Raw genomic sequence first — 117,264 nt, forward strand, 5'->3', positions numbered from 1 at the left:
ACATTTTAAAGATTATTTCAGTTTTCTATTAGTAGAATTTGTGTTAGTATTTAATATTACTTAAAGCTATTTATGTGTATTTAGCAGGGGTGTTTGTGCTCCGGGGAAACCCCGGAATTCCGGGGATTTTGAACTTTGATACCCGGAAATTCCGGGGATCGTCGTTCAAAAGGAAGTAAGAATAATAATGAATTATCTATTTTGATCTGGGTAATTTTGTTTGCTTTGAAAGCAGAAAACGCAAGGTCAGTGTGTGTGGTGAAAACTTTTCCTTTCTTTCTCCAAAGGCAGTGATAATGCGTGAAAAGGGGGAAAAAACTTCTTTTTTGTTCTTTCCTTATTGCGAGTTATGACTCATTCCCCCGGTTCTCGGACATTCTCTTCTGGATTCTTTTCGGCAAGTAGGCGCGGCAGAAAAAAAAGGGAAAGACTTCGTTCGACCAGATGTGCGATCACGTGACCTGGGTTCAAAGGTCTTAATTTTGCAAAATTAATGGTTATTAATTTTGCAAAAAAAGTAATTCATTGAACTTTTATAATTAGGTCATTCAATACTTCATAATCGTAATTTTTCATTTCTCCCCCCCCCCTTCTCAAAACTCCAAAATGTCGGTAGTAAGTCCGTAAAAGTTTCAGGGGATTTTTTGGGGTCCCACAAACACCCCTGATTTAGAAAATAATTTACTGTCTTAAATAAACAACAGTTTTCCAAATTCATAATGCTAGGATTTATTTGTGACAATTTTTTTTAATATTCATATAATATGATCCAATAAATAATAATAATATTTACTTTTTTAATACATTTTGGCTGTGTACAAGAGATTATTTAGATGAAATATTTTTTAAAAGGAGACCAATACACAAAATATGGGAGATTTTTCTTTTTTAGAACATTTATTAATTGTGTATTTATAATATATTGTTATATTTTCATGGTAATAGAAATACTTTTTTCACTTTGTTTTTATTCTTAGCCTTCAATTGGTAATATTCATCAGTCTTGTTTGGAATTGATTTAATTTTCTAACTTATTATATAAAGACAATAAAATACTATCACAAAGATTTCTACCATGTTTTTCTGAATAAATAATTGTAAGAATTTATATATAATTAATATTTTTTCATGTAGTTTACACTATTAAAATTCTTCTCTTAAGCAAAAAAAGCTATTAAAATTCTAAAAGGAAAGTAAAATAAAGAAATTGTGTACAACTCTGCAGAGTTAATTTTTATAGGAAAAACTGTCTGATATCATTCCAATTAACAAAATATGCATGTTTTGTTTTAGGTATCCAAAATATTCTTATAATCAAAACAAGAAAATGAAATTAATTTTAAATGATAATATGTTTAATACTACCTTTAATAAAAATTGATATTTGTTTGTGACAATGAGCAACATAACTATTTAAAAGTGTCAAAATATTCATTCCCCCCCCCCCACTCTTTGTCTCTTCTGCTAAATCAGATATTCCTATACCTTTCTTTAACAGTAAATTGCAAAATCTTTTGCAATTTGTAAATTTTCTTTGATTCCATTTTTAATCAATGGAAATTCTTTAAAATTGTGTCTAACCAGTACTGATGTTAACAAACATTCATCATAAATAAAATGTTATTTCTTATTTTAGGAATGAAATTCTGGCGGATAAATTAATGATAATGCAAAATTGTGAAATTATTTTGTGTATTCATGAAAATTGTTTCTCCTTATTATGCACATTCAGTGATAGCATCAGAATTTATGTGCTTTGAATTGTTTATGATGTCAAGTAATATGTATTTAAGATACGAGTTTCATTCTTTCTAGCAATGAACTGCTTTCTATCCTCTGGCATATAGTTTAGCAATGGATTATAAAACCCTCCGCGTATTTTCGCATGCATTAGGGTGGATTTAATTCGTCAAAATAGGGGTGAAAGGAGGATGTGTTTACATTTACTAGTATCTAATAGGGGAAGTCAAAGGGAATACCGGAAATGCACTCATCTTTCCGCATCTCACCCCTTAATGAGATGGAGTCGTTGAAATGTGGTCGTCTCAGAATCTGTTGACGAACTATATGTTGTTCTTTTAAATTAGAGCTGGAGTAATTGCTAAAAAATTATTAATTTTTATTTAGTTGAAATTATGAAGAGGATTTGGAAATAATTCATTTTCTGAGTCCTAATGTTCATTGCATTCTTTTTTTTCTGTCAAGAATCACATTTTGAAATCTGCACTTCTTTCGATTTAAAAGATTTTATTAAATTAAAAATGTACTTGTATATTTTTTTAGAATGTATTTTATCTTTTATTTATGACTGAAATTGTAGCAAAATTCTTCTAATAGGAATAAATTTTAGAATTTCTACTCTATTGTATTACAATCGAAACAAAAAATCATTGAGTTTTACATACCAAATTTTAATTTTAGATTGTTTATTGTTTTATGGCACCTGTAACAACCATCCTTAAATAGTTTACTTTCATGATCACAGAAAACATAGATTCAAGATATTTTATTGTGCTTATATGACACCATTTATTGTTATTCTTTAGAAAATGTTTGTACAACATTTTCTAAATCAGCAATGCTACAAACTGATGCATTTACTGATATGGTACTAAATTGTGGATAAATTTCTGTGGCATTGCTTAAGATTAGTGTCTAGTTTCTCGCCACGCACAATTAAATCGTGCCAATTTTCCAAAAGTCCACATTTTGGATGACTACCAAATATGGTAACAAGTTGCTTTTAGGGTTGTAATAAAAAACAGCAAGTGATGAAAAGTCATCTAAAAAATTCAATTTTGGTAAATAGACTTTAAGTGATGGCATTCCATTTATAATCTTCAATTTACATGCATGCATTAATAGGAAAAGGGTCAAATCTGAATTGTAAGCATTATAATACATATATCTAACAATTTACAAAATAAAAAAAAAATCAATACTTATTTTTTTTTAAAACATGTTACTTTTTACTTAACTTTAACCAGAATGATCAAAATCTTAGAAATATAATTGCACATACTTAAAACATCTAATATATATTTATAAAACTCGTACTTTCATGGCTACATCCTTAATTTGCCAGTCTACAATGTGTTAATTTATTAGTGAATTAATGTGTTGTAAGGATGTAGCAAGAATGAATCGTATCTGTTCTTAATAAAATTTTGAAATTTGAAACTTAGTACTTTATTTTATCTTGGTGATTTTAATAGAAATTTGTTTAACTTTTAAAAATTTGATTAGTGTCTCAAAATGTACTATATTTATAATAAAATAGTTGTGCTTTATTATAAATAATTTTAAAAGATAATAAGCTGTTTCTATTTGAAGTCATAAATTTTATAACTTTTAAGAAACTGAATTAATTGAATATGAAACTTTTAAAGCAACGGCAGTATCTTAGTTACAAAAAATTAATATGATGATAATTGTTGTTATTTTTCAAATAGTTTTACTTTTGATCATGTATAAAAAAAATTGACAATTTGTTGCTTATTTGATATTTGGCCAAGATTATGTAAATGAGCATATAACTTTTTATAATGTATTATTTCTGATTTCACACTACATTTATGTGAACTCTAGGTTGACTAATGATTATTTGGCTACATTTTTAAACTAAGTTTATTCTTGAAAAAAAAAATTGCTGCTATATTTACAGAAGAATGTCAAAATCTTTTTTTTAACCCTTTTTTCTTCCTATTTACAGGGTCCGACTTAGCCTAATTGAAGCCCGGGGCAAAAATTTGGGGGGGGGGGCTCTGTTTTTTTTGTCTTTAAAAAGCAATGTTAAAAAAATTTCATTAAAGAAGGAAACATAAAAGAAACTTTCTATTCGATTTGGGGGCCAGGCTCAACTGCCCCTGCCTTAGTCAGGCTCTGCCTATTTATCTTAATACACATACAGAAAAAAACATATGCTGCCCAACTAACTTTAAGTCTTGTCAACATAATCTTTAAACACAATTATTTTATTAATAAATAATGCCTATTATTTTCATCCAAATTTGAAGAAACAGTTTTACCTTGTAGATATTTCATTTATATTTTTGTCTCAAATGTGGTATAAAAATTATCTACTTAATTTTTCAGTTTACCTACTTTTATAAAGTATCTCAAACAAGAACCAAAAATTGTAAGCGATTTTAAAAACCTATTAAAAATTTAATTTTTACAACATAGCCCTGCGATTTTATCTAAAGGGAAGGGGAAGTGTAGTAAGATGCTTCATATTATATGGATTAATAATTTTTTTACTAAGAACTTTGTTATGTTCCAATAATTTTATCCAGTTTGATATTTTAAAATATTCATTAATCATTATGTCCTAATAATTTATTTATCTTTAACAAAGTTATCTGAAATGTGTTTAGCATTGTAAGATTCAATATCAGAATATTAGCGGCAGCTCAAAATAAATTATGAAGAAAATCTGTTATTCAATTTAACTTCCCACGCCCTACAAAACAAAAATATTGTGAATTTCTTATATACAAACAAATTATTATTAACATAAAAAAAATTTCTCAACCCCTGAAAAAAATTGGATTTATATGAAGATCTTATTTCACATTTCTTGATATCGGGGCGAGGGTATTATATGTTCCGGTTCCATTTACGTCCAAAATTTCATCTTCTGATAAAATAATTGCTTTAAGCTCGAGTGCGACATTACTGGTTGAAAATGGATATTTTCATAGATAATATGATCCTAATACTAACTAAACCTTGCAATTTATAAATTTTTTACATAACCTAAATGAAATGACTAAAATCTGCCTTCAGTAACTTACTGAATAATTATATCAGATCTGAAGTATTTTTAATGAAGTGAAGTAAACAAGACACGTCAAGTTTATTGCAATTTTGTTTTGAGTGAAAAGTTAGCGTAGCATAGTAGCGTAAGTTAACAACAATACGCTTCGACTTCAAGTCTGCATTGCTAATATAAACATTGAATTTCCTCGAGTTAAGTGTCATGAATTTCTCTTGAAATATAATTAATCTCTGGAGTTGAGGTAAGACTGTTTATTATGAAGTTTATCTTCGAAAAAGTTTAACTAATACCTTTGGAAAGCTCCGACTTTTTCACCGGCTTCTCATTTTTTATATCTTTAAAATCGACTTGGAACTTTTTTTTATATACGATTCATCAAATTCATGACTCTTTCAAAATTCATATAAAACTTGAATGCAACATTAATCCTAAAATTTTGATTTGAATATCGATTATATTTTGCAAGATTTTGTTTTCCCTCTTTTTGAATTGAATTTTGAATTTTTAGCTGCCGCATTTAAACAACAAATATAAAAGATTTTTTATAAGCTAGTAATTTTAAAGCTTCAATTCTTAAGTTAACATCAAGAATTTAGAGTATTGAATTTTCGGTACCTAAAATAACATTAGGGAAAATTTTGTAACACTAAATAAAAGTTCAAAAAATACCAGAAAGCTTTCTGGATTACATATTTGCTTATGTATGATGTTGTTGAAACAAATCATTAATTCATTCATCTTAGAATCTTCTCATGTTTAAAATTTAGAAATCCTTATGCAAATAACGATATTGGTTAATAAAATTATGAATAAAATAGTGAAAATTACATTGTTAGAATTACTCAAATTTTTACTGTGCTATTATTATGTTAATGTTTTTTTCTTCCCATATATAAATTGCTGTCAGCATTAAGTTGCTTCATTTTTTATTTTTTTTCATACCGGAATAAAATATAAGCTCAAGAAAATTGAATTTCATCTGAACTCTTTTTTTGTGTCAATTGCTGGCCATCGAATTATTATTTAACTGTTTCATATTTAATTAAGTTATTTTTTTACTTTTATGGTAAAATTTTAACATCTTAATATGACTTGTATAGTAAAATATTTATTTTACTGAAATTTTCAGGTTTATTCACATCTCACGATGTTGAATAAAGCATTAGGATTTGCTAATGAATTGCTTTTATCATTTACTGTCTTGGTAAGTATCTTCATTTCTTATTGTATTGTTATGTATGTTTCGAGAACCCTGTTGATGCTGAAAATAATGTTGTTTTCTTTATATAATAGCTTAACTCTATTAATGAATTGTGCCTTTTTAGTTTAAATTAAAAAGATGATTTTTAAAATTAAGCATGTAAAAGTGACACAATATATCATATGCTGATTTTATTTCTAGATTACCACTGCTGCTTGTAGTTTGAGTAATGATGCTTGCTTTGAGCTTGGACTTCGTAGGACTGATCTTCAATGCACATGGTGTGAGAAATTAGTTCAGTTCAATTTAGATGATATTTTAAAAGACAGCTGTCTTGAATGTTGTGCGTTAAAGGCTGAGAAGGAAGCTGTCAAAGTAAGTTTTCATTTTTCTTAAATTTATTGAAAAAAATTACATAATTATGACTTTATCTAGAAATTTCTTGTAATTGGCATATTTAAATTATTTTACTTAATGGCCTGAAATATTTTATTTGGGTTTTATCTTTATACTTTCTAGTAAAAAAAAAAAAAAATGTGTTTTTAAAGTAAAAACTGCAAAGAGAGAAGTAGTGTAATCAGCTTCAACATTATAATGAGTCACTGTACTTTTCATAATATGTAGAAGTAATGCAAATTCACAAACAACTTTTTTTGGAATCTGTCCAATGTGTATCTGAATGTAATAACTTTTAAATATGATTAATGAAATATAGTGTGCAGTTTGTATGTTCAAATTATTGATCTGTATTTAATTTTATACAAAATCTGTCAACATTAAGTCTTTTTTGTATAAAAATATGGTAATTTTAGAATACAAAAATTTGCCTGCTTATTGCTGTTCTACTTAATTAAAAATATTTGAATATATATTTGTGTGTACATCATTGTGACTGTAATTACAAATGAATTTTTCTAAAATATAATCTGAGAAATAATTGCTCAAAATAAACTACTTATGAAAGCGACATTAGTAGCTATCATTCACGAAAGAGATTATTTTGAACACGTTTATGAGATTTTTTTATTGATCCATTCAAAACTATCTGGTTGTTATCACATGAAGATAATTTTTTTTAAACCATAGGTTGTAAATGGCATTCTTTTCTGAAAGTATATTAAAAAATTCAGTGTAAAACTGATTTTTACTATTTTTGATAAAACTGATTATGTCACTTAAAAATAAAACTGTAGTTTATTTGATAAGTTCTGTGAATGAATGATCACTTGATGTGTTGCATATGTACATTATAAATTTGAAAAATCTTATATAATTACCTGTTATTCATTTTTTATTGTAAATTTTTATGGTGTGTTTGTATTAATCAGAGCTTTTATTACTATTGCAAGCTATTTTAAATAAGCAAAAAATTATTGTAGAATTTATATATAATTGGATTTTTCTTATTTATTATTTTTCACTGTATAGTGTGTTTTTTTTTTTTAAAGGTGTTTTTAAGAGAATGAGAAGTTGCAATTTTTTAACAGTAAAAAGTTATTTGTCAAAACAGAAAACTTGGTGGTGTTTTAACTCAAATTATTAGATTAAAAATGAATTTAAAATATTTGCTTGCAAATTGTTTAGTTCTATCATTTCAGTTTTTTTTATTCTTTTGATAGTTTAAAAGCAATTTTTGAAATTATTTTCAAGTTTCAATTTCCTGTGTTTAATATAATGATAATTTCAGCTGTTGTATTTTGAATTATTTCTATTCGGGCTAAATTAGTTAAGAATGGTATCTTATACTCTGTTTAATACATCATTCATTTTTAAGCACTCATTTCATTTTTTGAGTATATAATACCTGTGTGTATTGTATTAAGACTTTTTACACTTTTTCTGTTTGCAACATTTTTTTTTTTTCTTCACTTTAAATTTATGCTTAAAATTAAGTTAAAGTTGTTTTATTGCATCACATATTTTGTTATTTACATTAAAAACATGTTATTCTAACTAGTTTAATATTTCATTTTAGAAATATCCGCAAGCTCGACTTGAAGTTTGTGGATGAAAAATTGGGCACTACCCACAAATTCAAGGTAAGATACTGTTTTTAAATTTAAAGATTTTTTTTATATATCATTTTGTTTTATTTCTTGTAATTATTACAATATTTATTTTAAAATAAAAATATTTCTTTATATTTATTATGAAGTTTTTAAAATGCATATCAAAGCTTTTAAAAACATTTTTTTAATCACTCAAAATAATAATAAAAATTATGGTTTCTCTGAATAGCAAGCATTTTTAAATTGGGTGTGGGAGGGTAATTGGGATTGGTAACTATACCAATCCCAATTACCCTCCAAGCTAGATGAAACCTAACCATGGTGGAAGCTTAGTTAACTAGAAAGGAACCTTCTCTGAACCATTCTAGAGAAAGACAATAAACTTTTTTCTGTGAAGTTTTCTAAACTTTGCTTATTTTAGTTGAAATTGTGGTAAAAAAAAAAAAAAAAAGGTACAATTACAACTTTTTTAAATGTTGTTATTCATTTTTCATATCTGTTATTTGAAAGGTAAGTTGCTAAGTTATATATTTCTTATTCTGTAGAATATAATGATTTTGCAAGTTAAATTTAATTTTCATTCTTTGATTTGCTTCTTAGAAGCAGGATGATGCTCTTAATTAACTAAACTCAGTGGCACGACAACCCATGTGGCCCAAGGCCTACAATGCCCATACTGCTTTTTTGACCGAGGGCCCTGGGGAGCAAAGCATATGTCCCGCTTAGGTGGTCTACCTTTCGCTGAACTCCCAGTGTTAGTTCCAAAGCATGCTTGGTTCTCAGTTTATCAAACAAGGATGAAAAGCCGAATTGACTTTGCCCAGTCCGAGGATCAAGCCTCAAACCTGAGTGTTGGGAGTGCAACGTTCTACCACTATGCCACCAGGCTTCCAGAGCTCTTAACACTTTCATCGCTGTCAGCGATAAAAACTCCATGAAAAGACAAATATCAATATTCAAAAAGTAAATAATAAAAATAAAGGTATTCTTCAGATATATATTAGAAAGTTCAGCTTATCGAAACTAGTATAAGAGATAAATTTTAGCCCACAGAAACCTGTAATTGGAAGTATCTGAAAGATGAGATATCTCGTCTGTAGTGTTGAAAGTGTTAATTACCTCCGACAGTTTTCATCATGGGGTAGTTAGGAGCAAGCTGTCAATATAAAAACTATATTTTCATGGATTTTGCATAATATATTACATGATAGGAAATGATATCAAGTCTAAGAACAATGATAATGTCTCTTGTCTTGTCAATAATGAAATTTATTTTATCCTAATTTTTATTTAAAAGTTTCAATGTAAATCATATATGTTGTTTTTGAGAATTATAATATTAAATGAGACGTTGTAGGAAAAATTTATTTTTGTGAAAATGTATGAGTTTTTTTTTAGATAGTAGGGGAATTATTTGAAAAGCAAAGATGTAAATAAATATTAGGCCTACCTCCAAAGAAGTCAAATCCACCATTTTTGTACATTTTGTCCATTTATAATGCTCCCATTATTAGGGGAGGGGATTTCATTTTTTAATATCCAATTAGCATTTTCTACATTTAGGAGAAAAGGACAGCATTTTATGTTACAAGATTTTGTATTAACATACTCATTAAGCATGTTGTACTCAAATCAAATTTAGCATTAGAATGATAAATAATAGGGGATAACAAATCAAGTTGTGTTACCGACAATATCAACAAAGAGCATTTATTCCCTTTTGATATTTTTACTTTCCAAACATGCCTGACATTTCCTTTTTTCTTTAAGATTATTTTGTAGAAAGATAGTGGCCTCCTTTTTTGGACAATTTGTTATTTCATCATAGCTAATATTTTAGGAATTATATAGTAACGTTTAACATAGAGTATTATTTGTTTTTAACCTGATTACTCTGTACAAATTTTCAGCATTTGTGAGGAGTGAAGCCCCAAATGAATTCCCTGGTGTCTCTGTCAAATATGTACGAGGGGCTGATCCAGTCATAAAGCTGCTGGATGGAGATGGCAACACACAGGAAGAGCTCAGCATTCAAAAGTGGGACACTGACACCATTATAGAATTTCTCAGAGAGCATATGGAATAAAAGCTGTTTTGATCCATAAAAAATGAACATTATTTATTAAACTTTGTATTCAACTGTTTTTAATCAACAAACATCCTTGGAATTATGCATAGAGGCAAGCTTTCCTGAAAAGAATTTGGAGCTGCATACTTGTAAGTCAGATAATTAATGATGATTGTTCAATAAACTGTGTAAGCAGTTTGAGCAGTTGGATGTCAATATCTGATGAAAATAGGATGTAAATTTCCAATGCTTTTTTTTTAGTTGAGCGCTCTGTGTGTTTTTCCAAATATGTTTGTTTGCTTAAAAAGTGGAATTTCAATATTTGATTGTTATAATAAATATTTTTTACACAACCTGTTCATGTTTATTATATAGAAGTGATATAACATGAAAAATCCGTATACACTAGTGAAACAGTATTATCAAATCAACTGTGCAAACTTTGTAACTTCAAAATTAATGAGTAACAAATTATAAAAATCTGAAATGTTTTTAAAAAATTATATGAAATAGAATTTTTTCTGCCTATTTGTTTCAAATATGGGAACTTGTTAAAATATTCATCACTTTCTAGCTAAAAGTCGACCAGTTCTCTGCCCCTGATAAAATTGATAATATTAGGGAAAATATGCAAGTAAATATGTGAAATGAAGGTAAATGGGTTTTAAATCTATTTTCAAGCCTTGAAAAAAATTTAATTAACTGTTCTAGTAGTGTCTTAACCTTTTTATTCTTTCCTTACTATTGAAGCAGATAGCACCCTCTGTTTTGAAGATGTCATATTGATTCAGCTCTTAATTCAATCTATAATGCATTTGAAAAGTTCATGAATTCCATGAAATTTTTGTATTTTATCTGTAAACGTCTTGATTTTAATATTCAGTAATTTGATACATGATTGACATTTTTGCACAAGGATTTATTAATTAAGTTACTCCCATACCAAACTTCTTTTTTGCTAAAACATTTCTTCTATGTATGTAGAATTTAGTGCAATCTTTTATATGCAGGATACCCTGAAAGGTCTTTTGCAAACCTTAAGGATAGACCAAACATATTGAACCAATTTTTAAATAGAATGTGGAATTGGTTATTACTGAAGAGGGTTCTTATCAGAATTTGCATAAATAATGGCATGCAAAGCTTGTAATATTTCAAACAGCATGTCTTTTGAATACTTATTTTATGTATTCTAAAGGGTGTTGTCGATTTATGGTCTGGCTCTTCTCACATTTTGTCTTGTTGCATGCACTTATAATGATATTATTCATTCAACTGATTTTAATCTTGTAAATTTGTTTTCCATTAATTTTTTTTTTAATTTAATCAGTATATCCTTTCTTTTACTTAATTCATTGACAAACAGTCCCTTCTAGCAGACTTTTTACATTATTCCCATGGTCCTTGGAAACTCCTTGAATTTCATTCAATGAACTTAGGAAATCTGAAAATTATTTAATTTTTCACTATGTCCTTGAAAAATAAATAAAATATGTATCCATTATTATGAGCAGGGAGAAGAGAAAAACCAATCTGTTTAATTTTGCATTGAAAATGAAATTTGTGAAATGAGTACTCAGTTTATGTAAAATTAGCATTTAATGCTAGCCATCCCTTGGTGCTAACAGTAAGGGTACTTGCATTGTGATCTCGAAACCCACTTTGAATTGTAAGTATTGGCTTATTAACTTCAAGATGAGCATAGCGTGCATCCTTCATTTAAGCATTTAGGTTTAATAAGCAAAAAGGTAATGATGCATTTGAATGTGAATGTAAAAATATTTTATTTAAGTGTATCATTTGTGTTTTCATATCTAAAACATATAATTTTATAGTTGAATTTTCTTAAAAAGTCCTCAGAATATTTTTCCTTGTTAAGAAAGAACCTTGTTTTGGCTTTTTTTTAACCATATTCTGTTGTAAAAATGGCTGTTACTGCAAACTTGACCTGCATTTAAATTTTCTTTAGGACATGTTGCCTGAGGTGCAAAATACATTTGTGAAGCAATAATTTCTGATAAACAAAATTAATTAAATATGGAATTTGAAAAAGTAGATGAAATGTTTCAAATCGGTAGAATAATTTTTTGTCATTATAGTCAAATATGTTATTGCTTGTCATTATTAGAGAATCTGATAGGAACATGCTTTTTACTTTGTTGAATGTAATCATCGAAAAATTCGAACCCGAGATTGTCATAAACCTTCATGTTTCGGATCTCTCTTAGTCTGAAAATTACATTTTGGGAATTATATTTTTCCGTCGGTGAATATGATAACTCCAAAATATTTTGAGCTAGACGAATGAATTTGGTATGTGTACTGTATACTTCATTTGTAAAATTTTAAATGAAATCCATTCACTGGAAGTTTGACTGTCTACATATAAGTTAACACAATAACTATAAAACGTATAGACTTAGATGGATAAAATTTGGTGCATATATTTAGCATTTAAAATGTATATACATGTCAATTTTTGAACCAAATCCACCTACGAATTTGACACCTGTCAGTCTGCAAATTTGCATATCTTTAAACTCAAAAATTTAAATAAATCAAATTTGATATGTGATCTTGTTAAGTTATAGTTCTACATCATATTTTCGTTAGTAAAAAGATATTGAAATGTATATTCAATACCTTTTTATTGTACTATGTTTTGTATTTTTTTTTTTTTTTTTTTTTGTACTATGTTGTGAAGCACTAATAGTATTCAGAACTCTTGAAAATAAAAATCTGGACATTCGTGGCGTTCATGGCTTTTCCCATGCTCCACAGTTTTAAAGAGGGAAAGGGAAGTAACACTTTTACCAGAGCGTATGTAAGAAAGTTTAGGCGAGACCACTCTCTCTGGTTTCATTTTTTATGACCTTTATACAGCTCTTTTAGTATTGAAAAGTATAACTTAAAAAACCTTAGTCAGGTGTAAAACAGTATTTCAAGTTCATAGATATCTAATAAAATATTAAAATTCTTCTGAAATTGATAGCCGTGGTTACCTGGTGGTAAGTTCTCGGAATCGGAGGGCTTCAGGTTTGAGATCCAATTTCACCGAGAACTGTCATGTAAGCGGGCCTGGTGTGCGCTAAATAAGTCGGGACCAAACGTCCTCCCGCTGGTGTGGTGTGGAAGTTTGAAGTGAGAGGGTCTGCTTATGTGTCGTCTTCGTCTTTTGACCGCTGTACAAAATTACGAAATTCATCCCAAAATAGTCCCAGTGTTTCAAAACGAGACGTTAATATAGCTAAAACTAAAAAACTGGGTATTCTGTTATTAAGAAAATTGTTTTTACTGAAGTATAATTTTTTCATGACGTAATTAGATTTTAAGATTTATTTATGTAAAGGTAGAAATTAAAAGTCGCATGAATTATTTGATATTCTTAATACCTCGCCGTATCTTAAATCGTTAGAATATTTTAAGGACTCTTATGATAAAAGGATATTTTCTTTTGATGAATAGTGCCCATAGCTATAAATTTTTATGGAAAAAGAGCATGAGGAATATCATCTATCCAAATTTATTACATTTCTGTTTTCTCTTACGCAGCAAAATATATTGTATAAGAATAAAAAAATTCGCCCCCTAGCTTTTGATGAGTTTTCAGATTTCCTCGAGGGGAATTTTTAAAAAAATGGTCTGTTCGTAAATAACAGAAGAAACTAGACAAATGACATTTTGCATAGATTTTATTGCGAAAATTGGAAAGCTCAAATTTTAGACAAAATCTCGCACTAGGTGATTGCACATTGATTTGCCTGCGTAAACATGTGAATACAATAATTCAAAAATATAACAAAATAGATGAATTCCGTAAAATTGAATACTTATGTCAAAACTGAAAAAAAAAAAAAAAAAAAAAAGCTGATATGGTTAAATTCATAAATAGTGTGCATGTGAAGTCTAACTAGCTATAAAATATAAACTATGCTATTTAATTTGTAGTCTGGGATCAAAACTTTAAATTTATGCCAAATTTTGAACCCAATCACAAACAAGTTCAAGGCGCAAACTTCGTTTTCTCCAGTGTGCTCCTAACTCAAACAGAAACTTTTTCGTATTATGTATCTAGTGACCGCCATTGTGGGCTGTGATAGAATCACGGCTTCTGGGCCGGAGCTCCCAGATTCGAGACTCGGTTTCTTCCAGTCCCTTTGTGTATGCACGCCTGGCGCACGTCGTGCTCCAAACGCCCTTCATTGGCGCGGTGCTGTAGCCTAGAAAAGGCGGCCTCCTCATGATCTGAATGAATTTAAAATTATGAAATCCATACCAAAATAACCCTAGTGTTGCTTTCAAACTGGTCTTTAATATAATAAAACTAAATATAACTCTCCCGTTTGCTTATAAAAAAGTAAAACAAGCCTCCACTGGTTTGAGCTATCGTCTTTTATGTACAAAGGGCGGACATGCAAACAGAATTTCACAAAATAGTGCTTTTGGTGTTGGAGGTGCTCAGGGAATTGTGATATTCATCAAAATCTTGAGGCCGAATAGCTGATCACAATTTTTACGCACATTTTACAAATATAAAAAGTAATTAACGGGAATGGTCTCTCCAAAACTTTCTAACATATTCTCTAATAAAGGTGTTATCCCCCATAAAATCTTGGATTTTGGATAAGGCATACCTTGCATGATATTAACGAATAATAGTTAAGAAATTTCGATTTTTGCATAAATTAAAAATTTCTACTGAATCTATCTTGTGATCCTTGACGATGAATCCCTAGCATAAACTCGTAGTTAATGAAATCTGAAAACCGAATTTGTATTTTAGACACATTATTTCCCATCTACTGATATTAAAATTTGTTCCAGACCTTCAATTAGCCGGGATAGATTGGTTGATAGGACGTTGGATTCACGTCCCTTGGGTTACGAGTTCGAACCCGAAGACTCTCCGCGTGTATGGTGGCCGATGCGAGTGTAAATCTGTCGTGGTCCCAAAGTTCTCCATGTCGAGAGTAATACCAGCGGTGGGTACTGGATCAGAGGTGATTGTTTTCTGATTCAGGTCTAAATTACGATCTGTGAATGAAATGCATGAATGAAGTCCGTCCTGTAAAAATGGTTGTGACGTGTATGTTGCTAAGTCGTTCTCTTTGCCCTAAGTAGCGCTACTGAAAAAACAAGAGACAACCTTGGCTTTAAACCACAAATGATTTCTTAAAGTCAGTGGGCTTGTCTAGGGCAAGAGCCATTAGAAACAACAACAATAGTAATTCACAAAATTGGTATGAAATTTTACATATTTAAGTCATTCCTTTTTAAATCATTGTTTTTACATGCTTTTGAACTTACAGACCAACATAAAGCCAAAGCCTGGAGGGATTTGATTCTGAATTCAATGTCTATGCTTTAGATGTTAAATCATATGTACCAAATTTTGTCCAACTAGCTCATTTCATTTTGTAAATATCGTGTTATTTTTCGACAGGCGGAGAGATAGACTTTCTTTGAATGGACATCTACAGAAATAGTATATTCATTCTATATTTGTTAGAAATACAGATTTGGTGTGAAGACCATACACCAAATTTTATACTTCTAGCTCAAAGCATTTTGAATTATCTTTGAAACAGGGCGATAACGTTCCAAAAATGTATTTTTTGAATTGAAGGAAATCTGAAACCTAGATTAGTAAAAATTTCGCACACGAATAAAACGATACTTCATCTATACTTCGTATACGAGATAGAATGTAAAAATTAAGCAATTCTTTTTTATTGAACAATAGTAGTGATACTTTATTACCATTACAGTAGATTCTCGTCTCCGCACCTTTTTTAAAACAATAATTTTCTCTAACAAGATGAGAACTAATTTACTTTTTGCAAAAACGTTGAATATTTCAAAAAAAAAAAAAAAAAAATTGTCTGTTTGTTTTTTTCATCTTTAGTCAACCTTTGCGCTTTAGTAAATTCATTTTTCAATAAAATAAGTAAATAATTCTTGAGCAAATTGAGCCTACTTTTTGTGTTTACCATAAAAGTATATGCTTGTATTCATAATCAACATACAAACAATAACTTGCTTTTTTAAAACTACAATATACTTGTTTTATTTCCCTACGATTAACAGATAATATAATTTTTTTCTTTGAATATTAATACTGTCTTAAAAAGATATAATCCTTCTGTAATAAATTTTAAAACGTTTCATAGAAATACTGTTAAAGTAATAGACTGTAGTAAAAGCTCATAAAATATGAACGAACATCGATCTTGCTGTTGATGTTTTGTCACTCTATTATTGGTTTCCAGTCTTCAAGAATAAACTTTTGAAGTTAAACGACTCTTGATTGTAATTTGAATAAGTTTGAATTCATGATCCTTATAAATCAAACTGTCCAAAATCACGGAGTCCGTAGGTAGTTGCTTCATTGCCTATTTGATATTTCCGTCTGCTTTTTCTGAATATCGAAAGAATGTAGTTAGATTGTTGATGCATTTAGATTAAATATATTAGTGATTTTGTTTACTGGAAAAAGTTAAGGGTGTTGCAAACTGTATGCATACTTCAGTCAATATCCGATACACCATTAGAGCAGATTAATAAATTAGCTAACAATTTTTTTTTTTAAACTCCGGTAAGTCAATGTTTAGTTTCAAACAACAGAAAATAACTATTTAAAAAATATCGTATTCCATAATTAGATAAAAGAAATGTGTGGCCGATTTTCGAATTTTCTTGTTAAGATATTTTATGCAAACCTGAAAAAAAGTCTAAAGTCAGTTCAAACATTGTCAAGTGCTTTTTCGATTCTCATAAAATATGAACGAACATCATGTTTAAATTTTAAAAAAGATAATTTCAAATTACTATAAATAAATAAATTTAGGACTGCGAAATTTTATCAGAAATTAGAGATTAATAAATCTGCAACTCTGATTTATTTGGTTATTTCATTTGTTTTCATGTTTGCTTTTACTTTCTGTTGGTATTAATTGAATTTTATTAAAAATATTTCTGGTACAAAATTATTAAAAGTTTTCCCAGTTTGGAAAAAATAATTTTCATACAAAAAATAGTTTTAACCTTGACACATTTTTTTTCTTCTTTTTCTTTTTCCGGGTCCATTTTGTGAGCCAAAATTACACCAATGACATATGAGTGGGCGTGTTCGAGCATGCGGAGTAAAGGAGGAGTTTCCTTTTTCTAAACACAAACAGACGGTATTGTGAAAATTGTGTTTGTGTACCCATCGTCAATGAGACGACTGTCAAAATTTTTAAAGTATAATATTAAATGTCTTCAATAGTTCATTAAAAAAATTTCTGCTTTTATTTTGAACTCTCAATTTTTTTGTTTGTGATAAATTATAAGTGATTATCTTAGTACTTATTATTAATTGTTATGAAAACTCACATCAACATTGAATATTGGACCTTTAAGTTTATTTCGATTGAAACCCGATGATTTTTTTGAATTTATTTAAATCAAACAGAATTTTATTACATACGTGTAACAAATTCAAAGTAAGTAATGATTTACTTTAAAGTAATTTGTTTAGAGTTTGTAAAATAAAAGTAAACAGTGCAATTTAATTTGTAAACATAACTTTCTGTTTGTCACAAATGTTTGTACTTTTCTTATGCCGAAATATTTATTACTTTGACATCACCATCAGACATATTCCACAGTTATATTTAAGTTTGCCTTTGTTACAAATTGTCATTGAGTTTTAGCGCAGATATGACTTTTTGAATTTCGAAATCAATTTTTATCAGAACGTAGAGTTAATGTAAGAAGTTTATATCGAACAGAGTATTATCATATAACCATCAAAAAGTAAGATTCATTTGATCTATTATGAGGTTAATTTGGGCCTTTGAAATGGGAAATACATGATTTTTTATTAGAATTCTTAGAATGTTTTCATTTAATTATTTTTGAGATAAATATTTCTATTTTTTTAAGTTCATAATTATTGGTTCATGTCATTTTTCATTTTTAATAGTAATACATTAAATGTGGGATGTATATTTTTTCTTAAGTGTGGAACATTTATGAAATATGCTTGTTTCAATTTAGAATGGTGTATTAATATTAGTGGTAAAACAATGTTATTGACATAGATGAAAAATGAAAATGTTTTTGTTTTTAATGTTCTCAATTGTTAATCTTTTGGAGATGGAAAAGCTATAATTCTTATAAATAATATTATAGTAATATTAACTTATTAATAAAAGTTATGTACTGAATTTTTGCAATAATTATGTGTAAAAAGTAACAAAGAATATTTTTTAAAAGTCTGTTTCTAATGATTTTGTAAGAAAGATTTTGATAGTGTGCACACTGAATCAATTTACAAACATTAGTAATTAGTTTCAAGATTTTTTTAATTAATATTGCATAGTTGTTGATTTGTGTAATATTTGTCTTTAAAAATTGTATTACTCTAAAATTTCAAGTATGATTGATGAAATATTCTGTTCATATGCTTTTTTTTTTTTTGGGCAGGGGAGAAGGGGGAGGTAATCTTAAAAGAATAACTTTAAAAGAAATTAAATCTGTTTCATTTCATACTTTCTATTTCATTGTATTTGTATCTGTCTTCATTTATTGCTAACTAAATTCTTCCCTGCTGTATTGAGTATATGAATATACAAAATGATTGTGTAATAAAAATGGAAAGTATTATTCGTATTTTGTAAAGATTAGCAGATATTTCTTTGCTTAATGCATTTATTTGGGTGATTATTTAGTAAATTAAATTAAACTAATAAACTTTTTGGGAGGGATTTTCTTGTCTCTTTTATAAAAGAAATATTTTCTTAATGAACCAGTTTTTCAGTTAGAAAATTTTGTACTGTAGAACTTTATGTTTGGTTTTATTTATTTATTTTTTTTGTGTGTGTGAACACAATGACTTTCATTTGAAAACAATGGAAAAATTGGATTAAACTGATAATATTAGGTTAGAAATAAATAGAAAAGAAATGGAGTATAAAATTTTCATAAGATATAAAATAAGTTATCATATAAATTTATCTGTTATCGCATATTGTTATTTATTTGGTTTTTACTTATAATACAGTGGTATGAAAATGATATAATTCCCTAATTTTTATTATTTTTAAGAGTGTTGGAAATCATTTTAATTAATTGGAAATTATTGCAAATGAAAAATAAAACCTTTAACTGCTTGCCATATATATTAAAACTTCCAGTTATGCTGATATAAATATGTATGAATATACAAATGTTAATAATTCTATTTAATGTTTTATTTGTGTGATGACCAAATATATATATTATAAAGTACATAACATTAAGTAGTTTAATATTTAGAATATCTAAATATTGGTTCAAAGTCTTTTCATTTTGGAAATGAAGGTCTTTTTTTAATACATGAATTACTGGAAAATACCTTGGTTAGAATTATCAAAATGCATAAAAAAATTAAAAAGAACATTTGATAACCTATGAAAATGTGGTCATTACACCAGAGATCTTCGGAAATTGCGGAATAGTTAAAAGGATTTGCTAGAGTAAAATTTAAAAAATGCAAAGTATTATTATGAATTATCCAAAAGATCTTATTTTAGAGTAATTGTATTTTACCCAATGATAAATACTTTATGGATTCAACTTTGTTATCATTTTCAAGGTATGAATAATAATCTTGATACTTACCAGTAGTTTAGTTTTGTTGTTAATTGAAAATAATCAAGTCCAGCAAATCAATCTTGATAAAATCATTAATGAATTTGTTTCCTTTAAAGTTGTAAAACTAAGAATTTTGTAATCCAAGTGTAAAAATAAATTATTCTAAATAATTTAATTGCCAACAGTTAACTTTAATTTGTTTTAACATATGTTTCATATTATACTCTGTATGATGCTTCAGATTATTATATTCTTCTGATTTAATAAAAATATAAAATAATATGCAATACCATGCATTAATAAGACATTAATGAAAAAAAATTCATTCGTTTAAAATGTATACAATTATTTTAATTATATGAAAAATGTATAACCTTAACTTAAAATATTAGTCAAAATTGGGATAAATAATAAAAAAAGTCCCTTGTTTTTTTATTAGAGCAAATGAATGAGAGCAAATATTTTCTCTTTTCGTTGTATCATATTTCGTATAAAATCCTAAAAAAATTGATTTATCAGTGTATTTGTAAATTTGTGAAGTTTGTAAATCAATGTTATAATCAAATATGTAATTTTGATATATGGTTTTGAAATGAAAACTGCAAATCTGTTTTCAAATTTTAGATCCTATTTGCAACTGTTAAGAGGTTCAAATGCATAATCGATTCTTTTCACTATTAAATGAGCTAGTAAATAAAATCTATTGTTTGCAAACCAAAAGAAAAATCTACTGATTATGGTGTCATATAAAGAACCCCTAACTGCATGAAAATTTTAATCTTTGTAAATAGGAAAAAAATCTTATTTAGTGGTCTTGTTTTAATACGAAATTACTCATGTTGGTAATTTAAAACTATAGTTTGCAAATTGACTGTATAAAATACAACAAAGTTGATGAGGGATTTATTAAGAAACTATACATTTAGAAATATGACCAAAATAATGATTTTTTAGAACTAAGCAAATAAAAGTTATTTATATGAAAGAGAAATTTAATTAATTTATCTTCATTTGAATATATTTGTAAAAAGTTTATATCCATTTTTTTCTTGCAGTTAGTTAATATAAATGATCTCCGTATTAATTTTGTTACCATATATAGATTTTTAAGTGTTCTTCTCGCATTTAAAATTTCAAAAATAATAGTATTTTCCTTTCTTTTTTCCAGCTGTTACCTCCAAAATTAAAAAAGAATGAGCTATCCATGGACTTAGATCTTAATTATCCTTCAAAATGCTGTTGTCAGTTTTTCTGTCTTTAGTGTTTAATTTTGGTGGGCTGCACTTTTCTCTACTTCCCACCAAATGGAAACTAACCTCAACATGAACCTGAGAGCTCTGAAGTACCTGTATGCATTTTTTCTCATGTGTTTGTCTGTGGTTCTGTCCTCTGCATTAGACCATGGTCCCACTCCTCATACATTTAGCTGTGACCGAGAACGAAAAGTTCTCACTGGCAAATATGGCACCATATCAAGTGGTAACAAAGAGTACCCAATGGATTCCCATTGTGAATGGCTCATTAGAGGTGAATTATGTTCATTTTAGTTTAATTTTTCAAAAAGAAAATTTTTATTGACATTTTTTTGAATCCAATTTTTTATTTAGTGTAAAGGTTTGTGCATTTATGATTCTTGTATTTTTAACTCTTCAGGGGACTAAACTAATTTTTTCCTATCTCATGTTCAATTCTAAATTATGTTGCTTGCTCTTTTTTGTGCATCCTTCAGTTATAAAAATTTTATTACATGTGGTTTATCCAGCATAAATTCTCATTTCTCATGACAGAAAGTACTGCATCAAAGTAAATGGCTTTCAGTTAAAGATATTTTTTTTGCTGCATATTTGTTTGTTATAAGGAATTTACATTGCTACCATATTGAATATTCAGTTGACATTCCAATAGCACATGAGTTTATAATTGTTCGCATTATAAATTATTTATTATTTGGAAAGATCTCAAAGATCATTTTTTAAATTTGATATAATGAATGTGGCTGTACGAATTTAAGAATAGTGTTTATTTGAAATATTAAATGTAGAGATATTTATTTCATATAGTACATCTTACAGAAAAATTTTTAATTGCATTATATTCTTATAATATGATGTAATAATAAATATAATTCCATATATTAGCATATAATCATATTTTTAACAATTTAATTAATTCTTTTTTCTGCAAAGAGTTTAAAAGCTTGGCTTTGTTTGAAATGTAATTATTTTATGTTCCTTTTTTGATCATTTTTTATTCCATTTCTAGTATTTTAATTTTAAAAACTGAGAAAAATTAATTTAATTATTATATAGTTAAAAATTTTATTACTGTTCTGGTAAACATTCTTTAAAAATATTAAATTAAATTCTACATATTAAATAGATAACTGTTTTTTTTATATTTATTTATTTACTTTCTTTTTACAGCTTCAGATGAAAAATCTTTCATTACACTTACTTTTAAGAAAATGGACACTGAATGTTCTTATGATCATGTTTTTATTTATAATGGGGATTCATATGCAAGCCCTCTCCTTGGAAGTTTCAGTGGCAATACCACTCCACCATCTGTTACCAGCACTCAAGGAGCTGTAAGTTATTTCAAAGTTGAAATTAATATTTTTTTAAACACTTGCTGCCTTTGCTGATCAATATGTTTGCCTAGAATATGGTTTCTTAAACTGCAGGTTGTTCTCACTCATTGGGTTTTGATAGAAAATTTTAATTTCTCAATATTTTTTTAACTGACAAAAAAAAAAAAAAAAAAAAAATGGGAATCAAATTTTAGGCAAGTTATTCCATTTGTTATATGTATGAGGAAATATCATTGAGTAATGCTTATACTTACTTCATATTTTTTGAACACAATAATTAGAATGAATATATATATATATATATATATATATATATATATATATATATATATATATATATATATATATATATATATATATATATATATATATATATATATACACACCATATAATGAAATGAAAATTTTACCAATTTATTATTTTTTCTATAACTACCATTCATGTTGTGGCATTTATCTCAATGCTGGATCTCTTCACAAGTAAATCCTTGCAGCTTTCTCTCTTCATTCATACAAAACTGCAAAGATTCGTTTGTGAAGTTTTGGAGCAACCACGAAAAGTCTGCATCTGAAACCCTTCAATGTTCATCTATTTGGACCCAAGAAGAGGTCCTTGTTAATCAGAAGTTTGATTATGATCTCATACAGGTTGACAAACTGGTATTTTCAACCTAATTCAGTACTGAAACAAATGTCTCAATGTGAATGGCAATTATTTTGAAAAATAATAAATAAGTAATATATTTATTTTTTATCATATGGTCATTGCATAATATTTAATTTTATGCCATATATAATTTTTTATATGGTCATGCATAATATTTTTTATTATTGTACTTAAAACTTATTTTGTTACTTATTGACTTCCCTTCGCATTTAAGAAACTATCCTGCCCAGAAAGTATTGAAGAGGAGAGTTATTATTCTGAGAATTTCCATAGAGAGAGAATTTTGCTCCTTATATTTTTCATTTAGGTTGAAAACTGGAAATTTCTTTGTCAATTTATCCATTTTTAAATGCATTCAAAAGAATTACTCTATGCAATCAAGAAAAGTTGATTTACCTTGGTATTGTTTTTAGTCAGTCCGTGAAAAAAATATGAAGCAAGTTTGTTAAATAAACATACATGTCAATTTTATGTATGTAGATTAAAAAATGTTTTTAAAATTTATTTTCCAGTTTCTGGGAAATCATAATAAAAATTTTGTGAAAACCGAATTGTCAAAGTTTATTTTATCTGAAAAAATAAGCGCTTGAGTGGGAGAACTTTAAGAAATAACCCTCATGTAAAGTAGTGATTATGTTTCATTCCAATTTGATGTGTTTTATTGTCTTTGACAAAGTTTCTTTTGTAATATACTTATGAGTGATTTTCTGTATAATTATTGTGTGAATATTTTTATTCTTGGTTTCTACGACCATTCCTCCCCCTATTTAAATTCTTTTATTTACCATTTTCTATTTTTAAAAACCAACATTTTTGTTTTAAAGTATGTTGTCATAATTTTTTGTAAATTTTAAGTTTAATGAGAAGTTTTTTTATTATCTGCTCATAATTCAAAATTTTCTTAGCTATTTCCAATATTCTTTGTATAACTTTAAAGCAATATGTTGATACAAAGCAAACTAAAACATGCCTATTATATTTTTGCCGATTTTTTTATTCTAATCACGTAAATTAATAAAGTACTATATTGGCATAAAGTAATCGGCTTTAGGGAAATGTGAAGTAACCAATAGTTTTGATGTTATTTTAGATTTCATAACTCATTAACTTATTCCCAAGAAGAAAATCAAAATATCAGGTGCATTATTTTTTAATATAAATAATTTTTAAAGATAAAGGTGTATTTTAGATTGTCGAATAATTAATAGTGATAATTAGTTTCTTTTTATGAATCTAAAATAAATACTTCCAAGCTTTTTTTGGATAGAGTAGGGATATTTCAGTTTATTTCATATTCTCATTGAAATAATTAAATGTTTTATGTGATTTGAAAATTATGCTTCTATTAGTTTTTCTCACATTCTTGAATGTAATAACATTTGATTTAAAAAAAATATGTTAAATCTCTTATGTTGCCTTCTGTCTAATATTTTGTTCAATTTCATTTGCAGATGTTGATCCTTCTGTACAGTGACACCAATTATGTAAGAAGTGGATTTGAAGCTACTTACAGTGTCACTGATTGCCCTTTGAATTGTAGTTACAGAGGATTGTGCCAAAACCACCAATGTATTTGTGATACTCTATGGTCAGGGGATGCCTGTGAAATAAGCTTGTGTCCTTCTGACTGTGGTATAGATGAAAATAAAGGCAAATGCAACTTAAACAGCTCTGAGCCTGCTCGATGTGAATGCCGTTCTGGCTACTCGGGCATGGACTGTAGTCTTCCAGACTCTAACAAAAATGGAGGCAATTCTTGGTATTTGATATCTACTAGTGGCATCAGTGCTAGAGCTAGTCATACAGGGACATATGTGCAACACACAGATAGTTTTTATGTTTTTGGTGGATATACATTTAAAAAGGTGTTAGGTGACACCCTAGTCTTTTCTTTTAAAGAGAATCATTGGACAAGTATAATAACCAAATTATCACCCAGTCCACGCCATGGTCATGCAGCGATTTGTTATCATGATAATATCATTCTTTTCGGTGGAGAATTGGAAAATGGTACTCTTTCAAATGAATTGTGGTTCTTCAATGTATCCAGTCTGCAGTGGAATCTTATGGTACCCAAGAATCATTTCATGCCACCACCACTTACCAAACATTCAGTCACTCTGGTTGATTTTTATTGGCTTTACATTATTGGAGGCAGTCTTTCAGATGGTACATTTTCATCCAAGATGTATCGAATCAACATACGGGATATGAACGGCTGGGAAGTGGTAGATTCGTATGGTGGAAAGGAAAGCACTTTGCGATTAGTGGGTCACAGTGCTGTCTACCATCAACAGACAAAAACAATTTTTGTTTTTGGTGGCATCACTGCTGAATATTCTCATGTCAGCAAACTAACTAATCATCTTTATGCATTTCATGTGGAAAAGAAATATTGGATCAAAATTAAATATGAAAGAAATCGTTTTACACCATTAGAAAGAGCTTTCCACACTGCAGCCATTGTAGGTGATTATATGATAATTTATGGTGGGTATACCCATAAGCATGTGGAAGAGGAGATTTGTTATGACAATGAAACACACCTCTATCATTTGAGGTGTCACAAATGGATTGACATTTCCAATTTAAGGAAAGATTTTGTTGGTAAGTATTTATTGTCAAATATATATAAATATCAATTCTTTAATATAATACTTCTCTCCCCATGTTCTTGGATATATTTATTGTGATATACAAATAGTTTGTATCTCTAATTGTAGACAATTGTCATGCCGAATTTATTTATATCAAGTTTTTGAAATTTATTGTTCTTTTATCCTTGGATTTCAAGTTGTTCAAACTTTAACAACTTGACCCCCCCCCCCTGGTCTTTGAGAACTCAAAAAAAAATTTTCAAGATAATTTTCAATTTTTCTTTTTGATGACTACAATTGACTTCATCATTCTTCTCCATTTTTTATGACTTACATGATAAATAGAAAATAAACCATTGTTAAGTGTAATATGTATTTATAAATTTTAGTAAATGGTGATATTTGAGTGTTTCTACTAACTGGATATCATGATGCTCATAAATTATGCTTTTGATATTATCCTTTTTTTTTATAATATTTGAGTAATGAATATATCCATTTTCTTTGTCAAAATTTTCATTAAATTCATAAATTTGAAAAGAAGTTTATATTTAAAGTTTTAAATCAGTGTATCACGGATAGGTCTATTTAATTTCTTTTAAATAATACAATGCTATTATTTTATCTTACAAGGTTCCAACAATCCTATTAGTCATGGTGTTTTCTCTCATGCTATGGGTGTGCGGAGAGGACATACTCTTGTGATATTTGGAGGATATAGTGGCTTGATGCGGTCTCAATTGCTTGCTTATGTCCTTCCATCTGCTGTTCTCAGTGATCAACTCTTGCTTAGTACCTGCTCGAGGTGAGTACACTAACTTTTATATTAAATTTGATTTTTTTTTAAATTTAATATTTTATGGTCAAATATTTCAAGCATGCAAAACAACATTTATTTTTTGATGTAGAAAGAGACATGAAAAATTTATATAATTGTTCGGTCTAATTAGGAAAAGAATAAATTATAATGTTTATCAGAAAAATAAATTTATTTAAGATTTTTAACTGAAAAGAAATGTGATGACCTGCAAATTGGTTGCAAAGTATAGTAAAGATCTGATCTTACCTTTCAAATTGAGATATTTCTTGTTATTTACCAAAATCATTTTCAACATTCTGCTTTAGAGACTGTTTACTTTTGCCGTTTTTGGAACAAGATATGAAAGAAAGTGTCACTGGCTGTTAGAAAAATTTCAATATCGTGAAAAATAATGTTCTTGGAAACCTGAAAATTATAAATAGTATTTCTGTGTAATTTTTTTCAAATAAAGATTTGTATGCCAGTATCAGCAGAATTACTGCATGATTCTCTTGGTTCATAATGCTAAACTGTCTTACTAATCAGAAGAAAAAAAATTATTAGAGAAAAAGCCACTGATCTTGATTAAGAGATTTGAAATAAGAAATTTGCGACTTTGTAAATAAATTAAATTATAGATTCTTGGTTTAAGTTTCTTCTGAAATACGTACTTGAGTTGTTAAAATTCAAGGAGAATGTCCAAAAAGTATTATTAATAATCAGATGGAACTAAAAAATAATAAAAATCCAATAATAATGATTGGAAGTGACTACAAGAAAAGAATATTATTCTTTTTAAATAGACTTCAATGACTTTTGAATGATATGGCTTACATTTCAGTAGAATTTGAAGAGTTTTATTGATGCAAGAATCAATTTGATGAGTTTTTATCAAAATATTTACGGGACTGTATACTCTTATATCTAGACTATAGATGAAAGGAAGTTTCTCATAAATAAAAATATTGAGGTTTGGAAACCTTGAAGAAGAAATGTGTTTGTAATTTGAGCAACCTCTAGTAGCTTTTGTGAAATTAGCATCCAGTAGTAGTTGTGTGATAGCTTATGGTATGGATGTGTGCATTGTGAACTTGAAATTCACTTTGAAATTTAAGTTTTGCATTATAGATTAAATATAAGCATAACAGGTATTTTTAGTACTCTTCAATTTATCATCCAGAAGTAGTAAGGGGGAAAATAATTTTACTTTTGAACGATGAATATATTAATAGTGGAAATACTTGTTTTAAATTTATCATTCGTAGTTTTGTTTCTAAAATATGTAATTTTTTAGCTCTTGAATTTTCTAAAAAAAGTAACTGAAAATTTTTGAAAAGTCCTTGAATACATTATTTTTTTCTCCAGTAAGATTAAGAGTCCTATATAAGTTAACATTATGATAGAATATTTAGTTTCACTAAATGTAAATTATGATTTATTTAAATCTGTTTCATTGGGACAGAATATACTTTTTAGGACAATTTAAATTTGCTTTTTCTATATTTCATATTGTGAAGAAAATAATTTGAAAATAATTAAATCAATTCAAGCATATGTGATTTATTTGTAGTTTAGTTTAAATGAAAGCATAAATTCAGCATTTAATAATCAATATATACTGCTTAGAAAGTGTAAGTTCCATTCCAATTTTCTTTTGAATTTTAGCGTAGCAATGGCCTTCACTTTCTGTCACTGCATTTTTCTCTTTATTTTTCAGCCTCTACTTTTAACATCTGTGTTTCTGTTAATCACATTCATTCTCTTTTGTTAAATGTTAGGCACAGTTCTCAGGAAAGCTGCTTATCTAACCTGGCATGTGGATGGTGTTCAGATAGTAATACTTGTGTTGAAAGAAAAAGCAACAAGGTAAGAAGCTTCCTTAAACACAATTTTTCCTTCTGTTATTTATGTAATTCTATAAAAGATACAGTTGACAATTCAGTTTTTTTTTTAAAAATTAAAGCTTTCTATTACCTTAACAAATAAAATCCAATTTTTTTAAAATTAAAGCTTTCTATTACCTTAACAAATAAAATCCAATTTTTTTAAAATTAAAGCTTTCTATTATCTTAACAAATAAAATCATACATGCAAATGTTGAAGAATAATGTCTTATAGATGACCAGTTGGTTCATCAGGGATATTGGTTATGATTTTGTTTAAATTGTTTCAATGCAGTGCACTCTCGAGTATCCAGCCTAATGTGGTAAAAGGGCAAGACGGATAAAAAAAAGCCTCATAGGTCGGAGTTCTATGAACTCATTTCTTTGACCACCAATAAATACCAGAAGATACAAGTTTTTATATCAAAACTCACTGTTATATATATTATCTCACTTCTTATTGTGTACTAAGCCCTCCATTTATCTCAAACCATATAGAATGCGAGTGTGGCCACAGCACGGTGAATCATAGATGCAGTTGATGATAAAGTGTCGATTTAAAATAGAAGGTTCTGTATGATAGTTTATATACTAATTCAAGAGTAAGTTTCAAGAATTTATTAGAGAAAAAGTACATTAAAGGATATAAACTGTTCACATTTTAATATAAATTCTGTAATGCCTAACTGAAATGCAGGAAAATAAACAAAACATTGATTGTAGGCCTAATTCTTAAGAAAATTGACTCAAACTAATTATGTTAGAAAAACTCCAAATTCCAATGCTTTTTCCTGCAATATTGGCCCAATACAGATACAGATTTTCCTCTTAAATGTTCGTGCCACAAAAATAAAACTTCCTCAACTTCATTATGCTTACCTCTCAGCATGGTTTTTCTTACTTTTATTCCATTTCCTCTAGCTTGTGCAACACACCCCTTTTCAATTTCTGTTCGATTTTTTTTCTAGCCCCTTATTGTACTTTTCTCAAATCCTAACTCCGAAGCTATATTTTTTACTGGTACACCAGAGTCTAGACATTGTATAGCACATAATTTTTCTTTCATAGTCATTTTTATTCGCTTATCACCCATTTTGAAATCTTCACTGTGGTACACTTAAGAAATATTAAGTGTTGATTAAAATATATTAATACTGTATATACTGTGGAGCTATAATCAGGAACAGTGGCAGCTATTGAGGTCTGTTACACATTGACAAAACAATGAACAACAAGCAGAATGCTGCTTTTTTCTGTCAGAACTTGTATTTTGCACACAATACGTAGGAAGATCATAGAGACACCTACTTCCAAAGCCTTAACAATGCTGCCAATGCAACGCCTTGTCTTCTTCATTTAATTACAATAAAAGAAAATTAGGCTGGATAGTTCGGAAGCTGGATTGTCATGAATCGGATACTCGGGAATGTGTAGCGATTGGATATAGGCGAGGACCAAACTCGTAATGTTTGGGTTCGTAGCCGAATAACATGACCGCAAGACAAAAGTAATTACTCATGTCTTGTAGGTAATTACTTTCTGGCTTATAAAGCGTCACCACAAATGCACTGTATGAATTCATGTCCACAGTATCACACCAGCGATAGACAAAGCCAGAACGTTTATGTCCCAGAAAGTCATGATGTTGCACCAAGTGGTGACACGAGTGGGTGTGAATTTGAGAAACGAGAGAAGAATGTCACCCTCATCAAGCTTACTGATAAGAAATGAATTCTCCCCTTCCCATGCCATATTTCAGCCAGTGGTCATTCTCGTGTTTGAGGAGGCAGGAAGCATGTTTTGTTGTTTGCAAGAAAATTCATTTGAAGTTCACTAAAAATAAGGAATAGAAATGCCTTTAATCTGCTGTGTTCCAAACCGTAATGGAAAGTATAGTAATGGCCCAAGAGTCGGTGTTTTTTCCTTTCCTAAATTGGGAGAACTTAAAAAGAAATGGTTGCTCACATAGATAGGCACACAGACAAATTCATCTTTATTATTAGTAGAAATTATATGATTCAAACTAATTTTTTTCATAAATATTTTAAGGGTTTATTTGTATATCACTGACATACTTGTTAAAATAAAGAATAAAGGAATAAATTAAAATAGAATAAATAAGTTATTTTTGTTGTTGTTAATTTATGTGAAACAAGAGAAATAATAAGATTGCAATAAATTATACTATATATTAACATATTATAGTTTCAAAAATTGTACGTTCACAAAAATTATTACATAGGTAAATATATATATATATATATAATATAAAATGATATCTTTGATCTTTTTTAAATTCTAATTAATTTCCTAATTTTAATCGTAATTCAGCCTATATTAATTTCATTCTAAAATGTTCTCTTATTTCCTGATCCAATTACCACTTTTTATTTATTTAATTCTACATGCGCTCTATAATAATGTTCTGCATGAAGGGATAAAAATTCTTAATGTTTGCAACATTCTTTTAAAGATACCTAAATTTCCTTTTCCTAAGGCTATATGTGTCAAAGAAATTCCTATAGAATTCTCATAGTAAAAACCACTGAAGGGGAAAATTTCGGTTTCTTCTGCTCTTGTGTCTCGATGTAGACAGATGTATTTCTTACCACTTATTCTTTGTTTATAAATCATGTCCCCCATGGTGAAATAAAGTTTAAAAATTTTTAAAGTTTCTTTTTCTTGGCCATGCATTTGCTAAAATATGTTTATATATTGTGACATTCTAATTTCTTTATTCAAAACATAAAGATAATTTATAAAATTATATGTACAGTAAATATATTGAATTATGTAAACAAACATTTGTTTTGTATCATATATGTATTATTACTGTTGCATTTTCATAAATATACCAGAGTTAGGAGAACAAAATTCAACATTCTCTTGTTATATAAGTAAAAACTGAAGATAATTTTTATGTTATATTATATAAGATATGTTTTTTACAAACCAAGTGTGCATTTAAATGTAAACTGCATTATAAAAAGTTTGTTTATGAAATATATTTCAGTCATTATTCTTTAATAAATAATCCAAAGGTGACTGATACACTTATATTTAGGATAATATTAATGGAGATTGGAAAGAATAGTTAATAACTTTGAGGGTGGATAAAAACTTCCTGAGAAGTGAGACTTCAGATGGCATATGTTGCTGATTGTTTTAAGTAGAAAGAAAGTTATCAAATAGGCATATTGCCTAAAAGTCATTTTGATTTCAACAAACTTGCAGTAACAAATGTTATGATCTCAGAAGCAGGTTTTGTGAAAATCCAATTTCTGGAGAAACATTGATCTTGTTGTGACACACAGCCAAATAAAATAGAACTGGAAAATTTTACACCAGCTTTTCTCTTTTCCATAACAATGTTTGCTCATAGGCAGCTAATTCAAACAGAATGTTCTTAATTACTCCACATCTACTTTATGATTTTGTATTGTTTGATCAACTTAAAAATTAAAGTTTTGAAACATAACATTTCCAATTTAACCTAAATTTTAAAGAGTAAACTTAATTTTAAAAGATTTTGAACTACAACAAATCTTTGCTGTTCCAGATCATTTGACTAGAATAAAGTATTGAATGAATTCTATACATGAAATTGAAAGTTATTTAATTCATTAACTTACTCCTGATTTGTGTTCCTTAACATCTTACAAAAAAAAAAAAATGTGTTTAAAATATTGCTATTAGTATCTATATATTTTATTTTTTATTTTAACAGCAGGCATGTAAAAAGTTTTCAAGCGACACTTGTCCAGGCTTATGTTCTGCTCTGAGTGATTGCTTCTCATGCCTAATTTGGGGTCAGTCATTTGTCGAGAACCTCATTAGTGATAGACAGGATCCATTTCCTCCATTCTCTTGCACATGGTGTATTCAGGATGAAAAATGTCACTCTCTTGATGGTAAGTCTTCAATTATATACTTAACCTAGCAGTATTTTAGTTGTTACTTTTTAAAATTCTGTATTGAAGCTTATTTTTGAAAAAAACTAGATGAATGTATTGCACCATTTAAATCTGCAGATTTTTGGAAACCTTCATATTTAACTATTGAGGTTCGTAATTCACATTCAAATTTTGTTACGTTTTTGCATGTTAAAAAAAAATAATTCCGATGTCCTAATTTTAAAAAATTTTTCTTCATGTCTTAGTAATTGATGGATGATTTTTTTCTTTTTTTAATGTTCTGAATTGGGAACATAAACCACTTCTGTTAAGTTGATTAAACTTATTATTTCAGTTACAAAAATAGAATATGATAAAAAACATAATAGCCAAAGTAGTGAAAATTTCAGTTTAAAATTTAAGTGTGTATATGAATTAAACTGAAAATTTAGAAAAAAAAAATGTTCTTAGAAGCAGATTATTTATCTTTCTATGGTATATCAATATTTGAAGACCCATCTTTTGACCAACTAGTTTATATCAACATTTGAAAGTTCATCTTTTGAATGTCCAAATGTCCATGTGCAGTTCCATCTTTTGGCTGTCAATTTTATATTGACATTTGAATGCGTTATATATTGAAATATTTTGATTGTCCAATCTGATCTTCTTAATTTTTAATAATGTCTTGCTTCAATAGGTATGAATTTGAATATGTTGATTTATATTGAGATGTTTCTATCTATTGTACCATTGCTGATATTGTAATTTTTATTTACTTGGCATAATTATTCTTGAAATTCCCATTAATTTATCCCTCAATTCAAAAACGTATTGTTGTCAATGACCAAAGAAATATTTGTTATACTTTGTTCTCATATTAGATTCATGAAGTGAATATCTGTACTCTAAAAAATGTCTTTTTTTTTTTTTTTTTTTTGTATTTAACTTCATTCTGCCTTCCCTCCTTCTACTTTTATATATGAGTTGCAGTACCTTGACAGAATCATAACTTTGAAAGTGAAGGACATTTGAGTTCCCATTTTTTTTTTTTTTTTTTTTTTTTTAGATTTGTCATGTATGCCTGTTGAAAGTTAAATCTGAAATTTTGGGAATATAATTTAATTTTAGAGTCAGATGAAGTTTTAAGGGTTGGATATTGAAGCAAATCTTGTCCTCATCATTGAATCGCTGGTCAAAATAATGTTTTCTATCCAAAATTAGCTCTCATATAGTTTCTAAGTGAGATATTAACTAAACTAAAGCTAAATATGTTTTTGTATGAAGTAGCTTCTTTGCTAGCTCTCAAGTGCATAGATTAATAAAATGTTAAAATGCTTGAAAAATTGGGGGCTGCGACGGCCTGGTGGTAAGGTCTGGGCTTCGGAACCGGAGTGCTACTGCTTCGAGAATCGATTCTATTGAAGAACCGTCATGTAATTGGGTCTGATGCATGTTAAATCTGTCGGGGCCAAACGTCCTCCCTCTGGTGTGGTGTGGAAGTTTGGTGAAAGGGTACCAGCTCATTTGCCGTCCCCGGCATCTGACAGCGGTTCAAAATTACGAAGTTCGTTCCAAAATAGTCCTAGTGTTGCTTTAAAACGGGACGTTAATATAACTAAACTAAACTTGTGAAATTGATACTGCTTCTTTTTAATAATTTGAATACTGATTGATAGAATTGATTTTCTTTTCAGATCCCTCTTCCAATTGTTCTTCCAGTGTTAATGTAACCTCTAAGAATGGCATAGGATGGTGGGGACCTGGCGGAATGGATGCCCAGATGCTTGAAGACTGCTATCTGAAGGATTCACCGCCTGGCCTTATTTCTGTCAAATACCGTCACCCTGTCAACCTTTCACAACCAGATGATGTGAATATTTTTTTCATTGAAATTTATACTATGTTATATATGCTATAACGTTATTTGTATTGTTGGTATGTAGAAATAAGTTTTAGGTATGGATATAGTACATTCCCGAGTATCCAGTTCGCGACTATCCGACTTCCGTACTATCTGGCCTAGCTTTCTGTTAATTAAATGTGGAATACAAGGCATTGCATTGGCAACATTGCCATTATCAGCTACGATCCTTCTATGTGTTGTGTGCAAAATACAAGTTGGGATAGGAAAAGAGCAGTGTTCTGCTCTTTTCCTGTCTCAACATCTATTAAGGACTGACATGACATCTATTAAGGACTTTTTCAAAAACTAAAAACTAAGTATTGACTCTTATTTTAGGGTTAGCTTTTCATATCTGTATAATCATTTAGTAGTGAAAAATAAAATCAGTTTGAGTCAATTTTCTTAAGAACTAGGCTTACGATTTACGTTAATGATTTGTTTATGTTTCCTGCATTTAAGTTAGGTATTGCAGAATTTATTGTGAAATGTGAACAGTTTATATCCTTTAATTTACTTTTCCTCTAGTAAATCAATTTCAGTGCAATATAATAAACTACCAGTACAGAGCCTTCTATTTTAACTTAACACATCACCAGCAACTGCTTTTTTGACATGTATTGGCAACTACTTGCTGCTGCTGCCTTTCGCCGATCGTGGCCGCATTCACATTCTACGTGGCTTGAGATAAATGGAGAGTTGAGTACTCAATAAGAAGTGAGAAAATACGTATTATAACAGTGAGTTTTGGTATAAAAACTTGTAATGATGGACAAAGAAATGAGTTCACATAACTCCAGCCATCCGGCTTTTTTGTTATCTGGCATTCCCTTCCACCACATTAGACCTTATACTTGGGAGTGTACTGTGTTATAATATTTTCATTCGTTGATTCAATTCAAATTGTTTAACGTAAAAGCTTTTATTAGTAGCAGGTTTCCTTGTTCTAGTAATGTTGTTGTGATAGACAGTTGTTTTAATGAATATTTTGGGTCAGATTTTATTTATAATAGTGCATTAAATAATAGAATGTCTGTAAAGAAAGTGAAAATCTTTAATAACAAGCAGAGTTAAAAATATTCGTTTGTTCTTCACCATTGTTGGATATCTCAATCTCAATTTTTGCTTTAGTGTCAAGCAACTCAGACGGGAATTTTTTTTAAATGTTTAAATTGTCTGATTTATTGGTGGGTGAATAAACTTAAGCATGAATAAAAATTAGAATTATAAAATTCATATTTCAGTTACACTTTTTAACACTGCGCTTTAAAAAAAGCTTAATAAGCTAAGATATGCTATTTTTTATAATTTTATATTTATATTAATTCTTTGGATGTTATTGCTAATATTTTCATTCTGTGTTATTTAGTTTTGTACAAGACCCTAGAACTGCAACTTAGCATGCATCTGTTTGTTCTCTCTTTTTCTCCCTCTCTCTCATTATATATAAAAAGAAAAAGCATATACTTCTAAGTCATACAATTTTTATATTCAGTATAAAAAATATGGTTTAAATCTCATCCAATTAATTGTTACTCTAAAATATCTGGATAAAAAGCATTTGTATTGCTAGTGTTTGACAAATGCATGAGAAGATTTGAAATTCCACTGTAGAGTTTGACTACATATAAATAAATGATCATGGGAAAAACATGGATTTTCTAAGTTCATAGTGGTGTTTTTAAGGTATTAAATTTTATTAAAAATTTTGCAACATCAGGAAAAGACAACCTACAGTTATTTGAATCTCATAAAATTAATATCTCTTTTTTCTTAATGTACCTACTGATTAGGATTGCTGTTTAGCAAAAAAAAAAAAAAAAAAACTATCATCTTTTGATACCAAGAAGTTAGTGTGTGTAAAAAAATATATAAATGAAAGAAAATGAAATGATTGAAAGAATGAAAATATATAAATGAAAGAAAAGAAATGTTATGAAAGAAAAATTTGTCGATGGATTCGCTATCTTTTGGAGAAAAAATTTGAAAAGCTATATTGATTGTTGATTAAAACCAAGTTTCTTCTAGTTTCAAGATATTTGTATTAGTTTAAATTTCTTCTAAGAGTTGGATTTTTTGGAATTGAGTTCAATTTATTGGAAATTTTTTAATATTGTAGTCAATCCTTGTAGATACTAAGGAACATGTGTACCAAATTTTATTCAAATCCATCAACAGATATGGGATTGTATAAAGGTTTATCAAAAAACAAATGCATTTTCATTATATATTTGGTATTACATTTCTCTCATTAGTGAATTATAATTTGTTTGAATCCAATTTTAGTAATTCATTTTAATTTGAGTTTCTGTAAGCATTACGAAATTGTAAAACATGATTATAAGTATCTTTTTTAAGCTTTTAAAGGAATAAAAAGCAGCACTACAACCATTGGTCTTATTTCTATTCAGTCAGATTTATTAAATCTCTAGTAATTCTTATAAATCATAAATGTTTTGAGGAAATTCATGCCATCTTATTGAAGAGAATTACAAATCCTATCAAATGCAATAATACATTATATTTCTTCAATTCAATAACTGCATATCAAAATAAGAATGACAACTCTGGAAAGAAAGTAAACTTGGATTTTTTTATGCTGAAGGAAAAATTGTTAAACTAATTCATATCAGAGTTTATTGTGAGATATTCTTTAGTTTTTAAAAATAACTGAACCCTTATTTGGTAAAAATTCAAAATATTGCTGCAATCATCAGGTGGCTATATTAATAGCTATTGGCGTATTGCCCTGAGACATTTTGCTATCTTATACATCCATAGACTTTTTTGTTTCTTCAAATTCTTCTTTAATATTTGTTTCTTAGATTATAAAAGAGGATAATGGTATTTGTCTTCCTTAAAATTTATTAAATTTAGTTCTTGTATAGCACATATCAATTGATCATTCTATATCTTTTCAGGTGACGTATCTTCGTCAAGCTTCTGAAGACATTCTCTTCCGTTCTGAAATTCAAAGGTATGATGCTAACGGACTGGAAGAAAACATTGTGAAATTTCTGGGCTTCCTTCATCCTCTTGATGCCAAACCACTCTCTAAACGGATACCTCAACTCCGACTCTCCATTTGCTCTGCTGGTTCCAATGCAGTTTTGAGACTGAGCAATGATTCAACTGCAAACCATCTGGTATGCCCAAGATTATTCTCTACCTTTCAAGTTTTTAAAGGAAGGGGAAAAAATATATATTTAAGAATTATTTTGTATATACATTGTTGTATAATAAAATGGCTATTATAACCATAAGACTTCATTACTACTTTTAATCATTGTAGAATTTGCAATCAGACAAAAACATAATACTCTAAGTATTCTTGTGCTATAAATAAGTCCAAATTTATGATAACGGTGAATGTGAGATGTTGACATTTCATGCATGGTATTGGGATGGAATTTAATCAGATGTAGCCTGAGTTACTGATGACTTATGTCACTTTTTCAAATATTTGTGACATTATTCTATTATTTAGTCTAAGATTACATGCTCATATCACTAATGACTCTTGCCAGTTACAAGATATGCCATGCAGTCATCAGTTTGTGTGAGTTTTTTTTGATTTTTGCTACAATAAATTTGTTTACCCATTTCATGACACATATGTGTGCACACAAAGGAACAACTATAAAGATTATCTACCAGCAAAGTTGTAACCTTGTATGTAAGCATTGTATCTTTCCTAACTGCTTAGTAATAAATTCATAACATGAATCTCCTAATGTGCTGTGTAATATAGGTGAACATGTTGCATTTACATTTGTTAATAGTCTTGTAAGTGGAAACAATGAAATGCTTTCAAGTGAATGACATATCTATGTTTTCTTTGAAAATTATTCATGCATTCACAGTTAAAGTTGTTTGGAAGTTATTGGATTCATAAAATCATGTTTTTAATCATTTATATCAAAAAATACTTTTTATTTGATTTTGTAGTCTCCTTATTTCTGTTCTTTATTAATATCCTGTGCAACATTTCCATTTCTTAAAAATATACTTGAGCATTTTCAGAAAATTAGATATTGTATTTGCTAACATTATATTTTTAAATAATTTTTTAATCGATTATGGACTACCTGAAATGGAATGTAAATTTGAATTCTCAGTGTGAACTTAATTACGAAGCCAATACAATAAGTTAAAAAGATGCTTAGTTAATTTTATGCTTAGGAAAGCAAAAATTTTGAATTTTTGATATATATTCTATTGTTATTCTAAATCTTTCATTATAAACCATGTTTCAAATTTTTAAAGACCAGTAGGAAAGTTTATTATTTCTCATTCACTAACAAAAGAGAATCAATGTTCTTAAAATAAAAATGTTAATTTGGATTATTGATTTTATAGTTAGAAGTTTTTGCACATTTCTATCTTTTTTTATTATTACTGTGTCAATATTGAATTGTTTTTCTTTGTCAACTACAGGAGGTAGCTGCCAGTCACAGTCCCAGGCCTTCCTATTATTGCTCAGAAGTGCATCGGGCTAGAGGAGTTCCTCTTTTTCCAGACACATCTGAAGGCCACAAATACATGTTTGACTTCACTGTCAAAATACCTACTTATCTGAATGAGACTTCCATTGCACAGCTGAAATGGACTGCCTTCTCTGTCGAATTTGAAGTAAATGTTACTTTTATAGAATATTATCTATGAAAATTAATTTTAAAAAATCAATAAGTATGTGATATTAATCTGTAGGGTAGTAAATTTTTTTATATATAAATAAAAAACAATTGTTTATTGTAAAAAAAGCAAAGAAATAAATTAATCAGTTATTGTATCTATAATGTTGGATTACTTTTAGCTATCTTTTAAGTAATTTCATGGTATAAAGCTTATAAAAATTCTTCAAAAGTTATAATTAAAATCCAGTAAACCAGTTTTGGCATTTTTTAATTTCCAACCATCCATGTGATGTTTGTAATAACTTTTAAGTCTTTTAAAGCATTATTATTTTTTTCCATGTTCATCTCATCTTTCATAATTTTAAATTATGAAGTCTTTCTCAAGATAGCTTTTGTGTTAGTGTGAACAGGATACTAATATATATTTTCTAATTTATTATTTTTTTCTCAGGTTATTGATGATAAGCATTTGGAATTATATAAAAATGGTTCATGTTCCATTCACAACAATTGCCTATCATGCCTCACAGATGCTCTTTGTGGTTGGTGCGAGAGTAACAATAACTGTTACCTCAAAGTAGGAGTTCCTGTTTATTGCCAAAAAAATGGGAAGAGCAGTTTTCTTGTTACTCATCCTGATAACTGCACAGTGTGTTCTGATCATATTTATTGCGAACAATGTTCTCAGGTATGCTTGATTATCAATCTGCTTTCTTGGTTTGATGATAATAACTTACTTAGATATTTCTCATTTGTGAAAGAATTTATTGAGTTTTAGACTTTTCTTCCTATGTTTAAAAGAATAAAATTTAGTGTTTTCCAGATTTTAGAAACCATCCATTGTAAATTGCTCAGTATTTAATAAATATTTGGTTGAATTTAGCTCATTTCAAAATTTTATTCCAATGAATAATGTTATCAAATTATGAATTTTAATAATTTAAGTTTCATAATTCATGTCTTAATACTTAAATGCACAATTATTTGTTTTGAATTAAAAAAAATTGTATATTGTAGGAAAATAGTTATAGGTTACAAAATAAATAGATAAATAAAATTAATTTTTTTTTAAAATTCGGGTAATAATATAGTACATTTATTTTGAAAAAAAGTTGTATCTGACTTTTGGCAACATACAGTATCTCCCAAAAATCTAGCTTGTATCTAATATAATTTACAACATCAAACATTGATAGCTTAAGATGAGATAGACAACGTGATAAATGAGAAGTAAATGAAGATGAGACAGATGATAAATAATTTTTTTAACAATTAGGTAAATTGCTCCTTTATAGGGAACTCGAAAATGGAAACTATCTCTTCAAGTAACATACTGAACTTCATCACCCTCCACATACAAATGTAAAAAAAAAAAAAAAAAAAAAAAAAAAAATTAATTTACCCACCAAAAATGGTGTCAATTTTTTTCTTTCACACATGATTTTATTGCTTAAGGTTATCAACGAGTGTTTGGACACAGGTTTTTGAATTAAATTAAGTGGAACTGAAGGTAGACAACTGGCAGCAATATGAATTTAAGAGTTAAATGTATAGACGAATTCTGCGAGTAAAGCATATCAAATCATTTATTTTAGTATTCTATTGATAAATCCATTGTAAAATAACAGAAAATGTTTTCATCCTTCTTCAAATAAATAATGAATTTTTTCACTTGAATCAAGTTTTGTTCATTTCAAAGAATTTATTAGGAGTCGGAAGGATTATCTATTTATTAAAACTGTTGTTAGCAATCTTTTATAGATGTTATATTCAAATTTGTGGTTGAGTATCTTCTACTTCACCAGTTTTTGTTTTTGTGATTTCATTTCCTAGAAAAAGCTTTTTTTTTAAAGAAATGAAACTTATGATAATAATTCTTATTTGTTATTCATTAAAGTATAATACTGACATCTGTGGTAAAAACAGAGGCTTTTTTATAATTCACAAATTTTAGTTTACAATTATAGTAAAATTTGAAATTTCAAGAACATCATATTAAAGTTGAATAAATTTTGTAAACAAAGATATCTAACATATATCAATAGGAATTTAAATGAACTCAGTATTGTTACTCCATATATTATCTTTCACATATGAAAAGAAGTATAAATGATATCACAGGTTCCTTAAATTAAAGTAATTTAATCCTTAACTGGGAAAGCGTGGTATCTCAGGCTGCTAAAGATGGACTTTCAGTCACTCCTATTTTGTTTTTAGCTCAATCAAATGGATTGACCCTGTAGCTTCTTGTTTCATGACTTTCATTACTCGTGCTCTTTTTTCAGCCGGTTTCAGTGAATGCCTTATTAAATATTTCAACTATTTGTTTGCACAACATCTGTGAGACTACACCTGCCGTTTAGTGTTCCAGTATTATAGGTCCTCAAAATATCATCCAACCTACTGATCCTCATTATGAAGAAGAACCTTAGAGACTTTTAAGTGAAGCAGAAAGTGATTTTAATGATGAGGATAATTGAACTAAAGATTTTTTTGATGAAAATTTGCATTTGATTTAGAGATGTATTTCAAATATAATTAATTTTTCTCGTGATAATGTATTTTGAAAAAATTCTAAAATATATTAATATATCAAGGGGAATATGTACAGTATTTACAGGCTGATTTTTATACTAGTACTTAACCTGTATGCTAAAAATGCCTCGAAAACCATGCTACAAATGTTTATAAGTTTTTGCTAGAATTGATGTTGATAAAAAAAAAAAAAGAGCCCATTTTACCTATTGTCAATTTTTTTATTTTTCATATAATTGCTGAATTTTTCATTATATTGTTTTCTATATACCTTTGTATACTGAAGAAAATAAATATTATTTAAAAAGTAAAAAGTAACATGTTTTTACAAGAATATTATTTGTTGTAACATGTAATTTGAGAAGAAAATGTATGTTCAAGCATACTTATTTTTTTCAATGATAATATATTTTGAAAAACTTCTATAACATATTTATATATCAAGAAAAAATACTGGCTGATTTTCATACTAATATTTTCATCTGAAAATTTAATTCGAGTGTAAAGAAAATGTGGTCTCGTAGACCATATCTCCCCAGTTTAGTCCTAAATTTTCACCTTCCCAGTTAAGGGTTAAAATAAGCAAAAATTCATAAATTCAATTAAGTGAAGATTGCAGTTGTACAAACTACATCTATATAACAGCTTGAATTGCAGATATCACAGACTTTTCTGAGCCAACTATGTAAGTGAACAAAACAGATGTCTGTTGTCTGTCTTTTGTAGTTTTGCAAGATGTGCGATTGAATTCTTTGAAAAACACTCCCATATTCTGGAGAGGACTTTGAAATCTTGCATTTCCCAAACAAATATTCGGTTCAAATTTGATCACCAAGTCAAAATCGTTATAAGAATATCGTGTGTTTTAAAAAATAACATGTTTCAACATCTTTTTAAATGCAGAGTAAATTAAGCAAATAATTATTGTATTATTGCTCTAAGCTATTATTGTAAAATGGTTATTAATTTATACATTTTAGTTGTCAATAACATTGATATTTAATACTAAGCAAAGTTCCCATTTCAAAATATAGGTATCTACCTGTGAATGGCTTGTTGAGCCAGCCATCTGTGTACGCCGAGGCCGTTTCCGATCAGCTGTTCAAGATCCACAATTATGTCCTATTCCTTGCCCACAGTAAGTAATATAATATGTCATATTTTTTTTTTTATTAGAATTAACTACAGTAATAAAATTTGATACTTTTCTTTTATAAAATTATTATGAACTATAACAGTTTGTAAACTTTTGTACCAAATCTTTAAATAAAATATCTAAGGACCATGTCAACCACTTGAAAAAATTTGCAAAAAATTGAATATAGTATTAAATGACCCATTTTCACATGTCTTATGTTAATGCCTTCAATAATCATAATATTATTCAAATTTGAAAGCAATTGCAATGTTTCCTTAACTTTTTTAAAAAATAATATATGCTTGTATCAGTATTATTAAGTAATTAAATGTATAATTTCTCTGATGCAAGAGCATTCTCAAGTTTAACTGAAATGAAAAATAATTTTTCTTAAAGTTTTACTTTTAATGAAAAGTGAACTCCAAAGTGTTTTCTATAGGTTAAGAATGTTTCATGAAAGCTGAGCTAATGACAACTTGTAGATGTTTGTCTTAATAAAAGTTATTGTAATTATGTATGTTCTACATTTCCTTCACAATTGGATCAAACTCAGCTACATTTTTTAACTTTATGCATATACAACACGGGTAAGAATATTGCCAAATTTTCAAAGTACAAATATTAATTAGAAATTAACAATTAATTAATTTAGCAAGAAATTATTTTTTCTTTTTTATAGTTTGAACTACTCTATTACAATTTTAAAAAACTTTTCTTATATTTTTATATATCTTTTAATAATGCTTTTATTGGCTTTAACAGCAGTGATATAATTATATCTAAAACTGTGCTAAAATCAGTCACTCAAACAAAGATAACCTTTATATGTTTCAGCATTTGCAATTCTAATATAATGGATACTAATAACTAATGGAGAAACTTAGCTATCAGTGGTTTATAAAAATCATCTGACTCATTCTAATTTTAAATGATTAAAGGACTTTGTGTGGTATAATATTTTCCAGGAAAGTGATTTTACATTAAAAAATATTATACAGTACACTCCCAAGTATCCGGCCTAATGTGGCAAAAGAGCAGATCGGATAACAAGAAAGCCGGATAGGCCGTTGTTCCCATTTCTTTGCCCACCAATACCAGAAGACAAAGTTTTTATATCAAAACATATTATGTAACATGTATTTTCTCACTTCTCATTGAGTACTAAGCCCTCTATTTATGTCAAACCATGTAGAATGTGAATGTGGCCATGTCCTGTTTAATCATAGAAGCGGTTGCCGGTAACATGTCAAGCTAAAATAGAAAGCTCTGTACTGATAGTTTTTATATGTTTATATTCTGCACTGCATGTTTCAAGAATTTCTTAGATAAAAAGTAAGTTAAAGGATATAAACTGTTCACATTTTAACACAAATTCTGTAATGCCTAACTTAAATGCAGGAAACGTAAACAAAACGTTAAAAGTAAATTGTAGGCCTCTTCTTAAAAAAATTGGCTCAAACTTATTTTACTTTTCATTGATAAATGATTACACATATGTGAAAAAGTAACTTTAACACAAGAGTCAAAACTAATTGTTTTTATTTTTTGAAAAAGTCCTTAATAATTGACAACTTTTGCAACACCTTGCCTTCCTTATTTAATTATGGTAAAAGAAAACTAGGCTGGATAATATGGAAGTCAGATAGTCACAAACCAGATATTCAGGAGTGTATTGTACAGTAAAGGGTTTTTATCCTGAGAAAAGTTGGTTTATCAACTAATATGCTAATAAATCTCATGTACTTTATTAGCATATTAAGAATTATTAGACCCTGGATCAGAAGAAGCTCCACTATTTAAATTGGATTTCAAGGTATAAGGCATTTTTGTTTGGTAATTTATCAAAGTAATTAAGTACCTGCAAAATATACACGGTTGGGTTGCTTGGAAGGACACAAAATGTTAATTAAATAATGTTATACAACAAGATATTAATTGCTATTTAGAATTTTGCAGAATTTTTAAAATTTTCCAGATTGGCCTTCATTTACCTGCAAAGTAAAAGAGTTCAAAAGAATACAACTGAAATTTATTATTAATCATACTTGATTCTCTGTTAGTTTTGAATTTCACTGAGTAAAACACTTGTAAAATTATATTATTACAAATGCATATTCTATATTTTATCACTGAACTCAAGAAAAGCATGTTATTTTATTTATTTATGCTTTGTTTTAACTCTTGCTATTGATTTATAATTTGCACCATGTTACAGACGTTTAACTTGTCTTTCCTGTTTGGGAGATCCTGGAATGTGTGCCTGGTGTGAAGAGACCCAGACTTGCTTCCTTTTTTCTACTTACACTTCTTCTTATGCATTTGGAAGATGTAGAGATTGGGTGGATGAAAATCGCTCAGGAATTGGGTAAGGAATACTCTGTCAAATTGCATAAAACATTTGTATTTTATTATTTAAATAACATTGTTAGAATGAGATGTTTTTAAGTTACAAAATGCTATTATGCAACTACATATACTTATCATTTTTTAATGGATGTATTTAATTTACAAGTTGAAGTTATAGTTTATCTGCTAAAACCCCCTTTTTTGTAAAATCATACACTATATATTTCATTGTTATATTTTTTATAATTTAGAAATAAAGGTATGTTATTTGCATACATATAAAGGAGGATGTAGTTGTTTATGTATTATGGAAAAGATTGCATTTAAAGATTTGTGCAAGTTCTTAGTGTTAAATAAGGATATATTTGACTAAAGGTTTTTATTTTGAAATTTAACATGTTAAACACCATGCCGATATTGTCTTCCTTTCCATTTGGCCTGCAATCCCCATTGATGTTCATGATGTTTAGATTTATGTTACTCGCAAGAAATTTACCATGGTTTAATGAAACCCATTAAATTATTTTCAAGGAAAATTTAGATGTATTTATTAATTGAATGCAATTTTTTTGTTTGTTTTGTAATGTGTTTTATGCTGTCAGTAATTGGCAACTGTTGCTGTCTGTTCAGAAAATTTAATGCTAGTCACCAATAAAAGACACGATCTGAATAGAAAGTTCAGTGTCAGTTATCGATGACTGATCCGGCAGTTAATGATTTATGATTCAAAATAAAAATGAAAATATTTTTAATTACTTTAGAATTCCTCTAACCCTAATTCTAATATAAATGTTACTGTCATTCTTTTCATTTGTTTGTGTTTGCTGATATATTCTACATTGCTTTTAGCACGGAATTGTGTCGTAATTGTTCGCGTCACGCCCAATGTTCCTCTTGCATCCGAGACCTTGCTTGTGGTTGGTGCAGCTCTTCAAATCATCCTGCTAGTGGTGTTTGTACTGATGGGGATTTCTCAGGGCCATTTTCTGGTAAAAAAAGTCTTTCTGCTTTATGTATTGTCACTTAATCAGAGAATTGCTTTATAACAGTTGTTACTTTTAAAAATATTCATAATTGTTTCCAGTCAGTTTGAAACAAAAATACATATCTATTTTTACTTAATGATAAGTAATAATGCATTAATAATTATTAAATGATTTTCTTATTACTAATTTTTAATTGAAGTGATAAATTCGTTGTTATTGAGTATCCAGATATTCATTTGAAATGCTTGCTTTAACAATTGATATTAGTTGCTTTGATTTAATTTATAATTGCATACCTGATTTTTTTGTAAAAACAGAAAAAGCTTTCTTTTCATAAAAAAAAATAAAAGTTTTTGTAAGAAAAAGGTTTTTTTTTTTTTTTACGACTTATTCACCTTTATGAATATTATTCTTTTACTTGTAACTAAATTGTTTTTCTTATGTATATGTAAGACAAATTTTATTAAATATTTGAGCTTTTGTAGCTCAGGAGAAATGAAACCTTATTTTTAGTAATTTCTGAAGTTAAATTCTGTTTAACTTAAAAATAATCACAAAATAATCTTTTTCATGCTTATTTTTTCTCTTTCTGTCAATATTACCTTTCTAATCTGAATTACTGTCTATACAATCAGTAATTAGACCATTTTAATACAAAGATGCAATATGGCCATGCTATGAACAGTCTTACCAACTAGAATTTTAGAACCAGTGACAGTTTAATTTGAGACCATTAGAAAAATTTTGTATTGCAAAATTTAATTGCAATTCTTAAAATTAAAAAAATTATTAATTGGAAATTTTTATTTTTGGGTTGTGAATAATCCCGTTACAAAATAGAACTATTTTATATTGTATATTAATTATAATATCTTTGTACAAATATTTGAATAATATCAAAATATTGACTTGACTTCACAACACTTCTTACTTAGCTGATTACTTACAAAACTATTTTGTTTCTAGTTAAATTTATTTAAAATCAAAAGAAACTTTTGATTTGCTTGGATATTCAATTTTATTAAATAAATTTTGTTTTTAATTATTTTTTAATGAATTGCATGGCAAAAAAATTAGAAACTTTAAAGTGTTTCTTTATGAGATAACATACTCTCCAAAATATGCATTCAATCCAAAATTTTTTTTTTCTGAAAATTAAATTTTTTTTAAAAAAATTATTTTCTTAAAAAATTATGTTTTTTTAGAAATCCTTAATATATCTTTTTTTAGGATCTTGCAAGGATCATTTAGATATGACTTTAGAAACAAATGATACCAACTGGTCGTACAGCATTTGTCCTGATTTAGAAGAATGCCTTTGGAACATGCATGATTGTCATGAAAATGCCACTTGTCACAACACTCCCAATTCTTATACATGTGAATGTAATATTGGTTTTGAAGGTGATGGGAAAAATTGTGTCAGAGCGTGAGTAATTAAATTGATTATTTTGAAATCGCATTTTTAGCTTTTATGATTTTTGGTTTTATACCGCTTTTTCTAAATATGTTCCAACATAGATTTTTTTCTCAGTTATATCTTTCAAATAGTTATGTGCTTATGTTGAATTCTGTATTAGTCTGTGTAGGCAATATATATGTTCCTTTTTTTTTTTTTTTGTTATTAAAAGAATTTGTTACTTTCAAAATTTATAATCAATTAACTATTACTTTTAAGTTTATATGGATAGGGAATTGTCATGAGTCATGGAATGCTGCTAACCATAAATATATATAATATGGAAGGTTATTAATTTTTTGTAGATAGCAGCTATTTCAAATCACGTGAATAAGCATTCTTACCTCCAGAAATTTTTTGTATTAAAAAAATACATTTTCTTGGTTGTTTAAAGTTTTTTGTACAAATATTTTTAGTATAAACATCCTTTATTGTTCATCTTTCAATCATTAAAACACAAAAGAAAAATACTATTATATGATTTTTTTTTAAAGTTTTTTATTTTAAGATTCCAAGTTATTTAAAAAAATATGTTCATCGGAAAAGAAGTGCCTTACTTGTATCGGGCACTGCATTCTTTTCAACTTAAAGAATTTTCTAATATATTAGAAGATATTTTTTATCAACTAAAATTATATTGTTTGTGAACAAGCTTGCTAACAGATAATGATGTTTTATTTCATAAGAAAGTATGAAAACACAATTAAAGCTATACAAGTACCACACTTAGAGAAATTAACCACATTTAAATAAAAATCATTATTAAACAACCACAGGACTTTAAAGAGAACTTGTTAGAAATCATTATTCCAAAGAGAGAATTCTTTTAACTATTATTTCTCATTTGTGCACCTCTTCTTATTTACTTTCTTTGAAAGACATACGAGCTTCTAGAAAAGGCCAATATATTGGCTTCTAATAAAAGTGTCATCCCGATTCCTGCATTTTCATGAACCTTCATTTTTGTTACCAAGGTTGGGGTCATTGACCTAGAGCTATGTGTGAAACTCTCATCTTTACTATAAGATTAACTGAGGTGGGGAATATTACAAATTCGTTTCAATATACTGGATTACTTTTTTATTGCATGTAACTTAACTAACGACATAGTAAATTCATAAACTGTCATTGTAATTTAGATTAGGCAGTATAATAATGCTTATAGCTAATTTCAATGTATACAAAAAATGGAATTGAATTAATTAAACAATATAATAATTAAAAAATATAGAAAACCTAATTTAATAAGAATGAGAAAGAAAATTGCCAAAGATGAAAAAAAAAATAGACAATTATTTGAGATGATAAAAGAATAATTATTGTTATGATCAAGTTTCAAGATCTGCAATTTCTGTAAATTTCAAATTTTAATTATCATTAGTCATATTACATTAATAAAATGAACATAAATCAATTCCATTGGAAGAAGGTAAAAAGAAGTGTCTATCCAAGAATTGCAAATTGATAATTTTTAGTTTTGTGTCAAATTAGCATACAGTTTAGAGATATGTTGAGACTTAGATGTGCTATATTAGGTAAATAGTTATGTGTGAAAAATCTCTTAAAAGAATTCAAAAACCTGTTGCCTTATTTTACAGATGTGCCAAGAAATGTGTAAATGGGTTCTGTTCTAATGAGCCTGACTACCAATGCATCTGTGACCTCGGCTGGACTGGGGATGACTGCAGCATCAACTGTGGCTGCAACAATCATAGCACTTGCCTCAAAAGTGTTGGAACTTGTGATTTGTGCCAGGACTGGACTGAAGGAGAATTTTGCGAGCACTGCCTGTATGTGCATTTCTATCTTATGAGCACTTACGTGATAATAAATAAAATACAGTATACTCTCGAGTATCTGGTTTGCGATTATCTGGCTTCATACTATATGGTCTAGTTTTCTTTTACCTTAATTAAATGGAGAAGGCAAGGTTCCTATTAAGTTATCTATTAAATACTTTTTCAAAACCTAAAAGCTGTAAGTTTTGACTTATCTTAGAAATATCTTTTCATATCTGTGTAATCATTTATCAATGAAAAATAAAATCAGTTTGAGCTAATTTTCTTAAGAACTAAGCCTACGATTTACATTAATGGTTTATGTTTTCCTACTTTTAAGTTAGGTATTACAGAATTTATGTTAAATTGTGTATAGTTTATATCCTTTAACTTACTTTTTCTCTAATAAGTTCTTGAAATGTGCAGTACAGTTATATAAACATATATAAACTACGAGTACAGAGCCTTCTATTTTAATTCGACATATAGGTAATTGCTTCTATGATTAACCGGCTGCGGCTACATTCACATTGACATAAACGGAGGGCTTAATACTTAATAAGAAGTGAAAAAATATGTATTATAACAGTGAATTTTGGATAAAAGCTTTGTCTTCTGTTATTAGTGGGCAAAGAAATGAATTCATAGAACTCTGGTCTATCTGGCTTTTTTGTTATTCGGCCGGTCCTTCCGCCACATTAGGCCGGATACACAGAAGTGTACCGTAATTGCTTCCTTTGTAGAAAGCATATATTAATACAATATTACTACATTCTCATGCTGCTTTGATATTATTGGACATGAGAGTTTTTGTAATTTATTAATCAAGACTTTTAAACAAAAATTTCATTATAGAAAGAGTTCCCTTAAAATTTTGTGACAAAATAATTTTTTTGCGATTTTGTAATAAAAAGAGTATAGGGTGGCCATAAAGTAACTTTCTTTGTTGGGAGGCTTCAAGAGTTAAAACGCATGAATGAATTGAAACCAAATTTCATATACAGATTGTGAAAGGCATGGAAAGATAAATTTCATTGAAAAAATAATTAGTACTAAGAGTTGCCTATGGAGGAAATATTGGCTCTGCTGTCACGTAAGAACAAGGAAATGTGCATATTGAAATGGATTATGTAAAATTCCTAGTGCATGCATAACAGCAGTGTCATGCATTCCTTGTAAAAGGGAGAGATCAAATGACCTGTTAGCAGCTCATTCTTGACTATTGATGTGTTCTTGACTGTTGATGTGTGCTTAATATGGGCCCTACCTTACCTCAGCATGCTTTACTGTAAAACTATTCTATACTAGATAGTATGAGGCCATGGCTGCTCTTAAGCAAACCTGCATGTCTTAAAATAGAACATGGATTGTTATGAACATTGAAACTGACAGTTTACATGCAACAGCAGCGAACTCCGTACATCATATGCAATACATTGTACATAGGTGAAGGTCAAAATATTGAAAATGTTGCATGGAATCCAGGGAACCCTAATGTTGATGAATAAAAGATTATTTTCTGTGAGTCTCATGAATTCATTCATAACTGTACTCCCACAATGCCAATATTTCCCCTATTGGCAACTTTTGGTATTAATTTCTTTTTTTCTGCAGAATTCATCTTCCCATGCCTTCCACAGTCTGTATATGAAATGTAGTTTTATTCCATTCATTCATTTTAGTTGCTGAGCTGCCAAACATGGAAAATTATTTTATGTCTACTCTGTATTTGTCACAATAAAATATTTCAAGTATGATCTCTCTCTCATTGTCTATTAGAATCCGGAATGTTTGATTCAATTTGGATTTTAATTTATTTTCTCTATCCTTAATATTTAGGAAAAAGAAATGACATTCTCAAGATAAAATTACACCTTCATGAAATTTTACGAAGATTTTAATTTGACAAGATCTTCTTAAGTTATCAATTTTTTAATCGAAATTCTTTCTGGAAAATAAATTATTAGAATTAATTATTGAAATTTATTTTCAATGATTTACATGAATAAATTCTGAAATACATTTTTTTCTTTTATATTACAATAATATCCTGAAATTACACTATTTGTGGAAACAAAAATGCATTTTGATTTAATCTTGGAAAAATATATAATAATGTAATTTTCATATATATATATATATATAATATATATGCAAAAATGTACATATTAAAATCTGATTTATTGTCTTTTTCTGTGCATAAAATTTTTTCACAGCAGCTAAAAGATTATTTATTTATTGCCTGATAACTAATATTCATTAGAACTTATTGTCTCCCAAATTTATAAACATTTTTTTTCCTGTTGATTAGATATTTTCTTTGAGCTTGTAATTTTTATTTGATTTTGTGATAGATCTGAATCTTAGATGTTGTGTTCCATTGTCTCTATTTACTTGTGCATCTTTGTATACTAATTGGTTGTCAGTTTTTTATTGTATGAGTCCTGTAGTTTCGTGATGTTTATACTATTTTCTTCCACATGTAACTACCTGACAAAATTGACAATTTCCATTGCCTGAGTATCTTGATTAGTTCTTGATATTTTTTCTAAATCATGTTTCATAAAAGAGTGACAATTTTTTTCTTCTGAATTTTGCATTATAGTTTTAAGCAAGGAATGGTCACAGCATGGGGAGGGGGATAAAGAATTATATAACTTCAAGTTTATGAAATCAAAATTTTACTGCATTTGTAATATAAATAAACATTTCCAAATAATTATGTTTTGAAATTTTTTTAAACAGTTATTACAAAATTATTGATATTTTAATTGTATCTGCTTTTATATTTTTAGATATTATTTCTGCTCTGTGTATAAATTTAAAAAAAAATTATAATATATATTTTCTTAATTCTGATTTACTACAATCCAGGCCTGGAAGCTATGGGAATGCAACTACACCAGATGGGTGTAGGAAGTGTGAATGCAATGGCCATGGAGATTCTGAACGTAATATTTGCAATTCTACGACAGGGGAATGCTTTTGCCTTAATAACACCGTGGGACCAAATTGTGCACAGTGTAAGGATGGTTATTATGGTAATCCAGAGTAAGTTTACATTTTTATTAATATATTAAAAATATTCTGATGTTTTCTTTCATTTAATCCTTTAAATCTTCAAACCACCAATTATTTTGATCTATCTTTCATAATCAAGATATCCATATCCTAGTTTTCTAGCATGTAATTAACTCTTTTGAAACTGAATGAGTTTTAAGAAAACAAATGAATAAATATGTTGAGAATTTTGTAATGAAACATGAGCAATTAAAAAAATAAAATAGATTTGGCTGCTTGGAGGATTAAAAATTTTACTATGTATTTGCTTTATAATCTCAAAAATTGTGTGTTAATTAAATCATGTAAGATTTTTTAATATATTAAAGAATTGATAAATAATAATAATAAACTCTTTTGAAAATGCATGAATAAATATATCAAGCATTTTATAATTAAACATGAGAAATAAAAATAAAAATAACAGATTTGACTGCTTGCAGGATTAAAAATTTGATTATTATGTATTTGCTTTATAATCTGAAAAATTATATATTAATTAAATCATGTAAGATTTTTTAATGTATGAAGGAATTAATTTAATTAAACTTAAGCCGTTTTTGAACCTTTGTTAAATTGCTAAATCATAATTAAATAAAAAATATGATATTTCTAAATCATATTTTGCAAGATCATTATTTAGCTTTTAAAATGTCTCAAATTATTCTTATTTTTACTTTTTTCCAATATTAATTTGAAATCTATTTTAAATGTTAGGAATTAAAAAATAAGCTGTCTTTTTAAATAATTTTCCAGTTTTTCTTACTTTCCTGCAATATTATGAAGACTTTTTTTTCATTTCTCCCAGTTTTTTTAAAATTATATGTGTCAGTGTTGACTGTTGACTTTAAAACTTATGATTATTTAATTAGGAATAAAATTAGTAATATTTGTAAAGTTTTGAAATCCTGTATTTATGCGTTGTTTTTTTTTCTGTTCTGATTATTTATTTTCAGAAACAATGGTATATGTTTTGAGAAATGTCATCCTCGTAAAGTAATTACAAATGCTATTGAAGGTAGATTTGGCAGCCCTGCCATGTCCTCAGAATCACAGGATTGTCTTTGGTTGCTCACCATCTACTCTGTATTAGATATGCAGTCACTTCTAGGGCCCATGCAAAGGTATTTTTTATGAAAACTGTTTAATCTTCTTTATCACTAAAGAAAAACTCATTCGTTAAAAAACTGATGTAACATATTATTGTAAATCATTTCTTAATACATAATACCCTGTTTACATATTTTAAAATTTTGCTTTTTAAATTTTTCTGTGTTGTATTATTATTTAAATATTATTATATTCTTGTTTCATCTCGAAATAAATAATATAAAATATTCAAATTCTTGTTTGGAATATAATAAATCATATATTTATTTGCTCTTCACATTATCACTTTTCACTCCACTTAATTCTTCAGAAGCATAAAACAATGAACCATAGATTTCAAATTCTCCGATTACCTAGTATCTAGATAGTTAATTATTGAAAATATACTTATTTTGTACTTAAATAAGTTCATAAGCATTTATTACAAAGCTGTACAATGAATTAATTTTCAGATATGATTTCTTTGCATTTGATTCTCATTCTATGATTTGAATTCACTTAGCTATAACATTTTTTATTTCAATGTCTACAGTTGTTTTATTAGCTGCGTATATCTTTATTGAAGTAATACAAATAATAGTAATAAAGATATAAAAATAATTTTTCAGTGATGTTTTAATTTAAACCTCTGTAATAAATAAATGGAATACATTATTTTTCCCTAGCTTATTTGAAGATATATAAAATATAGTTTCTAAATTGTTATAATATAAAAATAAAGATTAAACTAAAGCCAGAAAAAAAAAGTGTAAACATGGAAAAATGACAGATTTTTAGATTGCTATATTGCTGTCTAAATTAGATTTTTGGTATTTCTGTGCCATTTTAAAGAAATTGTAATAGTACACAGTGTTTTTAAGTGAGTCTTCATAATCCTTAAAGCCATAAATTTAATCATCATGAGAATTGAATCAGGCATAAAATTTCTAATGATAATATTTCTGTATAGTATCAAGAAATAGTGTACTGTTTTGTAGAAATAATGTGCTGTTCAAAGAACACCAATGAATTGTCATTAGATTTTTAACATTTTATTTTGAACATACACATGCCTGGGACAAAACTGAAAACAAACACAAAAACACACACATATATTATAGTAATGAAATGTATTGACAAATAATTCAAGCAAAACATACTGCAGGAAATCATCATCATAGTGGGATGCCACACCTCCAAACTCAAAATCGACCCTTTTGTTTTGCATCATCTTTCTCTCTTTTTGGCACTCTAAAACAAAAAAGGAAACAACAATCTTATTTCTCTCTTGTCAAATGGCACAATTGTTACAATAGCATTAATATAAAATGATTGTTTTCCGTAAGATTAAGAATCTTACTGTTCATTAAACTTTTAAATACTATGTAGTAAACATGACCTGTTTTTATAGCAGTTAATTGCTATGTTGTTTTTAACAACTTTGTATCAGTTCAAGTTTTCTTAATAAACAGATTTATTTTTGTATGTTATAAACAGCTTGTCAAAGAAAAAAATTTTCTCTTCTTTTTGTAGTACTGGAGCTTATTTACAATTAACTATTCATAATGATATAAATATACCCTGTCCTCATAATCATGTGTATGTATATGATGGTCTGCCGAATTTTGTGGCTTCTGGTCATCCCAATGTTCAACTGGGATCATTTTGTGGTACAAACTTGAGCCACCCTATTATTGCCACCGCTTCATCTGGATATTTGACAGTACATTTCAAAAGAGGTGGCATGCCTCATGGTTTCAATGCTTCATACATTCGATTGACTCAGAATCCACCAGGTGTAGAGATTGACTGCTGTGTAGAAAGTAATGAGAACTGTTCTGCCTGCATTGAAAGCAGTTGCCCAAATAACTGTTCTAGTGCTGTGAACCAAGGACACTGTGATAATGTAAGTTTTAATTATATCTCTTTTTATATTCTTTATTTGATTGGATTGTGAATTCTTTTGAACTTTCTGCTTTTACACTTAACACCAATTTAGAAGCTTAGGAAAACTTTATATCTTTTAACTTAACATTTTAAAAACTTAATAGTTTCCCAATGAATGAAGATAGAAAGCTGACAAACAAACTGATGATAAAAACAGAAAAATAATTGGCAAACAACAGATAATAAACAGACAACTTTTTTTTAAAGTTGTTGTAACGAAACCAAAATTTATGAATTTTATAGTTTATATTTAAACTACCAGATGAGTCTGTAATTGATGAAAAGATGTTTTACATAAAATAAAGCAGAATAGAATAACAATTTACAAATATTGGATGAGTTATGTCGCATTCATGAATCCAGCATTCCCGAACTAGCCAGAGGCCATGCAGGAAAAACCTAGCGCAAAGTCGAATGTCAGTGTCATCAATCAAACGACACTTGATGACATTGCACACTTGGAAACAGCAAATAACCCTAAAAAACGTATATTGGTACAGAAAAAAGAATAGAAAAAAACATTACATTTTACATTACATATTAAATTGTGAAACATTAAATATGCATAAAATATATTAAATATACATTAACTTTTTACATTGGGAGAGAACAAAAGACAAGAGCTTTGACAAAATGTCTCTAATAGATGATTTAATGACTGGTATTTTTGTGAGTTCTTTGACATCTAAAGACATCAAATTTCTTGGCCATTTGAGTCTGTGTTCTTGCCATGATGCACAGGCTTTGATCATGTGATTCATAGAGCCGCCTTTGGTGTGCCACACTGACAAGTTCAACTTTCGTCAAAGAAATGATTGTAATGTACGGAAAATATACCATGTCTAGTGTATGTACTTGGTTAAGATAAAAATCGTCCTCAATGCGGTTAACAGAAACGTTTTTAAAATGTTGATAGGTCTTTCTCCCCTTGATGGAGTTATTCTATTGCTCCTTAATTATTAAATTTTTAGTCTCATTTCTGAGTTGGATTTTTGACTCATTAGCTTTAAGCATCAATTCTGATGTATAGTAGAATAAGAGTAAATGAAATATTGTTGATACAGTGAAGCATTTTTCTTTATCAGAGAAGTGCTAACTGTGCTCTACTCCATTCAAAACTGTTCTTGAATGGAATATGATACATTTCATATTTTTAGATAGCTGCTCCAACCACTGTTATTTCCTACATAATGCATCATTATCAAATATAGAATCATCTGGTAATTTAAATTGTAAACTGTGCAATTGAAAAATTCAGGTACTTAATTTTTGTAAGCAGATTATTATTTATTACAATTTTTTCTTTAAACTGCTCTGGATTCCTGAATCGGAATTCCTGTTATAAAACAGGTATTTCCTTATTAAATTTACTTCCTAATTAACATGTGCACTTCACTGTTGTTTTTTCTACTTTATCACATAACTTAAAAATAATATTTTTTATAATTAATTTTTAAAAAAATAATCATTAAAAATTTTTCCTCTTTTATTAAAAAAAAAAAAAAAAAAAAAAAGGCATTTTAAAAACATAATTTTTGGTGGCATGACCTTTTTTCTGACCTGTCAGTTCTGTATGCAAAATGGAGAAAATTTCATTTGGCATTTTTCTAGCTTAATATTTAAGAAAGGAATCAAATAATTATTTTTGATCACATTTTATAAGTAGATTCTAAATAATGCAAAAAGGGAGTATATTTCCTAAAAAAGTTAGAATAATCTTATTTCTCTGATATACAGCTCTTAATTTCTGGTGTATAAGACTTAGAAATGGCTTGTTTATTTTATATTTAAAAATTTATTTAGCTTAAAAATTTATTTATTTAGCTTAGTGGCATAGTGATGGAATATGCACCTTGGGCGTATATATATAAAATGAAGTACCAGAAAAACTAGTACACCAATCTAATATCATGTAGAGCCCCCATGACCATGCAAAAGTGCTGCAACACAGCATGACATGAATTCAATTAATATGTGAAGATATTCTGTAGACAGTTCACACCATGATTTCTGCAGGGCAGTCCACAAAGCCATAGGAGTGCGAGGTGGTGGATCTCCTAAGGACAGCACATTGCAAACCATTCTAAGATATGCTCGATAATGTTCATGTCGGGTGAATTAGGTAGCCAAGAGAAGGGACAAAATTCAGAAGAGTGCTCCTCAAGCTATTCAGTAGCTACTGTAGACCTGTGGGGTGGTGCATTATCCTGCTGGAATTGTCCACCTCCTTCAGAATGCTCACAGGACATGAATGGATGCAGGTGATCAGAAAGGATGTTACTTGTCATGGTCGAGTCTAGACGTATCAACGGTTTCATTTCATTCCCACTGTACTTCCCCCATATCATCACAGAGCCTCCATCAGCTTAAACAGTTCCTTGTAGGCATGAGGGATCCATGGATTCATGGGGTTTTCTCCATACCCGTACATGGCCATCCGCCCGATATAATTAGAAATGTGACTCGTCAGCGCAGACTATGTTTTTTCACTCATTAAGAGTCCAATGACAGTGTTGGTGAGCCCAGACAAGGCTCAGAGCTTAGTGCCGCTGAGTCAAAAAAAGTACACGAGATGGTTTATGGCTTCAAAAACACATGTTAATTAGGATACATTGCACAGCGTGTACGTTGACACTTGAAGGTCCTGTATTCATATCCGCAGTAATTTTGAATATCATCTCGATTCTTTTCAGCCATTGTGGATCCTATTCTGTCAGGGTCTTTTTCAATATACCATTCATTAATTATTTCTTACTATTAAATGTAATTTTTTGGGTTATTATTATGAACCATTTTATATCAAAGTGGGCAATCCAAATAATATCTGGATTTAAGTCCCCCCCCCCTATTTTTTTAAACATTTGGGCTTGTCAGCCTAATTGATGATTATTGACAACAAATCTTCAAATATGAAGATTGATCTTTTTTAATAAAGCTTATACATCCCTACTAATTTTTTAAATTAAAAGATTAATAATATTTAAAGTACTGATAATTTTGTAATAAAATAATAATTGTTTAATAGATAATATATAGAATTATATATTTAGTGGCGAATCAAATGAAAGAAGAATTTATTTTATGTTGTGCTTATTTATGTTGCAATGAGTGTTTATTTATTTTAGGATTACAATATCTGCTTGTGTGAAAGAGGTTTTGGTGGTGATGACTGTTCTGTGAAGTTGATGGTACATCATTTGTCATGGCATACTCTGTATAACCATCAAAAGGTGTCTCCTGACTACTCCACTCAATTGCCTGTAGGAAGAATTGGTCATTCTTTGGTCACTGTCTCTGATACCAAAGGATCAGAGAATCTTCTGTTGTTTGGTGGATATTCTTCTTCAGCCGGCTATTTGAATGACCTTTTCTTTTACAATACATCAAGCCAACACTGGAGAAAGGTTAGTGAGATTATTTTAGTAATCCCTTTATTGTTCTCTGATTCTTACACCTTTTAAATATTTTTTATGAGGGCTCAAATAATTATTTTAAAAGGATAACTGGGGTAGTCAGATACTTAAAATTCAATTAAACTGCTTTAATAGCTCTGAAATACATTGTCTATAGTTAAATATCATTTAAACTCATAAGTGGTAATTATGCTTATTGCCCTTCACCGATGTAAGGAATTTCGTAATGACATTAAGTTCCAGCATTTGTCATTAAATTTTAACTCCTGAAAAAGTTTTCAGACATGAAACACCACTGTGTTGTGTTCCTTATGTCTAAAATATTCTTATATTTAATTTTCATTATTTATTATTGAATTTATGTAGTTTAAATTCAATATTCATTTTTAAAAATGAACAAAAATTGTTGATGCAGTTGGAATTTCTTAAAATTTGGAATATACCTGTTAAGGATTTTATACATATTAAGACTTCATTTTTAATGTGTTGATTATATGAATATCATAGTTTGCAGCATTTTAGTTTATTTCTCAAAGCAAAGTATGGCTAAGATGTTATTAATAATATTGCATCAAATTGCAACAGTTTTATTTTTATGCAATGTAGCAATCCGCCCAGCCAACCTAATAAATACAAAATGAGCCTCAAACTTTGATGTAAGACATTACTGAATTTGAATTCCATGATTTCTAACTTAAAAAACTATATAAAGCTGTTTTAAATTACCTGCAATTGAAAAGTAAGTATACTTACCAATGAAAATTCAATGATATTTTTAGCCTTAATGCTTACCATTTTCAGTTTTCCTTGAACGATCTCTGGTTGGTATATTTACCACCCCTTATTTCATAAATTGAAAGGCAAATCAATTAACTTTTGATGATTTAGTATTTACATCATTAGTTTATCATGATATAACCCCAAAAAGTTTTATTTGTGAATGTCCCAGAATTATGCTCTATAAAGGGTTAAACATTTTTTCTTTTTATAATTCTGTGTGGTTTTTAAAACTGTTTTGTACTATTTAAAAGAAGTTATTCTTAAACACGTTTCATTTTAAAAGATTTTAAGAAAATTTCAAATTGCATGCATTAGTATCATGTTGTGATAATAGTGGTTTATTAATAAAATTGGTCTTAAGCTAGGCATTATTCAGCTTTTTGTATTTAGCACACATATTTATTGCCTATATTCAGACTTTATTTCATCTTTTTAATGAGAAATCTCTAAAATTTATCTCCACACCTTTTCTTATTTTTCAATTAATTGTTTGTTATACTTGTCCACTTTTTTATAAACTTTTTTTTAATATTCTTGGATAATAAGAACATCATTACAGCTTTACATCATTGCCTTTTGTAAACTTTATTATGTTTTCAATTCTGAAAAAGAAAACCTATGACGAAATTTTGACTTTCCTCCATTTATTTTTATTATTCTAAGAATAACTAGTATTATTTAGCCATTTTAATATTACTAGTCTTTCTTTAAAAAGAAGTATACTTTAAAAAAGAAGTATTTATGTGTATGTCCCTGTGATATCTAGATAAGTCTATCAAATTTACAACTAAGAGATTTTACATGCAGATAGTCATAATAGTGAATTAATGCACATTAAAGCCCAAATTTTAAAATTTTATGTAGAAATTTTTTATTTAAATTTTAATGTTGTTTTCAATAATTTTTTGTCTGTGATATTGTTTCTAATATCATTGGATAAGAAAATCTTTTCACTGCAAAAAAAAAAAAAACATTTTAAGAAGTTTGTTTTGCTTTTTTGATGGAATTTGCTGCATTTTGAGAAATTTTCAAATATTGGTCACTTTTTCTGGAAAAACTTAAAAACTGAATCTAAAACTCCGTATCCAGCATTCTAATTCAATTACCTTTTTCAAATTTTTGGAGGTGATTATTCAAACATTTCTTTCTAATTTAAAACAAGAATAATGAAAATACTTTCATCATTAAATTTTTACTTAATTGTTTTCCAGTTGAGTTTTAAAGTTTTTTTTTTTTTTTCACTGATCCAATTACTTAAAAAAGAACTTCCTCTTGGTGAAATTTTGTTCTTCATTGGTTTGATATGTTACTAAATTAGGAAACCAAGAATCTTGAAGTTTTATATATCAAAAAGCCCTTATGTACATGCAAGACCTTGCTGAATTGTTAACTGGCATTTAGCAACCGCTCGCTTGTTAGATAACCGCCAGTGGCACATCTAGAGATTGAGAAATTTCATGTGAAAGTTTCCGTTCTCTAGATTAAAAGTAATAAAAATTTTGAAATCGATCTAATAGTTTGGAGGGCCGCAGTGGCCTGGTGGTAAAGGTTAGACCCGAGATCTTAGGTTAGAGACCCGATTCCATCGTGTGAGTGGGTCTGGTGCAAGTTAATCCATTGAAGCCAAACGTCCTTTCGCTGTCGTGACGTGGATTGAAGAGGGATACCAACTGAGGTGTTGTCATCTGACCATGGTTCAAAATTACGAGTTTTGTCCCAAAATAGCCCTAATGTTGCTTTAAAATAGGATGTTAATCTAACGAAACAAAATAGTTTGAAGGTATCAAACTCTCTCATGTGTTTTTACCATAGATAATGTAACTTTTTAAAAAGTACTTAGCTTAGCAATGCTCTCTTTTATAATTTTCTGAAAAATAAAGTGTGCAGGTGACCACTGATGGCATACTTAGGTCATGAGCTTTAATATGAAACAAAAGTTCATGAAATCGGACCAGTAGTTGGGATGGGCAAGCAACTAATTGACTTTTCTAATTATTTTTAAATAATTAGCCTTGTTGAAATTTTCTAATTTCATTGACTTGCCCTCTTTTTTTAGATGGTCTCCATTTTCAGTTATTTTATTTTATGTAGTTCACTAAACAATACCATTATTGTGAAAAAAAAACATAAAATTATAATTTTTTAAATTTTGTTTTTGATATCTTTATTTCAAGCCTTTCAGTTTTTGATTGAACTAACATTCATCATATTGCAGGTAACTCATTGTGGATATTAGTAGAGTTATAAAGCATTTATTTTAGTTCTGCTCTCTTAACATTTTGCAGATTAAATGTATAATACGAGTCGAATAATTAGTTATTCTATGTCTTGATCGTTTCTTTACAGATTGTGACAGAGTATAATCCTCCTCCACGACATTTGCATGCTGCAGCCTCTCTAAATGGCTCAATGTACATATATGGCGGAATCGGCGAACGAGTTGGCATTGCTGAACGTCTTCTTCTGGGTGATTTCTGGGAATTTACTGCAGATCAAGAATGGGTTCAGTTGCCAGAAATAATAGTAAGAATTTATTAATCTGAATTTTGAAGAGTTTTTTTTTACTCTTAATTAATTAACTACAATTAATTTTTTAGTCCATATGAATAGCATTATCTAGTGATGAATTAAAGGGATAAAAAGATTTAAAAATCCTTAATATTTATACTTATGAATTATAAAATACATTAAAGACTAGAAATGGGAAAGTTTCTATAAGATATAAGGGCATAAAAAAATAATTGTAAAGTGAAATTCTTAAATACTCATTAAATGTTAAAATGTATTATAATTATGATAATTACATCTAGTAATTTGATAAGTTGAATCTAGTAATTTTGTTTATTTCTTCTTTACAACTCTTCCAGTGTATTTTGAAATTTGTATTTTGATTTAAAAGAATATTTTCTGTATTTTAGTACATAGGTAAAATAATACTATTTTAAATGCTATTATTAAACATTAAATATAATGGCCAAGATGATAACTGAATGCACTTAGGTGTTTTTATAATCATTTGTAAAAAATTTTTTGAATCTAGCAATTTTGTTTATTTCTTTTTTACAACTCTTCAGTTTCTTTATTCTTTCAGCTACCATCAGGATCTGTGGTTCTGGCTGGTTCTACTCTAACTCCTGTCACAGATAACCGGCTGGTGTTGATCGGTGGTTTTTCTCCTTCTTATGGGTTTTTTGACAAAATAATGGAATTTGACACAGAAAATAAACAATGGCTCATCATTAATTGTACTGGAGCTCTGCCTCTTGGTAATGCTTTATTAAACTTTCTGATTTTTAGTGTTTTTCTGTTTTTAAAATGACATTTAAATGATTTTTGATCAGAATAATGTGGCATCAATAGCTAAAACAACTTTTAGGTATAAAAAAATAATTTTATAATTTTTATATATATTATTATAATATTTTTATAAAATAAAATATGATATAAACTAATCATACTTTATAAAATAAACATTAATATTAAATGTATTTTAATTAATCATTTTTATCCAGAATTGTGCTTGCAACATTCAAATATTCTGTATGTAAACATATTATTATAAATTGTTCTGCTTTTTGTATATTCATTCTAAACATGCATTAAATGTTGGTATCAGTATAGCTTTTAGAAAAATCCTTTGAACAAAAATGAATAGGATTGTTTTCTTTAAAAAAAAATTACTAAATTAATATCCTAGTGAATAAATTTATAGTAATACACATTGTTAGCTTGAAAGACAGTCTGGCATCGCTCTAAAATGATTTCATAAAAAAAATGAATACTGAAAGCCTGCAGGAAAAAAAATTCTAATCTGATCAGCTCGTTGTAGGTTGATTATCTTGTGGGAGGTCCCCTTTTCAAGTCACCTTAGTATTTTAAGTATTTTGTATTGTAATAAGAACAGAACTGGTAAGCTTATTATAAGAGGTAGCTTGTTATTTTAAGCTTTTACAGAATGGCATTAATTGTCTTAGAAAATAACTAAGTGAAATCATAGAATACAAGAATGTTTTTTGCTTTAACTGACTTCATCTGTTTTTTTGAAATAATAAACTTTATGCTTTAATATGTATAAAAAATTGTTTGTATAAAGTTAATTTCAAGTTTTAAGGAAAGGACAAAATTCTTAATGATTACATCAGCTTTGGATTTTGATTATTCATGTACTAAATACCATTTACATGTATATATGATCAGCATGAGATATATGTGAAGATATATTTTCATTGCCTTATGTTTCTCTGCTGATCTAAGCTTGAAAATAAATAAAAAATAATAATAATCTAGATGAATAAATAATTGTGTCTGCTACTAAATCTTGATTTAAATTTGTAATTCCAAAGTTGATCTTGAATACATATCCTCATAGAATATTGAAATGTGCATATTTGCCCATTTGTTGATGATGTTGTAAGTTAATGTTTTTGTTATTTAATCAACACTGATACAGCTTTCTTGTATTATCATTCTTGACCAAACCATGTTCTGCACTTTTTTAAAATTTAGACAGACATAGGCAAAGGTTTTATTATATGATTCATTATTTCAAATTTTATTCGCCCATTATATTTTAAGAACCTTTCTGGGGCAGGTAGTTTGGATGGCATTTAATTTCTAATTTAAAAAGTACGGCTAATACTGTTGCATTAAACACATGAATTTGAGTTTACTGTTTAAATTTAAAGAATAATATCATGAATTATTAATGTTTATTATATGTACACATTTTTAAAATTTTCCAGGTATCTATGGGCATACTAGTATATATCATGCAAGTACTGAAAGTATTTACATGTATGGGGGAATGTTTTATAACTTGGACCATGTTGCTCCTTCTCACTTCTTGTTTGCTTTTCACTACCCATCCAGTCAGTGGTTTCGTTTGCCTCCTGATAAAAAAGTCAACAAATTGCAAACACGGGTAAGAACAAACTGGATTGAAATTTTATAGTAGTGTTCTGGTATATTACTTTTAGCCCTGCTATTCTGGTCTGTTTGATGCAAAAAAGTTTCTGAGCTACTTATGAAAATGGCGGTGAGAATGTTCTGTTATTTGTTGCAAAAGAATTTTTTCATATTTATATATTTTCCCTAGTTTTTTTTTTTCAAACCATATCAATGTAAACTCTGTTTTTCATAATTGTACTTTAAATTTTTCTCCTATATATAATTATTCAATTAGAAATGATAAAAAAAAAATTATGCTAAGTATTCATTTGAATATTAAACTCATCTGTCAACAAAAAAAAAAGTCACATATATATTCTTTTTCCTATTTAGAAAATGTGAAAAAAAAAAAAAGCCAAGTCTGTTTTTTTTTTTTTTAATTATTAGTATGAAAATTTTATGATAATGAACAATTACTTCTTTTCATAGCCAGTGAGCAATATATTTCAAATAAACCTTCTAAATATGGAATTAAAATTCTGCATCTGTATAATAGTAAAACTTTATTAATTCTGAAAGCACATATTTTTATTTAAAAAAAAAAAACCTAAGTGAAAACTTTAAAAAAAAAAAAAAAAGTTATAAGCTGTAAATGATCTTAACATACACACTTAGAAGATACATTAGTACATGTGATGGTATCATGTTTTACAAATTAAGTAATCTTCTTGCAAAATGAAATATTACTATGTTATGAGACTATTAGAAAAAAAAAAACTTTCTGCTCCAATGACAAACAAGTTTTTTTTTCTTTTCAGTTAATGCAACTGTTGTGTATTGCACTCTAAAAAAGAACGTCATTCATATGCTCATAATATATCAATATATCTTACCCATACAAAAACCTAGACACTATATTTGAATTAAAATCCATATGAGAGTTGTAGATACTCTTGTTAATCTATATTTGAATTGAATAGTTTTTGATTGGTGTCCTTTCAAATACGGAAAGTGAAAGGCGGCATTTCCAGCATATTTTACTTTTTTATTACTGAAAAGGTAAAAATGCTGTTCAAGCAAGGATGAAAAAAAAAATGATCCAATGTGTATGGAGAAGATGTATTGACCGAACGCCACTGCCATAACTGGTTTGCAAAATTTCGTTCCGTCAATTTTAATGTTGAAGAGGCACCACGTTTTGAAAGGCCAGTTGAAGCTGACGAAGACACAATAATAGTCTTAGTTGATGCAAATCTGCGAATACTCGGTGAGACTTGTGAGATCGACGAGAAATTAAATCTATCGAATTTGACCATTCATGATCATTTGAAACATTTAGGTTTAATCTCAAATCTGAACATGTGGGTTCTTCATGTACTTACAGAAAGAAATTTGTGCTGTCGCGTTGACATCTGTGATTTGCTTCTGAAACGTCAAAAAAAAATGATCCATTATAGAAGTGCATCATCACTGGGGACGAGAAATGGGTTTCTACAACAATGTTAAATGAGTAAAAAAGATGAACAGACTAAAAGCACTTCGAAATCCAATATTCATCAAAAAAAGGTGATGTTATCTGTTTGGGGAGATTTTAAAGGAATCTTTTTTAGTTTTTACCAGAAAACACAACAACCATTTCTGAAGTGTACTATCATCAGCTGTACAAATTAAATGATTCACTTAAACAGAAAAGGTCAGAATTGATCAATAAAAAAGGTGCAGTTTTCCACCTAAATAATACAAGTATGGTAACTCGCCAGAAGCTTTTACAGTTTGGATGGGACATACTGCTACAACTACAATATTCTTCAGATCTGACAACTTCTGATTAGTATTTATTAAAGTCCCTAGAAAGTTATTTTGAAAGTAAAGCTTTTACTTCAAATGAGGAGTGCACAAATCATCTGCATGGTACTGCCAGAAAGATGGCAAAAGATACTGAACCAGTATTTACAATATATAATTCAATAAAATGTTTATTCACTATAAGAACATTGTCTTTCATTTTTAGAGGGAGGGGGGTGGATTGCTTTCTGAATAACCTTATAATATTTTTTTCTGAAAATGGATGAACATAGGTTCTGGAAGTTTTCAGAGCTGGTCTTTATTTTCATGTTTCACTTCTAATTCTGTTCATTGTGTATATAAACCTTTCCAATGAAGACCAATCCCATGACAATATAGTATTAACCCTTTAACTGGTTGAACCATAGAAAATCACACAATTAATTGCTTCAATAACAGCTGGAAGGTAGAAAGTTGTTCTTTGTTTTAAGTTTTAAGGAGATTCTGGTATTGGATTGTTGCTAATCAATAGGTTTAAATTGTCTTTTTATCTGTCTTTTGATTTTTGTGGTATTATAATCTCACTTTTTTATTACTCTTGTAAACTACAAAGATGTTAAAGAGAATCTTCCTTTCTTAGCAACAATGTAATATATTGTAAAAAATTAGGTGGGAATATTTTTATTGCCAAAGTATAGAAAAAATTTGCACATCTGTTTGGTTAGTTTCATTAAAAAGATAATTTTCTATATTTTGAAATGGTATAAAGTCATTGCTGTTTAATAATATTTCCAGAATTGATTGCAGAACTCCTCAGTTATTCAGTTTAATTTTATTAAAATTTCAAAAAAAAAATCATCACGTCTTTCAAGATTATATATTTACTGAATTTGGTAGGCATAGGTCAAACAATCTGGCTTATAGAGCAATAAGAAACACATTAATCTTTATTATTATTAGAGATTAAAATAAGTATATGAGTTGCACAATTGATTATTTTTTAAATAAAGGCAGCACAATTTTTTTACTAATTTTTAAAAAAGAATACAAAATTTAATTAAGGATTGTGAATAGCAACTTGAAAGCATTTAAGTAAAATAACTTGAAACTTATATATTTATGCTCATTGAAAATAGTAACACAAAAGATTAATTTGTATATGGAAGCATAAATTTTAATTAACTAATAAATGTAACTGTTTATTTAATTATTATGCAACCTTAGCTAAGACCTTTCTCATCCTTCAGAATGTTTGTGAGCAAATTTGAAAAAAAAAAAAATCTACTTAGTAGTTGGAACTTTTACAATATACAAACAATTTATGAATTTTCATTTTTATTTATGTAAAATTTTATTTTGTAAGTTTTAAATTTCCAAAAATTGTAGTCAAAAACTTGCAAAAACTGAATACTGAAATAAAATTTAAAAAGTTGTATTTTATAATATTTTTTTAAACTCTTCACATATAATAGTATTCTATATTGTTGAATTTTACTTCCAGCCCACTCCTCGTTACTTCCATACTTCTGTTATCACAGATAATTTCCTAATGGTCTTAGGTGGACGAGGTTCTAATGGAGATGACACTGTTTTACCTTTTGCATATATGTTTTCCTGCAATTTATGGATTCCTCTCACAGATGAAGGTATGCATTCAATTCAGTTAAAATTAATTTAATAATGCATTGCGAGAGTTGAATTAGATAGCTAATATTGATAAATTAATAGTTAAAATATTTTGTTATTAGTTTCAAATAATGGGAATCTTTTTATATCTGTCATGCATTGATTTAAGGTATTTTTATATTTCTGTCATTCTTAGGATTACTAGTAATGTTTTATTCATTTTTTATGGAATAATATTAAACTAGTTCTTTAATTTAAAAAAGCTTTTAAATTTCTTGATTTTTTTAAAAAAAATTCTAGAATAAACTCTAGACTCTAATTTAAATAATTATTTATTTGGTTAGTTTTATTTTATATAAGCTTTTAAATTTCCCAGATTTTTTAAAAGTCTTTTTATAGAATAATCTCTTTGATCTAATTTAAAGAATTTTTATATGGTTAATTTCTTGTTGTTGATAAAATAAATGTTTTTTTTTTTTAGATTTAATAAACAATCTATCAATTTTTTTTATTGTAAAAATGTTATTGCAAACTTTCTAGTTGTTAATCATAATATCCAGAAAATTTATATTGATATTATTTTGATTGATTGATTTATATCTTAATTCAAAATTTAGCATTTCCCTTTATCTTTTATATAATCACTGAAAAAATAAAGTTTCCATTTGTTTATTAAGAATAAAATATTTTTTTTTTTTTCTTTTTAGATCAATGGAAAATTTATTAGATTTTTTTATAATTGATGAAATCACTTCAGTAGTAGATAGAAATTTAATATTATAAATTGGTATAGCTTTTTTATTGATCAGACATTTTTTTATTTTGAGCATAATCAAGAGAAAACTATAACAAATATTATTTTTTATTTATATTTTAATTTTCTAATGAACTTTATTATTATAAATCTGATTTTTTTTCTCTTTCTCTTTAGCTATTGAAGTAATTAATAAATGGCCTGAGCCAACAGTGGGTGCAGCTGCCACCGTGGCCAATGGAGACTTCTATTTCTATGGCGGAATGGAAGGTCAGCTGCATCGACTTACCATGCCTGCCGATATCTGTCTACTCTTTTCTGCTAACCGTGTTGGATGCATGCAGCAAACAGGTTGTGCCTTCTGTTCCCTTTCAGGAAATGGAGTTAATCAAACATTCTGCTTCTCTCAAGATAAACACTCTCAAAGTCAGTAAGTAGCAGATTTTGTTTCTACAACTTACTATTTGAAAAGCTTACATTTTTTCAGGTTATGAAATTTGGATTTTTATTAGAAATGTTTCTAGTAATTGTGATCATTAATAGTAGAATTTCGATAAACCAATATACATTTTTAATAATAAAATAAAATAAAATGTGTAGCTGACAGCCTCTATAAAGCAGATAATTGAACCTATTGCTATGATATTCCTCACAGATGTAATTTGAAAGATGAGAATGTATATAGTAGAGTGATTTTCCTTCTAAACTTTAATTAGAAATTTAAATAATTAACAGATATTCTCCATAATTTGCTACTTATTATTACAAAAAATTTATTTTTGTGCCATTTTAAGATTTAAAAAAATAGTTTTCAAAAAAATATCATTGCAGTTGCGAAGCTTTTTTGATGAACAGTTTTATTCAAAAATATTTAGTTGAAAATTCACTTCTTTGCAGATTTTCATGATTTAATGTTCATAAAAAGTTTAACCAGTCAAAATAGAAAATGAGATATATGGAAAATTTCATTTTTCACACTTTTATTTTTCAAATATTTATATATATTTAATTTCTTGTTTTTTACATTCCTCTTCATTCTGAATAAATTAGATTTCTTATTTAGTGTAATTATAATTTTACTTTTTTTTTAAATTATAACTTTTTTTATAACGTTAAATTATCCTGTAATTTTTTTTTATTTTAGAGAACAGGAAGTTTTTAAAAAAGGCATATTAAATATTAAGCAATTTTCTTTATAATGATATTTGTCTTCTAATTTCTAAAATCATTTTATAGGTGTTACAATCCAAGGGAACAGTCAAAATTTCTGCAAGCTGTTCACTGCAATGCTGAATGGATTGAGAAGAGGGACTGCCATCAATACACCACATGTACTGACTGTGTGACATCCTGGCCAGCTTTTAAAACAGCCAGACAGGTTGGTGATGCCCAGATTCTTATTATTATGACTCTCTGATCCTGTAGTTAATCCTTAACCTAGGTCAGGGGTGGCGAACTTTTATGGATGAGCGTGCCATTTTTTCTAAAGAAATGTTTAATGAGGTATAGACATGCCGTCAAATAATTTTGACTTGTGATTATTGGAAAAATAATAAAACTAAATACCAATAATTCAAAATTCCTTATTTACTATGAAAAAATACATTTTGTACTGTATAGTAGTAAAGATTTTAGCTATACATGTAATTCAAATTAAAGTAACATTAGTGTGACTTGTTTTGTTGCAAATTTGACAAATAACTTATATTAGAATTACAAGATGTTACTTTTGGCAGAATGCATGCTGCATTGGAGTCATCTACAAAACAGTTTCTAAGAGAGTCTTTAATATTATTTATCTTGAAAATAATAATTCACAGGAAAAGGTAGATGAAAATATGGTTAAAATAGCATGGGCATGAGTTTCCAAAATTTCGTTCCTAGCATTTTTATTTATATTGCTCGTTAATCTTTTTGTTTCAATCAATTTCACCTTTTTCCTTGTTTCAGTAAATTTTTTTAATTCATATTGAACTGGACTGGAAATCAATCAATTGCTTTTCAAATTCTTCAATTTGCAAGTAATCGAATTGGGACAAGTTCAGTTTATCAAATGAAATCACATCAGAGCACATAATAAACTTGAACATTTCCGATAATTCTTTAAACTGAGAAAATTTGGCTGAAAATTCCTTGATTGACGAATTAATTAAGGAAATATATTCTTCAATAACTTTTTCTTTGTCTGGTTTCTCATGTACATCTAAATCTTTGATATATATATATATATTCAAATTTAGGAAGTACTTGTAGTTTTTTTAATAATATCGTTGCTAAAACATGCAATCCAGCATTAAAAGAACGAATGAGATCCATCATGACGATAATTGTTTTATTTGTGTCTTGAAGCTTTACGTTTAATTCATTGAAATGTCTGCAAAAAACAGCAATTTTGACAGCCACATAAAATCCAACAACTGTTGATACTGTTCAATTTCCCCCACATTTTGCTGAAACAGTCTGACTTCTTCCAAGCAGTCAACAAATCTTTGAAGTATGTTCCCGCTGCTGAACCAGCGAACATTATTATACATTAGTAAGCCATTATTCATCGAGTTGACTTCATCCAACAAAGCCTCAAACTTTCGCTTATTTAAAGCCTGTGACGATATTAGGTTGACTATTTTTGTGACTAACGTCTTTACATTATCAAGCGATGTTAAACCACTGTTAGAACACAATGCTTGTTGGTGAATAATGCAGTGGAATTCAAGAAGCGTGCTACGTCTTTTTTTTTTTTTTTCAAAATAATGTAATCATTTTTTGCCCACCATATTTGGAGCACCATCAATTACTGAAACAATTCTTTACAAATCAATTTCTTTTTCAGAAAGCGAATTTTTAACATCTGTACAAATATCTGGGCCCTTTTTTAAATGGATTGGAAACACTCACATTTGTTTGTAATACTTCACAGTGAACTTTGTTATTTTGAACTAAAATGCAAACCGTTTTGATCAGCGGCATGCCCAAAATATTGCATCCCATACCAACAACGGCACACGTGCCAATGGTTCGCCATCCTTGACCTAGGTCATATTTTTCCAGATTTTCCATTTAAGATATTTTATTATTTATCATGTATATTAATGATGACACTTTCAAAAGAAAAATTATTTTAATAATTAAAAGTTTTAGTTCATAAGATTGTTTGAAAGATTATATGTTAATTCAATAAAATTTATTTTCAGCTAATAACGGCAGAAAATCAATTAGAAACATAGATTTTTGTTTCATTTAATATTTAATTATTTTAATCGGGATTGAAAGTATCAATTTTTAATTGACTTTGACATTTTCAGTAATTTCTTTAAAAGTAATGACACATACCAAAATTAAAAGCAACAATATCCGAACTGCATCATTTTTCAGTTTCATCAAAGTTACTCTCATATGTTTTTTGTACATGAATATCCAATAGGCCTTTGCAAAACATTTGTGCATTCAACCTCCCATCCCTACCCGATCTCTACAAACATATTTTAATATGAACTGAATATGCTGTTTAGAAATCAGTAAAAAAGTTTCATCCATTAATTTTGCTTCATTGCTTTTGGTGTTGCAGTTGAATAAAAGATTTTTTTAAGTGTAGAAAGAAAATATAGAATTAATTTCTTTTTTTAAAAAAACTAATATTGTTTAACATGTTTTTCTACTGATTCACACAAAAGGATTTGTATTTAAGTATTTTCAAATCTTGTCTCCGGCATTCAGTTTCCTAAAAAATAAAATTCTTTAACTTTCTCAATAACAGTAATTGATAAGAATTAAACGTCTCTTCTTTTCTCCTCTCTTAAAATTAAAGGCCTGCCAGTGGTGTTCAAATTGTCGCACCGGTCGTTGCGTGCCAGCAGGGGCTTCCTGCGATGATGAGAGCGACTGTAACATTCCAAGAAAAGTGATAAACGAGCCTGGTATGTGTCCCGTTAGATTTTGTGGGGGAACAGATTGCAAAAAATGTGCAGATCTTCGCATGTGTATTTGGACACGACAAGTACTCCGCTCCAGTGAGTGGTTCCAAAGTTTTATGCATTTAAAAATTCACTTTTTATCTTGTCTTATTTAAATCATTCCTGAGGTATAATTCTAGTTATATAATTTGTTTCAACTATGCATTGACTTTTTTTTTACTAATTTGCTATCTGTTTGTTTATATCTTTAATGCTTTAATTATTCATTTTACTTTCATTTTTCACACTATATTATATATATAATCATTGGCTTCTAAAATTTTTTGTTTGGGTCACCATTTTAATTACTTAATCATTAGTTAAATATTAAGATATAAAAGTTCATTTATGCATCGATTTTTTAAAATTATAAACTTTGTTTTTAGCTATGAATATATTCTCATGCATAATAATAATTCAAATGATTTGTTGCCTATAATTCAGTTGAAATCATTTTTAAATGCACACTTTTGAATTACATTCTTGTTCCATTATTATTCATGTTTACTTAATAATTCAACAAATTTAGTTCCGCAAATTCTATATTCATCAGATACAGGACTGTTTAACTCTTTCATTTCTATAATTAAAATTGCCTCTTGATACTATTTTGAGCCTATTGATGTAATAAAAAATTAATTACGAACCCTGAATTGGTTTTACAAACATGATTTTAAAGTATAGAGAAATGTCAGAGAAATAACACAGCCACTTAGCTACATTGAAAGAATCAATATAAATATTGGCTATAAATTGATGCTCTTTATATTATTACAGTATTTCTGATATATATTATCACAGTAGTAGATTTTATGTATGAAAAAAATTTGGTTTTTGATGATAAAACTATTTTTTTATGTTTATTCATTAGAACATCTCAAGCAAAAATTTGTAATAATGAAACAATTAATTGATGAATTGATTTAAATTAATTATAACTTTATTTAAATATATGACAGATTAATGAATTAAATATAAATTAGTCTTGATTTCTATTAATAAACGTTTTTCTTGATTGCAGTATTTTATTAGAATTTACTAATAGATATTAGTTAAATCAATAATAATAATAATAGAAAAAATAACCAAAGAACAGTCTTGTAAGAATATTAACATTTTTTCATTTTAGGAGTAGCTTTACATTCACAAATAAAGTGATTAAATTTCTCTGCTTGTCGTAATTGTTCTACTCTCCTTGCTCTGTAATTGTTTTAATTATTTTTTTTTCTTATCTGTTTTATCTTTACTAGTTGGCTTTGGGCATACATTGAATAAGAAGCCTATCTACAACTGGGTATGTGTATTAAAGGAAATTCAGTCAGCTCCTTCTTTTCTGATTGAATCCATGCCTCCCCACAAATGTCCAGTTGGGTGCACCCAACTTACTGATTGTACATCCTGTCTTCAGAGCCCAGGGGGAGAAGGAGGCTGGCGTCAGTGTGTCTGGAGTGAAACTCTGCAAATGGTGAGCCCTCTCCTCTTTAATTTAAATTTTTGGAATTAAAGTTATTATTGATTAAACCTTTTAATGATTTTTTTTTTACATCTGGTGAGCCTTATTTTGAGAAACTGTTGAAGGTGTAAGTTAAATTTTTTTTAAAGATCCAATTTTAAGCAGCATGTTAAATAATTTCAGTTACACTTTATGGTCTGTAAGATTAAGTTGAACTCTGTATAATTTTACCTTAAGTTTACTGTTACTTTTGAGTTCTGATATTAGAATATATCAACTCTTTATATTCTAAATATGAATAACATTATTGTAAAATTTAATGAGGGGTAGTTTTTAAAAATCAATTGTTTAAATGTGTATTCTAATATAACAATTTTTGTTACTAATTTGGTTCTCAATATATGAGGTGAAGATTAGCCTTCAGACATTGAAAATGACATATTCAGTGTAGAGAGATAAACAATATATATATTTTTAAGTCTCATATACACACAATGGAAGTTTGAAATTAACTTTTTAGAGTAATCTGTTAATTAAAGCAATTTGTTATCGTAAAAAATTTGTATATGAATATTGGTGAATTTTTTTTCTTCTTTGACAGTGTATGACCCCTAGTTTTGAACTTCTTGGATGTGAAGATGGTTCTTGTGGTTTAGTTGTTCGTGGCAATGAAACTATGTGCCCTGTGCCTTGTTGGCAACATTTTCAAGCTTCCCATTGTCTTGGTCAGGCCAACTGTGGATGGTGTGCCTTCTCTGGACCCAAGGTTGATGGGCGAGGCTTGTGTATGGATGGTGGCATCATGGGCCCAACTGGAGGAATTTGTCGAGAAAACCAAATTCTTCTTAATGGCCTTCCTTTACCAAGTAAATATATTTTCTAATATCTATTGCAGTATTAAATATTTACATTTACTCTTACTTTTAAAAGAAAAAATATACAAGGTGTACGACGGATTAGAACATAAAATAAATCATGGGAACGAAATATATTTATTCTCCTTCAAAATAACATCCTTGATGCACTATTAACATTGTTGATAAAGCTGTTGAAATGAGTCACTGTAGGCCTCTTTTGGAATGGAGTAAAGTACAGATGTCATCGGATGTCTGGAATGTCTGTAAAATATGTGTCCTTCAAATCCCCTTGAGATGAGGAAACAAAAAGAAGTCTGAAGGTGCCAGATGAGTCCGGTGGGTGAGCAAGAACAGGTATGCGGCATTTGGCCCAGAAGTTGTATACAGAGATCGCAGTATGGAGGTGGGCATTGTTATGCAACAGACTATACTTACCAATCCTATGCAACTGTAGACGAATACATTGGATTTGTAGCAGTAATCTTTTTTCTCAATTTGTAACAAAATTTCATATTAATATTTTGCTCCATTTCAATTTGACATGAGTTTTCACATACACGCCGTTAGACTGCCCGTAGCAGAATAATCTGTGTCAATTTTTTGTGCTCTTTGCTACATGGCATCTCTCCATAGGTCCCTTCCTGTGTATGCATCTGACTTCAGTTCTCATTCACTTTGCTTTTGAGATATTCATCCATTTACCAAACTTATTAGATGCACCTTGTAATTAAAAGACGAACTTGAATCCTCCCATCCCCTTTCTTTTGTTGCCTTATGAAACTTGGAATACAATATTATTTTTTGACCCCTAGTTGTATTTGTATTCTAAAAGTGACATAAACACACTTTTATACCCTAATTTCTCCTTCAAAATCAAGTCAGGATTTGCATTTTCGGTGTCCTCAATGATATACCATTGCATTTTTCTATGATCTATTGATCCTGAAATGGTTGTATAATTTTTTACTCCAAATTGGAAGTAGTATAGTTTTATTTTTAAAAATGGCCTGTGTTTGATAGCTTAATTTATATGTTTCATTTTAGCACAAACAGTCAAATGGTTCCAGATGTCCAAAGGCGCTCCCACCTGGTTTTATCTAACAAAACCTCCTGAAAACGAGTGTATGAATGGGCATGATACATGCGACAAAACTCACGAGGAATGTGTGGACACTCCTGAAGGTTTTGAATGTCAGTGTAAACCTGGATACCAAATGAAAGGGTTTGTAAAACTAGACTGTTTTTAATAATCGTATGTTAAGTTGCATATTTTTATACCTGCTTTAAGCATAAATCTTCATTGTATCTTGTTTTCCAAATATGGATAAAATGACTCTGATGTTTAATATATATATTTTGTCCGAATTATCATTATCTTTATGCAATATGTGGTGACGCTTTATAAGCCAGATAACAGCTACGAGACATGTGAAATTTCTTTTGTTTTGTGGTCATGTTACTCGGCTACGAACCCAAAGGTTGCGAGTTCGATCCTTGCCTATCGCTAATAGTTACATTGGTGACCCGATGACGAAAATACGCAAACCTTCATACAACTGTTGTGGTGCTCTTTACCAGAAATAAATAAATAAAAGAAAAAAAAACTGATAAAAAATCATCCAATAAATTTTTTAAAAAAATGAAGCTGATAAATAATTAGCCAAAAAAAAAATGAAGCTGATAAATAATCAGCCAATAAATAAATGTAGCTGATAAATAAGCAGCCAGTAAATAAATGTAGCTGATAAATAATCAGCCAATAAAAAATGGATAAGGCGCAACAGCCAATATTATCACCACTAATAACAGCAAGAACAGGACAAAATATCGTTCATCTCACCTCCAACGCACTGAAGGGGGAGTAACGTGGTGACGCTTTATAAGCCAGATAACAGCTACGGGACATGAGAAATTTCTTTTGTCTTGTGGTCATGTTAGTCGGCTACGAACCCAAAGGTTGAGAGTTCGATCCTTGCCTATCGCTAATAGATACAAATATCATTATCTTTTGTTATTAAATATAAAATTTAAATTTGTTATAGGTTTAGTATTTTTATATGTAGAAAAGTGTGAATCTACGTAATATACGTAAAATGCAAAGATATTTTTCAGATATTTCAGAAATAATTCATATTAAAGCAATTAGCATAACATTTTTTCACAGTTTTTTAAGTATAGCAGATAGTAATATTATTTGTTTTATTGTCACAATACTGACATAAAATTAAATATTTATTTATTACAGTCAAGAGTAATTGCTCTAGATTTAGCCAGTAGAATGTTTTGAATAATCATTCATTTTTTTTTTCAAAGGAAAGACAGGAGATTTTGATACTCTCTACATTTTAGATCTCCTAAGTCTGAAGAAAGTCATTTTAAGATTTATCTGGCTGTTGGCTGATCGATTTGTCGCATAACTGAGAAACACAATGATCTAAGCAGATGAAATTTATTTTGTGGCCTGTACACAAAAAAATTGCAGATTTCTAATTTTTTTGAGAAAAGGTCCGCCTGTAGAAAATGTTGGATCACTGTGAATATGGGCCGTAATAACTGAACCAGGCGAGTGGTCTCCCTGAAATTTTCTTGCATACTTCCTAATAAAAATGAATTTTTTAGATTAATTTTCCCCGATTGATTGAAGCCAAAATTTGACATAAAACTAAAATTGCAATCACATAACTAATTTTATGTATTTAAATCATTGCATTTTTGAGCTATCCTGTTTACTTGCTACTGAAAGTACAAACCAGCAGATAGTCAACCCTATTTTGGATGAAGCTCACAATTTGTTAGGTATATACAATATAGATGATAAATCTGCATACCAAATTTTATTCATCTAGCTTTCTTCGTTTTGTAGTTATCATGTTAGCTTATATTCAACAGACAGGCAGACTTCCTCTGAACAAATTTTGCTCAAAATTTGATAGAAGTCTTCAAATTTGGTGTAAAGACTCTACACCAAATTTCATCCGTCTAGCTCAGCATTTTTGAGTTACTGTGTTCACAGAAGGCAAATAGACATTTTCCGAAAAATGTGTTTTCTAACTTATAGAGATTCTATATATTTCGTATATGAGAAGTAACGAAGTTCAGTGAGTTAGAATGATGAAATTTAAAATATTGTCAGTAGAATTGTAGATGTATATCGAGATTTTGATTAAGTCATTCAATGTATTATTGTCTGTTATTCTGCGCATTGCATGTATATGAATACAACGATAAAATGAATGAGAAAACATATATAGACTTGCTGGAAAAAAATTGTAATTCTATGTTAAATTGTACTTCCATTCAGACAAAAGGAAGATATCTTAAATGCATATATAGTATTTTTTATACATTATATTAAAGGACAACTTTATTTAGTAAGAGAAATGAAGAGAACATTCCAGCTGATTAATTTATTGGAAATTTTGATATTTTTGGTTTATATTCGTGAAATAAATAGAGTATTATCATAAACTTCCGTGTATAAGACGAATAAAATTCCAAAATTTTTCTAAAGCAGAATTATTAGCATCGACTTATGCACTAATCCTCTAAGTTTGCAAAAAATAATTCTTTAGTCTGGCACAAGGGATAAATTGTTAAATACCGCCATTATTTTTTTTTTTTATTATTATTTATTTATTTTTGAAATATTCGGAATTCCATAACATTCACAGTTTTCATTTATAGAGAAATGCCCAGCAGCTATGCCGTTAAAATTTTCCTCAAATTATATCACCTATAGTTTCAAATGAAAATGTTTAAATGTTGAGAGTTATGAAATTTGGTGAATTTTTGGCACTCTTGATATAAACTGATTTTCATAAATCGACCTATATTCGAAATTTTAATGTATTAGTTTTGTTTAAAATTCTATTTTGCAAATATTATTATTCTCTTGAAATGATTCAACTGCATTATAATTATTTTTGATTTCATATTGATCAATGTAAATATTGCTGAATTTTTAAAAAAGATTTTAATATAATCTTTCATTTAATGGAATTGAACATAATTAATCTAGGGATTTGTTTTAAATATATCCTTTATTATATAAGTAAATATTATTCTATGATATCAAAAAAAAATTGAAAGTTGTATAAAAGTGTATTGAAATTTAGCTTTTTGAAAAAGAAATATAATATTTTTCAAAAATTGTTTACAGGATTAGAAAAATGGCAAAATTTAATGATATTTCTGTTTTTGGTCTGAAAAATAAAATGATTTTATTTAAATCCTAACTTATAAATTTATTTTTATCCTCTTCAGAAATCATTGTGTGCCCACTTGCAAGCAGGGTTGTATAAATGGTACCTGTATTCAGCCTAATGTATGTCAGTGCAACTTTGGTTTTGTTGGTCTGAATTGTTCAGTCATGTGCAAGTGCAATGGCCATAGCAATTGTCCTGGACCTGATGAATTGGAAACATGTACAGAATGCATAAACAATACATTTGTAAGTATTTCTTCAATTTAAATTTCTTATAAATATTTTGGCAGCGGTGGCCTGGTGGTAAAGTCATGGCTTCAAAATCAGAGGACTTCAGGTTTGAGACCCGACCCCACCGAAGAACCATTGTGTAAACGGGTCTAATGCACGTTAAATCCGTCAGAGCCAAATGTCCACCCGCTGGTGTGGCGGGGAATTTTGGAGAGAGGGTGCCAACTCAGGCATCCCCTCGTCATCCTACCGCGGTTCAAAGTTACATCGTCCGTCTCTAAATAGCCATAGTGTTGCTTTAAAATGGGACGTTAATATAACTAAAATTTAAAACTAAACTTATAAAGATTTTTTAAAGGATTTACTTTGGCAAGGAAGAACTTCATATACTTGAATTTTATGTTTCTTTTATAAAGAAAAATACATATATGCGACTTAGAATAAATTTTATATAATGGTTATGTTGCAAAAACTGTAGCTAACGTTATCTTAGCCCTTGATATTTAAATGTTATTTTGCCATCATTTGGTATCAACTTTTGTTTATTGTATCTATAACACTGAATTTAAAAATACACTTTAAACTTTTTGTAACACTCATTGCAGTAACTTTAAAATTATTTTTATGAAATAATATATGATGGATTGGTATTAATTAAGTAATTTAAGTTTAAAATATTAAATTCCAAACATAAAAAGTACAAATCATATACATTTGGTAATAATAGATAGATGAATTTGAAATTATTCTATTTTGTGTATCTTTCTTAAAGTATTTTCCTGAAATGTCTAAAATTTATTCATACATTTTGATGTCAATTTTTCTACATCACATGGAAGTAAATTGCTTACTTATTTAAAATATAAAGATTTGAACATTCTTAGGCTAATTTGATTGTTCTGTGAAAGATTTATTATTTACCTAAAACAGGCACCTCTTATTAACAGAAATATTGATTGGAACTTGAAATATCGAATGTGAAATCCTATATTCATATATATATATGTGTGTTCTGTTATATGAAGAAGTTCCATTTTCAAAGAAAAAGCGTCATTTCATTACATTTAGGTGCTAATCTTTAAAAATAATATTCTTGAATTATTGTTCCGCGGTGGCCTGGTAGTAAGGTCTTGGTTTTGGAACAGGAGAGTTTCAGGTTCAAGACCTGATTCCACCGAAGATCCATCATGTAAGCTGGTCTAATGCACGTTAATTCCGTTAGGGCCAAACGTCCTCCTGCTGATTTGGTATAGAAATTTGGAAAGGGGGTGCCAGCTCTAATGTTGTCCTCATCATCTGACCGCAATTCGAGATTCATCCCAAAATAGACCTAGTGTTGCTTTAAAACCGTGACTTAATATAACTAAAATTAAAACAAAAAAATCTTGGAATTATTTCTCTCGCTTTCCTAATAATCTCCTTCATATGAAACTACAAATTTGAGACATTTCCTTTGAGTTATGTTACTTTTATATTTCACTATGATTCTTTTCAGATAATACCAGGATGTGAATGCATTAAATAAGAGCTCTATCTTATTAAAATAACAAATGCAAATCTTCAGATGTACTATGTTTCTCCTGGTTTTTGGCTTTCCAAATATATTTTAATATATATACATCTGCTAAATTAAATTTGTTAATAATTAGAATTCTTACTTAATATATCTTCATCATTCACTGTAAGTGAATGAATTTTTGTAACTCCTATTTCATTTAAAGATTATGATGCTGTGCAGTTTTTCATAAATTATAGGTCTGCTTTCATAGTTAAAATATTATTTTTTTTAAATTTATACACATTTAAATGCATCAAAGGAGAATTTTTAAAAACAATTATTGCATTTGAAATGCTATATATTATACATTTATTAAATTTACATAGTTATTTATTGAAATTATTATTTTTAAAATCAGTTAATTATTTAGCTATAATTAGTATCATTTTATATACTGTTTATTTATTAATTATATATCATATAAAAGCTGTCAACGATTGAAAACATATCTTTAAAGTCTTTTTTTATTATTTTGATGTGCTAATTTTCTTATATATTAATTGCCATCTCCATGGATTGTACAAGAATTTGTTGTATTTTTGTCTTTTTAAATTAAGGGAAGTCAATGCCAGAAATGCAAGCCCATGTTTGTTGGAAATCCAGTCAATGGAGGCACTTGTATTTCCTGCAATGAATATTGTCATACTCACAGTGATCTTTGTTTTGGTTTGGATATTGTCAATAGCACATCAAGCCAGTTTTTAAATCAGTCTTATGTAAGTATAAACAAAAAGAGAAATCAATAGTTTTACTGAACTTATTTTATGTAGGTTTGTTTAAATTCTTTTATATTTGTAGGTTGATTAAAGATAAACCTTGTTTATGTTTTTAAAATTATCAAATCAATTTTAATCTTGAGTTTTAAAAGTTTACATTACCTGTTTTATTTATTTATTGAATTGTAAAAACATGCTATTTTTTTATTAAAGCAGTTATTTTCTAGAAACTATACTCTAAAGCATTTAAATCTCATTCTAAATGAATCTTCATTTTTTTTGTGCCATTTTAAAATTTTGTTCTCACAACATAGATTGCTGGTTACATTTATCCCTGCACCATTGTTAATCTATTTAAATCATCACCTTTTCATTTTATGATGAAATGTCCTACATACCAATTGTTTCATTTCATTTTAACACCTAAATTCTTCTTTCTTTAATTTGAGAAGTTGTGAGTTTATTCAGAGTAGATTAGAGATTTTTTTTAAAACAATAAGCTGCTCAAAATCTGTATTTAATACAAATTGGGTGGATAAAAAAAATCAATCTTGATTTTGCTGAAAGAGTTCATGAAGTCTCGCCAAACCCATGTGTTGCCTACTGCTCGCTTTGTAAGAAAATAATAAGCCCAGGTACACAGGCACTTTCTAGTCATGCCAAAAAAGGAAAACAAAATTGTGTGAGTTAAAAAAAATCATGATTAATATTAGACTTTGTATCTAAAGTAATGAAAGAGAAGGCGATATGTCAGGTCCGAAAATAAACTGAACTTTTTAGTTCAAAAACAATAATTTAAAGCTGAATTTTTATATAAGCATTAAAATTTGTTGCGTCGCATTCATTCTTTAATGCATTCAATGATCTATCTGAAATATTTTCACATATGTTCACTGAATGTTAAGTAGCTAAAAAATGTAGGTGAAGCTGCACAAAAATGTCATATCTTATTTGTTAAGGATTAGTTGAATGAAACTGATAGCTGAAAAATCTGCAGAAATTGATACCTAAATGCATGAATTTCAAAAATGAATAAGTAAAAAAAAAAAAAATGCTTTGTAATGTTTTTAAGTAATCATTAAATAATTTGTATCATGATAACAAAAATGTTTTGTTTTGTTTCACCTGACTCCTTAATTTTGTGTGACTTATAGTTAAAGAGCATGAGAAGTAATATATCCCTCCTGTTAATATATAAATTTTATCTTGCTAAATTCTGGATAATAAAAGAAGAGAAAATGTTTTTTTAAATGTAAATATCAAAATTCTTTTAATATGATATTATTTTCAATAATGTTAAATCGTTGCTTCTTTGCCTTGCTTTTTCCACTCCTTAAAATCATATTGCATTATAACTAGCACATTAGTGCTATTTTACCATTTCCTCAAATCTTGAATATATGTACAGAGAAAACAGTTTTGAATGGGAAATCTGATAGAAGTTTAAAATCTTTTCTTTTGTATGAATAGATAAATGAGTTACGTGAGAAGCAAGTGGAAGGTCCCTTAGAGGAAGCAGTTTGCATTGACTGCAAGAACAATACTGAAGGCAAAAGATGTGATCAATGTATTGGTGGTTTCTTTAAGGCTGGAGAGAAACTGGAAGATGGATGCCGACCGTAAGTTTTGTTGTTGCTGTTCTCCTTATGTTTTTGCATGAGTTATTTTATGGATTGGGTTTTTCAGTTGTAATCATTGAAGAATATGTTTCAATTTAATTCCTACACAGTAGTATTAAATATTATGCTCAACTCTAAAATTAATAAGATTACTAAAATTATTTATCCTTGGTTAAAGTGAATGTGTTTTTTTTTTAAGTTAAAAACTTTAGCATTCAATGTCAGATTTTAAATGATTTAATGTTTTATGGTCTATTTTTACTTTAATAGAATTTATTTATAATATATAAGAAATTAATTAAATAAATAGAACCATAGGAAAGGGAAAGCAAATTGCCAAGTGATTGTATAATTGTAAAACTTGCATCTGCTTGTACAACATCATAAAGAAGAAAAAACATTTCCGTCTGTAAAAGAAAGAAAAAAAAGAGGAGGGTTTTGTACATTTATTGGTTGTTAAAACATATTCATGACTTGAATTTTTTACCTTTCTTTTCTTTTTTAATTTTTCCTCTAACGTGAAAATTCTAGGAGGATTCCAATAACCTGGTGTCAGAATTATAAGTTTCATATCAGATTCGCTGTGGAACCATGTATATGGGTATAATATAATTAATGTTTTCAAAGATCACACATCCTTTAATGGCATATAGAAATTTGGAGAGGAGAGCTCTAAGTCATTTGTTGTCCAGACCTTCAGAGTATGGTCCAAAATTATTTCTCACATAATAGTTTTTACATAAATTCAAAATAGGATGTTAATCTTGAAAAGATTCCGGAGATGGTTGATTTTCATACTTAAACTGCAGTTACAAGATACAAATAATTTTATCATTATTTTCATTTGAATAATACATCACGTGGATTAAATGGTGTAAATGTTAAGAAATTTAAAAAAAAAAATATTTAATACAGATTTATTGCTTCAATAGCAAACTGTTACTGAATGTAGTATATATGAAAATTGGTTTAAATAGTAGGAAATTTTATTTAAGCTTTTGTTTTAAAGTCATATTTTTGTGCACTTTAATAGTTGTGAGTGTAATGGCCACGGAGATACTTGCAATCCTCTGAATGGAGAGAACTGCAACTGCCAGAACAACACAGAGAATGACCGACAGTGTGTACAGAAAAATAGTAAAAATATGTTGCACATGACACCTTGCTGGCAACTGCAAGTAAGTTCATTAATCCAAATTTTATTAACTTTATCTTTTAATATTGTTTTGCAAACTTTCACTTTCAAATTGATAGTACCCAAAACGTCTTGTCAATGTAATTCGTTCGCTTAAATAAAATTGACCTCCATTTTATCTTTTTATATTTATCTTCATGGTAAATAAAACTGTCTGACAAACATCTTAATTATAAAGCATTATGATAGGTATTAGTACTCATAATTGTAATGGCTAATCGCAGCCATTCATTCATAAGTAGTTATGCAAAAAAATTCTGCTATCCCTTTATAATGAAAATAAATTAAAACTATATATAATGGGATGAAGTTTATTAATTCTAACATGATGAATTAAATCTTTACCTTATGTAACTATTAGTTTAATAATAATATGCAGTATGTATATTGAGGGTTAGTTATCTAAATAGATAGATTGCTTTCTCGCAGTGTAAATCTTATAATTATGCAGAACACAGTGATGTTGAATATTTAATTTTTTTAAATGAAAAATTCTAGTATTTTACCTTAATTTCCAAAAATAAAACTATTTCCCCAAGATTGGGATAGCTGAAAAAATAGTATTTAAAGAAAATAAATTATTTCATGTTTAGGTATATCTTTGATAATATTTGCCGATAAAAATATATTAAATTGCTATTTTAGCAATTATGAAAGAATTTAATTGCTATCCTCTGTGTAGTAAATGAAAATTACATTGAGTTTTTTTTTTAAAAGCATGTCATATATGAAGCATATCCAAATGAAAATAGAATTTTTCTAGATGGTTTATGGTGTGATTTCAGAATTTGTTTACTTTGCTTGATAAGAGAAATCAAGTATAAATCTAGAGGTGTGAATATTGAAAAAAAAAAACTAATAATGTTATTCTTTGGATTTCTCTAAACAAGCTGAATTTCAGTACTCAATTTTTTTGCCAGCAGGAAGGATTAGTGGAACTGTTATCTATTGTAAAATGTATATGATGATTGAGTGTTTATCACAAAATATTATTTTGAAATGATGCAATGTTTTTTGCACTAATAACTAAATGTATTGATTTTATTTATCTATAATAAATGAGACTTTTTTCATTCTCTCTCTCTCTCTATATATATATATATACAGTGGTGGCCAAAATTGTGGACACTCTTGAAAATTTTTATGTTTTTTAACTTTGTATGCTTATAAAAAATTGTAACGTTTCACAAAATCCAAACTTATATATCATTTTAAAGAGAATTTAATGCAGTTTCAGATTTCAGTACAAAAGCAAAATTGAAATATTTACAATACAAAAAAAGTTGAGCGGCAAAAATTATCAAGATACATTAGATGCTGATGACTGAAGTTAGTTACCAGTACTTAGAAGGATAGCTTTATTTTTTTATTACAGCTTGACACTGATGTTTCATTGAGCTGACGAGAGTTCTAAACTCTTCCTTCATTATTGCATGATGCCAGGAAACAATTATAGCCTCAATTAATTCTCTTTTATTTCATGAACACTTCATATATACAAGAGTTTTCAAACGGAGCCATAAGTTCTCAATAATTTTGTGGTCAGGACAGTTTCCTGGCCATGATAACAATTCAATTCTCTTTGTACTCAACCACACTTTCGATATTTTTGCTGTGTGACAAGGAGATGAATCCTGCTGAAAAATAAATGATGCGTTGTTGGGAAGGAGATCACTGATAGAAAGTGTAAGTTTTGGCTCTAAAATAGTGTCAAGATATTTTCTTGCATTTAATGTCCCATCGATAACATAAAGGAAACCAATTTCGTCTGCTGACATGTATGGGCAAATCATAACACTAACTGAATTTTTCATAGTTGCCTGAATACAGTCAGGATGTAGCTCTTCACCTATTCTATGACTTACATATTTTCGCTCATCACTACCGAATAACAATATTTTTGTTTCATCACTCTGTATAACTTGTGAGCTCTGATCATCTGTCCAGTTAATGCATTCCTTTGCCTACTGTAATCTTTCTATTCACTGCTATAAATTGAGATAAGAATGTTTTCATTGAATTTTATCTCTTAGTCCAACATCAAATAATCTTCTCCTGATTGTTCTTGAATTGACAAAAATGCCAGCATCATTCAATTCACTGATGACATTCTTGGAGACATAGTCTTTTTATTCTGTCATCAACAGATGTGGTGCACCTTTTTCAGCTATTTCCTGCTTTGTTTTTTATTGAATTAGTCTCGATATCGTAAACAAAGTGTTCGGACTCCAGATGTAGTCACTGAACCACCCACCTGTCTTGCAATTTCAGCATAGGAAAAACCACAATCATGTAACACGATAATCTTAGTTCTTTTTCTATGTATCCAGTTTATTCTTTTATTTGATGGGATGGCTTCTTGACTAAATATTAGAAAAATTTACAAAAATTCCAACCATATATTAAAATGTTTAACAAAATTTCTAACTTTCAATTTGATTACATAAAGAACAGTCTTCCTTCTACAGAAAAAAGCTCAATAATAACTTGTTCAAACTTTAAACCCGATGTCAGCTTCTGTTAGCAGTTCTTAACATTTAGTTGGTTCTCAGATCAAGAACAGTGATTTGTCAGGAAAAGTTAGAAATTACAATGCATTTCATCAATGTGTTTGTTATTCAGATTAAAGTAAGAATAACTTTTTTTGTATTGCAAATATTTGAATTTTGCTTTTGTATTGATATTAGCATTAAATTCTCTTTAAAATGATATGTAAGAGTTTGCATTTTATGAAATGTAACATTTTCTATAAACATACAAAGTTAAAAAAAAAACAGCGATTTTCAAAAGTGTCCACAATTTTGACCACCACTAATATATATATAAGGCTACTGATAGGTTTTTGCGTGTAAATTTGAGCTAAAAAAGAAAAGCCCAAAAAGTGTTTGCAATTATGGAAGTGTAAGAAGTTCTAAATTATAAAGTGGTTTGTAGTACATCTGTAATTAATACATATACAGGGTGTCTCAAAAACCTTGACCGCAGCTTTTATTCCTTAAATATTGATCATAGACATATACTATAAATTACAAAGTTGTGTAATAAAAAGTGCAAAATGTTATAAAATCAATTAAAATTTTCAAGGGATTAAACTTCAAAAAATACAAAATTTAAATTTTTATACGGACCCCATACAAAAAAATTCTGCAATGAGTAAAATTTGCCCATACTTTAATAAGGTCATGTACAGAATTTCATCATGAAAACTCTCAAAGATATGTTAAAACAAAGTGGTGAAAGGTGAATCACAAATTAAAATGCAAATGTTTACAGCTTCATTGCAGATGAAGCGACACAGGAATGCATTATAAGGAAATAAAATATGCTTCATATCTTTAGTTTTAAATTCAAATTTTAAAATTTGTGCTTCCTGAAAAATACTTCAAAATTTTATATTATGGATTACAGAATACAACTTAAAAATAGCACAGTCAATGAACTTGTAAAAAAACTTATGTAATCTTTCCTTTGAGTAATCTTTCCTTCAAGTTATTATTTCTACAAATTTTTAATACTTTTGAACCAATAAATAGTAAAATTATTATTTATTTATTCAATCATTATTTTCTTTGTTAATTTGTGTACTACTCCTAAAATGCGAACATCCAACGTGATTTTTTTCTCTTTGCGCACTCATATCCAGGCATCTAAATGTAGTTTCATATCTTTGAAACTTTTTATGATAAATTGCTGAAATTTTGTACATGACCTTATTAGAGGATGGGGCACATTTTACTCATTGGGAATTTTTTTTGTAGGGGTACGTATAAAAATGTAATTTTTTTTAAAAGTTTAATCAATTTCATAACATTTTACACCTTTCTTTACGCAACTTTGTAATTTACAGTATATGTCTATAAGTCGCGGTTAAGATTTTGAGACTTCCTGTATACATATTATAGTTAAGCCATTTATAAGGTTTATGAGGGTGCACTTCTATTATTGCTGCTTAACCATTTCAGTGTTAGTTTGAATATTCATTAAAAATGTACTCTACTATATTAAAAAGGGAGCTAAAAAGCGGTTACCATAGTGCTCCAAGATCGATTAATTCAGTATTATTTCTTACATAAGAGGAATTTTGAATGTACTTACTTTCAGATTTTTTTTTTTTTTTTTTTTTTTTTTAGCTGATGAATTTTTCTTTTCCTCATAGTTATCTAATTTTTTAAAAAAATTATAAACCATGCTGTTCATGTGTCATAAGACATTTTGCATAGTTCTTGTAGAGTAAGTCACTAATAGAATAGTACTTACAGATTGATATCCTTTCAAAAATCAAACTTCTTTTTCCATTCCTTTTTCCCTTTTTTTCACACATTTAAATCAACATGTCAGTAAAAAAGAGAGGGTCAGAGTCAGGCAAATATGGATATGGTTGTAGCTGTAGTTAGAGAAGATTACGTTTATCCTTTTGCTGTCAGCTCAAAATATGATATCTCAAGACAAACATCATGCATCTATCTGCCTGAAAATGAAACTGTAAAGTCATAACTAGGCAGGAAATGTACTTTAAATGCCCGACAAGGCCTGACTTGTTGCTTTTAGATTTCTTATGATATTGAGATGTGCATTTTCAAGTTTTGCAGTGAAAATAAAATCCAGAAGAATTGTAGATAATGATATTTTTGAAGATATTGGATGAAAAAGAGGGGAAAAAAAATCTTGGGCTTGTAATGCAGTTAAAATTATAGTGAGCTATCATTTTATAAAATTGAATGAAGTAATTTGAGAAAAATCTATAGTATGAAAGAGTCTAAGATGGCAATGGCAGAGGATTTTCTAGCTCTGAACATATTTTTGTTTTCAGGACTGTATAGTTGTAGGTTTTATAAAGCTAGAAAATATTCCTTTTACATGGCCATAATTCTAAATTCTTTGGATTTATTTTATTTTAGCATTTAAAAATATTTTTAATTTTTAAAACTTATTTGCATTTAATTTGTTTTAAATAGAAATTAATGAATTTTGTTCATAAAAATTATAAAATGACGTAATATAGAAGATTGAAATTTAAAATATCTTTTTCTTACACTTATTTTTAGTGTTCAAAATGTGCAGAATATTTTCTGGGATCCCCTTCAAAAGGCCACCAGTGTTATCGTCACATGTATTTGGACAAAGAATATTGTTTTGACCCTACTACTCAAGGTACGAACTTGCTTAGTAAATGTTTCTTCTAGTAATTTAATTCAATTATTAATTATTTTAAAGGTTTAGATTATCTGATCTATAAAATAGTTCAGAAAATTGGTGTAGAAGTTTTTCATGTAATTTTGAAATGATGAGTAGATGTAGATAAATAATATTTAATAAGAATATTTTCATGTTATACACTTTAAAATATCAAGTCTTTCAAGAGAATATAATCCTTATCTAATTTGATTTATTCTTTTGAAGATAGAATACATCGTTTTCAAACTGGAGATATTTATTAATTTTTACTTGCTTGAATATTAATGTTTGACCATCAGGTAATAGTTTCTTTTCTGTTTAATTACTAATCAGTCGCATATCAGGAGCAAAAGGCAATTAGAGTATAAGTATTTCCTTGTTGCTTGTTGTTTCCTTTCTACTCATCATATTTGCATGATAAAAATCAATATATGAGCTTCTGTTACTATTGATGCATTTAGTTTTCTTCGACACTACATCACATTTCCAGATTATGTTAAAAATATCTGAAAAGGTGGCAAAAAAGTTGAAGTTAGGTGTCCACTATTCTTAAAAATCTTGTATTTCTGCCTCATAATTACAGCGAATTTAAAATTAACTACCTATATTTACACAATTAAGAAAAACAAGAGAGTTTAGTTTCTGCTTAAAGGAACATTTTCACATTAAGTTTGGTAATAATAATTTTAAAAAAAGGAAACTTAAATAATACATGAACATTTGAATACTAATTAAAAATAGGCGAGGACAATGAAATGAGGGAAAGAAACGAAGTGGAACCATTAAGTAATGTCAAAGAGAGGAGGCTGAATGTGTTAAAAACGGACTTTTTTGGTACTCATTATGAGTTCAAACAAATTATCAGGAAACCCATACAACGTAATGGTTTTGTAAAAACAAGTAACAATTTTAACTTATTTTAAAAGACTTGTTTATTTTCTTGTAGGTGAATGCAACAGGACCCCCATACCTTTGCTTCGTGGACAAACCGTGTTTTTTGCCGTTCAGCCGAGATACATGAACGTGGACATCCGCATTGTGGTGGACATCACCAAAGGTGGCATCGATTTCTTCCTATCTGCCAAAGAAGACGCTTTCATCGTAGACGTAGAGAAACCGACGGGGTTGCACCGTATCTATGTCGACGAGAAATATGGCATCGACTTGAGCAACTACGAAATCACTCCAGAATTCTCTGCTTCCATGAGGAGGAAGAAGCGAGAAAGTTTCCAGAATGGCACTATCAACCCCAGCGAGGCGACACCTCTGCAGAACTTGCGTCCAAAAATCGGTGACGCCCAAGGCCTTACCACATACATCGATGTCAAAAAGTGCGAAGACTTCTTACTCGTGAGAAATCTTGAGAATAGGTTAGTAGTCACCATCCCTCAAGAGGTTCACGATCTTAGAACAACGAGATTTTACATGATCCTCCGCGGGGCCGAAGAGGAGACTTTCGGCAGCCTGTTCTTCAGGCAGGACCAAACTAGAATCGACCTGTTTGTGTTCTTTTCCGTCTTTTTCTCATGCTTTTTCCTGTTCTTGGCCGTATGTGTGGTCGCCTGGAAGGTGAAGCAGGCCTTCGACCTGCGCCGCGCCAGACGGCTTCATGCCGCCGAAATGAAGCATATGGCCAGCCGTCCGTTCGGCCACATTGTGGTGGTCATCGACGACGAACCCGATGATTCGGACTTTTTCATGTGTTCGCCCAGCAATTACCGCAAAAAGCTGAAGTACATGAAGGGCCATGGCAGAGACTCTCCCAGGCAGCTGGAGGACAAGGTGAGTTTGAGGGCGCTGGCCGTCGAGCCCCTTTCCGATGGATTCGGGGCAGTTGCCACCATTCTCGTCCAGTTCCCCGGCGGGGCGCACTCACTAGTTCGCATGGCCCTCGCGTCCAGCCTCATCGCATCCCGCCACCACCTTGGCTACGGCCTGAGGGCCGCCATGAGGAGGAGAACTAGCCACGCCAATGTGTGATTTCTATCGATGAATCTCATTTGTTTGTTTAGTAGGTTGTGTATTATAATTTCTGTTTTATTTTAAAATCTGTACATAAATTTTAATTTATGTTTGTAATATAATAAATATATTGTTGAATTCTATGATATGCGACTTTTTTTTTTTCAATGCGAAACAATCGGTTTGCTTTAGTTACAATATCAGAAATAATTGTAATATTTTTTTGTTTTGTTTTTTTTCAACTGCGACTCAATCAATCTTCTGGAATCACACTTAGAAAATATTAAAGAGATGTTCATTTTCTTTGACTCTAATGACGCTAAGAATCGAATTTAAAATATAGTACCTTTATTGATGTAATTGTTTCACAAAATTCACATTGAAATTACTGATCTAAAATCCTGAAATTCAGTGACTGAGTTAGATAGTATGAACAGCGGATAGTATTGAGTCGCAGAAAAAAAAAAAAAAATTGTCAGTCTACACGTGCATGAAGGGATAAACACTGAAAAGAAACACGCTAAATCGATGTTTTTCAATTGCAGGTTATTCACGAAATTACTGAAGAGTCAATACCTACAGTCGGACGTTTCAGGTCTCCTAAACTTTCAAACTTCTATATTTCTCCTATTATAATTTGAATATATATATATATATATATAACTAGCAGTACCCGCACAGCGTTGCCCGTGGCATAACATCTAAGAGGAAAAATTAGCTTTAGACTTGAGTCTAGCCTCCATCCGATATGACATGGGAATATCATGCATGATCAAAAAGATATTTAGAAATCATCAAAAATAACTACAAAACAATTTTTATAGCAAATATTTAGAAATATTCCGGGCTAAGCTTTGATATACAGTCATTTGGCGCCTTGCGAGGTAGGCAATTTTTCGGTGGCGCTTTGTTTGGGGTTACAAGGCCGCCATTTATGTTACTGTTTTTCGATCTAACTTGTTCATTTCACTTGATTTTTTTTTCCAGCTGTACATTCTTCTTCTGCTTACGTTCATTATTTTCGATTAAATTTTTTTGCATGCATTTCATTTTACTGCATTTATTGGCTTTTTTTTTTTTTCTATATTTCCGTTAATTTGCTGCAGCGTTCCTCGGAACCTTAAGATTGGACGCTCTGATTGGGTTTTTCAGTTTTTTTTAATTTATTTATTACTTTTTTACTTTCTTTGTGATGAAATTTTATTAGAAAAACTGTTTGATAATACCGGAGAGTACATTTATCATTTTTAAGACAACCCTTTTACAAGTCATGGAAAGTTCATGATTTTAGTCGTAAAATATCTCCGCCAATTGTACAGATAATTCCATGAAACATTTTTCTGTGTTTTATTATGGTATAACGTAAATTGTTTTAATTGATATATATATATATAATATATAATTTCCTTGTTTCGCCGCTATAGGCGCTATAATCTGTTTCCATTAAATCCAGCATAGTCGTTTTTACACGTTACGTCTCTAGTTATACAAAACGCCGCTTTGAATTTAAGGGCTTAATTACACAGGGTTGTTACTTAAGTGCTTTTAAGTTTTAACTAAATATCTGGGGGTTTTTTTCAACAAATGTTTGAATTACATGATAAAGAGATTATATGGGAAATTCCACAAACACTTTCAAGCAAATAGTTAATGAATGTATTAGGAAACAATTTAAATTATAATTAATATTTGACTATGCTAATATTGTTATTAAATAACTTTTAAATTACCAATATTTTAATCAATAGTAAAGCTATCATCAAAACTACAAGCATATAAAATAATTTTTACTATTTAATAATGAATTAAAAGTATTAATTGACCTTATGTTAAAATTGCAATTTAGGACTTAATGACATTTTCCTGAACGACATTATTTTGATAGACACTGTTCGAACAAAAATTTTCAATCCATTTATTTTAAGCATATCGATTTATCAATAATATACTAAAAATACGTTTGATGGTTTGCTTTTATTCCCGAGAGTGGCATTCTGTAATGATTTAAATTCTAGGAGAAATTTTGACTAAGTCTTTCAAGAGAATTATTCTTGAAGGCTGCCGGAATGGAGATCAGTAGGTGGTAACTGTCGCATACTTACATGCCATCGCTTCTCTTTAAAGCTTTCTCATGCAACGACCTGTCCTTCTCATTTACAAAGTTTAATATTTAAATCTGTAAATACCTGAGAATAATAATTATTTCAAAAGACAAATTCAATCTCCTTTATGTCTATATAATTTAATTACATTAGATATGTGTACAATTTTGGAATAAAATTCGTAATTTTGAAACATGATCAGATGAGGAGAGCAACACTTGATATAAAAACACATCTACAATTTTCTTATATGCCGTAATTTGACAGTGAGGTCTCAACTTCGGAATGGGAGGATTCCAGGTTCGAAACTCAATTCCCTCAAAGAAGAAGCAATCTAAGTGGATTCATTGAGGCCGAATATTTAGACGTTGTAGTGAAGTGAAAGTTTGGAGACCAGCTTGCATGCTCAGGAATCCCCCTTGTCATCTGACCACGATTCTGAAGTCCAACTCAAAATAGTTGTTCGTGTCGTTTTCGTGCTGTTCGTGTCGTTTTGAAATGGATTAAATTAAACTAATCCGAATTATACCAGTGGGAAGATCTTTGAGCAAGCACCAAACTCGTATCACAAGTTATTTTAATGAAATATTTTCTCCTTTTTTTTTTTTTACATTCGTATTTAAACTGAAGATAAACGATGTATTTTTCAAATCGGATGCATTCGAAAATTATGAGATTGAATTAATTTGCTGGTCAGAGATTTAAGGCTGGTTGGCAAGTAAACGGTGATTTTCTTCTTAAGTGCCAGGAGAAATTCAAACAATGTTGATTTTTTCCACAAAGAATCTTTTTTTATGTGGCAACATTGATTCGCCATTCTTGGTAAATTTCGATTGATACAAAAAAAAAAAAAAAAACTAGTATAAAGGTTTTTCTAAAAGGAAAAGTTTACTGATTAGTTTTTAAAAATTAAAACCACTACTTTCAACTTCTGAAGCACTAAACTGATCTCTTATACCCAAACGTGAATAATAATCATATCTGATGATTTTTCCAAGTGAAAAAAGTTAAGTTTTATTCACTTTAATAATCAATGCTTCAGACAACGCGAAAATTTTCGTTGAATTATTCCATTCAATCATATAAACAGTAATAAAGAGTGGTCCTTGAACGACTAAACTAATTAATAAATTTAATTTATTGGAGGCAGTTATAAACAGTTCAACTTTTAAATCTCTTAGCATTGAGTTCCGCGCAAGTACATGTACCGATTCTTTATTTATAGATAAGTGAAATCGGATTTCCAAGGTATTATAAGACCAGATCGCTAAACATAAAATAAAAGCTTATACATAATAAAACAAATCAATTTTTTAAAAAGAAATTTTATTTCTGGAATACATTTTTTCAATTAATAAAATATATCAAGATTGTAACAGCACAGTAAAATATTTGGAACAGAACCTCATTTTCATTACTCAAAATCGGAGTAAAATTTAGCATAAGATACTTGTGCCAAAATAATCGATCTTTATAAATCTTGGACGAAATCCAACTAAGGTAAATGAGCAAAAGATAAAGGCATATTTTTCATTTTATCCATCCAACCCTGTAGAATAGGACACGATAGCTAAAAAAAACGGACAGGTAAAAGTTAAGATGAGATTTTAATCGCTAAAGTTGAACATTCGGATCACATTCTGGAACCAATCCGTCAACGAATTTAATATCAATCGGTTTGTTTATCCGTGCAAGTTATGGAAGCGGTCATTTAATTAACCGGAGTGTTATAGCCAAAACTTTCTCGCATGCTCTTTAATAAAGGTGTTATCCCAGAGAACGCCTTGCATGACATTGGCGTTCCATATTTACGAAACATTCATCTTTGGCGTGAATGTAGCATTTTTACTGAATCTATCATCCTTGGAGTGTTTTTGTGACTCATCCCAGACATACGATTAATAGTATCCAAAAATCAAATTTATGTTTTGGACGCATTTTTTTCAACCGATTAAAACAAAAATTTAACACAAAACTGTACTTGTAGTCACAAAATCACATAACAAATTTGATATTTTTAAGTTTCTGCGTTTTTGAGTTATTGGAGTTTCTGAGATCGATAACCCCTTGTTAGATTTCTGCAATATAGATGTTAAATCTGTCTACCGAATATTATCCATATAGATCTCTTCATTTTGTAATTATCGTGTTAACTTATATATGAACAACCGGATAGACAGATTTTTTCCCGATTGCATTTTGCATTCTACAAATGCTGTGTGAAGACCGTATACCAAATTCCAACCGTCTACTTTGAGACAAATAACCCCTCAGGGGCTCACCTTCTTTAGGTGAGTACGGGTGTCCCAATCCCGAGGTACCCAGGGATCTTTACTCCCTTTCAGTTCGCTCTCCTCTACGCCTTCTGCTTTTTGCTGTGTCTTTCCTTCCCTCGACGGCAAGCGAGGGAGCTCTCCGTGAGAAGCTGTCGCCGCTCTGTTTTCTTCTTGCTTCTCATGGACAGCCAAAGCCCCACGTGTTGGCCGTGCGTGGCGACCCATTTGAAAGACGGGTGGTGCACTGTGGTCCCCGGTGTATCAATCGGTTGGTAACTAGTCACCTGAGTGGCTAGTCTGCTAGGGATCAAGTGAAGGGGTTACTCCTTGGGCTTGGCGTTAAGGGTGGTCGCTGTCCCCGGGGGTAACTCCCAGCGTATAGATACCGATTAGCACTAGGGTGCATGCCGAGGCTGGGAATGACCAGAGCTGGTAATTGCCTTCCCTTGTTGGGCTCCGTGGTGGGCGGTGCCGTCGGACCCGAATCCTTTGTTATATCGTATGGGCTCCTCCAAACGTGGTCCCTTCAGTGGGCGTCGCATTGTTCAAATTTCTTCAAATTATGATAACCATTTCGATAACTTCTTTATAATTAAGCGCTTGTCAGAAAAAAACGAAGCATTTCAAACTGTATCGCCATTCTTAGTGCAGAAGGCCATCACCGCAACTGTTGGTGAAGTAACATCAATTAAAAAGATGCGATCTGGTGACTTGTTAGTAGAGGTCAGTTCTCGAAAGCAAGCCCAGAACATACAAAAATTAAAAGCACTTGCAACTATCCCAATCAGTGTCAGCCCCCATGCATCATTAAATACCTCTAAAGGAGTAATAACTTGTGGGAAATTTTGAATCTCTCTGTTGACTATATAACAGATGAGCTAAAATCACAAGGAGTTGTACATGTCCGCCGAATTACCATCAGGCGTGATGGAGAAATTATTGACACGAAACACCATATCCTAACTTTTCAATCTCCAAAACTACCAGAGCATATCTATGCAGGATACATCAAATTACCAGTAAGACCGTATATCCCTAACCCCCACAGATGCTTCAACTGCCAGCGCTTTGGCCATTCAAAGGCAAACTGCCGCGGGACACTCACTTGTGCCCGATGCGCAGAAAAAGGTCATGATAGCCAGCAGTGTGCCGCAACTGAAAAGTGCGTGAACTGCGGTGGCGATCACACGTCGTACTCTCGATCCTGTTCACGTTGGCAACTTGAAAAACAGATTGTAAGTCTCAAAATCAAAGAAGGTTTATCCTACCCTGAAGCCAGGCGTAGGGTTATAGCTCAAAATCCTACTCCTGACAAAACATATGCTTCTATTGTACAAAGATCATTTTGTGCAAACTGTTCTTGCACAAACTGTGTTAAAAACATCACTAAAACCAAGCAGCCAAGTAAAGTCTTTTATTCAGATACCGAAAATTCCGTCAGTAGTACCCCTGAAACTCCTACAGTTTTAAAAAAGAAATCAAAGAAAAAAGCTCAGAAATCGCTGACAATGAAGCTTGCAAAACGCGGCCATTCACTACAAGATGTTACTACAAAATTAAAAAAGACAACATTAAAAAATTCCGTCGCTTTCGGGCTTGCGACGCAAGGTAATGTCCATAAGGATTTAACCTCCATATTTGGCATTCCAAATAGCCCTGATATTAAATTACATCCTTCTGGTGATGAGGATGATTTGGAGATGAGTTGCGAATATGAAGCAACTCAAACAAATGCTTCTAAAGCTTCTTCTTCAAAACCGCTTTCTTAATGGGTACCTTCCTTTCTTGGAACTGTCACGGCCTTCGGTCCAAAATGCATGACATTAAGTCTATTTTCAATATGTTTCATCCTGTCTGTTTCGGTGTACAAGAAACCTTCTTGACACCCAACATTCCAATCAAATTACGCGGATATAGCTGTGTTCGGAAAAATGCAGACACTGGATCTCATGTTTCTGATGGTGTTTGTATCTTCACATCTAATTTGTATCCGAGCACGCCTCTCAGTTTGCATACTTCTCTTCAGGCTGTGGCTGTGCAGGTCCATGTAAGATCTTTGGTCACAGTCTGCTGTATTTATCTTCCGCCTCATGATATCATACGTCAACAGGATCTTGATACCTTAGTGGGACAGCTTCCTAAGCCATTTATTATACTCGGCGATTTCAATGGACATAGTATTCTTTGGGGCTCGGATAGTACAAACTCTCGTGGGCAGCAGATCGAACAGTTTATTGCTAATAACTGTCTCTGCCTGCTCAATAATGACGAGAAAACATACTTCCATGCACCCACACGTAGCTTCCACTGTCTTGACCTGGCCATGTGCTCTCCTGAACTGCTGCCGTTGCTAAATTTGACAGTTGGGGATGATCTGCACAATAGCGATCACTTTCCCTTAATAATCTCCCACGCTGATAGCGGCGGTGCGACTATTTGTCCTCCGCGTTTTCTATTCCAGCGGGCAGACTGGAATACATTTTCCCAAGTAGCAGTTACCAATGAGGCTATGGTCAGTAATGAAGATGTTTCACAAGCAGTACAAAATGTCATTGATACGATAATGAAAGCCGCTAACGCCACCATTCCGAAAACCACTCCACGGCTAAGAAAATTCCGTAGACCGTGGTGGAATGAAGCCTGTCGCGACAGTCATAGGAAAAAGAAAACACTTTGGTACCTTTTTAGAAGGTACCTTAAGACTGAGAATTTGATCGCTTTTAAAAGAGCCAAAGCACTTGCCCGTCGCATTCGGTGTCGTAGCCAGAGGGAATCGTGGATAAACTTTGTTTCATTCATGACATCATCCACTTCCAGTAAACTTTTATGGAGAAAAGTAAAAGCCGCCAATGGTATCTATCACTAAACTTCTATTCCGGTTTTAAAAACCGGTAATATGATGTATTCGAACCCATTAGACGTTGCTAACCTTCTCGGCCAAGCGTTTGCACAAGTTTCCGCGACTGATTCTTACAGCCCTCAGTTTATGGAAATTAAGAATCGAACGGAACAGTTGCCTCTGCGCTTCAAAGTCCGAAGAACCATTCTATATAACTGTGAATGCATGAATTGGAGATGGCTCTGTCAGAAGTCCATGATACCAGCCCTGGGCCAGATGGAATCACGTATAACATGTTTAGCCATTTGAATACAATTTCCCTTTCCAATCTGTTACTGCTTTTTAACAGAATATGGACTGAGCAGAAATACGCTTCACAATGGCGAGAAGCTATTGCGATTCCTGTCTTAAAACCTGACAAAGAACCATCTGTCCCTCTGAACTACAGACCGATTGCTCTTACAAATTGCCTTTGTAAGACCTTCGAGCGCATGATCAACGCTCGTCTAATATTCGAATTGGAAAAACAAGGATGCATCTCCCCGTTGCAGAGTGGTTTCCGTAGAGGTCGTTCTACTTTTGAAAACCTCATATTACTTGAAACTCAAATTCTCAACGCATTTGTTAGGAGGAACCACCTTGTTTCTATATTTTTCGACGTAGAGAAAGCGTATGATCGTGCTTGGCGCTATAGGATACTTTCCACACTATTTAATTTAGGTTTTAGGGGTAACTTGCCCATATTTTTAGAAAACTTTTTAACACAACGTACTTTTCGTGTTCGAGTTGGTAACTTTTATTCTAACAATTTTATTCAAGCTGAGGGAGTTCCGCAGGGAAGTGTCCTCAGTGTTACACTTTTTATTGTGCATCTAAGCCAAATTTTAAATAAGTTGCCTTCATCTGTTCAGGGAACACTTTATGTTGATGATCTGCAGATCTCATGCCAAGGCAGTAACATGACACTAATAGAGCGATAACTGCAAAATGCAGTAAATAAATTGGTAGCTTGGTGTGATAATAACGGTCACACTATTTCCCCAGAGAAGAGTAATTGCATTCACTTCTGTCGGAAAAGAAACATTCACCAGGATCCTTGTATTCGAATTAAAAATATTCCGATTCCTGTGGTGAACGAAGTACGGTTTTTGGGAGTGATTCTCGATCGGAAACTCACCTTCCTTCCCCATATATTATATTTGCGGAAGAAGTGTGAGAAATCATTGAATATTTTGAAAGTTCTCTCAAAAACATCTTGGGGGCCGATCGAACCTCCCTTCTCCGTATTTATCAGGCAATAATTCTCTCCCGGATAGATTATGGGTGTATGTTGTATGGTTCCTCCCGCTCATCTGTTTTGCGGCGACTGGATACTGTCCATCATTCTGCATTGCGCGTTTGCTCTGGTGCGTTTTGTACGTCTCCAGTTGAAAGCCTTTATGTTATATGTCACCAACTACCACTTTGCTTAAGACGAAAAAAAGTGTCTGCCTTATTTTATTTCCGTACTAAATCTGTTCTGAAACATCCATTAAGCAATATTTCCTTGCAAGTCGTTCTTCGTCGACTTTATAATGCCCGCCCCTCTCACATTCTTCCATTTTGTGAGAGAACCAGATTGCTCCTGCATGACTCGGATCTTAATACTGTTCGCGTTAAGGCTGTTGACTTTTTTAGTTTCCCTCCTTGGGATATCCCACAATTTTCGTACTTGAATCCTTTCACAGGATTCGACAAATCATTAACTGCTCCTTTCGTTTTCCAACAGCTTTTTTTTATATCATCGCTATCGGTATTCTTCTTTTGTGCCAGTTTTTACAGATGGTTCGAAGTCGGATGGCCATGTTGGTTGTGGAATCGTTCTTGCATCTGACACACTGAACCATTGTCTTCACAATTGCTGTTCGGTTTTTACTGCTGAGTTGGTGGCAATTTTTTGTGCTCTTCAGAAGGTTTCAACTTCTACTCAGCGTAAATTTATTATTTACACCGATAGCATGAGTGCTCTGGATACACTATCGCATTACCACAATCGGATGCATCCGATTGCTATTAAAATTTTAATTACCTTGCGACTTTTAAAAAATGATGGTTTCAATATTATTTTCTGTTGGGTACCGAGTCATGTCGGCATCTTGGGGAATAAGAAGGCGGACTTGATCGCAAAATCTGCAACGACTTTTTTAAGCATGGGAATTCCCTTCTGCGACATCAAAAGGTCCATCTATAACCACATTTGTTCTAACTGGCAAATGTCATGGGATCTGCAGATCCACAATAAATTACATTTTATAAAAACAGACGTTGTTTCTTGGCCTGTTCCTCCTATACGTGAGATGGATGTTAAATTGACTCGTTTCCTTATAGGGCATACGCGCTTCGCCCATAAACATCTCATATTCGGGGAAAATGCGCCAATGTGCAACAGCTGTCAAGTTGATTTTACTGTTCACCATATCTTAATTGAATGTCCTGTTTTTAATTCTTATCGTGCTCGTTTTTTTAACTCGTCTTCAACATTACAAGACTTGGTGGGTGAAAAATACCACCCAAATATTTTTAAATTCTTAAAAGCTATTGGCGTTTTTACTTGCATATAATTTTTCTATTATTCTATTTGTGTTGAAAAATTTTTGTGTTCTTGTTCGTTCTTCATAGTTTCAAATTTTCATGAACCATGTTTTTAAATGTTCAGATGATAAGATCACTTTTTTGCATTATACAATTTTATCTTTGCACACTTATTTAAAACACTCATTCGTTAAATTAGCAAATATTTTATAATTTTACCATTTGATTGGCGCAGTATGGCCAAATGTGGCTTTTGAGCCAATAAACCACACAAACCAAACCAAACCTTGAGACAAATAAACAGACATAATATCAAAAATGTATTTTTTGAACTCAAGGAGATTTGAAATGTGGAGATTGGTCAAAATCTCGAGTTCGAATTTTTTGACGATTATATACTTCATGTACGAGAAAGTTAAGATCAGATGATCTAATAGCATTAGTTGTAGAAAGTATTGCTATTGGGGAAGATAGAGAGGGCCTTTAGAATGTTAAGACTTTAAAGGAATCTACTTACGAATTTTCTTAACTTCTTAATTATATATATATTATTTGGAATATTTATTATGTTTTGTACATAATAATATAAAAAAGATTGAGATATTGTAGCGTTTATAATTGATTTTTAAAAATTATTTAACTATTACTTTATTGAAGATTTAAAGTTCAAAATTTAATTGTGCGCATCTATACTTCATTGTATGCGAAGGGGTAAAAAACATGACCGGCAATTTTGTTCTTGCTATCAATGGGGACTCGGACATTTTGTAATCTAAGATAATCCACAATATTAAGTCCATTTAATAAAAGGTGAATTTAATTTCATATTCAATGCATTTTAGCTTAATCAATATATTAATGATCATATATTATACCACAGATTTCTTTTTTAATTTATGCAATATTTCAAAGATTTATAAAATAAAAATTTCTTTGGTTCATCAAAAAATTCAGTTTGAGTTTCGAAACGATTTAAATGCGATAAATAATATTTTGTTTTATTTCAATCAATAAATATACTTCTGAAAACGTTTAGGAAATCTAAATTTTAATCAGTCCTTCACACCTATAAATCATATTCAGCAAAATTATCTTGATAATCTAACTTTTCAATCTTCTACGATCAATCCCGGCCGGGCTATAAAGCTTCGAAACTCATTATATTAGATAATCAGACTTGGAAAAAGCCCAAGCGTTGATTGACGTGTTTTCTTCAAGACTGTCAATATAGATGTATAAAATCGCATGTTTTTATAGAATGGAGACATTTAATATTTTATAACTCAATAATTTTTAAATGCAACAGAGTGAAACTTTTGTTATTTAAAATATCAGTGTCTCAAGAATATTTTATTAAACATTATTCACAGAATACGGAATCAGTATAAAAATTTAAAGTTCGTAATTCATCAGAACTTTTATTGATTCAAACTGCTTAAAATATGATTATTTACTTCATTTAGATCAGTTTGCAGCAGATGTATGTCTAATACTGAAGGTTTATAAATTAGTTGTTGGTCCTTGTTTAGAGTGGATATTTTGTATACATTGAACGCGCCTTAATATTTTAAATAAAACTAAAATATTGAATTAATAATATAGCTATTTTAATGCAACACAGAAAACTAATTCTTGCATTCATTTTTTAAAAAGAAAATATCACATTTCATATTTTAAATTCCATTTCATGCAGAAATGTGCTGAAAACTACACTTCTCTAGGTTTAATTTGCAGTAATAGCTAACTTTGATTTTAAATCGAGCTTTTGCCAATGTAATGACGATATTTTGATAAAGCTAATTTTTCCCATGCACTTCAAAGGTGCTGGTGCAAGTTAAATTTTATTTTTATTGTTGCAAAATTTTATATAAATTGTTGAAAAATATAGTTAAAATGTTTTTGTTTAAAAATTTATTAGAAATAGAAACTTAATTTATAGGTTAAAACATTGGTATCACTAAAAAGACAATTTTTTGAACTTTAACTTGATGTAAAAATTATTTTTGTGCGATAATATTTTCGAAAGTTATGAAAAAACGCCAAAATTTCACTCAATTTTTAATTAAAGTTCTAATTCAAAAAAAAAAAAAAATCGATCCTATGTGCACTTTTTCGACTTTTTAGGTGTGCATATTCAGAATTTTGTAGCTGTAGGTCAAAAGGTCAGGCCTACAGAGCACCAACACACATTCATCTTTATAAAAAGTATATAGAAGATATAGATAGATATATTTGTTTTTGAAAATATAAATTACACAGCAATGAAATGTATATGCTTAATATAATGAATCTTAGAAAATTAACTATAAATATTAGTTGATGATTTCTTTAGTTGAAAGCGTTTAATTATAAAAAATACTGAAGAAATACATTTCAAATAAATATAAAATTAAAAGTCATAATTTTATAAGTAGTGTGGAATATAACACTCGGTTAACGAATGATTACTATTTTATTATGAAAAAGCAATTGCCTGTACTTTAATTGATGCTTTCATAATTCAATAAATACACACACTATAGAACTAATATTTCATTAAAAAAAATTGCAATTCTTAAAATTTGAAAATAAAATTATTTAATCGACTTGCCTGCGGCCTCGCTTCAATCCAGCGATCCCAGGCATCTAATCTGGTCAGCCGAATTGGAAACTCGTTATTCACATTGGTTGAAACAAAGAAGACATTATCAGAATTTCCTGAAATTCGATTTCATTTTCAAAAAAAAAAAAAACGCAATAATGATGAATGCGACATTAAAAGTAAAGATCAACAACTTCACAAAAATAAATTTCTGTGGTACCAACAAATTAAACAGTAACAAAAATCCTTTGAATTAAAGTTTTGTTTCTTATATTATACATAATTTTTTTTAAAATCCGAGCACCAAGCGCAATCTTTCGTAAGAGAGTTAACACTGAAAAAAGGCGTTTACCCTTGTGCTGTTATTAATGACGTAATTTCCTCGTATAGCGGGAATTGCACAAGTACTATTCCATACAGATTTACCATACAATCTAAAGAGTTGCCTGTATAGCAAGTCTGTTCCCTCCCTTTCGGCGATATTCAAGGATTGTGTTATCCAAAGCTACAAATGCATTTCCAGTATATTAAGCGACTCATTTTTCACAGATAACCGTCGAGTTGAATATCGTTGACTGATGCTTAACCCCATAATATGCGAATTTACTTAACTTGTTAATTAGATATTATTAATTATAACTTTAATATTATTAACTTGTTGATAAAAGTATGTCTAAGTGATTTTTGCATCTTAACCCTTTATTTAACAAATTATTTCATCGTGAACTTTTTTCAAATTTTTGACCCATTCGTTAAGTTTTAGTACAAAATAAACCCAGGAAGGAAGAAAAAAAGAACATTAAACAAATTTAATTAAATAAAATATTTTCAATATTATTTTTTAATTCTCGGCTACTTTTTTTCCCATTAGAAATAAATTCTTCGTGTTCTTTCAAATTTTGTTAGGAAAAAAAAAAAAAAAAAAGAAGAGTCGTATGAAGATATCAGACCAATTTAACCGGTACTTTAAAATGCCGTCGGTAAGTAAAGGGTTAAATTACTTAATACTGCCACCTAATTATAAATTTAAAAACTAAAAATTCAGTCATTGCATGCGCAGGGGCTAATAGTAGATTGTCTTCAATATGTTAATAGCATTTTAATGCATTTCAACCCTTTAGGATTATACATTTGAACAATATTCGTCGTTTGCTTTTCCCTATGAATAAACTTGTCACCGACTGAACACTGTTTTATAACCTTATATACCGAAACATCTTTTAAGCAAAATCAATTAAATGAAACAACTAAACGAATATACAATAAATTTTATTTTTTATAAAACATAGTCAAGTAAAACTGCTCGTATATCTTGAACATTACTGTTGATAGTTTGATACACATAGAAAGGTTCAAGAGTTCACTGCATAACACATTTTCAATTGTAATTGAATAGAAAATTACGAGCGATTACAAGAAAGAGACCAGGATCTCCATTAACAAGGAACGGAGGAAAAATTTATTTCACTCACTTCTATAAAAGACATTTTGTTTTCTCTTCTTGGAAGAATTCAAGAAGATAGCTCTTTGCAAAGCACTTCAAAACAAGCCATTTTCTTTAAAACCAGAATATTTATCATATGTGCGAAATCCATCAGTAAGTCACAGAATAGGTAAACATTATCCAAGGCATCATCAATGGTTCGTTACACAACAGACAGTCTTCTTTAAAAATCAGAATTTGCATTGTTTAATCTATTCAGCGACATCAGTAAGTCATCGAAAATATAAACAATCTCAAAGGCATCATTATTAACCCACACAGGTGAGAAACCATTTCACAGCAAATATAGAGATTGTTTTTAAGGGGTATAAGAACCCAATTACAAAATAAATAGCATCCTCTTATATATATTCCGAATCCCCACGGTTACCGCCATTTTATAGCTTGAGAATATCTCTTAATTCTTCTTTTAGTTCAGTTTAGTAACAATAATGTTTCGCTTCATGCAACTCGATGGTCGAAATTTTGAACCGTGCTCAGATGACAAACAAATGATGCATGGGCTATCAACTATATCTTCAAATTTCCATGGAACATCAGCGGGAAGACGTTTGATACTCTAAGTCAGATTAAACATGGATCAAGCCCGCCTCCAAGGCAAATCTTATATGGAATCGGATTTCGAACCTCTAATTTTTAAACAGAGATTTGCACCTTCGCTGGCTATGCATCAGTCTTCTAAGATCATGGTATTGCAAAGGAGAGAGTTCAGATGATCCAGGGCTCGAAACCAGTTTCAATGAAAGTCTGCTATGCATCCGCATGCACATTAAATATAAAATGTCAAGATACTCGCTTTAGAGACGTGTAAACTTATTGAATCAACTTCAGACGTCGGCTTCGTCATCTGATCATGATTCGAAATTACAAAGTCCTTCACTAAACAGTCTTTTGAACCTTCAGAATGGGATACTGATATTAGTATATTGTACTATATCTTTTTTTGGAAATTATGGAGGCATTGTGGCAGAGTTTCGGTCTCGAGGCCCGATTCCATCAAAGACTTTTCGTATATGCAGCCCAAGCACATAAATCTAAGAAAATGCGTGAGTGGTTATTTTTCCTAATGTGGCTTTGATCATCAAATGCATCTTTCTTCTGCCTTTTTGTAGGGATTTAAGTGATACGAAGAGGACTTTCTTTTATTTTAGAAAGATTGATTAGCTTGGTCATCAATTTTATGACAGTAAAATGCAATTATGGGAAGAAAAGAAAAAAACACGTCACTTTACATTTCGAAGGACCATACACTTCTAGCAAGGAGGAGTAGCATTCCCTCCATCTTACCACAGGACACCGAGAATCTAAGTTCTATTCTAAGAGATCATTACGGCCACTTCTCAAAAGAGATTGCCCAGAGCCCGACTTAGCCTAATTGGGGCATGGGGCAAAAACTTTTTGGGGGGTTTACTTCACTACTTCAGTAATGAAGAACTGAATTGTTTGGAGATATTTAAATTTTCCACCACATTATAGATATATAACAAGAAAATATAGATATTTTTCGTTAATTAATTCAAATGTTATTAAAACTTAAAACTAAAAACACTCTTAGTCTTAACTCGAAGTACCACATTTAACCATTCGATTAAAAAATTCAATCTGACAAAATGCTAAGGTAAGATTTATATAGCAAGAAATTACTTTTTAGTACAAACTTTGTACTAAAAAGTAATTTCTTGCTACTTTGTTTACTTAGTTTCTAACGACAAAGGATATTCTAGAAAATCTCAGCTAGAGCACTTTCTCCTTTTTCTATAGCTCCCACTTTTGCACACCATCCTAGGGGCCCATATGAAAGAGGGCCCACTTGCAATCGGAAAAGCTGGTAACCTGATCAGTTCACCACAAAGTGCAACCCCAATCCATTCTGGGTAAAATGTCCTCCCTCTCTTGTGAAAGTTTTAAAGTGGGCCGAAGAAGAAGAAAATGCTGGCTTAGGTACTATCCTCATGATCTGATAACAACTCATAATGAAGGGTATCTCGCACTCCAATCTCACAGAATATTTGAAGCATTTATGGATTCTGTACAGTTTTTATATCGAATTATGAATTAAAATTTTAATTTATGAATTTAAAAAAATAATAGTTTAATCCATGTACAGTCGCGAAAAAAAAATGGGCCACGTACTTTATTCTGCCATCGTTTATCGTATAATCATCCAAAGAGTACCATTTAAAAGTAATTAACGTACTCGTACAGATTTTTGAAATAAAAATGTCATAAGGGGCTCTCTATATATTGAAATAAGGACAAATTCAAAATTTCCAATAGCAGTACCCATTTTTCTCATCAAATTTTAAAACTACATTTAAAGTTCTTGCCAGGAACAAATTTCATTGTTCTAGGTCTATTCGTTTCGAAATTGTGTGCTAAACAAAATGTTAGCCCTCGAATATTAAAATAAGATTTTGAGCTTTTATTCATATTTTTTTAAAAATAATATAATTTTGACCTCAACTCTTTTTTATGTGGAAATATGAAGTATTCTACAACTTTTTTCACGCATATTTGTAATTTTTAATACATGAAAAAAAATTGAAAATTTTTAATTAGCAACGTACATAAATTTGGATATGGTAGATGCGACAATACATGAATGGTGATATATGATGGATGTGATAATACATGAATGATGTGACATGGTGGTATATGGTGGATGTGATAATACATGAATGATGTGACATGGTGGTATATGGTGGATGTGATAATACATGAATGATGTGACATGGTGGTATATGATGGATGTGATAATACATGAATGATGTGACATGGTGGTATATGGTGGATGTGATAATACATGAATGATGTGACATGGTGGTATATGGTGGATGTGATAATACATGAATGATGGACATGGTGGTATATGGTGGATGTGATAATACATGAATGATGTGACATGGTGGTATATGGTGGATGTGATAATACATGAATGATGTGACATGGTGGTATATGGTGGATGTGATAATACATGAATGATGTGACATGGTGGTATATGGTGGATGTGATAATACATGAATGATGTGACATGGTGATATATGATGGATGTGATAATACATGAATGATGTGACATGGTGGTATATGGTGGATGTGATAATACATGAATGATGTGACATGGTGATATATGATGGATGTGATAATACATGAATGATGTGACATGGTGATATATGATGGATGTGACAACACATCCCAATCTGGCTTCAATAATTTTTAGCGACTGACCAAAGATGTGAGAGGCTTTGCTTTACCGTGCTAGAAAACAACACCATTATGATTTGCCAATTCTGGCCATTTTCCATGAACTGCTTCTCTTGGTTTGGCAAGTTGTTGAACGTACTTATTTGAATTAATCGTTTGTTTTCATGGTAAAAGTTCAAAGTGTAGAACTCCTTTATAATCGCACCAGACTGACAGCACAATCTTATTTTGGTGAATATCAGGTGTCGTTAGGGCAGGTTTATCGTGCATTACCCACGATCGTTTCCGATTAACGTTGTTATAAACTATTCACTTTTCGTAGCCGGTAATTAGTCGTTTGAAAAATGGATACATTTCGTTGCGTTTCAGAAGCGAATCGCAGATGCTAAAGCGTTGCCTGAAATGAAATTCCTTAGGTTGATGAAGGATCCATAAATAGAGTTTTTTGACGAGTCAAGCTGTTTTAAATTTTTTTTCAGTGCATGCATGCAATACATGGAACTTCTCTATAGTATCGCGTGCTGTGTGATGACGATCTGAATCAGTAATGGTCTTGATGTGGGTCTGATCAACTTCATATCGTTGAGCATTTTTCAATGAAAAATCACCAAAACGAAATTCGGAAAACCAATTTTGACACTCCTTTTCTTTCAAGGCTTCATTTCCATTAACGGCATATAACTTCTTGTGTGCTTGCGAAGCGTTCTTGCCTTTACGGAAATAATACAATGAAATATGTCTGAAATGCGCGTCTTGCTCTTCAATTTTTAAATTGGGACAAAAATAAAAATAAATAATTAATTTAAAACAATTTTTTTTTGCTAAATTAAAGTGGAAATTCAAACAACAAGAAAGATGTATAAGTTAGTGCTTTGAATACATTGACAAAACAAAAAAATGTGTTAAGACCATCTACTAGCAAAATCCTCAATTACTTAGTTGTGGTTGGCAACTAAGTGATTGAGGATAAGAAGTATGAGGATAAAAATATTATGTTAGGAAGCTACTAATGCCAAGTTTCATAAAATATTTATATGGAAAATTTTAGGGACTATTAATCCCGCCGAGCCGGCTGATCGCCAGAGGTATCTTGTATTAAATAAATTTCACTTTATTAATAGAAAAAAAAACTTTTTCTTTGCTGAAACATTTTTAAGACTGTTTTTTGCACCGAAATTTCAAAAAAATTAATCAAGCATGATTGAGTTGTGAGTATTTTTCTTTTTCCAAATACTACTTATTTCATGATTTTTTATTGAAAATTTTGTTACTTTGAAAAATATTTTATAATTCAACCATTTTAATTGATCCTTTCTCAAAACATTTTAAGAAACTGTTATTGTAAATGAAAACGCATTGGCGTTCTACTTTCTCTAAAAGAAGCTTCAGCACAGTGATTGAAAACGAAATTTCCCAATATTTCTTTTATTGATAATAAAGATCGTACACGCTTGGTTTAAATAGAATTCGGCAATGTTTATTTAGATTGATATAATAAGTAAGTGCAACGTACTAAAGACTTTTATAACAATATTATAATAACAAGATTTAAAGCATGGAAATAAAAGTTAATTTCTAAACTGAAATTGCTAAATCCGGTTGTAGGAACTGCATGTGGGTGATATTTTTCAGGGTGTTGTTTTGTACATGAAGTATATTAAACAAAACATTGTAATCGTCAAATATTTTCAGCTCGAAATTTTAATAAATCTTCACATTTTGGTACTATGTCTATGTAACGTTTGGTACTATGTCTATGTAACGTTTGGTACTATGTCTATGTAACGTTTGGTACTATATCACGTTTTGGAACTATGTCTCTCTTCTAATACGATAAATCAAAAATGAAAGGAGTTACTAGGACGAAATTTGGATGGAGTCTTCACACCAAAATTTTGGCTTTCTATCGAATTTTCAATGCAACCGTCGGCTCTCACACAAACTCACAAAAGAAAAGGCTAGGTAAAAAAAATTTTTGTACATAATTTTTTCTCCCAAATCGTGGTAGTAAAACAAAAAATATCAACCAGGAAAAAGATTAATCGTTTGCATATGAACGTTGATGCAATAAAGGTTTTCATTTAAATTTCAAGTATATAGTAGCTAGGGTTCAATTAGATTGAACTACGAATATAACGGCTATTTTTTATTGCACATGCTTGTGTAAAGGCTATAAATCCCCCTTTTTTTTAAAAAAATTAATTAGCCCCCTTTGGCAAACATATATTTTAAATAATAAATGTTATCTGTTATTTAAAACAATTGAAAAAAAACCAATGAACCATTCCCCTAGCCATAAACATAGTACCGATTTCTCCAATTTTTATTTCATATGAAATTAAAGCCACCGATACTCATATGAATATCATGTCAAATTAATAGTTCCCTTCCTTAAATCATATTTTAAAAAAACTGATAAGACAATGATTCCGATATTTTAAATAAATAAAAAAAAATATTCTTTTTAATTTTGTAGGCAAAAAAAAAAAAAAAAAATCTGGACAAAAATTTGCAAACTATCTTTGATTTTCATTTATAAATAGGATAGTATTCATCGCTTTAATTTGGACTCTCAAACGAAATCTCAAATTCAGAAGCTATATAATTCATAATTAGAAGTAATTAGAAAATTCATAAATGTACATTATTTGTACAACTATCCACTGATAAATGAAATTGACGAAAGAAGGAAAAATTTTAAAAATATGAATGTTTTCCTAAAAATTGTAATTCTAACATTATAATTATTATTTCTTTTCATAAGAAATTGTACCAAATTTTATATCAATTGATTGAAAAAATATTTAATTCCTTCAAAAGAAAGAAAAATTCAATTTATATTAAAAAATCTGATCCAAAAATTAAAGTAATATTTATCTAATATATAAAAATCTCGTGTCACGGTGTTTGTGTTCGTACTCCTCCAAGATGGCTCGACCGATTTTTATGAAATTTTTTATGTGGATTTGGTATGCATATGAATAGGTCGTATATTTCATAATGCTAGGTAATTAAGGTGTCCCTAAATTGGAAGGTGCATCAGCTCCAATGAAGCTGTCTGGCGTATCTTTGATTTCTCAATACATGAACGGGACCCAGCAGTTATACATTTAACCGTCCATCTTGAAAACGGCCAGAGCGTATTTTTCACCAACGAGACAGCAATTGAGCGTGCCATAAATCCATCAAAAACTACACTCACCGAATTTTTCGAATTGTGTAATCGTGCCGATATTTTCGGTGCCTTTGCAGGAACACTACTCTATTCCGAAGTACCACGCTATTTCACATGGTATCAAATAAAAAAAAATAGATGCCCTGCAAGCAAGGCACATGAATTGATGCATGCCCCGATCTATTCAAATCAAACACTTTGGGCCGAGTATATACAGTCAATCTAAGGCAGATTGAGTTTTTCTATCTGAGACTGTTGTTGGTTAATGTCACTGGCCCATTGTCATTCCAAGATATATGCAAAGTGAATGGACAACAGTATCCAACATATAAAGATGCATGCCTTGCGCTCGGCTTGCTCAAAGACGACAATCACTGGGACGATATGCTTGCTGAAGCAGCATTGGGCTGTACAGCAGCACAAATTCGTTTACTATTCGCTATAGTGACTACATGTTTCCCGGGACGAGCACACACGTTGTGGGATAAGCACAAAGATTCAATGACTGGCGATACATTGCATCAAATTCGTACATGGTGCAACGATCTAACGATTACATTCAGCGACGTTATGTACAATCAAGCATTGATTGCTATCGAGGATCTTTGCTTTGTCATTGCCAATTTACCACTCAGTCATTTCGGTATGAGTTCGCCAAATCGAAGACTATCTGATTTAATGGAGACCGAAATGAATCGTGAACTGCAGTACGATACTGCAGAAATGGCAGCGATTGTTACTCGCAAAGTCCCACTACTGACGCATGAACAAAAAATCATTTACGACCGCATTATGTTAACAGTTTCGACAAGATAAGGTGGATTTTTTTTTTTGAATGCACCAGGTGGAACTGGCAAAACATTTCTCATTTCGCTAATTCTCGCCGAAATACGATCTAATAATGGCATTGCATTGGTAGTTTAATCATCTGGCATTGCAGTAACTTTATTGGATGAAGGCAGAACAGCTCATTCAGCATTTAAGCTGTCACTAAATATTCAAAATAATCCAGACGCAGTGTACAACATAAAAAGCAATCCTCCATGGCCATGGTACTGAAGAAATGCAAAATTATCATCTGGGATGAATGCACTATGGCACATAAACATTCTCTTAGGGCATTGAACAGAACACTCAAAGATATAAAAAACAACAACAAACTATTAGGCGACACTCTCTTACACTTTTCAGATGATTTCAGACAAACACTTCTCGTCATTCCACGTTCAACATACGCTGAGGAGATCAACGCTTGCTTGAAATCATCTCCACTGAGGCGTAATGTTGAAAAAGTCCAGATAAAAATAACCATGCGCTTCCAAATGCTACAGGATCTATCTACTGACACATTCTCGGACTAATAGTTAGATATCGGCGATGGAAAAGTTCCTGTCTATGAAAATACAGGATTCATAAAATTGCTTACTAATTTCTGCACTATCGTTGATTCGCAAAATGCTCTCATTGACCGCATATTTCCCGACGTACGCACACAATACATAAATCATGCATGGCTGGCAGAAAGAGCCATTTTGGCAGCAAAAAATGTGGACGTCGACGATTTAAACTTCAAGATACAGCAGTCGTTGCCAGGCGACTTGGTATCATACAAATCGATCGATACAGTTTGCGATGCTAACGAAGCTGTAAATTATCCAACAGGGTTTTTGAACTCACTGGATTTGCCAGGCATATCACCAAACCTTCTACGACTGAAAATTGGATCTCCGGTTATTTTACTTCGGAATTTGAACCCACCATGCAATGCAATGGCACGCGATTGGTCTTCAAAAAATTGATGAAAAATGTTATCGAAGCCACCATTTTGAATGGCCAATTCCGAGACGAAAATGTTTTGCTACCATGAATTCCAAGGATTCTCACAGACGTGCCAATTGAATTCAAACGCGTTCAATTTCCTATTAGATTGGCATTCGTAATGACAATCAACAAGTCGCAAGGCCAAACAATGTCTGTTTGCGGCTTAGATTTGGGCACACCATGTTTTTCACACGGACAATTCTACGTGGCATGTTCTCGCGTGGGCAAACCATCGAGCTTATTTGTGTTGGCTAAAAACGGACTGACAAAAAAATATCGTACACTCAATTGCTCTTCGAAATGAATATTGATTTTCTTTATTTCATTTTTATTCTTTAGAATAAAAAAATATATTACTTTTTTCAATTTACGTTTGACTTTTAAGAGATCAAATAATGTATATGTTCGTTACGTTAATGAAATACATTGTATTGAGAAAATGAATGGTTGACGTTTTTTGTTTTTATCGGCACTACAGCACTCCATTCCTCTTTCTGTCATAGATCCCATCCCCACACACTTACAATACATTCGTTATTTTTTAATTAACAATCAAAATATTCACTAGAAATAATTTATATGGCAGAACAACGTTTGCCGGGTCAGCTAGTCTTACTATAATTTTATAATGGCTTTTAAATCTTGCATTTTAGATATACTAAATAATATACAGCCCAAACACGAGTAGGAGCTACAAGTTGATGGAAAATTTTGCTGTTTTTATTTATTTATTACTAGCCGCCTTTGGCGACCAGCTGGCTCTCCAATCTTAATGCTTGTTAAAAATGTTAATAATTAAATATTTTATGTAATTCCTACTTTCATAGCTTCTTCATCAAAATATTTTAAAATTTCAAATTTTCATAGTCATATAATTCATTCATAATATTATAAAGGCCTCCAGTCATAACGTAATATGCATCTCTCTAATTTTCTGTTAGCTCCCGTAGAATTTATGCTTTAAATTGAAGTGGAAATGATTAATCTGCAATTAATATAATAATATTTTTTTACTGAAACAAAGCATTTTTTTAATAATATGATTACTGAAAACAGAGTCACTGAGCATTTAAACCTTATGGGCACTAAAGAATATTTTTCTTAATTTATGTAATATCTCAAGAATTTGTCAGCAAAATTTTCTCAGATTTATCATGAGCAGATCGATTCATTAACAATGTTTAATTTTAGATGCATCAAACACTAAGAAAATAAAATGAATCGTTTAAAATAATCGGTCAAAAATAGGTTTAAAAAACTACTTAAAAAACGATGTACTTAAAACTATAAGCATATACAAAAAATATATGACTAACATAAATACAATTTAATTACAAAAGCATACAACTAACCTAAAAATAATTTAAATCAAGTCTGCATCCATTGAAAATAGTTGTCAACAATCAGAACACGGATTGTTGACAATATGCGCATGCGGGAATTTTCAAGGCCAGTTATGGTAACGAAATGCGTAAATTTTTCTACGCCAGTTGGAGTAGCGCTATGCAGATTAGAAATTTTTAATCTCCTTTATTCTGTTTTATTTTAATTCAAAAGTACTTCAGAATTAATCTGAAAGATCGATTCATTAACAATGTTTAATTTTACATGCATCAAATATTAAGAAAATAAATAGAATCGTTTGAAATAATCGGCCGAAAAATGTTAAGCCTAACCTTATTAGAATGGGGGGGGATTGAAGTCTTACTCATTTGGCGGTGGGGAAATGAAGATTTTTTTGGTGGGAAAGTTAGTCTTTAATTAATAATTAAAATTCTAATTAAAAATTTTATAAAAGGGAACCCAGGTGCATATTCCCGACTTCCAAGGTATACTGCACCAAATTTAGTAGCTGTAGGTCAAATGGTCTTTTCTGTAGAGCGCCAACACACACACACACATTTAGCTTTATTATAAGTATAGATTATTATTGTTGTTGAAAATATTTCGGAAACAAATTCGAGTACGAATATATTTTTTTGAATTTTGAAGTATTAGCACCTCAATTTTGTTCTCATGTAAAAATTTTACTAAGTGACATTTTTTTCTTTCATAATCATCTTTAAAAAAATTACTTTCTATTATTTATGATTCTATTTCATCATTTTTATAGCTATATTTCGTTCTTTCAGCAAGTAAAAAATACTTGAAAAAGTTTCGGAGATATCGGCCAAAATTTATATAGCTTATTTTAAAAAAACATAGTTAATTAAGTCAATCAATAGATTTGGGAGTATTTTCCAGGAGTACCAATTTTCTGAAGATGCGGTAGTATAGTTGAGTATCTTTCTTCAGTCGCTATATACAGGGTGTTGCCGAATTCGACCGACAAATTCAGAAGGGTGATAGGAGGCATGAAGAGGATAAAGAATCATCATACAACATGGGGTCCCAAATGACGTTTAGTAGGTGAAAATCGCAAAAATAAAGAGAGTCGTCGAACTGTTTGAAACTGTAAACAATTAATAAAAAAATAATAAATGATGTTTCAACTAGGAATTTTTTTAAAAAATGAAAGCCCATTTTTAAAAGTTTTTTTCATGCTGATAACATGCCAATTTGATGGTCTGGGAGTCGTAAATTATTGAAAACGAAAAAGTAATTTAGAACCCATATTTGCACAAATATTAAAACTTGAAGAACAATAAAAGCTTGAAAATGTAAGGAATTTTATATTCCCTAATTTGATATAAGCGTGTTGGGGGAAAACTGGGTGTTTTCAAGATATTCAAGAAAAACTAAAATGGGAACCAGAAAACATCGCTGCAACATCAGTACCGATGTTCGCAGAGGGCGTTGTCAAATTCGAAATATAAATTCAAAGCAAGGATAGTAGGCAATAAGGCATTAAGTAGGATGAAAAATTATCAGTGAACATAGGGTCGCAGGTAACGTTTTTCAATGCAAATCGCGTGGAGTTCGCACGCTGGATGCCACACAGGAAGATGCACACTTTTCTGCTAGAGTTTTATTCTCAGATGAAGCCTGCTTTACGAGAGAAGGTACAACACGCACAAAGCGAATATTTGGTCATTCGAAAATCCCCACATCACAATTTCGTCGAACGTACATCACAAGTTTGATATTAACATCTGGGCAGAGTTATCTATTTGGACCGTATCTGCTGCCCGAACACCTCATCTACACAAAGTATCTTTTCTTCGGGCACGTTCCCCCTGATTTACTGCAGGGAGCACCGACAGGAGTACGCCAGAAGATTTGGTTAATGCATGATGGAGCATCAGCATTTTAGTTACATTCGGGAAATTTGACTTGTTGTTTGTGATTAAAGTTTAACGACCATCAATTTTGCAATGTTTATTAATGAATACTTGCTCACTGCTTTTATTTTTCTCGGAAGCGCATGAAAATGTTAAGCACAAGAAGACTTCTCGATTATCTTGTTCCTAATCTTCGCATTCATAAGGCCATTCTCTTCGCCAGCCTCATTGTCTTTTCGACGTCTGATTTGTGATTTTCACTGAATAGACGTTACCTGCGACTTTATGTTTTCTAGTAATTTTTCATCTCCTTAATGCCTGTTATCCTTGCTCTGAATTTATCTTTCGAATTTGACGACGCTCTCTGCGATATTTACTGGTTCCCATTTTAGTTTTTCTGGAATATCTTTAAAACTCCCCAGTTCTCACACTACACACTTATATCAGATTATAGAATATAAAATTATTTACATTTTCAAGCTTTTATTTTTCTTCAAGTTTTAATATTTGTGCAAATATGGGTTCTAAACTACTTTTTCGTTTTCAGTAATTTACGACCCCCTAGATCATCAAATCGGCATGTTATCAGCATGAAAAAAACTTTTAAGTTAGATAAAGGAAATTTTAGGCAGTCCAATGTAACATAAACCAGAGACAGTGGTTTCCCTAAAACTTTCTTGCATGTTTTCAAATAAACTTTCCATGCCAGAGAACACCTTACATGGCATTAACATGCAATAGTTACAAAATATTAACTTTTGGCGTCAATTTAGCATTTTTACTTAATCTGTAGTAATATCCTTGACAAGTAATTTCCCGATTAAT

General features: G+C 29.7%; 2 protein-coding genes across 2 annotated transcripts; both read left to right on the plus strand.

Annotated features, from left to right (window-relative positions):
• The first annotated feature begins 4,858 nt into the window (after nucleotides 1–4,858).
• Nucleotides 4,859–10,415, plus strand: LOC129973083 (selenoprotein F-like). Its single transcript, XM_056087459.1, has 5 exons — nucleotides 4,859–5,021; nucleotides 5,910–5,984; nucleotides 6,183–6,356; nucleotides 7,957–8,020; nucleotides 9,901–10,415. Exons 2-5 carry the CDS (start codon nucleotides 5,928–5,930, stop codon nucleotides 10,074–10,076), a joined length of 471 nt encoding a protein of 156 aa, XP_055943434.1. The 5' UTR covers nucleotides 4,859–5,021; nucleotides 5,910–5,927; the 3' UTR covers nucleotides 10,077–10,415.
• Nucleotides 10,416–17,243: 6,828 nt separating this feature from the next.
• On the plus strand, nucleotides 17,244–91,294 carry LOC129971371 (multiple epidermal growth factor-like domains protein 8). The gene is made up of 36 exons (XM_056085074.1): nucleotides 17,244–17,542; nucleotides 20,845–21,203; nucleotides 22,100–22,263; nucleotides 24,385–25,540; nucleotides 26,164–26,335; nucleotides 28,108–28,195; nucleotides 31,940–32,123; nucleotides 33,803–33,978; nucleotides 36,930–37,154; nucleotides 38,446–38,640; nucleotides 39,097–39,333; nucleotides 42,215–42,318; nucleotides 44,534–44,683; nucleotides 45,514–45,653; nucleotides 46,881–47,079; nucleotides 48,708–48,899; nucleotides 51,762–51,938; nucleotides 52,904–53,071; nucleotides 54,570–54,942; nucleotides 58,109–58,387; nucleotides 61,523–61,699; nucleotides 62,268–62,442; nucleotides 63,919–64,097; nucleotides 67,350–67,494; nucleotides 68,406–68,658; nucleotides 69,465–69,606; nucleotides 72,034–72,235; nucleotides 73,429–73,643; nucleotides 74,233–74,497; nucleotides 75,533–75,710; nucleotides 78,752–78,938; nucleotides 81,039–81,197; nucleotides 82,668–82,816; nucleotides 83,850–83,994; nucleotides 89,057–89,162; nucleotides 90,133–91,294. Exons 2-36 carry the CDS (start codon nucleotides 20,981–20,983, stop codon nucleotides 91,164–91,166), a joined length of 8,313 nt encoding a protein of 2,770 aa, XP_055941049.1. The 5' UTR covers nucleotides 17,244–17,542; nucleotides 20,845–20,980; the 3' UTR covers nucleotides 91,167–91,294.
• Nucleotides 91,295–117,264: the final 25,970 nt, after the last annotated feature.

This window comes from Argiope bruennichi, chromosome 6, assembly GCF_947563725.1.
Source record: "Argiope bruennichi chromosome 6, qqArgBrue1.1, whole genome shotgun sequence".
Taxonomy (NCBI): domain Eukaryota; kingdom Metazoa; phylum Arthropoda; class Arachnida; order Araneae; family Araneidae; genus Argiope; species Argiope bruennichi.

What these genes read in the sequence shown, in the direction of transcription:
- LOC129971371 (XM_056085074.1), top strand. Translation starts at nt 20,981, where the DNA reads ATGGAAACTAACCTCAACATGAACCTGAGAGCTCTGAAGTACCTGTAT. An exon ending in TTACCAGCACTCAAGGAGCT is followed by an intron (nt 22,264 to 24,384) that starts GTAAGTTATTTC and finishes TTTCATTTGCAG; the next exon opens with ATGTTGATCCTTCTGTACAG. An exon ending in ACGACAAGTACTCCGCTCCA is followed by an intron (nt 72,236 to 73,428) that starts GTGAGTGGTTCC and finishes TATCTTTACTAG; the next exon opens with TTGGCTTTGGGCATACATTG.